This window comes from Sorex fumeus, unplaced genomic scaffold (genome assembly GCF_029834395.1).
Source record: "Sorex fumeus unplaced genomic scaffold, SorFum_2.1 ptg000098l, whole genome shotgun sequence".
In the NCBI taxonomy this organism is placed as follows: domain Eukaryota; kingdom Metazoa; phylum Chordata; class Mammalia; order Eulipotyphla; family Soricidae; genus Sorex; species Sorex fumeus.
In genome coordinates, this window is record NW_026606155.1 from 86,329,022 (window position 1) to 86,462,927 (window position 133,906).

The following is a 133,906-nucleotide window of genomic DNA, read 5'->3' on the forward strand; positions in this document are numbered from 1 at the left end:
GTGTCATCTGCCCCAAACCTCCTGGTCCAATCACATAACACTGGATGGCCTGGTGAGCCCTGACCCAGTTCAGTATTGCTGAAAGTGGCCACAGCACACTGGGGAGCACACTCTAAAATGAAGGAGACTCAGTCCTCAAACCCAAGGAACCACCAGTGCCACCAGTGTGTGTGTGTGTGTGTGTGTGTGTGTGTGTGTGTGTGTGTGTGTTGGGGGTGTAGGTTTCAGCAGTCTTTTCAAAATTTTATTAAAATTTTATTTTAATAAAGTAGTTCTTGATATTTGATTATATTTAATATTTGAATACCATCCCACCATTATATCTCCCCACCACCATATTTTCGATGTTTCCATTCCAAACCCCAACCCCTGCCCCAAAGCAGAACCAAAATAATTTTTGTATTGTTATGAATACATGGCTAAGGATGCGCCAAAAACTTTCCTTAGAGGGGAGTGTATGAAGATTGCTGTATTTCACCCAGGGGCCTTCTATAAGAGATTACTAATATGCTGTTAAAGGTCGAGCGTATCTGTAAAAATATATTTTAAGATTGGTTGCCTTTTATGAGCCGGGAGTGTGGGGGCGACTAAAACCTCATGGGAAGGGGGGCGTTTCGGTCCGCCCTTCATGCCCTACCGAGGCCACCAGTTGCCCCCACGAGTGGCTCTCCAGCACGGCCACAGCCCCAGAAGCACAACGACCTAATGCAGAACCCAGCAGCTTGGAGCAGAAAAGTGAAAGGACTATGCGTTAATCCAGGCAATCATTTCTGCCCAGAGAGGAAAGGGTGTTGCTCCCTTCCGCCCTCCTCCCTCTGGAAAGAAAGATGGCGGCCACATGGGAGCCTTGTGGACAGCAGGTATGAGCCGGGGGTGTGGGGGCGACTAAACCTCATGGGAAGGGGGGCGTTCTGGTCCGTCCTTCACGCCCTACCGAGGTCACCAGTTGCCCCCCGCGAGCGGCTCTCCAGCACGGCCACGGCCCCAGAAGCACAAGGACTTAATGCAGAACCCAGCAGCTTGGAGCAGAAAAGTGAACGGACTATGCATTGATCCAGGCCATCAAGTCTGCCGGAGGGGAAAGGGTGTTGCCCCATTCACCCTCTCCTCTCTGGAAAGAAAGATGGCGGCCACATGGGAGCCTTGTGGACAGCAGATATGAGCCGGGAGTGTGGGGGCGACTAAAACCTCATGGGAAGGGGGGCGTTTCGCTCCGCCCTTCACGCCCTACCGAGGCCACCAGTTGCCCCCCGCGAGCGGCTCTCCAGCACGGCCAGGACTCCAGAACACAGAAACCAATTTCTTAACTATCTGACTTTCAGTAGAAATACTTCCAGGGTCAATAGGTAAAATAGCAGAAATCCAAAACCAACATTTAATTCTTGAACCCAGCCGTAGAAAGCAAATCACTTCACAATGCTTTTTCAACATGTCTGATTTGGGGGGGGGTAAACTCTAAATAATAGTGGTGAATCTTTTATTGAAACAATGAATCTAATCAAAGCAGATAGAGTGTTAACTAGAATTCATCTGCCTCACAGGGGCGGGGAGGGGTGGGGGGTGGGGTTTTATTGGGGTTCTTCATGGTAAAAAATAAGTATTGGTAAAGGGAAATGTGTTTGATATTTGCATGACTGAGACATAAACCTGAAAGCTTTGTAACCTTTCCCACAGTGATTCAATAAATAAATTAAAAAAAAAAAAAAAGATTGGTTGCCTTCTACTATAAACCCCATCTAATGTAGTGTGCTTTTCTTTTTCCGCTTTTTGGGTTACATCCAGCGATGCTCAGGTGATACTCCTGGCTCTGCAGTCAGGAATCACTCCTGGCACTGCTTGGGGGACCATGTGGGATGCTGGGAATCGAACCTGGGTCAGCCGCATGCAAGGCAAATGCCCTCCGCACTGTACTATCACTCCAGACCCTGTAGTGCGCTACTCTTGGAATCTGAGTGGTGTAAGGTATGAGGTGTTCAGGAATAGGTTCACTCATGGGTGAGGCCCAGCCTGAGCGTGTGGAGAGCGGTTGAGTTCTGGAGGTTTTTGGCTGTCAGGGCTGGGGCCCTTTAGGCGGGAGGAGCCTCATTCATCCCCTCTGGGATGCCTTGAGTGAAACAGCATGGCATGGGGTCCCTGTTCAGCAGTCTTTTTTTTTTTAATGTAGGAGTTTTATTCAGCCATTGATTAGACTGATCCTGTTCAGCAGTCTTAATCCCCAAGTAAACCCACATACTTCAAACTTTCTTAGAAGCTCTGCAAGAATGATATATACAATTCCTCCTCCCCATCCCAGAAAACAGAAGGCATGACAATGAAATGAATTTAGTCTCAAAACTGTAAAAAAAGAAAAAAAGAAATGAATCTGTAATTGGTCAATTAGGATCTCTACTGCATCTTTACTAAATGCTTTCTCTGACTTTATTTTGGTTGGGGGGAGGATTGGTGCCAGGGAGTGATCAAAGGGCCTTATATGTATAACGCAATGCATGTGTTCTATCACTGAGCTTTACCCAAATAATATTTCTGACCATCTAACAGTTTTTTTTTTTGTCCCTCAGTCTTAAGGAACTGACAAATTTGCTAAACAAGTCTATCATCATAGAAGCTGAACACCTTAAAATTTTAGAATTGCTAGTTCTTGGGTCAAAGAAGCCCATTTAGTTCTAGGCACACCAAGATCAAAATAAACAATGTAAACTCTAACGAAAAACAGGCAATGTGATACTGCAAATTCCTTCTGAATCTAAGATCATATAGCAAATCACTGTAACATAAGAAATCACGAAAAAAAAAAACAAACAAAAAAACAATGATTAGGTCCCAGGCTTTAGAATTTTTTACCATATATTCCTTGAAACAATGCTGTTTTCCTAGTCCCAAGTCAACTTCTAACTAAGTCTCAAAATATATTTGGCTACACCATGGCCTGGAGGCCAGCCACACATGCTAGGGGAAAAGGCAGCTCAGACAGAGAAGGGAGCACCAAATAAAGGGTGTTGGGAGGATCCTCCCAGGATGGGAGAAGCATGCTGAAAGTAGACTATAGACCAAACATGATTGCCACTCAGTGCCTCTTTTGCAAACCACAACACCCAAAAGGAGAGAGAGAACAAAAGGGAATTCCCTGCACAAAGGCAGGGTGGGATGGGGGGGATGGGGAGGTGGGAGGGATATTGGAATTCGTGGTGGTGGGAAATGGGCACTGGTGGAGGGATGGGTATTTGATCATTGTATAATTGAAACCCAAGCACAAAAATTTGTAAGTCTACAACTGTACCTCATGGTGTTTCACTAATAAAAATTTTATATATATATATATATATATTTGGCTAATGTCCTGCTGCATTATAACTATTATCACTTGGTTAAGTTTTTATAATGAAAGAATACACACAAAGGATAGTAATACCAGTCATTTGCTAATGGATTAACCTAAGATTATAGTTCTTCAAGTGTTCTTGGGCAATTTTTCTAATCACCACAGCAAAGAGCAATAGTGAAATGTTACGTAAATGTTAACACTTTCCCCGAAAGTTAGAGTGAGGGAAGATTGTGATCCTTGGTTTTAACAAAAAGTAAGGTGGTAAATAAAAACTAAGAACAAGTCCCACAGGGCTTTGGAAGAGCGACTGTTAAAGAAAAGTCTATAAAAGTAGAAATATAACTGGTTAAGTGAGAGTCTGGTTCAAACCCCAGGATTACCCCCAATACCTTACACGAGGGTGATCCTAATGGTTTGACCACTGATAGTATGTGTGACCCTCAGTGAGCAGTGTAATCAAGTGTGGGTGCACCATAACCACGTGTTAGACCCCCGGACATCACAGCAACAACAAAAGGGAGAGGAAGAGGGAAATAAATAAGAAACAAATGAGAGAAGCATAAGTTTGTTAAAATTTTCTTTTATATTAAAAAGTGGCATGAACTTTCTATGTAGAACACAAATCTTGGGAAGGCAAAATTGGATAAAACCATTAACAGAAATAGTGCTTCAAATGAATCCCATAACCTGTGATCTCTCTCATTAACAGTTTCTAAACCAACACCAGATACAAGGTCAGTCCTAAAAAATGAGCAGCAATACTGGGTCTCCATACCACTTCATGAAGGAAAAATTGTTTCAATTAAGCTAGAAGGACCTGTTTCCTTTGTATTAGCTCCTGATTCTGAAGCATCATAGTCCCTTTCGCAGGGTGCTCAGTCACAAGCACTTAGAAGATGAAGTGTTTCTCTGTATCTAGTGCTAACACCCAGTGAATGGCATGAAGGTAAAGCATTACCTACAGGACTCCTCAATGCTGCCCCTGAAGGCTTACAAAACAGTAGTCAAAAGTTCTGGAATGGGCACCACATTGCCAGCAATGGGATATGTCACAGTAACAGATGTCAAAAGAGTTAAACTAATATTTCTCTCTAAAGTACATCTGAAATAGAAAAATCTTTAATATACACCATTTGTAAACAAAATTGCACTTGATTTTACTTTTTTTTAAAAAAATGATCTGAATCACACTGTAACAGTTTTTCCTTTTTTTAATCATTGATAGAACCATGGCTCCTTAATGCAGGACTCTTTTTTGCCCCCCCTTAAAAATACCTCTGCAATATGTAATCTTGGCTTCCCAGGAAATGGAAAGATAATTAACAATTTTCCCCATCACATATGTAACTCCCTAAATAAATAAAATTTACAGACAGCTGCTCCTGGAGATTACATATTATGGTGCTGATGTCATAGTTTTTAAAGATGTTAAAACTTTTTAGTTTGACAGATTCAACAATCAAAACATTATAGGAGGTTGAAGAACAACACACGTAAGTTGAATAAACATCCATGTCAGGGTGTGGGAGAAAAAGGGCATCAAGTTGTAAAGAAGAAACTTGTAGATTTTCCTCATACTATGGACTTGTTTCCATTAAGATGTATCTCCTTGTTCCGATACCTTTTTGCCAGCTTCAATGCCCAAAGACAAGGAACGGATCAAGACGTCACTGCCTCCTTTCGCCCCACAGAGCAGTGCAGACAACTGACACAGACGCTGATCTCTTCCTCGATACCAGCATCTCAATTGCAAATATTTCCTTTCTTTACTCCATTTTGGATCTTTCAAAATGTGTGATCATTCGTTCCTAGGAGCGGGAGAAAAAAGGTTTATTCTAAGTATCAATTTTAAATGGCCTATATTCTCAGTAGCTTCTATATAAGTAATGTGTATGTATTTTCCACAGGTTTTTATACTTATTATTTAGCACAATGGTTTCTAACAACCCACAAAGATACTAAAGCATACAAAAGTCTGCGACTAACTGAATCAAATCTCCACATTTCTGTGTAACAAACCACAAATCAGAAGGAATTATACATTTTTTTTTTTTTTTTTTTTTTTTTGCTTTTTGGGTCACACCCGGCGATGCTCAGGGGTTACTCCTGGCTCATGCACTCAGGAATTACTCCTGGCGGTGCTCGGGGGACCATATGGGATGCTGGGAATCGAACCTGGGTCGGCCATGTTGGCTGCGTGCAAGGCAAACGCCCTACCTGCTGTGCTATCGCTCCAGCCCCGGAATTATACATTTTAGAGTAAAGTAATATGACTACGTATTTACTTAGATAAAGCTTTAACAAAAAAAGTATACATATTCTGACTCAGGAATTTTTTTTTTTTTTCTATTTTACTGGGGGTGGGTGGGGGGGTATGTTTGGGTCCACAATCAACACTGCTCAGGAGCTATTACTGGCTCTGTGCTAAGTGGTCACTCCTGGCAGTACTCAGGGGCCCATGTGCATTGCTGGGAATTGAACAAAGGTCAGATGAATACAAAGCAAGTAATTTAATCCCTGCACTATCTCTCCAGCTCTGATTCAGGAATTTAGCAAGAACTAGTCATGGAATTAATCACAAGCATTTTTACTGCAATACTGAGAATTATGACAAAGTACCAGAAAAATTATCTGTCTAAAAAAAATTGTCATGATATACCAAATGAATATGTAACTCATTGAAATACTTGATGAGGGCTGGGGATTATGGTTTAAGGGGCTAGAAGCTTATGCTTTGCATTCAGGAGCCCTAACTGATCCCTACCACTGCATAGTCCCCTAAGCCCTGTTAAGAATGGCCTCTTTAGGAAAGGGCAGTTCAGATAGAGAAGGGAGCACCAAATAAAGGGTGTTTGGAGGATCCTCCCAGGAGGGGAGATGCATGTCGAAAGTAGACTATGGACTGAACATGTTTGCCACTCAATGCCTCTTTTGCAGTCCACAACACCCAAAAGGAGAGAGAGAACACAGGGGATTGCCCTGCCACAGAGGCAGGGGGTGATGGGGGGATGGGGGTGGGAGGGATATTATCCATGGTGGTGGAAAATGGGCAGTGGTGGAGGGATGGGTATCTGATCATTGTATAATTGAAACCAAGGCACAAAAAATTGTAAATCTACAACTGTAAAAAAAAATAAAATAAAATAAAGGGAAAAAAAAAAAGAATGGCCTCTTTAAATAAAGAAATTATTTAATTTGATTTAAAAAAATCCTAGAGACCAAAGCTGTGCATGGGAGAGGTCTGGGATCACATATTTCCCTCATACTGCCAAGAGCAGCCCCCAGGAACCACTGGATCTGGCCTTAAAATCCAAAGAACAAAATAACCCTTCTGGGACTAGGAGCTTACCTCAAAGGGCTGGACTGCAAGCTCTGGATGCATGAGGCTCCAGTGAGACCCTTATACTGCAGAGCAGTGTAAGAGCTATAACGCAGTCTCCAAGCACCACTGGGCCTGAACATTTGTTCAGTGCCAAGTATTGCTGAGAGTGGCTCCTGGACTCCCAAGCTTTCTATGCATAAAACAATAACATTAAATCCTCAATAAAATAAAATTAGAGGGGCTGGAGCAATAGCACAGCGGGTAGGGCGTTTGCCTTGCACGCAGCCAACATGGCCGACACAGGTTCGATTCCCAGCACCCCATATGGTCCCCTGAGCTCTGCCAGGAGCAATTCCTGAGTGCATGAGCCAGGAGTAACCCCTGAGCATCGCTGGGTGTGACCCAAAAAGCAAAATAAATAAACAAATAAATAAAATAAAATTAGAGAGAAAAATAATTAACATCGTTTGTGTGCTATTAGGAAAGCAGTAGAAAATATTCCTCACAAAATGAGAAAACAAAGAAAAAGGCTGGAGATCTAGGAAATAAAGGGTCCACCAAAGAGAGGGAAGGATAAATTTGTAAGACAACCACATAAGGTCTAGTAGCCCCTAGAACCAACAGGCTTGAGCAGCTCTGACCTGCACAATAGGCCCAAGATTTGCAGCATAGGAGTAGCCCCTAACCATCCTGAACACTGCTTGAAAGCACCCTTCCCACCCCGCAAAAAACCCAAGGACATATACAGGAAGAAATTTCTTGAACATTTCAGTTTTCACATCAGTATTTCTAGTCCCATCCATCTTTAATTAAACCAGCTTCTACAGATTATTACTGAATCAAAAAAAATCTCCTAGAATACAGAATTTATGAATCCCAATAAAGTCCTAAGAGTCACACTATATGCACATGATTTGATTACTAACCTCATCTGAATCCAAAAGGGCTGGAAGAGCTCTGCAGAGAGAAAAACATGAAACTGAACATAAACAGCTGATTCAGTAGAATACAATTTAAAGATTTTTAATAGCGAAGATTTGCATCTCATTAAGTGTTACGGGGACCAGAGAGAGCACAAATACAAAAATAAGAATCTGTTACTGGAGCTGTATAGAAAAAACATGTTCTCCATTATATAGGATTAAAATTTAAATAAAAGATGAGCCATGGAAAGAAACTAAAGAAATCCATTATCCCAATGATTTTGTGAAGAGCTATAACTAAATCCACCCCCGCCTTGTGCCAAAGATTGAACCCAGAACCTTATATATGCTAGGCTAGCTAAATCCGATTTATTCCATACTTTTAATGTGCAGTATAATGTCAATTGTGGGCAAGGAAAATATGCTCTTTTGAGAATAGGGCGTGCAGCTCAGTGACAGAGATGCCTCGGAGTCTCAGAACATACATATTACGGGGCCGGAATTCCAATCCAAAGATACCAACCCCAAATCCTATGCTTTCAACCATTAACATAATACTACCTATGTCCCTCAAAGACACCATCTTTCATAACCCTAGATTCATAAAAAAAGAAACATCTGAATGACCAGGTGTTTATTTGTAAAGTTCTGATTTGGAAAGTTGTACTACTCAGTTAATTCATCTAACAATCTAATAATATTGTCCAAAGAAAATTGGCAGAATTACTATTTAGTTATACTGATAATTCAACTATTATGTAGCACACTGCTCACATGAAGGCTTGCTAAATCTTTTTAAGCAGAAATGTCATCTGAACAAATAAGCCTAATTCTGGGACAAGTGGAGACGTTACTGGCGCCCGCTCGAGCAAATCGACGACTAACGGGAAGTTAAGTGATTAAGTGATTTGTTTCTAATCTTTATTTTTAAGAGCCTTTAAATGTCTTTAATATAAAAAGTAATTTGATCTCTTGCTTTTTGTTTTGGGAGCACCCCTGGCTTTGTGCTCAGTTGGCTGGGGCTTGGAGGAACACAGTGTAGGGAATCAATCCTAGATCAGGCATATGCAAAGGCAAGTGTCTTACCCTCCCTACAATCTCTCTGGCCCTCATCTCTTAACTCTAAAGTTAATTACAAACATTCTCCTTAGTATAGTCTCCAAGTAATACAATAATAGATATGCTTGAAATTGGATTTTTGTGGTGATGATTTAGAAACTTACACATCTGTCACAGAAGAAGGCACATTCTCTTCTACCCACTTCAAATCATCTTCCTGCTGGGAATATACAATTTAAATATCATCACAAAAATTCACAAATAAATCATCTCAAGAAAGCATCTATAGGGCTCTTAAAATCTTGCTGCACTTTAACCTTTTGTCACTGAAATAGTATTCACATAAAAAATGATACCACTAATAGCAAAGTAAAAATAATTTACTTATTTACACAGATTTTTGCATTATGTAAGCTTTGTTCCAAATTTACTTCCTAAGACAGAAAAATTCTAAAATTCTTTGAGTGGAAAGAAACTTTGATCTACGTGGCCGACCAAAGTTCGATTCCTCCGCCCCTCTCGGCGAGCCGGGCAAGCTATTGAGAGTATCACGCCCGCACAGCAAAGCCTGGCAAGCTCCCCGTGACGTATTCGATATGCCAAACAGAGTAACAACAAGTCTCACAACGGAGACGTTACTGGGCCTGCTCGAACAAATCGATGAACAACGGGAGGACAGTGCTACAGTGCTACTCGACTATTATTGGGAGTGTAACTTCATTATGGGTTCCCATACCACCTTGCATTGCTGAGTATAGCTTGGTGGTCCATAAATACTGTCTGAAGGGCCAACCCAATAATAAGGTAAATGTAATATATATTAAAAGATTCATACAGCAAGCAAAAGAAATTTTAGCAAAAAAAAATTAATCACTGAGGTCTATAGTTGCTGAGCTCTACCAACAACTGAAGTACAGTACAAAAAGGAAAGGAAAGAAGTCCTACTTACTGCTTTGTTTACTTTACTGTTTCCATTTGGTTCCTGTTTGGTACTTCTCATTTTCATTCCTTCTATAGAAGGAAAAAAAAAGTGGATTGGTTAACAACATCAAAGACTAGCATTGCCTGCAAAAGGTAATTCAAAGCAGCATATACTTCCCATCATTACGTTTATTTCAAGAAGTTCAAAGTCAAACAGCTCATTTCTAGATAAAAAACTGCACATTTGGTGTGCAATTACAGTATTTACCACGGTTTCATCTTAAGAACCAAGCCCTTAATAAATTTGCTTTCCCCAAAGTTTACCACATACTAAGTTAAGGTACAATACAGCTCTATAACTATAAACCATGTAACTACTTAAAGCAAAATACTTTGATTTTGATACTCCCAAATGTTATACATGTTTTACCCTAATTATAAAAAGAAGAAAGGGTTATTTAAAGCACACACACACAAAAAGGTGAATTTTATCACTACCAAAGCTTTCTTTTAGCATCGGTTCCTTTTGTTCATCTTCTTCTTCTTCCTCAGACAATGGTGAAAAGGCAAACCTGAGCAGACAAAAGTATACGAAAGGATTAAAATTAGAAAAACATAAAATTTGCTCCACTGCCTGGATTTTATAGGGGTGGTTATTTTTATAATTTTTGTTTTTAAATAAGAGATGGCTTTTTAATTTTCCCTCCGTCCCCCCGGCTGTTGTTACAATGACAGGAAGTTGCATACTTCACTTGGCTGCCATACTTTCACACACTTGGTTCTGGTGCAGCTAAGATTGCATAATTTTGTTGCATCCCATACTTGGCATACGGGGCAGTGCCAAGGGTAAAACTTGTCTCATGCTCATGAAGCAGGAGCACTGCCACTGAGCTCTCACTGGGGCTCAGGGCTAATTACTGAAAACAAAGTTACAGACTTCATAAAATCAGTTTAAAGAATAATAAAATAATTCTCCCTCAGAAAGTTCTCAATTGCCAGCTTAACTAGGGAGCTGCAGAAAGAGATCATACTTATGAATGTTGACTCAGTCACATATAACCTGTGATCTTGGGTTACCTATTCTCTTTGTAAATGAGGATGACAGCAGAACAATACTCACATGTTTTGTAAAAAGTCACTTTGAATAAAGTACTAAAAATAATATCTGACACATAAGCTAACATTCAATAATATCAAGTTATAAGCATGTAAGAGGTAAGTAACTTCTCACGTAACTTAAAATATCTGTCTTCAAATCAGTAATCAAGAAATGAAATCTGTATCTTGTGTATCCAGATTTGCAAGTTAGGCGCTAAAGAGCATAACAGTCTGTTCTGGTGTAGCTTAAATTCAAATACACTCAGCAACTGGCAGATGATTCCTAGAACGTTTTTAGCTTTGAACTCAATTTACTTTTTCCATTTTCTATCCTCTTCAGGATAAATAACAGGGCATACCTTAAAACTTGTAAAATTTTTTTCAGTAAAAAAAATTTCAGTCAGTATCAAAATTAGTGATGATTATTTATTTCCTTTTTGGGTCACACCCAGCAATGCTCAGGGGTTACTCCTGGCTTTGCACTCAGGAATTACTCCTGGCAGTGGTCAGGGGACCAAATGGGATGCCAAGGATCAAACCCGGGTCGACCGCGTGCAAGGCAAATGCTCTACCCGCTGTGCTATTGCTCCGGCCCCAGTGATGTTACCTTAATGTATTTTTCATTTGTTTTTTTTCTGAGCCAGACCTGTAAAGCCAGGGCTTTACTCCTGGCTCTGTGCTCAGGGATCACTCTTGGCAGGCTCAGCAGATCATATGGGATGCTAGTGAATCAAAACCCGGTAAGCTATGTGCTTACCACTAAGGTATTTCTTCAGCCCCTTGAAAAGTATTTTAAACTGAGATAATATCGCCCGCTTTGTTATTTTTACTCAAAATCTTAGAGAAGGTCTGGGTAATGTAAGAAACAGAAAGATTATTTGGAAAGGAAGCAATTACACTGTTATCATTTAGAAAATCAATTTAATGAGAAAAATCTAGAAAATTTCAGAAGATAATGTAGGAGGGCTAGTGAATGTGAGAAATAAGTCAACAGCATTCTTATATACATAGAAAATTATTTTCGCCTTTCGCCTTTTTCCCTCTGGAAAGATAGATGGCAGCCGCTTCTGAGCTTTACGGAAAGCCAGGTATGAGCCAGCTGTGATGGGGCGACCGAAACCTCATGGGAAGGGGGGTGTTCCCAGCTCGTCCTTCACGCCCTACCGAGATCAGGAGTTGCCCCCCATGAGCGGCTCTCCAGCATGGCCATGGCTCCAGAGCCACAGAAACCAATCTCATAATTATCTGACTCTCAGCAGAAATACTTCCAGGCTTAATAAGTAAAATACCAGAAATTCAAAATCATTTGGTTCTTGTAACCAGCTGTAGAAAACAAATTATTTCACAATGCCTTTTTAGCATGTCTGATTTAGGGGTGTAAACTCTAAATAATAATGGTGCATCTTTTGTAGAAACAATGAATCTAATCAAAATAGATAGAGTGTTAACTAGAATTCATCTGCCTCACAGGCCAATATTGGGAGGGTTGGGGGGGGGGGTTTATTGGGGTTCTTGGTGGTGAAAAGTAAGTATTGGTGAAGGGAAATGTGTTTGATAATTGCATGACTGAGACTTAAACCTGAAAGCTTTGTAACTTTTCCCACAGTGATTCAATAAATAAAAAAAAAAGAAAATTATTTTCTATTACTATATTTTTTGGTTTCACTTTTTTGAGAGCCACATGGGACCCCAGTGTGCTGGGGGACCACGAGGTTGGGGATTGAACTAGAGGCTCCCACATGCAAGTCGGTCACTCCAGCCTTCTGAGTCATCTCGTTGGCCCATGAATTATTTGAAAAGGATGTATACATCAGAGCCAATTTTTTAAAAATCTTTTCAAATGGAAGTTATAAAACCTAACTGAAGCACTGAAAGAAGTAGATACAACATACCCAGGAATGGAATCATTAAAAAGATATATAACTGCCTTAATCCATAAACTCAAATTCTTATCAAAATTTGATTGCTGTTCTAGAATAATTTTTGCAATTATATACTTAAAGAGCCAAAATGCAAATGCAAATAATATTTTTTGAAAAGATTAAGGGTGAGGATGGTTCATGTCCTTCAATACCAAGATACCTCAGGAAGCTAACATAATTTAGGGGAAAAAAAGAAAGATAATTAAGACAGTTGCTAGTGATGCATGATCAGAACAACAGAAGAGAGAACCTACAATCAATTCTTTTTCCTTGTGGGGGCCTTTCAGCAGTGGTTTGGGGGCCCCAGTGGCAATTCTTAGCCAACTGGATCAACGGATCATTACAAGGGCCTAGAGATGCAACGCTGCTTGGGCCTGGATTCAAGATCTGAGTCACATGCTCTACAACTTTGAATATCTTCCCAGCCATTAGAAAGATTTTGATTCTTGAGTCACACACAGCAGTGTTCAGGGCTTACTCTTGGCTTGATGCTCAGAGATCATTCCAAGATGGGTCTCAGGAGATCTGGAGAGAATTTCTTATGAAGGGCACAAAAGGCCTGGAGAGATAGCACAGAGGATAAGGCACTTGTTGTGCAAAGCAGCCTACCTCCATTCATCCCAGGCACCATAGAAGGTCCTCTGCCAGGAGTGATCCCTGAGCACAGAACCAGGAGTAAGCCCTAAGCACAGCTGAATGCTTGGCTCCAAAACAACCAAAAGGAAGAATGTAAACAAAGGCACAGATAATCACAAAATAAAGATAGCCATTTCTCAAGTGTGATTTGTCTAGTTGGATAAAACAAAGTCACATGACTTTTTAATTGCAAAATTGGTCCCATTAATTTTCTACTGACTAAGAAATTGTTCTGTGCCAGAGAGATAGTACAAGGGCGAATAAGGGCCTGCCTTGCATGCTGCCTTATCAGGTTTGGTCCCTGGCATGACAACTGGTCCCTTCAGCACCACCATAGGTAACTCCTGAACACTAAGCCAGAGCAGCCCTTTGAAAACTATAGTGAAGAGCTCAAGCTACCCCCAGCCTCACTCTCCCCAAAAAGTCAAATTAACAGAAGAGCAAAGTGAGACAGGAGCCCAATTCTCCTGATTCCAGACATAATGAAGTCTACTTAATCACATGACCCTAACAATCATCCTTCAAACCAGTCCTAAATATGATCATTCAAATATTGGGAATAGTGTTTACCTCTGGTTATTTGCAGATGGTCGCCAAAGGATCATGATGACAAAGAGTATCATGGAGAATAACAACCTCCAGATGGCATCATCCACCCACAGCTCCCTCCAATCCTACCAAAAGAGGAAAAAGTACATTTACATACATTAGCTTAACCTTTGGCAGGGAACACAAGTCACTTATTAGACATCCAAGTTATATTCAGAGTCAGCTGTATGAGAAACTCTGTGCTAAGTTCTGGTCTAAAACCAATGAGACAGTTTCTTCCCTTGTAGTGTTTATTGTTTACTATCAACTGAATAAAGCACATTTTAATGCTTCATTATAGCTCTGAAAATCTTTAGAAGAAAATAATTAGGTTATTTTTTAAAAACAATTTTCATATATTCATTTTTACCAAAGACAAGCTTAGCGGTCTCCAAAGATATGCTATTGTTGAGGTTTTATCTGCAGCTCTTAAGAAGATAGCATCTATTCAGATTTGCATCATAACTTTTAGTTAAGGTAAAATTGGGTTATGACAGACTATGACTATCACTTATATCCTTACCACTGGGCTACAAAATCATACAACAAAGCAAAATATAATATGGACTAATGAGGGAAGCATTCTAACCTTCAGAATTTAAATCTAGATCTACCTACTTACATGGAGCAAATCTTACCATTGTGGTCAATATCGCTTGTATACAGTACAACATACTTTGTAAATGCACAGGCTTATAACTCACCGACTGACAAGTTACTATCCTGAACTTCATGGTGGTCCACATGATAAACACAATAGATGCTAGCAGAAAATAAAAGAATCCGATCAGAACATAATGCTGTTTATACATCCTAGATACATATTCTGATTTGGTTTAAATGGTATCTTCTATATTTGTGGCCAATAATCTTAAATGAGATGAATTAGTTTATTTAATACAAGTTTATATAATACAAATTTTATCTAATTCAAGTTTACTTAACATGATATATGTTTATCAAGTCTCTTCACTTAAAGAATAGTTCTGTATACCATCTGGCCACTCAGCAACTCTAAGAATTAGAAAACAAAGTATTGTAAATATGACTTTACCTAGTGTTATTAATATAATGTCTTCCTTCCTTTTATTTTATATATACCCTTAATATTATGTATGTTATAAATATTCCTTATATATCCTTAATAGCATTCCTTATTTTTCTTTAGGAAGGTCAGATGACTGAAATACAAACAGAAAAGTTGGTTCCAGTTATATACCAGATTTGGTACCATGGGCCAGAGACAGTACACTTACTGTCACATGGCAGAATTAGGTTTGATTCCTACCACTCCAGATAGTCTCCTGAGCCCCATCAGGAGTGATCCCTGAGCACTGACTGCAGAGCCAGGAGTAAGCCCGGAGCACCACTGGGTGTGGCACCAGGGCCAAAAGGAAGGTTTGGCTATGGTCGATCTAATGTCTATTGTTATTTCATTCATACTTAAGTGATATGTAAAAGCAACAAGGTAACCTGATCTAATGTTCTTTAATGAAGCCAAAACCATAAGTACTAAAGTCTTCTAAGTGAAATCTACATGTTACATGCCATTCAAGCTAATCTGTCTCTAGAATAAAAATGGAGGGGCAGAGATGAGTTGAGTTGTGAGCTCTATGGGCTGATTACATGCTCTGCACATGAGAAACCAGGTTCGATTCCCAGCACATGGTCCCCTGCCTGGAGGAAACAACGCCCAAGCACAGAGCCACGAGAAGCCTACCAGCACCATACCATTAGGTATGGTCTCAAAGAACAAAAAACAAAACACAAAAGAATGGAGATATATATACTGAGCTGAAATTATATGCAGTTGATTTTCACCCATGATCTTTAAAATAGTAAAATAGGCAGTTCTCAATCTTTTTTTTTTTGAAGACCCTTTGATTATTTGACAAAGCTAAAGTCTTTCCTCCAAATGGAAAACAAAAAATCTGCACGCCAATTATAAAGCCTATCCCCTGCATCTTTTTAGTTAAGAGTTATGAATCTGTTCTTAAAGTATTTAACTGTTAAGAATCTGTTCTTAAAGAACTGTATTTAAACAGCAAGGGAAAGTCCCCAACGTACCTGCCACTGCCATAATAAGTGTGTTGGTAAAATGTCGGTACAAAGAGAGTTTTACAATGTTTCTCCGAAGTTTCAACAGCTTCATTGTTTGAGTCAAGCTAATAAATATGTGTTTGCAAGTCAAGGAAATCAACATTCAGAAAAATACAATAAGTGAGCAAATTAATAGTCAAATTTGAGAATATGGGATCATACTGATAAAGCTAAGGATCCAGGCGCCCTTACAGCTTTCTTGTTCTTGTCTTAAAACACTTCAAGCGGGGCTGGAGCGATAGTACAGCGGGTAGAGTGTTTGCCTTGCAAGCGGTCAACCCAGGTTCGATTCCCAGCATCCCATATGGTCCCCTGAGCTCCACCAAGAGTAATTCCTGAATGCAAAGCCAGGAGTAACCCCTGCGCATCACTGGATGTGACCCAAAAAGCAAAAAACAAACAAACAAACAAACAAACAAAAAAAACAACTTCACGCATCATTATTACTAATAAGGAAAACTTTTTCTGTGAGATGTGAAGAGAGGACAGAAAAATAAAAAAGAAAATACGCCAAAAGAAAGGAAATAATAAAGAAATTTAAAAGGAAGAAAATTTAGATAGAGACAAAACAAAAAAGACAAAAGGAAGACAAGGAAATGAAAAATGAGTAAAAGGCAAAGGAACAGGAACCAGCATCAATGCCCCTCTTCCTTTAAAGCGGGCACTTCTATCCTGACTCTTCATGCGATGTCTGTCTAGGGTTATAAATAGACTCATGCTGAAGCCTCCCTCTCCCCCACGTTCTACAGTCATGCCATGCTAAGGAACCTGCTTAAATTGTCTGAGCTAAGGTGAACTGAAAGGACTATACAATTACATTAGCTGACAGGAACTACAAACAATGACTTCATTTTCGGAACATTATTCCCAAGTAAAAGCTGCCAGAGAAAAAGCAATGACTACTAAAGATGGTATTTAGTCTCATGTCTAACTTTCAAAATCAGCTGATATGAATGTGAGTAAGCTGGACCTTGGTCTGCTCTTTGACGGGGGCTTTACTACCTACTCACAGGTTACCTTCATACACGATGTCCAGTCTCACTCTTTCTCCACTCTTCTCTTACTTGCAGAGGTTCACAGAGTCCACTTCACATACATTAACCCAGATATGCTCTGGTCATATGGGCCCAAAACATTTCAATTTCAAACATGTTTGATACATGACAATCCACTCAAATTAATAAAATTATAATTTTGTTTACATTCATCTTTTTATATAGTCTATCAAGACAATAATCTTGTAAAACTGCACAATGCATTAAATACACAAAAATCAAAATAAATTCAAAATAACCCCAAAATGAAGTTCACAAGCTTAAATCCTTCATCTAGTAGGCTAAGTTTCTAATAAACAAGTGTTTAATTTTAATAGAAAATTACTGAAATAGAACTTGTTATCTGCTTGTTGATTTTGCCTGTAGATAAATTAATATTATTTCAAAGAGTAGAAGTCTTCAGACAATTTCAAGTCACCTTTTGAATAAGGACACAAAACACTTAACCTATAAGGGCTAAAATCTGCTCAACTTACATAGAGCCCACAACCTTATATATGATTACACAATGAATGCCACATTTTTAAGAATCAAAAAAAATCATAATTTTCAAAGCATTTTATAATTGTTAGAGGCTAAAAGAAAAGCAGAATCAGATCACCTAGTGGTTCTAACATTAGGTAGGGCACACAGCAAAAAAAAAAATATCAAGGTGGAATCCCCATTTAAAAAAAAATAGGAATGCCAGAAAATTTTCTTCTGTCCTTAGTCCATAGTCACCAACTTTTGGGTGCAATTCTGAAAACTAGAAACAAACCAAAAATTGCTTACCTGAACCAAACTACTTATTCCCCAGGCTAAGACGTACATCAACAAAACTGATTTTAAAAAAACAAACAAACAAAAACATGTTGCAGAAAGATCAATGGAACCCATCTCCAAGAAAAAAAAAATAACCACCATCAAACAAGTCAATGAGAAGGATATCCACCAGCACAGGGCAGTGTCTAGGAAAGCCAAGGGGATAAAGGCCAAGGAAGCAAGATCAGGCTGGGCCTGCAGACAAAGAAAAAGAAGTAGTGAAAAATAGATGTCTAGATGTCTAGACAGGTACAGAGAAGAAACTACCACATGATTCTGGCACATTTTATAATCATCTGGAAAGATTTTGCATTCAAAATTAAAGAAAATAAAAAGAATACTTGACACCTACTTTATTCTTCTCTCAGATAAACCATCATAAACTATATTCGCACAAACTGTGAATCATAATCTCAACACAATGAAACTAATACTACTAATGATTAAGAGATAGTCACCAGAGTCTCTAGGAAGGTAACAGCAATGGTAAGAAGTGACCACACCCCTTCCCAAAAGAACCCCCACAACAGTGCTGTAAGTCCCATCCTTTTCTATCATTTTGATTGTTTATAAGCTGCATCTCAATTTTTAAATTAATGTATTATTAACATAGTAATGAATTCCAGAATATGATATTTTTATAAACCTGAGTTCACCTTAAAATAAAATATAAAGTGTCTGTTTCCAAAACTTGCTTTTACCAGTTATATACACATAATATTCTACATATAATCCTAATACTCCAATTATGAGGGCAATATTCAAAGGATATCCATAATATAATACAGGCATCAATTGCTGAGAGGGCGAGGCTTATTATCACAGCCAAGGAATAAGGAAAAAACTACAGAAGAAGAAAGAAAATGAAATTGACAGAGGGTTAAAGTTGCTAAAAGTCTAAGAAAAATTCTATCCAGGACAGAGTGATTGATTTGTATGTTATTTAAAGGATCGATTTATTTGAACCCAGTTTTATTAAGGGCAAAGTCAAGTTTATAGCGTTTGCCACCACGAGTATAACAGTTTATACAGTAATATTAAAATGTATTTAAAATACACTAGAATAACCTAGGGAGGTTCACTTTTTCACATTAATCCAGCTGAATATAAATCTCATTATAACATATTTCAGTGCTTTGACTTCTTTCCCTTGCAAAAATTACAAGTATGAAATCCTCAAAAAAAAAGTAGATTTAATGTAGTTACATTTTAAGAAAGTCTTTGAAATTCAAGAGCAAGCAAAAAAAAAAAAGCACTGCTACTTTGAAATAAAAACTAAGATTAGCAATAAGTTTATGATTACAATGTTTGCCCCTTTTACAATGAGAGTCCACGAGAAGAGGAGCTAAAGGATCAATTTGGGAACATGTGGGAAAGTATTCATTCCCAGTTACCCATTAGATCTATAAAGCTCTATGAGATTAAAAAGAAAAATGATGATGTATGCATTCTCAAAATCAGAATTCAAAGGTGACTTTGAAAAAAGCCCAAAAAAGCCCACAGACACTTTCAATTCACCCTTTCAAATACTCAAATCTAAAACGATACTCTTGTATTGAACACAAAAACCTTGAACTACGGTGTACTCACCCCAGTAACTCTGAGGACCCCTTCCATACCAGAGAACAGAAGATAGAGAGCTCCTGCTACCACCACCTTGTGAAGAGTGACTCCAAGGCGAGGTCTAGAAGGAAAACAGATAGCTGAGTCAAAAACTACAAATCCAAGACTGTAACAGAAACCCAATTACCAAGGCCAAAACACAGTAGTTAATAGCGATACTTTATGCAGGACCAGTGACTAAAAACTCCAGGTCTCAAGGGGTCAGGAATGGGCACCTCTTCCCATCTCCCCATCCTTCTGGGGTCCGGACAGTCATGCCCACAAACTGCCTCTGGAACATTTAAGTGCATTAACAGCCATGATCCAGAGTCTCACAAATGAATCTCCGAAGAGAGCCGCTTGCTGCAGAGATGTCTCCAACCCCAAGTATTTAAAATTGTAGAATTCTAGGAGCACATGGCCACCTGACATCTTATACTATTCATAACAAGCAATACAAAGTAAATTATTTCGCATCTGCCTATGGGGCAGGCTGGAATGGTGGTGGGAAAATTCAAAATAATGGTAGGGGGAAGGTGTAGTGGTGGTGGCACTGGTGTTGAAAGATTGAATGTAATCAATTATTGTGAACAAACTATGAAAATAAAATTTAAAAATTTTAAAAAAAGATACTTTACTTAGCTAAGAGAAAAAACTCAAAAGAACATAGGGTCTTGAAATAAGACAGTGAGGTCCGTGAGATAGTACAGGGCACGAGCACTCAACCTGGGCTCGAGACCTGGAACCACCCTGAGCACTGCTGAGTGTAGCCTCAGAGACTGCTGGCATGGCCTGGGTATCCCCAGCACAGCAGGACCTGGACACATTGTGTCCTCAGGTCCGTGTGCTGAATCAACGGCTTGATTGGCCAAGAATCACCTGTGGGGGTACCCCAAAATTCCAGAGCACCAGCTGGGAGACAACCCCTACACCCAACCAGAATATTCCCACCCTCCACCAAAAAAGAAAATAGGATAGCAGATACTTAAGAAGCAAGTCCCTGGTTACCACATTAAAAAGAAAAGAACCAACTTTATATTTATTATAGCGAATTCTGTAACATAATCAACAATGTAAGAATTCCAACACACCCAACACCATCCCATCCCAATAACCTATCACCAATCCTACCCCAGGCACAACCATTCGCTTTCCATTCTCCCATTTAATTAAAACAAACATTAGACATATTCTTTAGCTGTACGTACTTCAGTACATGATTTTCTTATATATGTATTTTTTAAAAGTGTAAAATCAGAACAAAACTAAAAACCAGTATTCTTTAATACAATCAAATGTCCTTTTTAACTCATTATTGTCTAGTTCAAGCTCAAAAATCCAACAAAAATTGAAGTCTTCAAGCAGTTTCTGTTTAAAGGAATTCTTAAATTCCCGATCTTCAAATGCAACTGAATTAGGACCTACACAGGTGATTAAATTTGAAATGCACTGCCTCAAATTATGCCTTAGCATTATTTATTCTTGTATTTTTTATTATATATCAGAAATTTTCAATATAGATAGGGATTTTTCTCCCAACTTAGTATACCTTAGAAAACTAAAATACTTCACAGCATAAAGGAAGTATTCAAATATTTTTTCTTTTTGGGTCACACCTGGCGATGCACAGGGGTTACTCCTGGCTCTGCACTCAGGAGTTACTCCTGGCGGTGCTCAGGGGAACATATAGGATGCTGGGAATCGAACCTGGGTCGGCCGCGTGCAAGGCAAACGTCCTACCCGCTGTGCTATCTCTCCAGCCCCTCAAATATTTTTAAGGAAATAAATAAACTTAAAGCCTGTCCGATTTAAAGCAATTTCCTGTCCAATTTAAAGCAAAACTTTAAATAAGTTAAAAGAACTAAAAGCCCCCATTTCTTTAATCTCGCTTAAAGCAAAACCCCTTCAAATAGCTTCTGCATCTATAGCTCTAGTTCGACTTCCTACTCTCTCCTCAACTCATCCCAAGTGGCTTTTGTTTTATTACTTCACCAAAACCATTCTTGTTAAAATCATTAATATGTCCCCTATAATTAAAAATCCAATGATGAGGGCTGAAAAGATAGGACAGGGGTATAGCTTGCCTTGCAAGGGCTGTCCCGGTTCAGTCCCTGGTACTACATATGGTCCTGAGCAACACCAAGAGTAAGCCTGAAGCAAGGAATAAACCATGAGCACCACTGTGTATGGCCCAAAACGCCAACAAAATCCAATAATGGACTCCCTATGTTCTTATCTGACACAATCATGTCTTTCTTGAAACAGTCTTCAAGTTTGATCTCCATAGCACTGGTGACTTTTCAATTTCCTCTGCTCCAATTCTACTTATCTCACTGACTTATAAATAAAAGAAATATTCAAGAGTGTAGCCCTTTGGCCCATTCTCTACATTCACTCACAAATAAAATACAAATAATTACCAGGGTCAGAAACAATATAGTGGGCAGGGTGCTTGCCTTGCATGAGGCCGACCTGGGTTCGATCCCTGGCACCACATATGGTCCCCTGAGGACCACTAGGAGCGAGCCCTGAGCATAGAGACTGGAGTAAGCCCTAAGCACCACTAAGTATGGACCAAACATTAAAAAAATTTTTTTAAAAATCCCAATAACTACCACATTTATATCCTTGCCCTCATTTCTCTCCCTTCATTTGGATATCAAAATGAATTGCTAGCTTACCCACACCCAAACTTAATTCTACTCACAATCCTTTCCTTATTCTACTCACAAACCAAAACAATTGACATCATCCTTGATTCCTTTCTGCTGTCACATTTGATCTATCTGTAAATATCATTGGCTCTATCTTGAAAATATATACAGAATCTGACCACAAGCTAGTATCTCTTCTCTTGGTGTGTACATATAATTCTCTTGAGAATCTGTGCTTAAATTTCACTAAAGGTCATCTTTCTTGACCAGCTAATATAATTGCAAGTTTCATCACCTACCCATCTTTTTTTTTTTTTGGAAGCAAGGTAATTTTTATTGAAACTTATTTAGAAAGATGTGAAAGAAAACAGAGGGATAAGTAAATATTCAAGAGAAAACACAGGTTTCTACTGAGTGGAAATAAGCAAGCAAAGCAACATGGAGACAAGCAAGCGAGACCTGTGTTCAAGAGAGAGCATGAGCTTGAAGAGCAAGTCCATCTAGCATTTTTTATACCCTTTCCCTGCTCCACTTATTTTCGTGTGTTTCTTCCTTCACAAGTTAACTATCTTTTATTTACTTGCCACCCACCAGGGCCTAGAACAAAATTTCAAATTACAGAGGCACTTAATAAAAAATTTTTAACAAGAAATAAATTATTTTCATGTCTTAAAGCAAGTAACTCTTCCCACTAAAATCTGATTTGCATGAATACTGTGGAAGAGTAAAGACTAAACAGTATAAATTTAATCCATATATCTGGAATTTCAATGTGATTCACTAATTGTGGGTTTTCCTATAGATACCAAGTTCTAAGAAGTGAATAAGAATATTTTTTTTCAACTTTTACAAATCTACAAAATTTCAAATACTTTCTCATTTCAGAAGTACTTTTTTTTTTCTTTTTGGGTCACACCTGGCGATGCTCAAGGGTTACTCCTGGCTTTGCACTCAGGAGTTACTCTTGGCAGTGCTCAGGGGACCATATGGGATGCTGTGAATCGAACCCGGGTCAGCCGCGTGCAAGGCAGATGCCCCACCCGCTGTGCTATCGCTCCAGCCCCCAGAAGTACTTCTTATATCAACTCTTTGTGAACTACATTAGGAACCTATAATACTGCTTCAATAACAATCAGCATTTTCATTTGCTCTTCCACAAAGGAAGTGAGTACTTACTTAACTATGCCATATCCCAGACTGACTATGATGACAAGGGTTCGAGCCAGTGAACGTTTAACCGCAGAGAGCAGTTCTGCAAGGATCAGTGCTCCTTGAACTATAAGGAAGAAAAGTAAAAAAGGGTACTGTAATCTAAGTTTGAAAAAGGCATTCTAGAAGTAGAATCTAGATTTCTAATACTCTTCAGAATAAGCATTAGTATAGTTTCACTAAAAAATATTACTTTCTCAATTTTACCCAAGTAGATAAGCTGCTAGGACTTATTCATTTGTGCTGCAATCTGGATACGCTCAATATCCCTTCCCTCCTTATTCCCCGTGTTCTTAAACCCTCAGCAAAATACCTCACCATACAGAGAGTGCATAGTAACGAGGGCAGTGTTTTTCAACTCAAGGTCTATGAGCTGGTATGGTCTGCAAAAATCTCATGCGAGTCCATGGGAAACTTAATGTCACTTAACTTTTAAAACCTGTCAGCGATTAAAAAACAAAAACAAACAAACAAACAAACAAAAAAACCCAAAAAACCAGGAACACCAAATGGATATCAATGCAGCCTTTAGTCTCTCTGAAACACTGCAGCCATGAAAAACTGAATACTCTAACAGCAACATATTTTACACTGACATTACTTGAATATTGCATTCTCAAAAATTCAGACATCCCATTATCAGAATTTCATTTATTGCCTGGTTCTTAGTTATTTTTTAGTTAACGAGGTGTCACCCAGGTGTGCTCAAGGGTATTAATCTCAGCTCAGAGCTCGGGGGTTGCTCATGGCAGTAATCAGGGGACCAAATGGTTCTGGGGATCAAACCTGGGACTCCTGTGTACAAAGCATGCATTGCAGTCTGTTGATTACCACTCCAGACCCAATTTCCTAGTTATTTTATTTCAATTTTTGGCCCACACCAAGAAGTACTCAGGGATCATTCTTTGCAGTGTTCAGGAGACCAAATAGGATGCCAGTGACTGAATCCAGAATTTTCATTTTATAACACCGGATAAAAGTGAATACATAAAATACCATAAAAAAATTTTCTGTTAAGTATTTTTCCAATTTCACCAGTCCAGATATATGTATCTATATATAAGATATATAAACCACTGATCTAGAGATTTTATAATCTAAAATATAGCTATATACAGAAAACAAAAAAACATACATTTTCCAATTCATTTTCATATCTATTTTTAAAGTCTTTTAAAAGACTAGACAAAGATTTAGTGTGTCTTGCAACAATGATTACTAATTAAGTCATCAGATAAAATAGAACTGAAGCTACCACAAAAAACTTCAATATAGACAGTTTCTGTCACTATGTGTTCACCTTAATGAACATAAGTATTCTCCTAATTTTTTGGTTCTAATGAGTGCTAACAATTCTTAGATGCACTCTCTGCACACACATTTGTGTATCTTTAAGATCAAGGCATATCTTACAATTAATGGTACCTTATAATCAAACTGACAGTATTCACCTCACTTCTTAGATGCATGCAATAATGGTACCTTAAAACTCAATAGTAGGGGCTGGAGCGATAGCACAGTGGGTAGGGCATTTGCCTTGCATGAGGCCGACCCAGTTTCGATTCCCAGCATCCCATGTGGTCCCGTGAGCACCGCCAGGAGTAACCCCTGTGCATCAACAGGTGTGACCCAAAAAGCAAAAAACCAAAAGACCCCCCCAAAAATAAACACCTCAATAGAAGTCCTAGATTTTATATCCTGCACCCCTGCCACACACAATATTTATCAATTAACAGCAATTGAGATTCAACAATGATTGCAATCTTTCCAGAATGTCCATAGTATTGCAACTTCTGCAAATATATTTCAGTAAAACAACTCTTTAATTACTGAATCCACTAAGAGAATGAAAACAAAAGGAGTCAAAAGGATAGCTCAATGGGCTAAGTGTACGCTTTGCTTACAGGAGGCTCAGGTCTGATCACAGTATCATAAGGTGCTCTGAGCACAGAGCCAAGAGCAGCCTCCAAGCACTGCTGAATGTGGCACCAACCCCCTTACCCCCTCCCCAACAAAAACATCATTCAGTAACTGTGAACTTAGAAAAAATGCCGTATCTCACCTGCCAATCACTAACAAATACTTTTTGGTTACATACCAGATTCTCCTTTATATCGGATATTCTGAAATTCTGCATAGAACACAGCTTTCTCAAGCATTCCCAGGAAGATCACAGCACCAATCCAAAACTGAATTCTTAGGAGATCTCTCCAGTAGCAGGCAGACCAGGCCAGCCACAGAACGCCAAACAGGACATACACAATACACATTACCATGAAAAACTGTCAGTCAAGGAGGGGGGGAAAAATAGAGACTATGAGCCATTTTAGAATCAGTACATAGTCTTAACAAAATGCCATAAATATACACACTGTATGTCAATGTTTAAAATATTTTTATTTCTTTGTGTTTCAATACAAACGCGCGCGCGCGCACACACACACACACACACACACACACACACACACACACACACCTGTCCCCTCTTGTGCAGAGGAAGACTGCCTAAGGACTTGTCATCAAGGACTGTTTCTGCTGGATTAAAAGAACTTTAAAAGAACTCACAATCTAAAATTTAAAATGAAGATAACCGAAGAGGGAAAAAGCCATGGCAGGGCTAGGTAATGACAGGGTTAGGTAACGTCTGAAGGCAACGAAACACGACAAAGTGGGAAAAAAGAATAAGAGAAATGAAGAAAAAGAAGTTAGGAACAAAGGAAATCTGAAACTATTGTAAAGATAGTTCCAGACAAAACACAAGGACAGACACACATATATACACACTGAAAAGGAGGAAATTTTATCATTGAAATACTTGAAGTGGAAATAGAAGTCACAGGGCCTGAGGATAGCTCAGTGATTTGCCTAATGGGCATGGAGCTGAAAGTTTGAGGTCTGAAAGCATAACAAAGTGTGTGCAAGCACTGTGACTAGCTAAAGTAGGCGATCGCAGACAACAAAATGTGTGATCAAAACTATGTGTGATGATCCTCTCTCCAGGTATCATACCACAAAAAAAAAGGGGAGAACAGTATAAATACTAAACAACAATAACTTATATATGTATATATAAGTGTACACGTATACATATAAACATATTACATATATGTATATAAAAAACGTATATATAAGTATAATAAAAACATATATATAAATGCCCCTCTTTGGATCCTAGAGAGGATATGAGAAGTGACTTATGTGGTTATTTTCTAACTCTAAAACTCTGAGTTATAAATTTTTTTTGTGAGTTATAAATTTTTATAAATATAAAAAATAAGGGACACAGATCTGCTGATACTCCCAAGGTCATGTTTTAGTAAGAAACAAGGAAATTATAAGCAGTGTTTTTATACTGTTCGTTGGGGACAATAACTATCAAAGAATAATGCCAAGTGACACAGGCAATCTTTCAAGCTTAACTCACCTAATGCTGAAGTTAAAGCATATGCATTTAAGGATTAGAGATTCACCTCAGTGTGAAAGTGAATACCTTAACTGTTAGAGGTCCCTTATTTGATCCCCAGCATCACACCCCACACCCTTGCTGCGCTCCCCACCTCATTTAAAATACGAGTGAACTTACAATCATTAATGGATATTCTTCAAGAGTGAGGTATTCATAGGGTCCCTTCACTTCAACGGTCACTGTGAAAACAATGCTCAGAATCATTAAGAATGCAGAAATTAAATAAAAACACTGAATGATGAAATAGATGAATTCCATTATGTCATTCAGTTTTGGGTTTCTTTTTTGCTTTTTGGGTCACACCCGGCGATGCACAGGGGTTACTCCTGGCTCTGCACTCAGGAATCACTCCTGGCGGTGCTCAGGGGACCATATAGGATGCTGGGAATCGAACCCGGGTCGGCAGCATGCAAGGCAAATGCCCTACTCGCTGTGCTATCTCTCCAGCCCTATGTCATTTAGTTTTACCCATTTTAATTGTTTGAGCATTATATACACAGAACAAGTGGAAATTCATGAAGTGTTCAAACTGTGTCCCACACAGGCCTCTATGCCTCTACTACAGCCAGTATCTGAAGTAAAAAACTCCTTTATTCCATACTCTTATCTCTTAAAGAGGAGATTGATATATTTCCTCCTCTGAGCTGCCCAACTGAAACTACTGCAACAATATTTTACTCTAAAAAGTATAGAACTCCATTCCTTCATTGCATGAACTTTATTCTTTCATTCCATTGCTCTTTGTCCCCCCCATGACTTCCTCTTATTTCCTACTTCAATTTTATAGCTATGCTATAATGCCACACTAGTGCTACCATTAACATATCATTTTTAGAAGGTACTTAATTATAATAAAGCTAAATAACACAGAACTAGGTATTAACAAGAAGTTGAAGGACATATTTTGCCTTACTAAAATCTAACCTATGACCACTGAGAAAGAAAAAAAACCTACTTGGATATGGGGCCAAAGCGATAGTACAGGGGTAAGGATTTGCCTTGCACACAGTTGACCTGGGTTCCTGCATCCCATATGGTACCAGGAGCCTGCCAGGAGTGGCCCAGTCAGTCAAGTATCACTGGGCATGGCTCTAGGGCCCAAGGCAGGGAGGGGAGAGGAAAGAAGGGGAGGAGGAGGGGAAGGGGAAGGGAGAGGGAGAGTGATAGTGAGAGGGAGAGAGGGAGTGAGGGAGAAAGGGAGAGGGAAAGGGAGAGAGGGTGGGAGGGGGGGAGAGAGGGAGAGAGAGAGAGAGAGAGAGAGAGAGAGAGAGAGAGAGAGAGAATGGAAGGGAAGTGGAGGGGAGAGGAGAACAGGTGAGGAAGGTCATGGCTCTTGGGTCTGGGATACAGAACAGCCTTTAGGACACATGCCTAGGCACCTGATTCAGGTTTTATTCCTGACACCACATGGTCTCGCAACCACTACTAGGTACAGTAAAAGTCCCCTGAGTAGTACATAGGAGAGGCACCCTCTTTCCCCAAGATAAAAAATTAATATTCTAATAAAGAAAGAAAATAAAAAAGAGAAGGATGAACAAAACAAACTACAGCAAATTGACTCAGCTAGCAGTTTACTACAACATTCCAAGTAAGGGATGATGACTCCACGAATATGACAGCAAGAATGCAAAGGAGAACACAAAGAAACAATTGAGACATTAAAAAATTATTATATCAATATTAAAATTTCCAAGTTTCGACTTGGCAGCCAAGATTTAATATGCCTAGTTCAGAGTACTGAGAGTACAAGTTTAACTTAAAAATTTAAAGCAAAATTATAGGGCTGGAGTGATAGTACAGAGGATAGGGCGCTTGCCTTGCACATGGCCAACCCAGGTTGGATTCCAGCATCCTATATAGTTCCCTGATCATCAACCAGGAATATATTCCTGAGTGTAGAGCCAGGAGTAACCCCTGACCATTGCCAGGCATGGCAGAAAAAAAAAAATGTACAACAAAATTAATTTTTTAATTTACTAAATTTAAAACATTAACTCAAAATTTTAAAGGGTTGGGCTGGAGAGATAGTAGAGTGGGTAATAAGTCGCTGACCAGATTTCAATCCCAGGTACTGGATAGGATACCTGAGCACTGCCAAATGTGATCACAGGCAGTTGTGGCACAACCAGGGAGATAATACATGGCAAACCCTAGTTGGAACATCAACACTGCATGTGGTACCCCACACACAATCAGGAGTGATTCCTGAGCAGAGTCAGGAGTAAGACCTGGTACCACCTGGTAAGATACCCAAAAAACTAAAATTATAAAAGCAGAGGAATAAAATGAAAGAAAATGAAATGTATTGTTGGATTACAGTTCGAAGTATTTAAGGTTTAACATCGGACTATACTCTGGAAGAGAGCTCAGGTTAATTGAATTAGAGGCACACCCACTCTGTATTTATCTTTAACCTCCCCTTTGTGTTCTTCTACTCCTGTTAGTCACAAATATCTCCCAATAAGATAATGCTGATAGATTTGAATAAAGGGCCACAGGTTAACAGCCTATGGGCCCATTCCTTCATCCACTGGCCAGAAGAACTGTCATGGCCCCAAATGTACTAAGGGATGCTGGTCACCCGGTCACAGACAACTATGTCAGAATTCAGACAAAGTAATATCTGTAATATGTCAGCAAGCATATAAGAAGTGTCATAAACTGCATATGGGTATATTATTGGGTACAAATAAATACCTTCCTTTAATTTTTCTGCTTTATAATATTTTAAATAAAATTTTCTAATTCTTAAAGCAATTTCTGACTGGTCATGACCACATAGGACACAACTAAATATTAAGACAAATGTTAAAGAGAAACAAAATGAACTTACTGGTGAAAAGATTATTAAGTGAATTTTCTTTTGTTGATTCCTTTGAGGATGAAATGCCAATATGTACAATAAAAATGTATGGTGCATCTTGCCAAGTTTTCAATGGTTCATGCATTACCTAGAGAGGAAAAAGAGGCATCAAATCTACAAGTTCTATGAATTGAAAGCAAAAGTTAGAAACATAACATGAAAACTTTGCACCTAAACTGTGACTAAATCCATGGTAGAGTCCTTAACTTTCATTCACTATAACAGTAAAGCACAACAAATATGTATTCAGGGCATATAATATAGTAGGTAAATTACAAATTACTAAAAGACTAGGTATTTTGCACCTTACTATAGGCAAAAGGTCATATTAAACTTAATTACATTTTAAAAGGAAAACCTCAACTAAAATCCTACATTATATGCTTACATCTTATAGTTACATTTACATACATAACATGAACTAAAATGGTCCCAAGAACAGAAACTTTAGTATATCTACACAATGGAGTACTATGCAGCTGTTAGAAAAGATGAAGTCATGAAATTTACATACAAGTGGTACTACATGGAAAGTATCATGCTAAGCGAAATAAGTCAGAAAGAGAGGGACAGACATAGAAAAACTGCATTCATCTGGGGAATATAAAGTAACAAAATAGGAGACTAACATCGAGGAATAGTCGAGATAAGTACCAGGAGGTTCACTCCATGGCTTGGAGGCCAGCCGCACATGCTAGGGGAAAAGGCAGCTCAGATAGAGAAGAAAGCACCAAGTAAAGTGTGTTTTGGGGGATCCTCCCAGGATGGGAGATACATGCTGAAAGTAGACTATAGACTACTTATATGAATCATATGAACATGATTGCCACTCAATGCCTCTATTGCAAACCACAGCACCCAAAAGGACAGAGAGAACACAAAAGAATGCCTTGCCACAAAGGTGAGATAGGATGGGGGGTGGGGGGATGGAAGGGATACTGGGATCATTGGTGGTGGAGAATGGGCACTGGTGGAGGGATGGGTATTTGATTATTGTATAATTGAAACCTAAGCACAAAAAATTGTAAGTCTACAACTGTACCTCATGGTGTTTCACTAATACAAATTAAAAAAAAAAGTGGCCCCAAAACAAAAACCAACAATTATATAAATCATTTTAAAAATTCATACTGATGTAAAAGTGAATTATAAAAATAAAGGCAAAAACTATCAAAATTAACATCTGGTCCGCCAGCGATTAGTCACAACAATCCTGTAAGCTGTTTCCTTAAAAAACAGCTAATTTCATTAAGGAAAAAACTGTTAGGGGGTTTATTCATCCTAATTGCAAGTCCCTCTTCCAAGCACCTTGAAACCCATTTTTTTTTTCTTTTTGGATCACACCCGGTGATGCACAGGGGTTACTCCTGGCTTTGCACTCAGGAATTACTCCTGGTGGTGCTCAGAGGACCATATAGGATGTTGGGAATCGAACCTGGGTTGGCTATGCTATCGCTCTAGCCCTGAAACCCAAATTCTTGAAACGATTAACAGTTGTGAAAAACATCAGTTTGGCAGCCAACGGGGAAAAGGTTCGAAGGTTTCTTGATGTTCAACTGCTGTATCTGTCTGGCAGGTGCTGAAAACGCCATTCTCAGAGCATATTCTTTCTATCACCTGACTCAGAGATCTGTCAGTAGAAAAGACCCTAGACTCAAAGGCATTGTCAAAAACATCAGCACAGTTATCAAAGATCACAGATGCTGAGGTAAGGGTATAAAGAGGCTGACTTTTAAAAACTTGAAAGGAAAAATTGGAAATATGCCCACTGAGGTTTAGAAAAACTAAAGTATATTTTGAAACCTGAAAGGCCATGAGTACATGCAGGTTGTCTCTATATGTGCAGAAGGAGCACATGTCTGAAAGACCTGAGAAGTCCTAGTCATTTACCTTTGGCCCATCACCTCTGGCAAATTAAGGCTTTGGGCATGTAAAAAGCACAGATAGCTTTAAATGTGAACGAAGCCATATGCAAGATTACAAATTGTATGAGTCCACTTACATAAAATAAAGAACAGGCAAATCTATAATAACAGAAGATTAATAGATGCCCATGGCTAGGAAAAGGAATGAGGACTATTATTGGTTACACAACTATGTTTTGAAGTGAAGATGTTCTGGAAGTAGACAATGGTTGTTGCACATCATGTGAACATACAAAAAAATCATGGTATTATATGATTTAAAAGGGTAAATTATAAGCATGTCATAAAAAGTTTAAAATTAAAAACCTTAATTAACTTTGTAACGTCACAATCCAATATGAAAAACTATATTCCAATATGGATAACTATCTTAGTTCCTTATTTTTTTTTAAAATTTACTTTTATTCACATTTTTTATTTTTTTTCTTTTTGGGTCACACCTGGCGATGCACAGGGGTTACTCCTGGCTCTGCACTCAGGAATTACTCCTGGCAGTGCTCAGGGGGCCATATGGGATGCTGGGAATTGAACCTGGGTCGGCCGTGTGCAAGGCAAATGCCCTACCCGCTGTGCTATCTCTCCATCCCCAGTTCCTCTTTATTTTTAACTGGTAAACTTTTGAGAGATTGGTTACTGTGAATGAAGAAGATTTAGGCACATTTATAAACTTCCTTTCAATTTTCTAAACTTTCTTCGTTTTATTCTACCACATGATAGTGTTAAAATTTAAAGTTCTTTCTTAAAAGCTTCTTATTTAAAGGAGTATTTATGGGCAAATAATCACAAAAATAACAACAGGGTTTTTAAAAACAGGGTGTTAAAACACTTCTATAGCAGGCTTCTTTAATTTCTGCCACTTGCAATTTTCCCTCTTCACCCAAGAAAGTTTTATCCAACCCTAGGTATCAAAGCATATACAACAGGTATGTAAATCAAACACTGATAATAATAAAAATTTATCTTAAATTTTTAGGTTCTAAAACCCTTTATGGGGTTACAACCCATAGTTTAAAAAGTAGGGAATCTAGAGACCATAGTAACATGGAAAATCTGTAAAACACAAAGCACAAAAAAAAAATCATTTACGAGGCATACATGCAAACATTTTGATGTGCAACTTTTATTCTTGTTTCTTTTTATTTTATTTCTGCTTTTTGGGTCTTGTTTCTTTTTAATGTTATCATACCAAGATAGTAATTCAATACACAAACATAAGAAAACTGCGAGTATGTGTTCAATGCCCCCAAATCCCTCAAATACTTACAATTTTATCTCCAGTAAAGGTAAGATTTGTTCCATTCTCTTTAGCCTTTAAGCAAAGAGAGAGAGAGAGAGAGAGAGAGAGAATTAATTCAGAAATTTTACTTTGCTCTCAGAAATATCTAACTAGGAAGATAATTACCTCCTGTTTTTCTCCTAAAAGTGGCAAGCGATGCACAGAATCTGCAGTAAAACTCTATGAAAAAAAGATAAAACTGAAATTAAAGAAAAGTTATCTCAAGATGTACAAAACAGAGCAAAGCATATTAAACATAATATAGCTTTAATAAAGGATAGCACAGAGGGTAGGGCATTCGCCTTACAAGCAGCCAACATGGCCGACCCGAGTTCGATTCCTCTGCCCCTCTCGGAGAGCCCGGCAAGCTACCGAGAGTATTCGATATGCCAGACACAGTAACCACAATCAAAACTCTACTAAATAAAATAGAAGAAAAAGTATTAAAACTGCACTCAATATTTCCTTAATAATTAAACTATTTAGTCAGAATCTGGAAACAACATGAGTGCTCAAGAACAGACATGGAGGGGGAAATTCCAAATAATAATGGTGCATCTTTTGTAGAAATAATGAATGTATGTAATCAAAGTAGAGAGAGAGTTAAGTGGAAATCATCTGCCTCACAGGCATCGGGAGGGATGGGATGGGGGTGTATATTGGGGTTCTTGGTGGTGGAAAATATGCACTGGTGAAGGGCTGGATGTTTGATCATTGTATGACTGAAACTTAAACCTGAAAGCTTTGTAACTTTTCTCACAGTGATTCAATAAATAATTAAAAAAAAGTAAGAAATCGCAAATAGAATGATCATAAAGTAAAAAAATAAGAACAAAATTGTGATTGATATGATTTTAAGCAATGTATTTAAGGAAAATAAAACCCATTAATACAAAAAAAAAGAACAGACATGGATAAACTATGGCACATCTATACAATGGAATACTGTGCAACTGTTAGAAAAAATGAAGTCATGAAATTTTATAAATGGTTGGGCATGGAGAGTATAATTCTGAGTGAAATGAGTCAGAGGAGAGGGACAGATACAGAATGACTACATTCATTTGTGGTATATAGCACTGTAGCACTGTCCTCCCACTGTTCATTGATTTGCTCGAGTGGGCACCAATAACGTCTCCATTGTGAGACTTGTTACTGTTTTTGGCATATCGAATACACCACGTGGGGCTTGCCAGGCTCTGCCGTGCAGACAGAATACTCTTGGTAGTTTGCTGGGCTCTCTGAGAGGGACAGAGGAATCGAACCTGGATCAGCCGCGTGCAAAGCAAACACCCTACCCCCCGTGCTATCGCTCCAGCCCATTTGTGGTATATATAAATACATATATATATATATACACACACATATACATATATTAGAAGAGTAGAAGGGAAAACAGGTTAGGAGTGATCAATGGTTGGATCTAACCACGTGTGTGTGGGGCTGAGGGTAGGTTAGAAGAGACCCGTACGATAATAATAGCTGGGAATAACAACACTGGACAAGAACCGAGTGTTAGAAAGTAGGTAAAGAGATATTATTGATAACCTTTCAGTATTAATATTGCAAACCACAATGACCAAAAGGGGAGGGAGAGGAGAGGAGGGAGCGAGGGAGGGAGGGAGGAATGGGGACAAGGTGGGGCGGGGGGGGGAGAGGAGAGAGAGAGAGAGAGAGAGAGAGAGAGAGAGAGCACACCTGCCATAGAGGCAGGCAGGGGTGGGTGGGGTCAGAAAGGCTATTTTTATTTTACATGCATTTTATCACAGTAAGAAATGACTGGGGGGGCTGAAGTGATAGACAGCGGGTAGGATGCTTGCTTTAGACGTGGCCAACCTGGGTTCGATCCCCAGCATTCTATATGGTTCCCCAAGCACCACCAAGAATAATTCCTGAGTGCAGAGCCAGGAGTAACCCCTGTGCATTGCCAGGTGTGACTCAAAAAGAAAAAAAAAGGACTGGGGTTTTGCTTTTTACACATAAAGAAAAACATCCTCTCTTTGTTAAGATGAATATGTAAGTGGTTAACTCTGCACCTGTTAGAACATGCAGTTCACTTCTGTCAGAGAAATGGTGGGGGGGGGGGGGGGGAGTCAACATCACAAAAAGACAAACATTACATTTTTCACCTCTTCTACTTCCCTCCAACTACTAAACATTACCTGTGTTTTAAATAGTTCACTGCAGTTCTGGAACAATTTTGACGATGTCTGATATTTCCCAGACAAGCCTTTTTTGTCTTTAAAGGAGTCTAAATGTGTGCCCTGGTTTCCTGTCTGGAAAAAAATAGAGAAAATACACAGTACTTAATTCACCTGTCACAAATAAGATGTTTAGAAGATAACTGATTGCCTGTAGTATAAATCTAGCTTGGAGGTTGCTATTTTAAACATTAACACCAAGTTGGGACTCGGGGAATAGCTCAGTGTCTCCAAACAAAGGTGTCCAAACTTTGGTCCAAAGACTGGTGCTGTCCACAGGAGTAAATATGGTAGAAGGATGCTATCTTAGAACACCTTCCTTGCAAATAGCAGACACCCCTGTGCCACACGTGCTGAGTTCAATACTGGCAGCTCTGCATTTTGACTCTCAGAAGCTCTATTGTCTGTGACCAAGAGCAAACCCTGGCACCCACATGAATGATGTAGCATCCTCTGGGGAGAAGTACAACCGGGGTGTGCAAGAACTAAAATTGTACAGTATTGACAAAAGAATATAAAAATAAAAGTAGGGGCAGGAGAGATACTACAGGGTAAGGCACACGTGGCTGATCTAGGTTTTAACCCTGACACTAGATATGGTCCCCCAAATACCACCAGTAATGACCCCTGAGCACACAGCAAAAAACAGCTTTTAAGTACCACTGGGTATGACCTACAATCCCAATAATAGTAAATTAATCGTGTAAGATAAAGATTCAACATAAAAGTCTCCAAGATGGCAACATATTAATTCTAAAGTAGAGGTTTCTAGTCAGCAGTTCACAGAAGTTATCTAATAATTCTAGGCAGCATTTATAAGGGTTTTACACAAGAAAATGTATTTACAAAAGTTACATGTGCAAACTAACACTGCCAAAAAAATTAAGTCAGATTAAGAAAAAACAAAAGATTGCAGCCACTCACAGTTCACTGTTTATCTATCAGTTTTGTGCTATTTTTTCTCCTATACCTTTATCACTGATCTTGCCCTCTTTTCTCTAAGGTCCAGTTTTACATCTCCACTACCTTGGAGTCATTTCTGTAACTATCCTGTGCTAATTTAAAATATTTTTCTATCCTATATGCAAATAATTAGACAAAGGAAAGAGACATGAAAAAAGGAATCCTGTTCACAATCCTGCCCCAGAAAATCAAGTACCTTGGAATCAGCCTAACTAAGGAGGTGAAGGACCTCTACAAAGAAAACAAAATGCAACTCCACAAAATAAAAGAGGACATGAGGAAATGGAAACATATCCCCTGTTCATGGATAGGAAGAATTAACACTGTCAAAATGGCAATACTCCCCCAAGACACTATACAAATTCAATGCGATCCCTTTAAGAATACCCATGAAATTCTTCAAAGAAATGGATCAAGCACTCCTAAAATTCATTTGGAACAACAAACGCCCACGAATAGCTAAAGCAACTCTTGGGAAAAAGAGGATGTGAGGCATCACCCTCCCCAACCTCAAACTCTACTACAAAGCGGTAACAATTAAAACAGCATGGTACTGGAACAAAGGCAGAGCTGCAGACCAATGGAACAGGGTGGAATATCCCTACACACAACCCCAAATGTATGAACATCTAATCTTTGATAAGGGAGCAAGAGACGTGAAGTGGAGCAAGGAAAGCCTCTTTAACAAATGGTGCTGGCATAACTGGACAAAAACATGCCAAAAAAAAAAAGGCTTAAACCCATTAACACCATGCACAAAAGTCAGATCAAAATGGATTTAAGACCTCAACATCAGACTAGGATCCATAAGGTACATTGAAGACAAGGTCGGCAAAACCCTCCATGACACTGACGCTAATGGTATCTTCAAAGATGACATGCCACTGACCAACCAAGTGGAAACAGAAATAAACAAATGGGACTATCTTAAACTAAGAAGCTTCTGAACTGCAAAAGATACAGTGACCAAAATTCAAAGACAATTTACAGAATGGGAAAGGATCTTCACCCAATACCCATCTGATAAGGGGTTGATATCAAGGATATAAAAAGCACTGGTTGAACTCCACAAGAAGAAAACATCAAACACCATCAAAAAATGGGGTAACGAAATGAACAGAAACATTGTCAAAGAAGAAATCCAAATGGCTAAAAGGCACATGAGAAAATCTCTTCATCACTAATCATCAGGGAGATGCAGATCAAAACAACACACCACAGAGACTGGCCCACATCCAAAAGAACAAGAGCAACCAGTGTTGGCACGGAGGTGGGGAGAAAGGGACTCTCCTTCACTGCTGGTGGGAATACCGACTGGTTCAGCCCTTTTGGAGAACAGTACGGATGATTCTCTCTGGAAAAAACCTGAGTGACCGAGAACAGATGACTGGTTAAAGAAACATTGGTACATCCACACAATGGAGTACTATGCAGCTGTTAAAAAAGATAAGACATGAAATTTGCATACAAGTGGTTCTACATGGAAAGTATCATGCTAAGTGAAATGAGTGAGAAAGAGAGGGACAGACATAGAAAGACTGGACTGCACTCATCTGGGGAATATAAAGTAACAGAATGGGAGACGAGCACCCAAGAATAGCTAAGATGTTCTCAGGTTTGGAAGCAGGTAGCAGATGCTGGGGGAAAAGGCAGCTTAGATAGAGAAGGGAACACCAAGTAAAGGGTGTTTGGAGGATTCGCTCAGGATGTGAGATGCGTGCTGAAAGTAGACTATAGACCGAACACGATGGCCACTCAATACCTCTACTGCAAACCACAACACCCTAAAGGAAAGAGAGAGCAAAAGGGAATACCCTGCCACAGAGGAGGGGCGGGGTGGGAGGGCTACTGGATTCATTGGTGATGGAGAATGGGCACTGGTGAAGGGATGGGTACTCGATCACTGTATAACTGAAACCCAAACACGAAAGTCTGTAAGTGTACAACTGTACCTCATTAAATTTTTTTTTCTAGGGGCTGAAGAGATAGCACAACGGGTAGGGCGTTTGCCTTGCATGCAGCCAACCTGGGTTGATTCTCAGCATCCCATATGGTCCCTTGAGCACTGCCAGGAGTAACTCCTGAGCGCAGAGCCAGGAGTAAACCCCTGTGTATCGCCAGGTGTGACCCAAAAAGCAAAAAAATAAATAAATAAATTTTTTTTCCCTAGATCCTGAATTTGTATTATCTATGGACAAAGGAGCTGCCTAGCTTTTGACTAACATATCACAAGTTTCAAACGTATGAAGATTTTAGTAATAATTTCAACTGATAAAAAATTAACAAGGGGCTGGAGTGATAGTACAGCGGATAGGGCACTTGCCTTGCACCCTGCATCCCATATGGTCCCCCAAGACTGCCAGGAGTGAATCCGGAGCAAAAAAACAGGAGTCAGCCTTAAGTACTACTGGGTGTAAACCCAAAACAAAAAATGGATAATAAAATAACAATATTTTCAAACTATATCTGGAGTTATTATCACTGCTATTTTCTTTTTTTTTTCTTTTGGGCCACACCTGACAGTGTTTAGGACTTACTTCTGACTCTGTGCTTAGGGATCTTTCTTAGAAGGAAACTATCTGAGGTGGGGAGATTGAACCTGGGTCAGCTGCAGGCAAGGCAAAAGCCCTACCTACCCATTGTTCTATCACTATGGCCCCAGGCTCTCTTAAATTCTTCAGTTTTTTTTTTTTGTCCTTCCTGTCACATTAATCCTACCCAGCATTGTGCTGTGACAACAAAGACCAACAAAATGGCTCAAATGGTAGAGTACATGTTCAGCATGTTTAGGGCCAAGCAAAATATTGAAATGAAGTACGCAACCCTAGAAAGCAATACACCATGGTGTATAAACAAATATGCACAACCCCTGACAGTTCAGCAGTGAAAATGAAATGACAAAGGGACAGTATTTAAAAACAACCTGACCAGATGATGGAAATTTTAAAAATACAGATTATCTTTGGGAAAAACAACTCAAGGACTCTAGGGGAATTACAAAATGGGAATGGAAAATGCATATAAATTCCATCTTGAAGCCAGAGATTTCTAACATTTGAAGACTATAAAGTATGGAATATTATGGGAGCTTTGTTGTTTGTTTTTTGGCCATACCTGTAGGAGCTCAATTCTGAAAGTGTGATCTGTAAATTCTTTCATGAGTCTGAGATCAAAACCAATTATAATTACTATATAGTTAGCCGCCTTGTTGTGGTGGGAAAAATTATTATTCCTTATCAGAAACAAGGTAGTCGAACCTAATGTACTAGTAGTCACTATACTATTGAGTCTCAAACTTGAAGTTTTTTTCAAAAAGGAGTTTCATGGGGTCAGAGCAACAGTACAGCAGCTAGGACACTTGCCTTATACCCGGCTATCTCGGACTCAATCCCTAGCATCCCATATAGTCCCCCATTACACCGCCAGGAGTAATTTCTGAGAGAAGAGCCAGGAGTAAACCATGAGCATCACCAGGTGTCCAATACTGCAGTCCCCTAAGCACCACCAGGTGGGGGAGGGGGGGAACAACCTTAAGTAGTAAAGATTATTAAGAGCCTGGCAAGTTACCCGTGGCATATTCGATATGCCAAAAACAGTAACAATAACAGGTGTCTCATTCCCCTGACCCTGAAAGAGCCTCCAATACAGCAGCGTTGGGAAAGACAAGTAAGAAGAGGCTGCTGAAATCTCAGGGCTGGGACGAATGGAGACATTACTGGCACCCGCTCAAGTAAATCCATGAACAATGAGATGACAGTGATACAGTGATAAAATCTTGACTTTTACATGACTTTTTAAAATATCAGATGTAGAGTGGGAAATATGCAAATATAACACAAGTATCCTTTCTCAATAAAATTAAGAGACTGGAACCCAAAGAGCTGAAGTCTAAATAAATTCTGTAATTTTATGTCCCTTACCTTGAAGTCATAGATTTCATTATAACAGTCAGCACTTTTCAGATACCAGGTTATATTCAAAGATGCATCACACGGTTCTCCATCAACTATTTAAAAAAAAAAGTGTGTGAATGAAAGATGATTTTTAAGCAAAACAATTTCCTAAACTCTTCCAAACCTCATATCCCACATCCCACTGTCTGCTAAATATTTAAAGACCATCCTTTTTCCAAATATAAGTCAATGAAGAAATATATGTAAAAATAATTGAATATTATTCATATAAAGTTTGTGTACTTTCATTGGTATTGTTGTTAACAGACAGAGGAGCAGCTGGGGCTGGGCATGTCAGGCATGCACCTAACCAAGATTCCTACCTGACTCCACATGATCACCCCATCCCAGCATCACCAGGTACGGCCCTGGAGGCCTGTGGCACTGCTGGGCTGGTCCAGGTATTCTGGGCCCTTTGGGGCAAGCAGCATTGCATCCTCAAGATGTTGTGCTAAATCGAAAGCCTGGTTGGTCAAAAATCACTGATTCTTGATTACCTCCTGATTACCAATGGTAGGTGTTATCCGACCCTATCCACCCAATTAAGAGGAGCAGTAAAATACTACTTAACTTGGAAATTATGTAACCATTTGTATGCTCTAAAATCTGATTTTTTGGTTCTCATATACTTATTCAACAGAGCACTTAAGTGTATAATAATATAATGACCCCAAAATAATATAGGCCAAAAATAGGAATAAATTATCGAACGCCTTAAAAAGGCTACATAAAGATATAAAATATCAGGAATGTTACAAGATAATTTTAAAGGTAGCATAAAGGGCTAGAGGGACAGTACAGTGGGTAAGGTGCTCACCTTACACATAATCAACTGGGGTTCAATCCCTGGTACTACATAAAAGCACAGCCAGGTGTATTTCCTGAGCACAAGTACTTTTGGGTGTGTCCCCAAAACAAATAAAAAGCAGTATAAATAATTATTTCACAGAGGAAAAAAATGTTTGGCTTTTTTTCAACATCTTGGACATCGAGAATGGATAAAAGTAACTATGAACAAATAGCAAACCTGGCTGGGGAAGTTAACAGCAAAGCAGGACCAGAGAGAATAGGGGTTAAGGTGATTGTCTTGCATGCAACTGATATTGGGTTGATCCTGGCACCACATGGCCCTTACAAGCACCACTGGGAGTAATCCTAGAGCACAAAGCGAGGAGTATGTCCCCAAGAATCTCTAAGTCTGGTCTAACAGCCCCAAACCCAAGCAAAGATAAAAGAATATTAGGTTCTTTTCAAAACCTACTCAAGAAACCTGGTGAAATCATTAACACTTCATATAAACACATTAAGCACCATAATCTAGTGTACCAAGCATTACCGTGAAGAATTGGGAAGCACAAATCTGACATGACTAATTTAACAATCTTACCTGGGAGAAGTTAGATATCTACTTTATGCAAATATAGCAAAAATAAACACGGTGACTGTAATGAGTAACTTTTTTTTTTTTTCAGGTCCAGGGATTTGCCCAGGGTCTCACAGAGAGTTTAACAAAAAAACAGAGCCTAAGAAAAAAGTTCAACAAGCTAGAAAACATCTTTTCATTGAGAAGGCCTGGTCTCAAACTCTGATACTGTATGTGGTTCCTCAAGCACTGCCAATGAGTGACCCCTGAACAAGACAGGAGTAGCTACTGAGCAGCTGCTGGGTGTGGTCCAACACTACTCTACTCTAACAAAAATTAACAAAAGTAGTGCACCTAAAGTTCTGACTTTTCCCTTTTGTTTTAAATTATTTCCTCATACTAAGGTTTATAAGACACAATTAATATACCAAAAATATGATGTGTTGAATATAATTTTGGAAAATTATAAAAAGAATTTTATAACTTTCTATAAACTATTCAAGGAACCCATTCAGATATGGGATTAATCAAAAGAAAGTACTCTAAACTTTCAATGATGACACTGGGCTACCAAAAAAACACTTTATGCTCAAAATCAAAAAATACTATTTTAAAATTCTATAAATAGAACGTCTTAAGAAATAATGAAAATGACCCTACCAATTTCATGGGATACTAACCATAACCACAAAAGTATAATATTAGAGATAAGGTTAAGTATGGGAAACATTAGAAGGCATACAGAGAAAAGTCAATGTAAATTTTAAGAGGTAATAAATCCTCCAAAAATTATGAAATACTGACACTTCAAAATATACAACTTATATGATTTATTAAAATAGCATTAATCAAAATAGAGATTAGAAAATATTGCACATAATAAATAGATAGAATCATACATCGGCCATAAGGCTATTCCAAAAGACAAAACATAATTATCCCTAAAAGCTACTCTTACCTAGAGAACAAACTCACAAGAAAGGTCAGTGTGTTGAAACAGATTTGGTTGGAATTTAAGTAACTGGCCAGAAAATCATATTGTTATGGATAGGGTATATTCCTCACAGAAATACTTATACCCCCACACCACCTCCAGCATACATTCAGTGAGGCAGGCATTCTATATTCATGCTGTCTAAAACAGTGCCTGACATGTAGTAGGTTTTTGATCACTAAATGATCAAAAGGATAAGGAACTCTGACTTAAAACTCTGCACTTCCAGTGCCAGAGAGACACTGCAGGGGTACAGCGCTTTGCTTACATGAGGCAAAGTCAGGAGCACTGTATAAGGTCCCTGGAGAACTGCCAGGAGTGATACCTGGGCACAGAGCCAGGAGCAAGCCCCGAGCACAGCTGAGCCAGGTGTGGTCCCCAACCCCACACCCCAAAAAACAATTCTGTACTTTCATAAGGAGAGGTATGCACAGAAGCACAATCTGGATTTTTATCCCTCTGAAATGAAGCTGCCCACTATAACTTATTCTCTAAAATAAAGCCATTTTCAGAAACTTTTAGAAAGCTTTCTTTCACATAAAGAAGAGTATCTGGGAATTCATACAGTGCTTTTCCTTCTGGATAGGCTGGTTTTATTCTACATAATCCTTAGTTTCTGATATGTTGAGCTTCCTCTTCCAAAGAAGCAAGTGATAAACACTCTTTTTGTAAACAAAAGATTTACTGAATACATTCATTCAGTGCCAAAGGCCAGACAAATCTAGGTTATTTGTTCAATAAATATGCAACAAGCACATAAAAGCAAAACTGGTGATATCTCTATCACTTAAATGCGCCCAACTAGCTACCATAATTTGTCTGTATTTTAAATACCATGAAATGAAAAATAAAGTTTACAAAAGTATTCAAAAGTTGACTTAACGTAAAGAACCTTAGTTATTTACCTATGTTTATATAGATAGCTTCGGATTATTAAATTTCAAAATTTATGTTAGAATCATACACGCTGGGTTCAACTTCAATGGTATGAAAGCACATTAGAAATATTAAAAAATTGCAATTTCAAAGTATAAAGATCACTACAAAACGCCAATAAGAACTTCTTAATTACAAAACTCACATTTCAGGAAAACAGTGGTATTTTTGAACAGGATTTTTCCAAAACTAAAATAATTTTTCCCCTGTAAAAATAAAGGGTAGAGAGTTAGCATCAAGTGGTTGTAATTGCCAAGACAGACTATAACTGGAGTAAAAAACCTAAATTTATAAAATGTCCACGTTTTCTTTAAAAGAAAAAAAAAGAGAGAGATCAGCATATTTTCTTTCAGTAAGATTCAGTCCCATCTAATCTGCAGGATTTTGCGGTTTGGTTGGAAGGACTGGATTCTGGCCCCGGGTGCGAATCACTAAGTTTGTATTCTAGAAGGAAGACTGCTAGAAATTCCAACTTCAATCCTCAACGCCTGACAACTTCCTTCAACAGTTCATTTCCTTACTCTTCCAAGAAACTAGTTTGCAAGTTGGTGGCCAGCTCTAACTAGAAACCGATTTCGGGGGTAAGTGAATGCCCACAACAACCTAAGAGTTTTACTAAGTGAACAGAGCGGGCCAGAGGAAAGCTCAAGTCACATTTGGACACGGAGAGCACTGAGCAGAGCAGAGCAAGAACGGGCGGCTAACGCTAGAGCAGGGCTTGGGGCGTCTCAACACTGGCTGCCTCCCACGAACTTGCCGGTGCACTGCAAAGCAGGTCCAGATCGCTGCGCAAAAGACACGCTGGCTTTCACCTGGCAACGCCGTGGCATCCTCTTTCTTCCCGTTACGGCCACTCTCACGCTAAGATCGTACAGGTTCTAAGTGCCGACGCTCCTCTGTCGCAGGGCAAGCTTGGAATATCCCTTCCACGTTCAAAACCAAAAAAGAAACCAAACCACTGGGGCAGCGTAAATGCCTCCTAAGGAAGAAGTGAGGCAGCATTTGCAAGTTCGGAAAGAACGCTCCTTCCCGCTGTACTCTGGAAGCCTGAGCGGAAAGAGAAGCCGCTCCGCACCTGCACCTAAGGTTGATAAGCCTCTTGGGCAGGCACAGGAAGTCTTCAGTGCTCTGCGAACAACCCGCTGCACCAGCCCGCTCCGCTCCAGGAGCGGCCCCCGCCTTTCCCGGCTAAATCTGCCCCCTACAAAGCAGCAGCGGGGGTTCCCTCTTCCCGCAGGAGGACCCGGGTTCCGCGGCAACTCGGACGCGGGTGGCAATCCCGCCCCCGCCCCGGGAAGCGGGCCGGAGCAGAACCTTCGTGGACCCCTAGGGCTGCCGTAGCCCCACCCCCTCAGCCCTCAGGGCGGCTGCTCCCGAAGGGAACACTCACCGACGACAGCGGAATGTGCCACTTAGACCGGTAAGCGGCTGCGACGGGCGTCGGCCCGATACTGAAAAACGTCAGTGGAGACGGCTGTGGCCCCAGAAGAAGAAGAATGACAGGTAGCACCTGAAGCCACGCAGCCGCCGCCATCTTCACAGCCCTCCTGAAAAGCCTACCGAAAGCATTTCGCCTCCTTCCGGTTCGTCCCGCCCTCTTCCGGCTCTGCTCGGGGGGCGGGCCGACGGGGCCTCGAAACCTCGCGGGGCTGTTTGTTTTGCGACGCAGCGGCCCCGCCTTCAGTCGTCACCGCCGGCGAGGCGTCGGTCTTACTGCGCAGGCGTCGTCCTGTCAGACCCGTGTCACCGTGCCGCGCTTGGGTGGTCACCAAGACCCTTCTTTGCCCCCGGTCATTTACTTATTCTCTCGTCCAGTCTTTAAAGGGCCTGGCAACCAGACAAGCACCAGGCTTTTTCATTTGGCTTCTCCCGTTTGCCCCAGTGCTTCATCCTTCGCAAATCCCAGTCAGAAGCCGGGGTTTCTGTCCTAGGATAAGCTGTAGCTCGCAACTATCCGCTCCAGCGTCCCGTAGTGAGTTCTTGGATTCTGGAGGTATTTAAACAAAAACGGGCGTTTGGTAGTGATGGCCAGCGAATCCTAAACTGAACCCTGTTACAGATAACATCCCTTTAGCCCTAAAAACTTACGAGATGACTGAAGTCTGACAGAGACCAACTTCCACAAAAACCCGACTGGCACTTCCTACCGAAAACTGAAAGTGCAAAGGAGTGGCTCCGTTTTCAAAATAGGTGCCTGGCCTGTCTTTGAGATAAACCTTCAGAAGCTTCACCCCACCTAGTCTGGCTGGCCGTCTGCGAACTTCCTTGTTCCCTTGCAAGGGCCCTTTGCCCTCCTGCATCCTGCTGCAAAGACAACTCTTCCTAAAGAAAGCAAGCGTCTGCTCAGCCACTAATTCACAAAGCAAATTCCTGTAGGAATTCTGCTGTGGTTGGGGCCTGGAAATCCCAGGATCAAGAGTCAGTTTGTCACTACTTGGGGCCTGTAGGGGATTCTATTTCCCAGAAACTTGACTCCATGCTGTGTGCTGTGTTAGTTAGAAGTTAACAAAGACGGCCGAACACCTTTCGAAAGAGTGTGTCGGGACCTTGGCTGGGAGTACGACCAGTGAAGTGACTGGGAAGCCATGGCAGCAGATAAGAAAGAGGAAATAAGGTAAAAGTTTCTTGGCTGGCAGGAAGGGCAGGAAGTGAGATCTGGGAGTAACTGGAAGCAACGCTCCGCTTTGAAGATTTAGTGTTTGATTGAACATTTTTTTTTTTGCATGTTGGTGTTTACACACTACACTATTGGGTTTTATCTTGATTTCCAGTGCTTTAGTTGATATTAATAGCAAATCCCTCATGCAATAATTTTATGATGCTTTTTAAATTTTTTTCACTACCCACCTCACCCCAGTGACCTTTTTCTTTTTCACTTCATGATGATTTTTTAAAAAGTCATGGAATAGCTATGATTCTAAGTCTACCATTTGTGAGTTCCAAATTCAGCCATCTCCATCTTTTCCTGTATCACTCTAGAAACTCATCTCGCAAAGCATGAAAGAATAGAACACAGATTTTTCTGACCTTTGCACACTTGTTTAGAAGAAACTGTGACAAAGATTGAGTCCAGAAGAATTTTTATTATTTTCATGATAAACCTCTGTTTTTTTCAGAATGGGTAAATCTATTTGGGCTTGTTTTCATAACATTTTGAAATTGCTATTCAGCTATAACAGCTTACATAAACATTGGACTGACAACTGCTATATTCAGCAACACCTCTGCATGAAAAAGAGTGCTTTTTTTTATAGTCGCTGGCTATTGCAATTGTATTTATGCCACTTGAATTATTTGACCACATAATGCAAGTGGCAGTTATCTACATCTTGTGAATATTATGTTCTAGAAACATCTTCTAGAAACATTTTTAAAACACTGGGCCTTTGTCAGAATTGTCTTTAAAAAGCAAAAGCTTTTTTACTTCTTTATGTTTCTATTCCTATTTTGACACCTTCCGCATGCATCTTTTAAAGCAATTATGAGGTTGATTGTGATTCAAAATTATAGAAAGCTCAGATACAATTATTCCTTAGAGCCAAGCACTAAGTAAAATTATTGTAAAAATGTTTATTAAATAGTGTGAGTTGTTTTTGTTTAATTGAAAACAGTTTTTTTTTTTTGCTCCTTCACATTTTATTGCTGTCACCATAGCCTTCCATCATTATTTTCTTAGAACCTTTCCTCATAAGTGGCAGTGTCCTTTGTGAGTTGCCATCAGATTAGCCCAGAATATTCTGTTGTTTTCCTTGGGTGATTTATATAGCATGTAACTCTGCAGCACATGTGTTGTCAGCTTCTATCATGGCAGTGATATAATTTTGCATTGCAGAGGTACAATGTCTATATATTGGCAAGAAGGTACAAAATTGGATTCACAAACCCTATGTAAGTTTTGCAAAATGTCTTTTTATTTAGTGTTGAAGATGAAGCTGTTGATAAAAGCATTTTCAAAAGCTGCAGCAACATTGCTTTTTACAGGTAAGTAGAGGAAATAATTTCTGAGTGATTAAAAACATTTCTAATAATATTTCAAAATAGATGTTTATTTTTTGAGAGCAGATAGACTTTATAAAAAAGAAATCATTTAGAATCTAGGGATTTAGCTCGGTGGTAGAGTGCATATCTAAGAATTTAGCTCTGTGGTATAGTGCATGTATTGGACTGGGTTTGTCCAGCGCAACAAAAAGAAAAATAAAATAACTCTTTTTTTAAAAATTATCAGAAAATTTATTGATGGATCGAGAGAGAGTTGGATCTTAAGGCAAATGTCTTGCTTTTGGCAGACCCTGATTGAATCCCTGTAACCATATGGTCCTCCAAGTACCACCAGATGTAGCGTGGAGGCCCCCAACCAACACTAGGAGTGATCCTGGAGGCTCTGTGTACCATGAAGGTGGCCTGGGTAATCTCTGTCATTGCAGGGTCTGAATGTCACAACCAGAAGCTGTCTGGTCTATGTGTATCCTCAAGAAGAAATTTGTGGGGCCCATGAAGGCAAGCAGACATAGTATTTATTAAAACACCCACAGAGCAGAAAGGTGAGGGTCTAAGCAAATTATTCACCATTGTCTCCCTTTTTATATTCTCTTTCACTACTGACTTTAGTAATCCCATCAAAAAGGGCAGTGACTTGCTCTTATGTTAATTTTTCTGGGGAAAAGCTGACATTTTCTTAGAATGGAGCAAGTTGTTAGACAAGGTCTGTCCAAGACTGCTAAGATGTTAACTTTGATTTTTTTTTTTTTGCTTTTTGGGTCACACCCGGCAATGCACAGGGGTTATTCCTGGCTCTGCACTCAGGAGTCACTCCTGGCGGTGCTCAGGGGACCATATGGGATGCTGGGAATCGAACCCGGGTCGTTCACGTGCAAGGCAAACGCCCTACCCGCTGTGCTATCTCTCCCGCCCCTAAGATGTTAACTTTGAAATCACAGGCAGAACTAGCTCTTACCTTTGGTTGACATGTGTTTCAGCATCTGTTCTTGTATATCTTGGATATCTCCATTCTTGGTGAAGCATTATTTTTCTGGCAGCCCTAAGTGTGAAAGTTCTCAGTACTCTTCCCTGTCAGCCTTTGTTGTTTGTTGTAAGTCCCCCTCACTCCCTGCACTTGCTAGACAATGAAATCTGTCAGCTCCAACCCTGGGGTCCAACAAATCCTTTTTCTCTCCCTCCCCTGTAGCCCCTTTTGTTGTCTATTTTCCCTGCTTTTCGGGAGCTACACCACATCTTTGGGCCCTTGCAGTAAACTGCTGACCTGACTGACTGAGAATCATTGTGAGAGAGTAGAGAATTTATCAGACAGGAGATAATCACCCTTAATTTTGTATACTAACCTCTATAATTTTGCTTTATTAACAGGTATTTTATTTTTAAAGTTAAAGTATTTTTAAACTAATGTTGAAAGGATTTTAGTGTGTGATATTAGGGATTTAAACCCAGAGCCTCATTCTTATGAGGTTTATGCCCTACCTCTGAGCCACATCTCCAGCCCCCTTAATGTTAAATGTCTTTGAATAGATTGCAATTTTATGATATTAAAAAATTAAATAATCATTAAAAGTATTTCTCTCATACCTTCTTTTCCAACCCATTTTACATCTTGTCACTATAAGTAACCATATTTAATAAGTGAATTATTTACCCGTGCAATATTTCCTTTTATAACTGCATATATTATGTAACCATTTTCTTATACTAGGTAACTTTCTATATAAGCTACAGTGAACCTCTTTTCTGGTTTGTAATTTATTATACATATGAATGCATTGAAATTGTCCTCTCTTTTTTTATCACTGTCACTGTCCTGTCCTCCCATTGTTCTTCGATTTGCTAGAGCGGGCCCAGTAACATTGTACTGTGTTTGGCAAATTGAATACATCATGGGTAGCTTGCCAGGCTTTGCTGTGTGGGCGAGAGCTTGCCGGGCTCTCCGAGATAGGTGGAAGAATCGAACTCGAGTCTGCCGGGTCGGCCATGTGCAAGGCAAACTCCCTACCAGCTGTACTGTCTATACATTATTCCATTCTGTGGGTATATTATAATTTACCATATCTCTTTCCTATTGCTAAACCCTTTTTTTTTTCTTTTTGGGTCACACCCAGCGATGCTCAGGGGTTACTCCTGGCTCTGTATTCAGGAATTCTGGCAATGATCAGGGAACCATATGGGATGCCAGAGATTGGTTAGCTGCATGTAAGGCAAATGCCCTACCTACTGTACTAGCTCTCTAGGCCCACCCTTTGTTTTTATTCTAGTCCTTTGCTTTATAATAACACCACCACAAAAGCTATGCATGTATATGTATATAAAATTTTCTGTACACTAATATGTATTTATAGGCTAAATTTTCAGAAATGGGATTATTGAACTAAAGAGCAAATGCTTATGAAATTCCAATTTTACTAGATAGTCCTCAACTATATAATTGTGTGATCTCACTGTATTCCACTGTCCACTGTCCACTGTACTCCTGTTGTTCATCAATTTGCTTGAGCGGGCCCAGTAACATCTCCATTGTGAGACTTGTTACTGTTTTTGGCACATCGAATACATCACAGGTAGCTTGCCAGGCTTTGCCATGTGGGCGAGATATTCTCGGTAGCTTGCCGGGCTCTCCAAGAGAGACGGAGGAATCGAACCCAGGTCAGCCATGTGCAAGGCAAACGCCCTACCCACTGTGTTATCGCTCCAGCCCCTCACTATATTACTATGTGATATTGACTACTTCCTGAGAATACACACACAAAGAGTCTTAGAGGGAATTCTTTAAATAAATTTCCATCACCTTGTTAAACCACTAGATTATCTTGACTCCACAAGAACTTAGTTTATTTCTATTATACATTTCATGCAAAGGATGAGGGAAATTCATTAGCTCATATATGTCATCCATAAAAACTATTCCACATTTTCAATAAAGAGAACAAAATATCATCCTTGAGCAGTGTTACATTGAACAATTTTATTAGTTTCTTTTTATTATTACTAATTTTATTAGCACTCTGAAAATACTACTCCTGTTAGTATTTTATTAGAGTGCTAATGATATATATGCTCTATTCACTTATTAGCATAAGGAATTTTATTGACATCCACATTATAATAGAGTCTTTTGGATCTGGGCACCTAATTCTTAAACCATCTGTCTTCTTTGTATCTGTAGACGTCAGAAATACTGGCTGTCCAGGAAGTCCACTTACCGGGCATCACTGGAATCAGTCACAACAGGCAAAGACAGCACCAGGTTCCAAATTATCAGTGAAAGAATGAAGGTAAGATCAAAGAATTTTTCAGTGAATTTATTTCCTTATTAATTTTGGTTCAATGAAGTAAATTTAAAAGGGCTAATTACAGCTACATATAAAATATAGTAAAAATAGGTAAAATACATGTAAAAATAAACTGGGGGTGGGTGGGCCATACCTGGCAGTGCTCAGGGCTTACTCCTGGCTCTGTGCTCAGGAATCTCTCCTGGCAGGCTCAGGGGACCATATAGGGTTACAAAGATTGAATCTTGTTCTGCTCTGTGCAAAGCAAGCACCCTACCCACTGTGCTGTAGCTCTAGTCCCCAAAATAAACTTTGTTAGAGAAGTAATATCATATTTTTCTTACCTATTCTAATGTCATTTTAAATGCAATGGAAATATTGGGCAGGAGTGTGGTTTAGCAGTAGATAACTTGTATGATTGAAGCCCTAGGTTTAATCTCCTGCTGCACATACCCACACACACAAACACACAAATATCAAGTTACAGACTGCAGTTGCTGTATGACAAATTTAATTTTCTTTTCACTTGTTTTTATAACTAAGAGGCACATTAATTATCCCAAGTTTCCAATAAGGATAATGAAGTCTAAAAAGTCACTTGATCAAAGTCAAGTGCTCGGAACCATAACTTTCACTTACATCTGTTGCCTGTCAAGCGCCTGTGCTCTTTCTGTCACTGTTACATATATGCTACAGTGTTTGGAATCTGAAAAGATGCAGATTCACTGCATATTCAAACCATAGCCTGCAGGTGAGCAGGGAGAAAATCAGAAAGACTATGTAGTTAAAAACTTTAAGTCACAAATATTCCATCTTCTGAGCTACTTCAGAAGCAAATAATCATCTCTCTATTCTATTTATTTTTCACTGTTCTTAAGTCATTGTGGTTTCAATACCAAAACTTTTCTTAATATATGTCATAGTTTGTCATAAGCACAGTGATCATACATTCCCAAATTTTTGGTTTATGCCTCTCAACCAGTAGAATTATGAACATTTGAACATTAACAGGGCCATGTAACATATGAAAAGGTACTTCTACCACAGATCAAGCCAAGCAAGTACATACATAGGCCAAGGAGCTTTTTTCCCTTTATGATTGTCATTATTCTCCAGTTTTATTGCCTATAATAATTTCAAAATAGTTTTCTAATCATTTTAATTTTACTGTGTAAATAAATGAACATTATTCCTTCCAAAAAAGCCCTCTAAATGTTAAACTCTAAACTGGGGAAAAATGTTTAAGTTAATTCTATGTGTCTGTTTCTAGAGTCCTCTCCTGGCTGAACTTTATGGTATAGAGGGCAATATTTTCAGGCTTAAAATCAATGAAGAGACGCCCCTGAAACCTAGGTATGAAGTTCCTGATGTCCTCACAAACAAGCTAAGTACTATAAGGTAAGCCAAAAGGACAAGGTGTGTCATGCACACACTGTGCTAGGAATCAAATTGCCTCACCCATGCAAGGCAAGTGGTCTACTACTGAGACACGTTCCCAGTCCCTCAATATATTTATCATATCTTGAGTCATGGATTTTGTATATTCCTCACATTTTATTTATCCAAAGCTACAATCACTTACAGAATTGGCAGTAAGAACCTGGTTATCATTAGAGAATGAGATTAGTATTATGCTGAATTATACCCCTACCCCCTGCCACCTTGTTCCATATGTTGAAGCTCAAACCCCTTGAACTAAACTATGTGACTATTTAGTGTTTTGAGTACTCAGTCGTGCTCAGGACTTACTTCTGGTTCTGTGCTCAGGGGTTACTTCTGGTGGGGCTTAGGGGTCAATATGGAATGCTGGGGATCAAACCTGGATCATATAAATACATCCATTTTGTATTTATTTGTTCTTTTTTCTTATATCTACCATTTGACTTATCAGCACTTATTAATTAATGGAGAAAGGCAGTGTTTTTGATCCTTGCTCTCCTCCTCACAAAGAAAATGATTTATTAACCAGACTTGAGAAGCAAATAGAAAGAAAGTGATTTACTTACTCCCTCTGATTTCAGCAGGGTTCCAGAGATCTAATACACTAATCTAACTCCCACGCTTACTATAATATATACAGGTAGACTGCTGCAGTTTTTCATTAAGGGTAGTCTCAGAAGTCCAACATATAATTTGACAGAGTCAGTTTTAAATTAATAATCAGTGTCTAGGTGAAAAAAGTCTTTGGGGATTAAAGCATTGTTAATATCCCTGTAAAATCTTTTAGATCCTCACCACACTTTTCAGCTTGGTTCTCCCTTATATCGCATTAAGGGAATATAGGGTCGTACCAGATGAACATATATGCATAAAGATGTGATGTATTTTTCACTCTCTTGGAGGATTAGCTGGAGTAGAGCCTCTAGAACCTCTAACATTTTCACTTCTATTTCCATAGGTAAAATAGTCTGTGCTTTTTTTTCTTTCCTGAATGTCCTTGCCATGTTTTTAAATCAAGGCAATATTAGCTTAATGTAGTAAATATTTGTTATGCATATTTGTTAGGCTCTATTCTAACCTCTCTTTTAGAATATCTTTGGCTACTATAGTATCTGGAGAGCTTCAAAACTATATTTGTTTATTTTTCACACCACTAGCTAGTTCCTGGATTAATTCCAGTTCCAACATTCCAGGTGTACTTATAGGAATCTATTTCATATGTGAGCTTCCCATGTTGCTACCATTGATTTGACACCTGCATAGCATGGTTCTAGGATTAAGGGACTGTTTTTCTGATCTTCAGATTGCAACTAAAGCTGTGTGGTCTGGAGATCAGCACCTACCACCTTTACTTCCTAGTATCCAACTTCCTAATTTTAACTAACTAGAAGTTCCATTGGCTGTATAGTCATGCTGTATTCTAGGGGTCATTCCCAGATGAGCAGTTAGGAATATCTGATATCTCAAACCTTCCCATGATGCCATAAACTCTGGATTCTCAATATTAAGTCATTTAATTTATGATTAAAACAGCCAGAATGGTTTCTGTGTTTCTGTTATCTGTTGAGCCCTGAATAATTGGTCTCTATAGTGAGTATTAGCAACAGCCTTTCTAGAATAGAAATATGAGATTGGTAATCAGACCTTGTTAGATTTGAAGGCAGTGAGGACCTGGTTATCATTAGAGAACAAGATTAGTATTATGCTGAATTATGCCCCCACCCCTGCCATCCTGTTCCATATGTTGAAGCACAAACCCCTTGAACTATACCATGTGACTGTTTAATGTTTTGAGTGCTCAGTCGTGCTCAGGACTTACTTCTAGCTCTGTGCCCATGGGTCACTTCTGGTATGGCTCAGGGGATGATATGGGATGCTGGGGATCGAACCTGAGTTATATACCTACAAGGCAAGTGCCCTACCTGCTGTACCTGCCCTATCTGCCCCTGTCCCAGAATGTGACTGAAAACAAGGCCTTTGAAGAAATAAATATGTTAAAAATGGAGTGGACCATAGATTAGTACAACTGGCTAGCCTATAAAAAGATTAGTCTCCATGAATGAGACCTTCAGTCTAATCCTCAAAATAACAGTAACAAAAATATTTTTAAAGAGATATTAGAACACAGATAAAAAGAGAGGACACTAAGCAAACTAACAACTGGTACTAAACCTTGGTTTAGTATCTAGAAACTATCTATTCTATGATAGAATGGCTTAAGTTAGTACTGTAGTTAGTTGCACTAAAGTGCCTATTGAAATCACAGCTTTGGGAGATTAAATGGTGACTTATCAGACAAAACGCAAAACTCTGTGACAGCCTGACTGCCACTAACTTCACTGGTATCCTAAAAGACTCTCATATCGTTTGTAACTGAGTGTTCTTGTAGCCAAAAATCATGTGGAGTTTGATACATTGATTTTCTAAATTAGATCATTAGTTAAATTCACAGCCTTATCTGGTCTATCTACTTTGGACACTAAATAGGAAAGGTTAAAAATAGCAACATTTGGGTAGATCTGAATAACTCCAAAAATCCCACATTTTGAAATTTCAGGAGATCTATATTCCAGAGAAGTAAGTTCCTTCTTATCTATTTAACAAAACTGATTCTACCCTGCAAGCTGTATTATGAAAGGTACTCTAATGCCCCTTATTCCTTATACCTACCCTCCATCTCCAGACCCAAGATCACATTCAGAGTTCAACATACCTTAAAAGCCACTATACCTAAACAAATATAAGATTTTATGTTGATAAAAAAAAACTGTGAAATTAGCATGAAAATTCTTTCTAAGAGAATTTTTGACCATAAAATGAACATTATTTTAGAATATGTTAAATTTATTGACATGAGTCTATGTATCAAATAATCTAGATTTGATAATCAAGCTTGGAAAACTAGAAGTGGTTCGAATTGTTTGCTTTGTTATTAACTATAATCTGTAGTCAGCTATGAATTCTGCTGAATGAAGCTTAGATACCAGAAATTCCTTTGTACAGCATAAATTATTCATAGATTGAGAGAGATAAACATGTTAAGTAGATTACCATTTGCAACTAATTCCCAGTTCTTTTATCAAAGAAGATCAGAAAGATACTCTTTTCATTACAGATTAAACATGTGAGGGAATAACTGGGTAGCACTGTCGTGAGCATTTTGTATAGGCTGGATATAATAGTGGGAAAGGATTCCATTAATTAGGTTTCAGGATGCTTTTGGAAATGATAAGTCTCCAGAAAGCCATATCAAAGTGGTAACATTGAGTTGTCAAAAACATGGTAGGTATTTCTATAGTATGTGACAGGAGGCATGTGGTCCTCATAATGGTATTACCACCCGAGCAATGATCTTCTCTGAAATGGAAGGACATAAGTCCTACTTAATGAAATAATCAAGAGAACCCTATATAGGTTTAGGACCACAATGTGATTCAGTGGTAGAGCTGATGCCTTACATATGTGAGACTCTGATTTGACCCCTGACACTATTTCCATATCACTGTGTATGATCCAGGCACCACAACACAAGTATATGATGCCTGGAGTATCAACACACATCCCAACACTACACCACAAAAAATAAAAAGGAAGAAATATTTTTTATAAAATATTTCTACATAGATTTGAAAAACAGTGAATTACATGACCTCTTCAATAACTCCAGACTTAATTTTCACTATTTGACTGTGTTTTATTTATTTATTTATTTATTTTTGCTTTTCGGGTCACACCTGGCGATGCACAGGGGTTACTCCTGGCTCTGCGCTCAGGAGTTACTCCTGGTGGTGCTCAGGGGACCATATGGGATGCTGGGAATCGAATCCAGGTCGGCTGCGTGCCAGGCAAACGCCCTACCCGCTGTGCTATCTCTCCAGCCCTTGACTGTGTTTTAAAGAGGAGGTATAGAACTCATGGGGAAGGATTGTGTAAGGATATAATGAAGACACAAGCTAGTGGGCTGAAGATGTGGCTCAATAAAGTACTTGGCCTTGCATATATAAAAACCCAAGTTCTATCCCCAATACCAACCATATTACCAAGTAAAATCCTCAACACCATGAGCGTGACTTCCAGCACACTACTATCACCACCACCACAACAAAGAATGTAAGCCATACTTTCTAGTCTTCCCTAAAGAGGGCTCTGATCATTTGCCAGACTGACAGCAGAGGGAAAAATAAGAACTTGACCCTCCAATATAAATGCTGCCTCTGACCTTATGTAATTCCTGAAGATCCAAAGCATATTATCAGTCTGTCAAATTGAGATCTGGTGGAAATCAGGTGATAAATAGATAAAAGAGTGACCTAATTCTGTCTTCCTTTGAACTCAGTGGGTTAGTTATCCAACCTATATTATTTCCTCAGTTTCTAAATATAGCGTTGGAATGAGAAAGAAAAGCAAGTGTTTAGATTCTATATATTAATGTGTTGCTACACTGTCCAGACCCAGGTAATAATGGTGATGATGGCTAACATTTGTTAAGTGCTTATTATGTGCTAACTGTATTAAATGCATGATCTTGTTTATTCCAATTTTGTTTATGCTTTTTAAAATTTCAGTTTAAAAATTAGGGAACCAAGGAATATAAAGATTAATTTGCCCATATTTATGCACATAGTGCATGTAAAAGTTCTGTTTAAGTCAACCTCTCTGACACCAAAACCTATGCTTTCAGTGAGGACTCTCTAGTGCCTATATACTGATTAACTAATTACTTTGCATTTGAGAATTGCATAGAGCTATGTAAATGCATGGCAATTAATTTTTCTCTTCCTGCTTTGTTTTCTAGGCTGACTTCATGTTCAGGGGATACAGGCGATCTGGTATTGACAGATGGTAAAGGAGATCTGAAGTGCTGTGTCTTTGAAAACCCATTCAAGATAGACTTTGTGTCTGAAAAAGAGGTTGTGATCAGCATAAACTCCCTGGGCCAATTATACTTTGAACACCTGCAGAATCCTCTGAAGCAAAGGTATTTCTGTATGGTACTAAATTGATAAAAAGTCTTAAGAAAACATGATTGTGAGTGCTTGTTTCAGAGCACATATACTAAAATTGGAACGATACAGAGAAGATTAGCATGGCCCCAGCGCAAGGATGACGTGCAAATTCATGAAGCATTCCATATTTTTTAAGTCTACAACTGTACCTCATGGTGTTTCACTAATAAAAATTTTAAAAAAAAACATGATTGTGAGCAGTAGGTTGTAAATAGCTAATACAGGAATTTTATCTATTTAATAGATGTTAAACACATAGAGAAAGATTATATCATTCACCATAGAAAACTGATTTGCGATGTATGGCCCTGGTATTTCCTAGCACCATAGGGCCCAAACAGCAATGCATCCTTGGGCTTTAGCATTGACAGCAGTCCAGTTGACCAAGAGTCACCAGGAGTGACCCTCTGAGCACAGCTTGGGAGGCCCCTCGTAAAGTAGAAAGGAGAAGCAAGTTATCAAGCATTGAAAAGACAAGAACGTATCTTGAATGTATTAACTAAGTCAAAGATGTCAACCTGCTCGAGCGGGCCCAGTAACGTCTCCATTGGAGACTTTGTTGTTACTGTGGTCTGGCATATTGAATACATCACGGGGAGCTTGCCAGGCTCTGCCGAGCGGGCGAGATACTCTCGGTAGCTTGCTGGGCTCTCCGAGAGGGGCGGAGGAATCGAACTTGAATCGGCCATGCTGGCTGCGTGCAAGGCAAACGCCCTACCGCTGTGCTATCGCTTCAGCCCTGTCAACCTGATAAAGACTATATATTTTATCTTTTAAACTATAATATAATATGGAAAACCTGGCTCCAAAATTAGTGGATGCCAGGAGCCAGAGGGTTGGAAGAACGCTTATGTAGAGAACAGAAGTTTTTTTTTAAATCTGTACTATAGTGGTGGATACATGGCATTATACATTTGTCAAAACCAATAGAATATATAGCACCAAGTGTGAACCCTCCTGTAAACTATGGAGTCTGGTTGTAATGTATCAATCTATTGTGGAATGTTAATAATCAACATTAGGGACATTTAGGAGCAGGGAGTATATGGTAACTGTATTATCTTTTCAATTTGACTCTGAACCTAAACCTCTCTAAAAAGAAATTTTAATAAAAAGGCAATATACCACTGAATTTCAATTTTTTTTAGATCACACCTTGCAGTGCTGAGGGGTTACTCTGGACTTGGTACGTGGGGGTCACTCCTGGCAGTGCTTGGGATACCATGCAGTGTTGAGGATCAAACCCAGGTCTCCTGCATGTAAAGCATGTGCCCAGCCCATTGAGCTCTCTTTGGCCCTACTGTGTATAAGCATAAGTAAACTTTAACCATATATTTAACCATAAAAATAATATACATGGTATATAAAGAGCTTGAACAAATAATTTTTTTAAAGAACTAGCAAAAAATGGGTGGTACACCCTGAAAAAATGCATATTGAAATAATAATTAATATGGATAGCAATTTTAATATTCAAATTCTAAATATCACAAATAATGTGTGTATAAAATATTCAAAGAGAAAATGATATATATTTGGGGATTATTAAACAAGTGAGAATACTGTTTAAAAAAACTGCAAGAAAACCACAACACCCAAAAGGAGAGAGAGAGAGAGAGAGAGAGAGAGAGAGAGAGAGAGAGAGAGAGAACAAAAGGGAATGCCCTGCCACAGAGGCAGGGTGGGATGGGGGGATGGGAGGTGGGAGGGATACTGGGACCCGTGGTGGTGGAAAATGGGCACTGGTGGAGGGATGGGTACTTGATCATTGTATAACTGAAACCCAAGCACAAAAATTTGTAAGTCTACAACTGTACTTCATGGTGTTTCACTAATAAAAATTTAAAAAAAAAAAAGAAAAGAAAGAAAATATTTCATAAGAAAAAAAAACTGCAAAAAAATATCTCACACAAAATTTAGTTGCTATCTCTGAAGGTTGAAGGGTGAAGGGAAATGCATCTAAAGAGAAATGCACACAGAAATTTCAAAGGAACAGTCCATTCTGTTGTTTTTGTTCATGGATAAGTTCATAGTTGTTCACTTTCATATTTATTAATTTTTTAAATTTATACATAAACTCTTCTGTACTTTATGCTGCTTTACAATTTTAAAAAGGCTACCGAATGTAACCTGCCCACACGGCAGAGTCTGGCAAACTCCCCGTGGCGTACCCAATATGCCAAATACCAGTAACAATGATGGGTCTCTTTCTCCTAAAGAGCCTTGAATATAGCACTTTATTAAAAATCTCAGGGCTAGGATGAAGGAGACGTTACTGGGGCCTGCTCGAGGCAATCGACAATTTTAAAAAACAGTGTATAATTGATATTAATATGCAATTCACTGAAGAAATTATTTTTATAAAAGGTAATATACATGATGAATTATCATAAATACAATTTAAGTGTACTATATTTTCTAAATTTTTAGATTCAAAAATTGATAAAGTTCAATATGTTACAAATGGGGAGAAATAAGTATTCAAATACAAATGGGAATGATAGAATAAGTTGTCAGTCATTCTGGAAGACAGTACATTAAGTTGCCTGGGCTGGGGTAACATTGGGTGAAAAGAAATATGTTCTACTTTGCTTATTTTGGGTTTAAATATTATAAGTATGTATTATGTTCATAATGTTAAAAGATGACATATGTGTTTTTACAAAAGTTTAAAAGAAAAAATGTAAGAAGTTTGAAATCCTTTGTAGAAAATCAAGCTGTTGAATTACTTTTCAGTTTCATAAGCCTAATTTTATTTTATAATGAGATTACTTTTAATAAACTAAAGTATATAGTTAGTTTAAGGGGGTCTGAAATAGAAATGAAAATATTTTTATTAAACAAAATTCTGTTTTTACATGAGTAAAATAATTTTATTTATATTAAAACAGAGTTACCAAAGAAAATGAAGAGGATGCATCAACTAACACCTCTCAGGTAATCTAGATTGAGCAATTTATCGTTTTTTAGTATTTTGCACCATTATCATCCTTATATGATATATCATGGCCTATGTTCCTCCCTTCTTTCACAGATGAGTACATGTTAAATGCTCTGTCCTTATATATCAGACCATTTACCTCTTGTCTGCCTTATTTCATTGATTCACATATTCATTCATTTATAAGTCAGGTCATTGCTGAGTAATGACTTTATCCAGGCACAGAAAATTATGCTAGGCAAGGAACATTGGTAATAAAAAATAAATACTGGCCTTTTTCATAAAATTTGAACTCTGTTGGGAAAATAGATACTAATTAGAAGCATGAGGAGTGTTAACAAAAGGAAGCTATAGACAAATAGAAGGAATTTACCAAGATGAGTATTGGGAAAGACACCCTACAGGTTATAATGTTAAAGTTGAAGCATGATGACACATAAATCAGGAAATTTTCTTAAAATTATTACATATTCCAGATATAGTAAGTTTCCATTTTAAAGATCTTGAGGTAAAAGGAGCATATATGAAGAAATTATATGTATGTTTTAATAGGTAAACAGCAAGAGTGCTATGTATCAGGAATGTGATAGGTAGAGAAAATTCTGTGAAGTCTTATAATAATTCTTTTGTTCAACAGATAACTATTGAGCACTTTCGATGTAACAGACACTGTTCAAGGAATTGATCATCAAACCCCTCAGAATCATTCTTCTAAACAATGTTAACCTTTCTGAACTACGTCCTAAGAGCAAAGGAGAACTGTAGAAAAACAGTATTAAAACAGTTACAGTGTTAGAAAGCAGAGCTATGTGGTTTAATTTCCATTGATTATTTTGTGTGTGTGAGACAGCGAGAAAGAGAGAGACAGAGAGAGAGAGAGAGAGAGAGAGAGAGAGAAAGAGAGAGAGAGAAAGAGAGTGAGAAGAGAGAGAAGTAAGATAGTTTATATTGATACTTATTCAGAAAGTTTTGGGGTCATATAGCAGTGCTGGGGATCAAGTTTTGCTTGAGGGAAAATACGGAAAGGGAGTAGTGTGTGTCCACAGTGGAAATAGGCAAGCAAAAAGACAGAGACAAGCAAGCGAGATACATATTCAAGGGAGAACATGAGCTTGAAAGCTTGAAGAGCATGCCTGATTTCTGTTTTAAAAAGCTTAACTGGGGGTATGGTGCTGCCAGCAGGCCAACCTGTACCTGAGGGGCAAGTGCATCAGCAGCCTGATGATGACTTTAGACTTCCTGATACCCCAAATTGCCACTGTGCCTTTGCCAGACCCCAACAACTTGGGGCCAAGTTTACCAAGAAATTACATGGCCAAAATTTAGGCATGTGGGAGCCACACCCACAAACCACTTCCGGCTTAGCTATACAACCTCCGGCTCAACTATACAAGCTCAGTTATTGGTCTTATTTCAGAGACCCATAAATCTCAAAAGAGATCAAAAGCCATAGTTAGGGCCGTCGAGGTATGCTGAAGGCAAGCAGATGCGCCCTGCAGGGCATATGCCAATAGTTTGTTTCTCTGAAAAAGATGGAAACAAGGGCCATGACCCAGAGACACACAAAAGAATCTCCAAATCGAGCAGCTAGCTGCAGAGGTACCCCTAGACTTTAAGCCAGGCCAACTTCACCCGGGTGCCTCAGAACCCAATGAGAAGTGCAGGTACACGGGTTCAGTGATGGCACACTCCAGGCCTCAAGAGATAGGGGGATATCCCACTCATCCACCCCACCCCCTGCATCCCCATGGGATCCTGGAAATCATGCCCACAAACTGCCTCTAGCTGTTGCTTAATCTCCTCATGATCCAGAGACACACAAAAGAATCTCCGAATTCGAGCAACTCGCTGGTAGATTTCTCCAGACCCTAATTATCTAAAATTTTAGAATTCAGGAAGCACGTGGCTGCTATTGAAGCCACTCAACATCTTGTGCTATTCATAACAAGAAATTTAAGAGAGAATATGGGGTAGATTGTCTGCCATACAGGCAGGAAGAAAGGTGTGTATGGGGGGATACTGGGGACCTTGGTGGTAGAAGATGTGCATTCGTAGAAAGTTGGGAGATCAATCATCATATGACAGAAATTCAAACAGGAAAGCTTTATAACTGTATCTCATGGTGTTTAAAAATAATAATAATAATCTTAATATTAATAAAATAATAAAATAAAGTACAGTAGTACAGTCCTGCTGGTTTTCTATTGGGACGGAACCTTGCATTCAGATAGGTAGCGTGTGAAGAGCCGAGCCAGCATATTGATGAGTACTGATGGCAGGTTCTTCAGGTGTTCAAGTCTGACCTTGTCTGGGTTGGGTGCTGTTCATTTCTTTACTGACGAAATGGTGTGTCAGATTTCGGAAAGGAGAACATTGGGAACAACATATCCATCCTGTGGAATTTGGTATGTTGGACATGGTGGACATGGCTATCAAAGAGATCTGAGTAGAAGTCATGGATAATCATCTCCATTGCCCTTCTGGAAGATGTGATAGATCCATCAGGACATCGGAGGGCAGTCATCTTGGTCTTGTAGTTGGCGAAGGACAGGCGGGCGTTACGAATACTTTTCCCAGCTTCTGCCACATCTACCAGCACTTCTGCTCTTCTCTCTTTGAGGTCTTCCTTGATCGCATCTCTGCACTGCTTTGCGAGCTCGGACGTTCGCTTGAGGTTGCCTGAGGCATGCGCCAAACCACGTTGGCGAATAAGCTCAAGAGTTTTCGAAGATAGGCATTTTTTTGTGGCTATCTCTCTCGTGGCGTTCCTCACGCAATCATGGAGGTGCTGAACCAGTCGATCGTATTCCTCATCAATGTTGTCAACAATGGCATCTTCCCATGTTGCCACAACAGTGCCAAAGAGCTCCCAGTTGGTGGTCATTCTGGGAGTTCTCTTTTTAAACTTTACAGCCCTTTCTCCCCGCTCTGTGAAGTAGAATTTTGCACATAGGAGATGGTGGTCCAATCCCGTTTGGAATTTTAGGACAACAGTGACATCGGTCAGGCAAAACCGTCGATTGAATATGATGTGGTCTATTTCGTTGTGGAATCGTTCACCGGGAGACTCCCATGTCCAACGTTTAGATTCGGCCTTCTGGAATCTTGAGTTACCATGGATGGTCTTGGTCGACATGATGAACTCAGACAGTCTCTTACCCTGTTTGTTCCATTCTAGGCCATGGTTCCCGATGTGAAGTTCTTTGGCTGATCTTCTCGGTCCTATCTTGGCATTAAAATCACCCACAAAGATCTTGTAGAAGGTGTGGTCATCTTTATAGAACTTCTCTAGCTCCATGTAGAACTTCTCAATTTCTCCTTCATCAAAATTGGATGTTGGTGCGTAGACAACGAAGATAGAAACTGCCGGCAGTGAGCTACATCTATTCAAATGTAAACGTTCGATTCAGGTTATTAGGCATTCGAATGGATCAATGCTCATGGCCAAGTTTGTGTTGACAAGGACACCGACGCCTCCAACACCTCTTTTATCGCATGTTCCGAGGAACAATTCTTCTCCAGTGTCGAAAACGGTATGATAAGTTTGGTGCCTTTTTGTCTCGGTCAGACCAATGATGTCGTACTTGATCTTTCACACTTGTACCATCAGGTCCTCGATGGATGCATCTGATGCTAGCATATGTGCATTGAAACTACAGATGATCATTTCATTGTACTACTGTACAAGAAGGGAGACATCCATGACATTGGCAAGTATCGCCCAATCTACCTATTGTCTGTCATCTACAAGTTGTTCACTCAAGTCATCCTGAATGGGATTGGCAGAACACTAGATGAAGGACAACCATGCGAGCAAGCCGGGTTCCACAAAGGATTCAGCACCATCGACCATATCCACATGATAACCAAGCTCATTGAGGTTTCTTGGGAGTTCAAGATGTCGCTCTGTCTAATGTTCATTGATTTAAAGAAGGCCTTTGATTCTGTTGAGATGGAAGTGGTCATTGAAGCCCTAGCCAATCAGGGCATTCAAACTCAATACATCAAGATCCTCCGTGAGCAGTATTACGGATTCACTACCAGGATCTCACCATTCTACAAAGAAGTAATAATTGATGTCAAGAGAGGGATTCGGCAGGGTGATACCATTTCACCAAAACTCTTCAGTGCCACCCTCGAGAACATCATGCGGCAACTGGAATGGGAAGGAATGGGAATGAAGATAGATGGTCGGCAACAACACCACCTCCGCTTTGCTGATGACATTGTTTTAATAACACCAAACATTAGCCAAGTGGCACAAATGCTGGCCGACTTTGACCGTGAATGTGGAAAGGTCGGACTACAGCTGAATCTTACGAAGACAATGTTTATGAGAAACAGCCTCGTTCCTGATGCTCCATTCGCTCTCAACGGAACCACCATCTCCGAATGCAACAGCTATGTGTACCTAGGTCGAGAAGTCAACATGACAAATGACCTGGCACCCGAGCTGCACAGGAGGAAGAGAGCGGCTTGAAACGCCTTCAAGAGCATCAAAGAAATAACTAAGAGGACGAAGAACTTCCGGCTCCAGGCACATCTCTTTGATTCCACTGTTCTTCCCGCATTAACATACGCCTCAGAGACCTGGGCCCTACGCAAACAGGATGAGAACGCTATTCGGGTCTCCCAAAGAGGAATTGAAAGAGCTATGCTTGGCATGGTACTGGAACAAAGGCAGAACTGCAGACCAATGGAACAGGGTTGAATACACTGACATCTCTCCTCAATCATATGCTCATCTAATCTTTGATAAAGGTGCAAGTAATGTGAAGTGGAGTAAGGAAAGCCTCTTTAATAAATTGTGTTGGCATCACTGGACGGCTACATGCAAAAAAATAGGCTCAGAACTCTGCCTAACACCATGTACAAAAGTAAGATCAAAATGGATTAAAGACCTCAACATCAGACCAGAAACCATGAGGTACATTGAAGATAAAGTTGGCAAAACCCTCCATGACATTGAAGCTAATGGTATCTTCAAAGATGCCACGCCACTGGCCGAGCAAGTGAAAACAGAGATAGATAAATGGGACTATCTTAAACTAAGAAGCTTCTGCACCTCCAAAGAAACAGTGACCAAAATACAAAGACAGTCTACAGAATGGGAAAGGATATTCACCGAATACACATCTGACAAGGGGTTGATATCCAGGATATACAAAATACTGGTTAAACTCCACAAGAAGAAAACATCCAACCCCATCCAAAAATGGGGCAATGAAATGAACAGAAACTTTCTCAAAGAAGAAATCCGAATGGCAAAAAAGCACATGAGAAAATGCTCTACATCATTAATCATCAGGGAGATGCAGATCAAAACCACAATGAGATACCATCTCACACCTCAGAGACTGGCCCACATTCAAAAGAACAAAAGCAACCGATGCTGGCGTGGATGTGGCGAGAAAGGGACACTCCTTCACTGTTGGTGGGAATGTCCACTGGTTCAGCCCTTCTGGAAAACAGTATGGACGATTCTCAAAAAATTAGAAATTGAGCTCCCATTTGACCCAGCAATACCACTCCTGGGAATATATCCCAGAGAGGCAAAAATGTATAGTCGAAGTGACATCTGCACTTGTTTGTTCATTGCAGCACTCTTTACAATAGCCAGAAACTGGAAGAAACCTGAATGCCCAAGAACAGATGACTGGTTAAAGAAACTTTGGTACATCTACACAATGGAGTACTATGTAGCTCTTAGAAAAGATGAAGTCATGAAATTTACATACAAGTGGTACAATATGGAAAGTATCATGCTAAGCGAAATGAGTCAGAAAGAGAGGGATAGACATAGAAAGATTGCATTCATCTGGGGGATATAAAGTAACAAAGTATGAGATTAATACCCAAGAATAGCTGAGATCAGCACCAGGAGGATTACTCCATAACTTAGAGGCCAGCCGGGTATCCTAGAGGAAAGGGCTGTTCAGATAGAGAAGGGAGCACCAAATAAAGGATGTTTGGAGGATCCTCCCAGGAGGGGAGATGCGTGTAGAAAGTGGACTATGGACTGAACATGTTTGCCACTCAATGCCTCTTTTGCAGACCACAACACCCAAAAGGAGAGAGAGAACACAGGGGATTGCCCTGCCACAGAGACGGGGGGATGGGGGGATGGGGGTGGGAGGGATATTATCCATGGTGGTGGAAAGTGGGCACTGGTGGAGGGATGGGTGTCTGATCATTGTATGGTTGAAGCCAAAGCACAAAAAATTGTAAATCTACAACTTTAAAAAAAATAAAATAAAATAAAGGGGAAAAAAAAAAAAAGAAAGAGCTATGCTTGGAATATCACGTTTCACTCAAATCAGAGAAAGACTCCGGAGTTCCGACCTCTGTTGACCATTAAGAATCAGGGACGCTGTCGTTTGCCAAGGTGTCAAAAATCAGATGGGCTGCTCACGTAATGAGATTTAGAGACAACCGCTGGACAGAGCTGTTACCGACTGGATTCCACGGGATGTCAAAAGACCGCGTGGCCGCCCACCTACCAGATGGTCACACTTCTTTATCAAGATCATGAACGATCGGTTTCAGACTCTTCGTGTTCCTAGAGCGAATAGACGCCATTTGGACACTAGCACGCGACAGGGACAAATGGAGACGTTACTGGCTCCCGCTGGAACAAATCGATGATTAACGGGAAGTCAAGTGATCAAGTGATCAATAAAATAAAATTAACATTCTGAATTTTTAAAAAGCTGAATTTGGGGGAGCTGGAGAAATAGAATATCTAGTAAGGGGCTTGCATTGGACATGGCCATCATGGCTATGGTCCTTGGCACTTCATATGATCCCCCAGGCCCCACTAGGAGTAATCCCTGAGCCCATAGCAGGAGTAAGCCCTGAGCACCATCTGGTGTGGCCCAATAAATACATAAATAAATAAATAAATAAATATCATGATCACGATCATGACCATCCTGTTGTTCGTCGATTGCCTCGAGCAGGCCCCAGTAATGTCTCCTTCGTCCTAGCCCTGAGATTTTTTTAAAAAGTGCCATATTAAAGGCTCTTCCAGGGTTAGGAGAATGAGACCCATCACTGTTGCTGGTATTTGGCATATATAAACAAAAGCTGAATTTGGAGTAGAGAGATAGCTCAACAGGCTGAGTGCATGCATTGCTTATGAGGGGCCAGTTTTGATCCCCAATATCACATGGGCCCCTCAGTACTGCTGGAAGCAATTCCAGGCACAGAACTGAGAGTAGTCCCCAGCACTGCTCTATGACCCCAAAACCAAAATAATTATAATTAGTTATTTGACTAGATTATAAGTAATGGGGCCTCTATAAAATTTCTCTTTAAAGCCAAGAGCATCTATCAAGAAGCTCGTAACAGTAACTGTCACCATTAAGAATGTTGGGGAAAATTCCCATGTAATATGGACAAGAGAAAGAGAAATAAGACAATTTTTTTTGAGTGCTGCCCTGCAGAAATGACTATGAGAAATAATACCCCCATCTACTTAGGGGTGGTGACAGAGATAGAACCCAGAGCTTCACATGAATAGCATGCATTGCACCACTGAGTCACAGCCCTGGCATCACGATTTTCAAATAGAAAATTTTAGGATAACTAAGGCCTTGCCATATACAGTTTTGAGACAACGTGTCAAATCTGCTTTAGGAAGCATTTTATTTGCTAACTTTAAATAGTGCTTTTGAGTCACAAGCCCTCTGATAAAAGCTATAGTACTGTAAATAAAAACCATTTCACACTGTTTGAAGGCGTTTACAAACCAATTTACATAATCATGTATACCTCAAGATAAAATCTCTACATTAAGAATTCAGATATGATTTTGTAAAAAAAGATAGCAACGCTTAACAGAGCTCTCATTAGGCAGAAACAACTTAAAAATGAGTGAAAGACTTATTTCAAAACCTATACATTTCACTTACACAGCTTTTTAAAACCTTTTTTTAGGTACTAGAGAAAAACAGATTTTTGTAAAACAGGAGATTTACAACTCTTTTTTTTTCATAATTTAATTTATTTATTTTTCTTATATTTATTTATTGAATCACTGTGGGAAAAGTTACTAAGCTTTCAGGTTTAAGTCTCTGTCATACAATGATCAAACACCTCTCCCTTCACCAGTACTCATTTTTCACCACCAAAACCCCCAATATACCCCCCTCCCACCCCTCCCAATGCCTGTGAGGCAGATGATTTCCACTTAACTCTTCTCTACATTGATTACATTCATTATTTCGACAAAAGATGCACCATTATTGTTTAGAATTCCCCCCCACCCCGGGTGGAGCCGGGCCTGTCCTCCCCACCCCAACGAGACCCCAAGTCATCGCCCACGAACGGCCTCTCTGGCTCCTCATCAAGCTGCTCAACAGCCTTGATCCCAGAGACTCAGCAACAAATCTCGAAACCCAGCGGCTTTTGTCAGAAATGTGTCCGGACCCCGCAGTAGGTTACTGTCGCCGGGCCACCCCAGGGGGGAATGGGTGCTGTCCCTCCACCTGCTCCCTCTTGGCGACTTGGTGGCTGTCATCCTCCAGAGGCCATTGGACAGTCAGGCTTGGGCCTGCAGTGACGAAACTTGTTGGGCCTCACGGGATGGGGGGGAGGGGGAGCCGGGCCTGTCCTCCCCCCGCCCCCAACGAGACCCCAAGTCATCGCCCACAAACGGCATCTCTGGCTCCTCATCAAGCTGCTCAACAGCCATGATCCCAGAGACTCAGGAGCAGATCTCTAAACCCAGTGGCTTTTGGCAGAAATCCCTCCAGATTTAAGTGTTAAAATTTCAGAATTTCAAAACCACATGGCCCTACTGCAGCCACACGACATCATATGTTATTCATAATCAGCAGTAGAATACAAATTGTCTATTGTTGCCTTTTCAGCAGATCTGAGTGTTGGGGTAAAATCTCAAATAATGGTGGGTCTGGTGTCGAAATAGCGAATGTGATCAAAGTAGAGAGAGAGAGTAATGTAGAAATCATCTGCCCCACAGGCAGGGGAGGGTGTGGGATGGGGGTATACTGGGGTTGTTGGGGGTGGAGAATGGGCACTGGTGAAGGTACGGGTGTTTCATTGTATGGCTGAGACTTAGACCCAAAAGCTTTGTAACTGCTCTCATGGTGATTCAATAAATAAAATTATAAAAAATGGAAAAAAAAAAGTAAGGTGGAGTTCATGCACAATTCAATCAGCTAATCAGTGGCTGAATAAATAACAGTACTCCTACAAAAAAAAATAGAATTCTCCCCCCCAAAACAATAAAATTGCTGAAAAGGCATTGTGAAATACTTTGTTTTCTATAGCTTGTTATGAGAATCATATAATCTCGCGTGGCCGCAATAGCAGCCTCGCGATTTTTCCAAGAAGCTCTGAGGCAGTGGCCACCTTGTATGCAGTCCAGATACATTTCTGACAAAAGCCTCTGGGTTTTGAGATTTTTTTTTTCTGAGTCTCTGGGATCATGGCCGTTAATTAGCTTGATCAGGAGCCAGAGAGGCCGTTTGTAGGCGGCAACTCGGGGTCTCGGTGGGATGGGGAGGAAAGGGCTGGTTCCACCTCCATCTGGTGAGGCCCCGCATGTCTCTTCATTGCAGGTCCAAACCTGACTGTCCAGTGGCCTCTGGAGGATGGTGGTCACCAGGCCGCCAAGGGGAACAGGCCAAGGCACGAAACCTATTCCCACCCGAAGTGGCCCAGCGCCAGTAACCTACTGCAGGAACAGGATGCATTTCTGCCAAGAAGCCTTTGGGTTCCGAGATTCGTTTCTGAGTCTCTGGGATCATGGCCATTAAGCAATTCGATCAGGAACCAGAAGAGGCCATGCCTCCAATTATATAGCTGAGCCAGAGGTGGTTTGTGGGTGTGTCTCCCACATACCTATCTTTTGGCCATGTACTTTCTTGGTAAACTGTTCCCCAAGTTTTTGAGTTCTGGCCAAAGGCACAGCAGCAGTTTGGGGGTATCTGAAAGCCTGACGGTGCCATCAGCCTGCTGATGCACTCGCCTCACAGGTACAGATTGACCTGCTGGCGGAATCATACCCCCGAGATTTACAACTCTTAACAATTAGTTTTGTGTTTCAGGGTTGAACCCAGGATTTAAAACATACATGTGCTCTACCACTGAGCTGCAATTCGTGGTCATCCTAGTATATGGCTTTAGATCATAAGTTTATGGTCCTGAGCAGTCTCCATCTCATCCCTCAGCTTCTCAAAGCAACATAAGACCATAACCAGTAGCTTGGCTAACTGAAGGGGAGAAAGTATTTATCTCACCCAAAATAAATCCTTGCTTAGGGTCTCTCAAAACAGATCTAAATCATGTGATACTATGTTTCGCTGCACATGTTTACAAAAAAGAAAATTTTCTAAATCATTTATATATAAATGTTTTTCTGGGGTTGGATAATTATAGTATCAGAGTCAAATCCAGGATCTCAGATATGCAAAACATAATCTCTACCACTGAACTGTATACACTCCTGCCCAAATGATTAAATTTTTCAAAATGCTTTTGTACCATTTTGTAAAGATACAAAAGATGTAAAGATTTTGATGTCAAATGGCACGGGAGGCATTTATAAGCCCTGCTAGTGCACAGGGTATGCTCCTCGCTCTGCACTCAAGGACCACTTCTGGTGGGGCTCAGGAGACTATATGGGATGCAGGAGATCAAACCCAGGTTGACCACATGCTAGGCAAGTGCCCTACTCACTACTATCACTCCGGCCTGAGAAGTTGTTATTTATGCATTTAGAATCCAGTTTCAGCTGTAGTTTATAAGGAAGTTTATTAGAATTAATTTAGAACACAATCACGATCACGACCATCCTGTTATTCGTCGATTGCCTCGAGCAGGCCCCAGTAATGTCTCCTTCATCCTAGTACTGAGATTTTTAAGAAAGTGCCATATTCAAGGCTCTTTAGGAGAATGATACCCATCATTGTTACTGGTATTTGGCATATTGGGTACGCCACGGGGAGTTTGCCAGACTCTGCCGTGTGGGCAGGTTACATTCGGTAGCCTGCCAGTTTGTCCTGCCAGTTAGAACACAATTATTTGCTAAAAATGCTATAATTTTAAAAATTCAATTGTCTTTTAAAATATGAATTAATTTTCAATAACCCACACAAAATATGTTATTGTCACAAGCTTTTTTGCAGTTTGTAAAATCTATTTTCTTTCTTTTTTTCTGTACCAACAGGAAAATCAAGAAGATCTAGGCCTATGGGAAGAGAAATTTGGGGAATTTGTGGATAACAAAGTTAATGGTAAAATAAAAACTGGTTTAGTGTTAAAACAGCTCTTTCCAAAATGGCTAAATGTTAACAACATGAAACTCCTTTGAGCCTTATCACCTAGACGAGTACTTCTGTAAGATTAACAAGAAATCTCTTATTTGAATTCCCCTTTCTTCAATGCATTACCAAAGAGCAGTGGTGATTATAGGCCTTTTGTGGAATATAGGAGTCATAATGGCCTCAGGAGCTTACGATCTCAGGAGGGTCCTATGTCCACACACTTTGTACTGTCAGTAGGTCGTAGGTCAGAGAGCCTCAAATTCCACATTATGGTTTTTATTTGTTTCAAGTGATGCCTACCAAGTTCTAATCAGCGCTAACATGCCAAACCAGTAGTTTTCAACATTTTCTAAACCTCCCCCTTAATTCACCTGGTTAGTGTATGCCCATGTGGGACTTTTTTACACTGGGTTTAGTGGTGAGGTGAGCCAGGGGAATAGCAAGGCAGTTTGTTTTTGTAAGAGATGACTTTCAGGTATTTGGGGCTCATTTAGATGATGCGGGGAAGAATATTTTTCTCCTTTTTTCTTATCCTATGTAATTAAAAACTCTCCATAACTCCTGAAGAGCTCCTGTCCTGGCATTTACACCTACAGCCTCACTTAAAATCGGAATTGACATGTCCCAAATTTACAAGTGGGGGTTTTCAGATTCTCCTTTTTGTAACAGTATATTTTTCATCTTCTCTATAGATCCCCTTTCTACAAACTCCTTCAAATACACAATTATTTAATGTCAGATTCTTTTACCTAAGAGTGAATTTAAGTATTTAATGTAATCATTAAATGGAGGACTTTGTTTTTGATTAGAGTCTTTGAAATGTGATCTTTAATCATAGGCAAGGGATATTTTGAGGAGACGATGGCCTGGTCCCCTTGACATTACAGTCCTGTACACAGTAAGATTTAATGATCAGGCAGAAGACACAGCTAGAAAAATTAAAAGTATCCAAAGTATACAAAATCTTTTGTTTTTGAGAGCAAAGAAGGATGCAGTATATTTTATAAAATTTTATTTTATGAAATAATCTAAAAAGATAGCATATTTTACAGATATAAAAGAGATTTTACTATAAAGGAAAATGCAAAGATTCAGCACACAACAAAGAAAACATACTAATAACTGACTAGAATTTTTCCTTGTGTATTTTTTGTATCCTTATAACACCGGAATACAACTTTTTAGAAAAAGTCCCTGACATTTTTAGGGAAAATGAAATTCTTACTCCTAGTCCATTTTTCTAGTTATCTTGCTATGAGCATAGTTAACTGAATCTCCTTAGTTGATTTTCTCACTGAAAAGCAAATTTCAGTCTGTTTCCTGGTTACAACAGGTCCTACATCCATTGGATTGGATTTCTCTTTGCATGGATTTGAACATCTCTATGGGATCCCACAACATGCAGAATCACACCAACTTAAAAATACTGGGTAAAGTGAAAATAAATGTTTGTGTGGGTGGCTCTGGTTTCTGGGTGGAATTTTTTTTAAAAGAAAGTATGTCAGATGTCTGAGTCAGTACTATTAAGTGGCTGACTTATTCATCTTTGATACTCCAAGTGAAACTTTAATATTTGTCTTTGAATTATCACTCAGAGCTGTGGACTTGGGGGAAAAAGCTAAGAATAAAAGCATAGTGTTGAATCTAAAAGTATAGGAAAACAGGTAATTTTTTAAATTGGGCTGCTCTGATTGGAATAGGAAGATCTTTATCACATCACATTTGTGAGTTTTGTTTTCATTTCTCAGGGTTTTCTGTGGAACTCTGGATAAAATACTGTGAAAATACACTGACCTATAAAATTTTACCAGATATTGCCCCAGAAAATGAAAAGGCTTGGCATCTCAAACTTTCTTTTGAGATCACTTCAAATTAACATTATTGATAAATGCCAGATACATCAGACTAAGCAGAAGGAAAATCCAAGAAAAGAGAATCAAGTTTACTAAATTCAGAAGCTTAATGAGTGGGCATTGCAGCAGGTAAACCAGTGACCTACCTTCTGCTGCTCTCACACCAGCCTTACTTAGCTCTGTGTTTACCCCCCCAGTTCAGTTCCTGATCCTTTTCCTCCTCACCTTTTGTCTTAGTGGCAGGGAAGTACTCACAGTATTTTTCAGTGCTACTTATTGTATACTTGCTATTGTAGTAGACTCATAGGAAACAGTACTCCCTTTCAAGAGATAGTTAGAAATATATATATATATATATATATACACATACATATATATGAGATCATTCAAGCCAACTGTCCATTAAGATGATACCAAATAATTCAAAGGAGGAGAATTATAGTTTCCCAGGTTTGATTAGAAAAACTTTAGGGAAGTGGGGAAGTTTAGCCTTAGGAGATTTCTGCATAGAACTCAAGTGTTTGAAGAAGAGAATAAACCATTAATAATATATTTGTGACATAATTAAGGATAATCCTTATTTTGTGTTTCAGTAATGAAGATGCTTACCGTCTTTATAATCTGGATGTATATGGGTATAAAATACATGACAAAATGGGTATTTATGGTTCAGTGCCTTATCTTCTAGCCCACAAACTGGGCAGGACATTGGGTATTTTCTGGCTGAATGCCTCAGAAACACTAGTGGAAATCAATATGGAGCCTGCAGCAGAGGTGAGCTGTGCGTGGGGCTGCATGTCACACCTATAAACGAAACAAAATCAGTGCAGTTTTGTCAAAGCTCTTAGCTTTATTGTGGCAGCTCACTGCCTCCAAAGTCTGTAATAAAATCAGTGACTGTCAATAATCTGTGACTGTTAATAACTAAAGAAACAGATAATTCAATATGAGTGGGTGGTGTAGGTTAGAGGGAAACTTTTCAGACCTTCATTCCATTCCTTTTCTAATATACACATCCCCAGGTAGACCCAGTTGCTGCTAAGCAAAAGGTCAGATCTCGAACTAATGTACACTGGATGTCAGAGAGTGGAATCATTGATGTTTTTCTGCTAACAGGACCCACACCTTCTGATGTCTTCAAGCAGTACTCCTACCTTACAGGTACTTTTATGTAAAAGTGCCAGTTTATAGTTAACATGTTTATTCTTCATATGTATTATGAGTTAGTATTTATTATAGACTGTACCATGTGCAATTATGAACAACTCACCACGTCTTTTTAAGAAGGAAGCTTTCTGTCTCCATCTTTATTCCATTCAACACAGTTAGACATTATACTGTCTAGAACTTACCACTCTCTATTCCTTAATACTTGCCATTTGTCCTCCCTGGAAAACTAAATTTTAGCATTTTCTCTATCTTTATCTCAGTTGACCTATATTCCATTGTGAACTTTTCTATTTTTCCTCATTAAAATATACCACTGTAACGCTGAAACACTTTAGAAGATATAAAAGGTATCAATTGATACACAAAAGCATCTGACAGAATCCAATACTTTTTCATGTTTAAACAGTCAAAAGACCAGGAATAGAAGAAAACTTCCTCAACATGATAAAAAGCATTTATGAAAAATCCACGACTGACGTCATACTCAGTGGTGAAATATTATATGCTTTTCCCTAATAGTGGAAAGAGGACAAGGCTGCCTGCTTTAGCCATAGCTGATCATCATTGTATTGTTTGTTCTAGCCAGAGAAATTAGGTAGAAAAACTTTAATATAGACATCAAAGTTGGAAAGGAGGAAAAAATGATCTGTTTGCAAATGAAGTGATCCTGCATCCTATAAAATCACTGAAAAATCTACTAGAACTAGTAAACAAATTAGTAAAGTTATGGGGCACATGATCTGTAATCAAAAACCAATTGAATGTACACCAGCCAAGAGCAATTCATAAAGATCTTAGGGAAACAATCTATGACAGTTCTTGTATGCAGGAAGCTGGATTTAATCCCTGGCTTTGCATGGTCCTCTCCCGTTCATTACCAGGAGTTAACTGGAGCATCACACTGGCAGTATGCCCTTAACATTGCTAGGTCTGGCAAAATACTAAGAAAGGGAAGAAGGGAAGGAAGGAGGGAGGAAGAGAAGGAAGGAAGGAAGGAAGGAAGGAAGGAAGGAAGGAAGGGCTGTTAATTTTATTGTTATGTCTTGTTAATATACCTTATCTTATATAAGACAATATCTTGTCTTGCTCAAAAAACAAAAACCTAGGAATAAATTTAACCAGGAAATAAAAGACTTGTATACTGAAAACTACAAAACATTTTTGAAAATCACAAAATCACAAATCATCCTGTTATTCGTCTATTGCCTCGAGCAGGCCCCAGTAAAGTCTCTTTAATCCTAGCCCTGAGATTATATTCAAGGCTCTTTAGGAGAATGAGACCCATCATTGTTACCGGTATTTGGCATATTGGGTACACCACGGGGAGTTTGCCAGACTCTGCCGTGTGGGCAGGCTACATTCGGTAGCCTGCCAGTTTGTCTAAAGTAGGAATGAGATAATAAGATGACATAATAAGATGTTGCGCGGCCGCGAATGTGGCCGCGCAGTTCCGGGAGCTGGATTTTTGAAAAAAATTTAAAAATTTCTAAATTTGAGCAAAAGTTGAAAGATACCCATGTTCATGGATTAGAAGATGAATTTTATTAATTTTATGAAGATGATGAAACTACCATAAGCAGTTACCATAAGAAACTACAGATTGATTGCAATCCTTATCAAAATTGCTGTTGTCATATTTGTTAAAAGAAAAAATTGATCCCCAGATTCTGATTATTTCAGAGGTAGTTGGCCCCATTGCTATTTTCCTTTTCCAGGAACACAAGCCATGCCTCCCCTCTTCTCTCTGGGATACCACCAGTGCCGCTGGAATTATGAAGACGAGCAGGATGTAAATGCAGTAGATGCAGGATTTGATGAAAATGACATTCCTTATGATGTCATGTGGCTGGACATAGAGCACACCAATGGCAAAAGATACTTCACCTGGGATCAGAAAAGATTCCCAGACCCCAAGAGGATGCAAGAACTACTCAGGAGCAAAAATCGAAAGGTAAGATAAGCTAACACTTTTGAACTTTTCAATCACAGAGATTTTCTTCTTTCAACTTTTAAAACTTTCCTGAGCATGTTAATAGAGAACTATCTGATTTAAAATGCCATGAAGACTACCTTCTAATGTAATTTTAACTGTGAAAACATAAAAGCAATGGGGAAATCATGGGGACCTCATCCTTCCTAGACTTAGTTGTATAGGTCCCCACAAGGATTAAGGAACTCAGCATTCAGCCCCACCCAGGGTGATCACCCTGTAATGATATGCTGTGTCCCCATCACCATACACACATACAATTTGGTTTCTATATAAGATGGATAATGAAACACCAGTACCAAGAGGGTATGAGATAATTAGTCAGATAACGAAACTCTCTGGGCTTACTCCCGAGCTGGTTTGAGAATAATTTGAGTGAGCTGGAAAAGGGACTAGCTCTGATTTTTATGGTAGATAGAGGGTGTTATGAGGATTATGTGTTTTGGACTTCTTGCTGGCATCAACAGAGGGAGAAACTAGGCTTTTCTTGTCAGCAGCATGCCTGTGAGTTTCCAGAGAAAAGGGTGGAGGGCGGGGAGGGCGGTATGTTGCAACGTTTAGTGGCTGAGAACTGTTCCCCTGGCCAGCCCATAGTGACAGGACAAAGGACAGGGAGAACAGAGAAACAGGGCTCCAGGCTCTAAGCAGTCAGTTTATTTCTCTCTCTTCCCCAGTATTGTCTGATCTCTTCCCTTACAGCACAATCATAGTTGTAGTTTTGGTTGTAATCTCAGTCATCATAGTTCGCTCATCCACGTCTTCATAGCCCTCCTCTTCTAGGCATTGTCTAGTCCTCATAGTCCTCATTTAATTCTGGTTCTTGTCTAGTCCTTCCCTTTCTCATAATCTAGTCCTCATAGTCTAGTTTCCTCTTTCCCCTTACAGCATCGTTATATAGAAATTATTAAGGGGGGTGTACACATAGGTGGGGTTGAACATTATGATAACAACAAACAGAGGTAAAGCCACTCCTTCGGGGGAAGTTCTAGGAGATTAACTCAAGAACAAAATCTCTAAGCACTCCAGATTACTAGAAGATCCACCCAAGGGCAGGATTCCATCCAGGTATTTAGTTTATCCTTTCCTCAGTTAGTAATCCATTTAACCAATCATAGTAAACTTCTTATAATATTTCTAGTCATTTTGTAAGAGATTTATTTTTTTTTCCCTTTATTTTATTTTATTTTTTTTAAAGTTGTAGATTTACAATTTTTTGTGCTTTGGTTTCAATTATACAGTGATCAGATACCCATCCCTCCACCAGTGCCCATTTTCCACCACCATGGATAATATCCCTCCCACCCCCATCCCCCCATCCCCCCTGTCTCTGTGGCAGGACAATCCCCTGTGGTAAGAGATTTATTAAGCTTAAAGTTCGTCTCTTCCTGGGGACATCTTGCTATATATCCTAAACTACAGTCCTCAGGCCAGGTTAATCTTTTCTAAGCCCAGCAGTTACTTCTTTTTGGGTCATGTCAGTTTGTTCCATGACCATGCTCTTAATTTATTGTACTTATGATGCTTAGTTTGTCTCCATTCAATGCCAGGGTAGCTTACAGCTTGCCCTGGGCCCATCCAGTCCTTTTGTTGGAACCTGTCTTTTGGATTACTAGGGACTAAGGGCAACTGAGGTTTAAATCAAGTGAACATGGATGCCTAGGATTAATGTAGGCAGGTAGATAGGGAAAGGCCCTCAGCAATGAAATTTAGGTCAACAGAAATTCTGGGAGGAAAATCCTAAAACTGATCCACCCTGTGGATACAGAAAATAGACCTGATAAGACCTTCAGCAGACCCTCCCTATTAAGTTCCTCAAACCCTGAACCTCTCCCTTAATCTTATTAAAATGTGATCCAGCCCCAGGAGAAACCCTATAAAGGCCACCTTGAACAAAGGAAGGGCGGGCATATGCTGCCCCGAGCCCAGGTGCTGCTTGTGCCCACGCCCACGTGGCCAAGCACATGTGTTGCCTGAGCACATGTGTCACCCACATCTCCCCTTTTGAGATGTATACTTTCATACTTTCGTGTCAAATACTAGGATGTGTGTAGGGGCTCTCTCCGACCTTGGAGAAGCCCATGCTCTCTCTTGAGTGCATCACTCTCTCTCACTCTCTCCACCTCCACACCTTAAAAATTCTCCAAATAAAATCTACTTATTTCACTGCTTGTCTACTCCTGAAATTACTTTCTGCGAGGCGAGACAAGAACCCAGTGACCCTGGGTCCCAGATGGCAGAGGCTGATGGGGAGAAGGTGACTATCTTTCTCCTCCCCGCTTTAGATAGGTCTCCCATGGGGCCCACAGACATCAGGAGTAAATATTATTTTGGAGTCAGTTAACTACCATGTTACAAAAGCATAACATCAACTATCTGTGTCTATACAAAAAGGACATTGCTAAATAAACCATGCAAATGACATAAAGGAAAGAGAAAAGCAATATAGGATTATTAGTGCTTGATGGAATTAGGGGGCACTGTTGTGGGAGTGGCTCAATAAACCTAAGCTCCCTGCGGGAGGAGCAAGGACACCCCAAAGCTCTCCAACACATGCCCAGGTGGCTAAGGGCAGAAGAGTAGGAAGGAATGGTGGGACTTGAAATTCAATAGTTAAAATAGGGAAACAGATTCTGATAATTTATTCTACATTCTTCTGATGTTGGTGGACCCCAGAGTGGCACAGTGAGTCGGGGAGGAGAAAAAGATGGTCACCCTCTCCCAATCCACCTCTGCCACCCGGGACCCACTGGGAAGATTAGGACTGATAAAATCTGCAATGAACCCCTGCTCTGCATGGGCCTGAGCCCTGCCAGCCCCACCAGGTGACCATAAGACACTTGAAGTCTGCTTGGTCTTCCGGGTACAGAAGTTGATTCCCCAGCATCCGATTTCTCATGGAGCCATGAACTCAGGTTGAAGTGAAAATTTGCTTTTTGCAGTATTGGAGAAACCAATCCCAGGCCTTACCCAGGGTTTGGGGGGTTCTTGTCTCACCTTGCAGAAAAAAATTTCAGAAGTAGACAGGGAAGTAAAACATTTTATTTGGAGGGTTTTTGAAGGTGTGGAGGAGGAGGAGGAGGAGGGTGTGTGAGAGAGAGACAGAGAGACAGAGAGACAGAGAGACAGAGAGACAGAAAGAGAGACATGTTTACTGGCCTCTCCAAGGGCAGAGAGAGCCCTTGCACAGATCCCAGCATTAGACATGAAAGCATGAAAGTACACGTCTCAAGAGGGGAGATGTGGGAGGCACATGTGCTCAGGTACTACATGTGCTCGGCCACACGGGCACAAGCAGCACATGGGCTCAGGCAGCATATGTGCGCTCTCCCTTTGGTCAAGGTGGCTTTTATAGAGTTTTTATAGGGTTTTTCAACCTGCCCCCATGCTGGGTTTCTGCCTAGATAGGAGTCTGTTGCTAAGTGGATAGAATTTAGTGCAGCCTTTGAAACTCCTTTCCTTGACCTTCGGTCCTGTTGGATCTTCTCTGGGCTAAATCACTAAAGTTAATTGGATTAAGGTAGAGGCCCAAGGGTATTCATGAGGGATTTCCTTCCTAGGAAGGGATCCAGTATCCTCAGGGTCAGCAGCTGCTGGAGGTCTTATCTCCAGTCTTGCTTTCTGTATCCACAAGGTCAGTCAGTCTTAGGACTTTCCTTCCCAGAAATTTTTTTAACCTAGGAAATTTTTATTCCCTGTCTACCTACCTACATCACTTCCATGATGGGTTCAGTTCGACATGTTAATATGGTCAAGGAAAGCACTAAAATGGAAAATGGGGAGGAAGGGAACCCCTAGACAGTGTGTAATGCGAAAGTGATAATGGTAGTAGTAGTAATAATGAAAAGAGGTAGAACATGAAGGTAATGGAGACAAGGGGAGAGGAAAGGGTCATGGAGCATATGTATCATGTAAATGGGTTCCATTGCAGAGTTGTCTTTCAATCCATTCCTTTGATCCCCAGGCTTTTCACAGGTGACCTGATAGCTTTACCATTTGTAGGAACCACTTATTATGGGTTAGGCCCTAGGATAAAACACGTTATCCAGTCTTTACAAAATCATGAGATACAGTTTTTTATCCTGGTTCTCAAAGAAACTGAGGTTGAGAGTTAAGATTTTGTATTTTGAACAAGGGCATACAGTAAATTAGTAGCAGGGCATAAATCTAAACTCTGACTTGCCTGACACCAGAAGTGGTCTGTATTTGCATCTATTGACTGAGTTCTTATGTTTTAAGTTGCTTTGCTAATGTTAAAGGGAATGTGGAGATCAGTCCCCTGGGGTCTTATAGTGAGTATGGGGGAAAGATCATTTACAACGACCTTAAAACAGTGCTGTAACACAATGGCTAAAAGTAGGTCAGGGTAGGGTAGCAAGAGAAAGAAGGGGTTATTTGGTTGGGTGAAATAGGGCATATTGTACCTACCAGATGCACAACCCTGAGGATGTGTCCCTAACTAGTATTTAAGCAGGGGTGTGGGGATGGAGCACAAGTGAGCAGAGGCTGGAACATCTGGAGGTGTTTGGAAAGCAGCAGAATCAATTTGATAGGTAAAAAAGGCATGCCCAAGATTTGGGTGCTCTCAGTCTGATTTTGTTGGTGGTTGATCATGGGCTGGAGCGATAGCACAGTGGGTAGGGTATTTGCCTTGCACGCAGCTGACCCAGCCGACCGGGTTTGATTCCTCTGCCCCTCTTGGAGAGCCCGACAAGCTACCAAGAGTATCTCGCCCACACGGCAAAGCCTGGCAAGCTACCCGTAACGTATTCGATATGCCAAAAATAGTAACAAGAAGTCTCACAACGGAGACGTTACTGGTGCCCTCTGGAGCTCAAATCAATGAACAATGGGAGGACAGTGATTATAATCACGATCATGACCATCCTGTTGTTCGTCGATTGCCTCGAGCAGGCCCCAGTAATGTCTCCTTCGTCCTAGCCTTGAGATTTTTAAAAAGTGCCATATTCAAGGCTCTTTCAGGCTTAGGAGAATGAAACCCATCATTGTTACTGATATTTGGCATATTGGGTATGCCACGGGGAGTTTGCCAGACTCTGCTGTGTGGGCAGGTTACATTCGGTAGCCTGCCAGTTTGTCCAAAAATTTTTTTAAACAAGTATTGGTGAAGACATAGAGAAATTAGGACACTTTAGCACTGTGAAATGAGATAGTCACTATGGAAAGCAAAAACTTAAAACATATCATGTGTAGGGGCTGGAGCAATAGCACAGTGGGTAGGGCGTTTGCCTTGCACGTGGCAGACCCAGGTTCGATTCTCAGCATCCCATATGGTCACCAAGCACTGCCAGGAGAGATTTCTGAGTGCATGAACCAGTAGTAACTCCTGTGCATCACTGGGTGTGACACAAAAAAGCAAAAAGAAAAAAAAAAAATCATGTGATCCAACAATCCTACTTCTAGGTATATACCCAAAGAAGGTGAAAGCAGGGACTCAAGTAGACATTTTTACACCCAAATTTACTTCAGAATTAATCATAACACCTTTAAAATGTAGAAACATGGGAGCTGGAGCGATAGCACAGCAGGGAGGGTGCTGGCCTTGCATGCGGCCGATCCAGGTTCGATTCCCAGCATTCCCATATGGTCCCCTGAGCACTGCCAGGAGTAATTCCTGAGTGCAGAGCCAGGAGTAACCCCTGTGCATTGCTGGGTGTGACCCAAAAAGCAAAAAAAAAAATGTAGAAACAACCCAGTGCCCACTGATGGATGAAGGATAAATCGTGGTGTCTACATTTCAAAATTAAAGAAGAGAACTCCCAGAACGACCACCAACTGGGAGTTCTTTGGTGCTCTTGCTGCAACATTGGAAGATGCCGTTGTTGACAACATTGACGAGGAATACGATCGGCTGGTTCAGCACCTCCATGATAGTGCGAAGAACGTCAAGAGAGAGATAGCCACAAAAAAATGCCCGTCTTCGAAAACTCTTGAGCTTATTCGCCAACAAGGTTTGGCGCATGCCTCAGGCAACCACAAGCGAATGTCCGAGCTCACAAAGCAGTGCAGAAATGCAATAAAGGAAGACCTCAAAGAGAGAATAGCAGAAATGCTGGTAGATGTGGCAGAAGCCGGGAAAAGTATTCGTAATGCCTGCCTGTCCTTCACAACTACAAGACCAAGATCACTGCCCTCCGACATCCTGATGGATCTCTCACATCTTCCAGAAGGGCAATGGAAAAGATTATCCATGACTTCTACTCAGATCTCATTGATAGCCATGTCCACCTGCCAACATACGAAATTTTGCAGGATGGATATATCATTCCCAATGTTGTCCCTTCTGAAATCTGACATGCCATTTCGTTGGTAAAGAAATGAACAGCACCCGGCCCAGACAAGGTCAGACCTGAACACCTGAAGAACCTGCCGTCAGTACTCACCAATATGCTGACTCAGCTCTTCACATGCTACCGTCTGAATGCAAGGTTCCGTCCCAATGGAAAACCAGCAGGACTGTACTACTGTTCAAGAAGGGAGACATCCATGACATTGGCAACTATCGCCCGATCTGCCTACTGTCTGTCATCTACAAGTTGTTCACTCAAGTCATCCTAAATAGGATTGGCAGAACACTAGATGAAGGACAACCATGCGAGCAAGCCGGGTTCCGCAAAGGATTCAGCACCATCGACCATATTCACATGATAACCATGCTCACTGAGGTTTCTCGGGAGTTCAAGATGCTGCTCTGTCTTACGTTTGATTTAAAGAAGGCCTTTGATTCTGTTGAGACAGAAGCAGTCATTGAAGCCCTAGCCAGTTAGGGCATTCAAACTCAATGCATCAGGATCCTCCATGAGCTGTATTATGAATTCACTACCAGGATCTCACCATTCTACAAAGAAGTGATCGTTGATGTCAAGAGAGGGGTTCGACAGAGTGATCCCATTTCACCAAAACTCTTCAGTGCCACCTTCGAGAACACCATGCGACGACTGGAATGGGAAGGAATGGGAGTGAAGGTAGACGATCGGCAACTACACCACCTCCGCTTTGCTCATGATATCCTTCTAATAACACCAAACATTAGCCAAGCGGCACAAATGCTGACTGACTTCGACCGAGAGTGTAGAAAGGTCGGATTACAGCTGAATCTCACAAAGACAATGTTTATGAGAAACAGCCTCGTTCCTGACACTCCTTTCACTCTCAATGGAACAACCATCTCCGAATGCAACAGTTATGTGTATCTAGGTTGAGAAGTCAACATGATGAATGACCTGGCACCTGAGTTGCGCAGGAGGAAGAGAGCGGCTTGGAACACCTTCAAGAGCATTGAAGAAAGAGCTAAGAGGATGAAGAACCTCCGGCTCCGGGAACATCTCTTCGATTCCACTGTTTTCCTGCATTAACATATGCCTCAGAGACTTGGGCCCTACGAAAACAGGATGAGAACGCTGTTTTGGGTCTCCCACAGAGGAATAGAAAGAGCTATGCTTGGAGTATCACGTTTCACTCAAATGAGAGAAAGAATCTGGAGTTCCGACCTCCATCAACCATCAAGAATCAGGGACGCTGTCTTGTTTGCCAAGGCATCAAAAATCAGATGGGCTGGACACGTAATGAGATTTGGAGACGACCACTGGACTAGAACCGTTACCAACTGGATTCCACAGGAACATCAAAAGACCGCGTGGCTGCCCACCTACCAGATGGTCAGAGTTCTTCATCAAGATCCTGAACAATCGGTTTGAGGCTCTTCATGTTCCTAGAACGAACAGATGCCATTGGGCTACACTAGCACACGACAGAGACAAATGGAGACGTTACTGGCACCCACTCGAGCAAATCGATGAGTAACGGGAAGTCAAGTGATCAAGTAATCTACATTTCACTATGAAAATAGTCTGCATAAGATCATTGTGTCTGGGGAGAGGGTGGCAGGAGGGATACGGGGGATATTGGTGGCAGGAAATGTACACTGGCTGAGGGATGGGTGTTGGAACACTGTATGACTGAAACCCTATCACAAAAGGTTTGCACCTGTATCTCATGGTGATTCAATAAAAAATAAAATAAAATAATAAAATCTTAAAAAAAGATCATTATGTAGAATAAAGGCCCTCCCGTTGATCATCGATTTGCTCGAGCGGGCCCAGTAACGTCTCCATTGGAGACTTTGTTGTTACTGTGTCTGGCATATCGAATACTCTCGGTAGCTTGCCGGGCTCTCCGAGAGGGGCGGAGGAATCGAACTCGGGTCGGCCATGTTGGCTGCGTGCAAGGCAGACGCCCTTCCTGCTGTGCTATTATGTAGAATAATAATATTATTTTGCATAGCCTTAAAAGGAAAGTAGGGCTGAAGATAAGGTATAGAGATTAAGGTCACCTTGCACATCGGTGACTTTGGTTTAATCAGCAGCATCACAGATGTCCCCCAAGCACTGCCAGAACTGATCCCCGATCATTGTTGAGTGTGGTTCCAAAACAAAACAAATGAAAATTGATATGTTACCACCTGATGAATTTTGAGGGCATTATACTAAGTGAAATACGCCAATAATAAGGACCAGTAGTGTATATTTTGGGTGGAGTGATAGCCTAGCAGGTAGGGCGTTTGCCTTGCATGAGGCCAATTGCCCGACCTGAGTTTGATTCCCCCACCCCTCTCAGAGAGGCCGCATGCTACCGAGACTATCTCCCCCGCAAAGCAAAAGCCTGGCAAGCTACCTGTGACGTATTTGATATGCCAAACACAGTAACAATCTTCACAATGTTACTGGGCCCGCTGGAGCAAATGGATGAACAACAGGAGGACAGTGCTACAGTGCTACAGGGTATATTTTTACTTAAAACTGAAGGTTATCAAAGTCATAGGAATATAATGTAGAATGGTGATGGTCAGTGGCCAACATCTAAACAAAGTCAGAAACAAGGGGATATTCTTTAATGAGTTCAGAGATTTAGTTTGCAAGATGAGAAGATTTCTGAAGGTAAATTGTAAATTAATGAGAATTATATAACACTAATTCACTGTACACTTAAATATGGTTCGGATGGGGTCAGAGAGATGGTATGGTGGATAAGGTGTTTGCTTTGCATGCAGCCAACCTTGCTTTATCCCAGAGCTCTTCCAGGAGAGATCCTGAGCACAGAGCCAGGTATGGCTCAAAATAAAAAAGTTAAGATGGTAAATTTATGAATCACTGTATCACTGTCCTCCCATTGTTCATCGATTTTCTCGAACGGGCTCAGGAACGTCTCCATCGTGAGACTTTGTTGTTACTGTGCTTGGCATATTGAATACGTCACGGGTAGCTTGCCAGGCTTTGCCGTGCAGGCAAGATACTCTCGGTAGCTTGCCGGGCTCTCCAAGAGGGCAGAGAAATCTAACTCGGGTTGGCCATGTTGGTTGCGTGCAAGCCCTACCCTCTGTGCTATTGCTCCAGCCCAAATTTATGAATATTTTTCACAATTAAATTTTTAATAAATTTGATCAACAAAACTAAACTTTAGTATGTGGAATTGGTATGAATAGAGATGAGGAAGAAAAATTAGAAGATTGTCCCAGCCAAATAAAATAGTCTTGAGACCTTGGGCTAAGTGAACGTGACAGTATTAGAACAGGAGAGAAATGCTAACACAGCCTAATCACAGAGCTATCATGACAGCTCTTCTCATATTACTTCCTAAATATGCTGCTACTCTTGGGTTAGGTTGCTTTTTAACATGCTATTTTCTTATTTACTGTTGCTTTTGTCAGTATTGTCTTAGACTATTGGTATCCAGGGAGTTAGAATCACTAACTTAAAATCTCTTATGTGTAGCATTCAGCAGTACAGACAGAAGCTTAGTAAATACTGTCTTAAGAATATGTATTGGCTGGGAAGTAATAATTATGAAAAAAATCGGTGTAATTTTGACATATTTCCACAAGCACATTGGAGACTACAGGGTTTCACCTGTGTCTAAAACAATAGTTTACAGGGGCTGGAGCGATAGTACAGCAAATAGGGCGTTTGCCTTGCACACGGCCAACCCAGGTTCGATTCCCAGCATCCCATATGTTCCCCTGAGCACCACCAGGAGTAATTCCTGAGTGAAGAGCCAGGAGTAACCCCTGTGCATTGCCGGGTGTGACCCAAAAAGAAAAAATAAATAAATAAAACAATAAAAATAAAATAAATAAAATAGTTTTCAGCCATTTTACCAATGAATACAAATGAAATTAGAAATGTTCTGTAGAACTCTGGGGCAGGAAAAATGCCATTATTTACCATAACATTTTAAAATATTGTCACTGTCCTCTCGTTCATCGATTTGCTCATTGATTTGCTCGAGTGGGCCCAGTAACATTGTGAGACTTGTTACTGTGTTTGGCATATCGAATATGTCACGGGTAGCTTGCCAGGCTTTGCTGTGTGGGCAAGATACTCTCGGTAGCTCGCCAGACTCTCCGAGAGGGGCGGAGGAATCGAACTTGACTGTGTCGGCCACATGCAAGGCAAACGCCCTACCGGCTGCGCTATAGCTCCAGCCCTTTTAAAATACAATAAAATTTATTTTCAATACATTTAAAATACAACAAAATGACAATTTTATAGTTATTTTAAAGTAACTAGAAACTGAGCAGAAGAAATTCAATGAATAGAAAGTTTTTAACTTTTGAGATACAATGTTTCAATTCAAATAATACAAGTGCTAAATCAGCTGCTGCTTCTTTTCTAGGCTATCTAGACCAAACTGGGTGGCATCTGCATTCAAGGCAAGCAACTTAACTCCCTACATTGTCTCTATGGTCCCCTCTGGTAAACAATATCTTCTTCACAGATTTGCAGGAAATTTCTGTGAATTAGCAATAGTCTGTGGACTGGAGGTTGGAAAGCACTGATCTTGAATATTTCCATACTTGAGTAAAATTGAACCCCTGAACTATGCTGAAATATAAATGAGCATTTGACTTACATGAAACTAATGGGTTCTTCAAACCTTTCTGTCCTTACAGCTTGTGGTCATTAGTGACCCCCACATCAAGGTTGACCCTAACTACTTAGTATATGCTAAGGCCAAAGAACAGGGCTTCTTTGTGAGGAATCACGATGGAGGAGACTTTGAAGGAATATGCTGGCCTGGTAAGATAACCACATTATACACTCTCTGTTTCCACTTGTTTGGTCCCCATTAATGAAGGGTTCATGGCCATCATTAGCATTTCTTCTAAGTGTCTTTTAATGCATTTTGAAATCTTTTTAAGAGCTGATATTGCTTTCTTAGTATGTTTTATAATCCCTGGTGAAATATGCCTTGTATACACTTATCAATGAATGAATGAAAAATAAACTAGCAAAGCTCAGTGAGAGCCTGAGGAAATAAATATTTTAAAACAGGAAATGAGAAAAAGGAGATGAAGAGAAAAAGAAAAATAATCTAGCACTATTCACTTGTAATTTTAATTTCCCAGCCTTTCATAAGTGACCTCAGTTCCCTTGGCAACTTTGGATTCTTCATTCCAGAAATTATTGGACTCTTGGTAGAAACTCAAAGATAAAAGGAAAGGTAAAGGTAAAGGCCCTCCCGTTGATCGTCGATTTGCTCGAGCGGGCCCAGTAACGTCTCCATTGGAGACTTTGTTGTTACTGTGTCTGGCATATCGAATACTCTCGGTAGCTTGCCGGGCTCTCCGAGAGAGGCGGAGGAATCGAACTCGGGTCGGCCATGTTGGCCGCTTGTAAGGCGAACGCCCTACCGCTGTGCTATCGCTCCAGCCCCACTCTATTATATCAAAGCCTCCTATAACAAATTCATGCACTCTAGAGCAGTGGTTTTCAACTTTTTTATACTGTGGAACAGTGAAAACAGGGGAAAAGGGAGCATATACACACCACCATTAATATTCATTGCAGCAAGCAGTGCTCTGCTCCACTCTACCGCTGCATTACACAACATGATTCAGATATCTCAGGGGCTAAACATCAATAACTGTTTTGCACAAAGACAGAAAATTTTTGCATAACAGTGTTAGAACATGGACCAGCGGTTAGAAACCACTGTTATAGAGAAACCCCACGCATTTCCCCCCCTGATTATACCACTCAGAAACACTTCTCTGCTCTTTTTAAGAAGAGAGGGCTCACTCAAGAATATCTGTCATCCATATTCAGATCATCTTAGACCTATAGTGAGGGACAGTTTGAATTTCTTTTTTTTTACTGTTTAAAATTTTATTTATTTATTTTTATTGAAACACTGTGAGAGCAGTTACAAAGTTTTCAGTTTAAGTCTCGGTCATACAATGATGAAACTCCCGACCCTTCCTTCACCAGTGCACATTTTCCACCACCAAAAACCCCAGTATCCCCCAATCCACACCCTCCCCCTACCTGTGTGGCAGACAATTTCCACATTACTCTCTCTCTACTTTGATTACATTCAATATTTCGACACCAAACCCACCATTATTATTTAGGATTTTACCCCAACACTCAGATCTGCCAAAAAGGCAACATTAAACAATCCATTTTCTACTGCTGATTATGAATTGCATTTGATGACTGCAGCTGCAATAGAATTTTGGAATTCTGAGGTTTTAATAATTAAATCTGGAGGGATTTCTGCCAAAAACTGCTGTGTTCCTAGCTTTGTTTCTGATTCTCTGGGATCATGGCCGATAAGCAGCTCGATCAGCAGCCAGAAGGCTCGTTCATGGGCAGCCTGAATTTTTTTTTTTAATCACTTCTGGACATTCCTTCTGAACCTCTGGGTTGAATCATTGCCTTCATCTGCTTCTCACCACCTTGGTATTGACTCTTCCATATATACATTTTTTTTCTGATATATATAAGGTACCCATTAATAATTTGGTTTTCAAATAGGATGTTTTTGCAGTAACATATCCAATCAGGACCACTGTTACTCACAAATTTGTCTGTTCTGCTTCTACAGGTCTCTCTTCTTACCTGGATTTCACTGATCCCAAAGTCCGAGAGTGGTATTCAAGTCTCTTTGCTTTATCTTTTTATCAGGTTTGTTGCCCTTTGTTTTGTTTTGGGGTCATACCTGGCTAAGTTCAGGGCTTAATCCTGGCTGTGTGCTCATATAGCATTCCAGGGATCAAAGGCCAACACCTTACCCATTGTATGATGTCTCCAACTCCTGTTGCCTTTCTTTTTCTCTTTATCAGTTACTTGAAAGGTTGAAAGGGGGCAGAGTTTATTAAGTAGAGTTTCTATGCTTTATCCAGTAGCTATTGATAAATAACACTTATATACTTGGATGGGCCAGAGCGATAGCATAGTGGGCAGAGCGTTTGCCTTGCACATGATAGACCAGGGTTCAATTCCTCTGCCCCTCTCAGAGAGTCTGGCAAGCTACTGAGAGTATTCTTCCCGCATGGCAAAGCCTGGCAAGCTACCTGTGACGTATTTAATATGCCAAAAACAGTAACAACAAGTCTCACAATGCAGATGTTACTGGTACCTGCTCGAGCAAATCGATGAACGAGAGGACAGTGCTACAGTGCTACATACTTGGATGTTGCCATAACAATAGCCATATGTATTACCAAATGCAGAAAAACTTTGATTTTCACTTCTCGTGATGAACTATGATATTTCAAGTTATATTTCTAAATTGTTGTATAAATACTAGACAATCATATTCTCTATTAAATATAATTCAAATACATGTGAAATATTTTTACAAACTATGTATCATTTAAAAAAGGTATAGGAGTTACACACTCATAAGCCACCTCCTGCGGTGCCTGATAATCTCCTCATTGGCTAACCTCCAGAACTCATGGCTGCTTCTCCCGAAAGGGAGCATAAAATGAGGCCCCCACAACCATGCCATCAGACTCTGCACCAGGCTGTTTTCACATGGGGAGCCCCAGAGGGAGGCGCGTGAGAGCCCTCCCCGCCCCAAAGGATCCAGCCCCGGCAGCCAACCTCCACTACCCAACTACCACCATGCTCCAGGCTGCTTTCCACGTGCTTGGGCCGAGCCTCACATATAAGTGAATATATTTCTGGACCGCGAAACATCATAAGACACTCCCTACCCATTTTCCATAATTACCACACCATATCTGATGGGGCTCAGACAGTAGGCAACAAATCATAGAGGGAAGTATGTGTGTGTGTGTGTGTGTGTGTGTGTGTGTGTGTGTGTATGGAGAGCCCAGCAAACTACCGAGAATATCCTGCCCACACAGTAGAGCCTGGCAAGCTCCATGTGGTGTATTAGATATGCCAAAAGCAGTAACAATAATGGGTCTCATTTCCATGACCCTGAAAGAGCCTCCAATATGGCAGCATTGGGAAGGACAAGTAAGAGAGGCTGCTAAAATCTCAGGGCTGGGACAAATGGAGACATTACTGGCTCCCACTCGAGTAACTTGATGAATAATGGGATGACAGTGATGCAGTGATAGAAGTTGCAGAGATAATAAAGGGATTAAGGCACTTGCCTTACATGCTGCCAATCCTGGTTCAATTCCCAGCACCATATACTGTCTACTGAGCACCACCAGGCACGATTTCTGATCATAAGAACCAGGAGTAAACATTGAGCACTGCAGGGTGTGTCCCCGAAACAAAAAAAAAGTATAAAATCTTCCAAACCCTATTTTGCTTATTTGTATCATTTATTATTTATTATATTAGGTAACATGATTACAAAAGTATTAATATTTTTGGCATTTTGGTATTTATGTACAAAATTATTTGTACAAAAATAGCTGGAGCTGGAGCGATAGCACAGCGGTAGGGCGTTTGCCTTGCACACAGCCAACGTGGCCGACCCGAGTTCAATTCCTCCGCCCCTCTCGGAGAGCCCGGCAAGCTACCGAGAGTATTCGATATGCCAGACACAGTAACAACAAAGTCTCCAATGGAGACGTTACTGGGACCGCTCGAGCAAATCGATGAACAACGGGAGGGCCTTTACTTACTTTACTTATGTACAAAATTATTTGTACAAAAAGTGCCCAGGTCAGTCCAAGGCTATTCAATAAATTAGTATTTTAAATCTTAGAAAAGCTAGAGATTCAAATGTCAAATCATTAATACAAATAAAATAATGTATGTCAATTATACTTCTATTTAAAAGAAAAAAAATCCTGGTTTCATCCCTGCCATTGCATATGGTTTCCCTGAGCACCACCAGGAGTGACCCCTGAACACAGACACAGAAATAGCTCCTGAGCATGCCTGGGCATGACCCATGACCCCCAACTTTTAAACATTTTCATTTTTTATAAAGAGCTATCAGTGGGCTAGACTATAAGTGGTAAGTGATGCAGTGATACAGTGATACAAAGAGCCATAGGGACTAGGGATGTAGTTTAATGGCAGAACACTTCCTTGTATGTTTGATCCCCAGCACTGCAATTGAAAGGAAAAAAAACACTGGTGCAGTCACAGTCACATCTAAATAACTGTATCAACTAGTTATGATGATGCTGAATATAATGTGTAGTATAAATTATTTGCTATGTGCCAAGCATGTGATGTGCATTATTTTATCTTCATAATAACCATCTGATGTTCATTAAGTAACAAGTAATCTGGAAGATGAGAAAATTGAAACCAGGAACAACTTTTTTCCTTTCTTTTTTTCATTGAATCACCATGAACTACACTTACAAAGCTTTCATGTTTGAATTTCAGTCATACAATGATCAAACACCCATCCAGTGTACATTTTCCATCACCAGTGTCCCCAATATCCCTACCACATCCCATCCCAACCCTCCCCTTCCTCTATGGCAGACAGTTTCCCTCTTACTCTCTCTACTTATGGGCATTACGGTTTGCAATACAGATAATGAAAGGCCATCATGTTTGATACTTTATCTACACTCAGCACACATCTACCATCCCGAGTGATCCCTCCCCCTCCAACCATCATTGACTTTGTGATCCCTTCTCTATCCCAGCTGCCTTCTCCCCTAGCTCATAAGGCAGGCTGCCAACCATCTTCCTGGCCCTGTCTGTACTGTCCATGGGTTTTAGTCTCATATTATGATATTCCACAAATCATATTCCACAAATGAGTGCAGTCATATTATGTCTGTCTCTCTCTTTCTGACTCATTTCACTTAGCATGATACTCTCCATGACCATCTACTTATGATCAAATTTCATGACTTTATCTTTCCTAACAGCTGCATAGTATTCAATTGTGTAGATGTACCAAAGTTTCTTTAACCAGTTGTCTGTTCTCGGGCACTCAGGCTATTTCTAGATTCTGGCTATTATGAACAGTGCTACAATGAACATACATGTGCAGATGTCATTTCTACTGTGCCTTTTTGCACCCTTGAGATATATTCCCAGAAGTGGTATTGCTGGGTCATATGGAAGCTCAATTTCTAGTTTTTTAAGGAATGCACATATTGTTTTCCAAAAAGGCTGGACCAGTTGGCATTCCCACCAACAATGAAAGAGAGTCCCTTCCCCCTCCCACATCTTCACCAGCACTGGTTGTTCTTGCTCTTTTTGATGTGTGCCAGTCTCTGTGGTGTGAGATGGTATCTCATTGTTGTTTTGATTTGCATCTCCCTGATGATTAGTGATATAGAGCATTTTTTCATGTGCCTTTTGGATATTTGTATTTATTTGAGGAAGCTACTGTTCATTTCTTCTCCCCAGTTTTTGATGGGGTTGGGTTTTTTTTCTTGTACAATTCTACCAGTATCTTGTATATCCTGGATATTAGCCCCTTATCAAATAGGTATTGGGTAAATATTTTTTCCCATTCCGTGGCCTGTATCTGTTATTTGGTCACTGTTTCTTTTGAGGTACAGAAGCTTCTTAATTTAACGTAGTCCCATTTGTTTTTGTTTGTTTCCACTTGCTTGGTCAGTGGTGTTTCATCCTTAAAGATGCTTTTAGCTTCAGTGTCATAGAGGATTCTACCTACATTTTCCTCCATGTATCTTATGGATTCAGGTTTGATATTGAGGTCTTTAATCCACTTTGATCTGATTTTTGTGCTTTGCATTAGACAAAGGTCAGAGTTCATTTTTTTATAGGTAGCTGTCCAGTTTTCTCAGCACCACTTGTTGAGAGATCAGGAACAATTTTTAAAAGTTGGTTAAGTTTATTTCCAACTTGCTAATTGGAATGCAGTAAATGGTGCATCCAAGATTAGAAGTCAGGTCTTTTTTATCTCCTGGACTGAACTCTTAATCCATAAACTCCCAGAGAACCACATATTAATACATAGATAACCATTTAGAGCAGGAAATAAACAATGTTGAACCAGATCTCACCAGGACTTCCTTATTAAACTGCTTTCAGACTCATATAGCAGAATTGTTAATGGAAAAAAAAAAACAAACCTTCTGCGTTACAAAGCTGAAAATACTGGGCAAGTATTTTGACATGACTTGCTTTTTAGGGATCTACTGATGTTCTGTACGTATGGAATGACATGAATGAGCCCTCTGTCTTTAGAGGACCAGAGCTAACCATGCAGAAGAATGCCATTCATCATGGTAATTGGGAGCACAGAGAACTTCACAACATCTATGGTTTTTATCAGGTAAGGCATCCAGGGAGAAGCCAATCAGATCCATTTGCTCTGCCTTTTGGACTGCTTTGCAATAACACTATACTGTTTGTTTTTCCTTAAATGTCATTTTTGACACAAGGATGATTGCCAAATTGTACCAGTATGAGGCTTTTTTTCTCTTTTGCATCTTTTTCTTCTATAATGAACTTGGTCTGTAATTTATAAATTTGTGAGATTAATAACAGAAACATTGTCTTTGGCAGAAGCACTAATAAGTAGCATTGGGTACTATTCCAAAAAACCTTTTCTTGAAGTAGGCAGTGTGTACACATACATAAATAAAGGCAATGAAAACATATTCTTTGCATATGTGTTGTGTTCCAGAAGCTCAGGTTTGATCCCTGACACTGCATGATCCCCCCAAGCAGCAATGGGGAGTGGCCTACTACCTCCCACCCCGTGCAGCAAATCTGGAAGAATAGAATAGTCCATGAGCACTGCCAGGTGTGAGCCCCTCAAAAAAAGGAATTTGAGATTTCACAAATGTCTAAATATAGTAGAAAGTCATATTAATACAAAAGGAATTAGATACAGTAAATATTACTATTTTTGTAAACATAACATATTCTATGTTATATATTATACTTGGTAAATATATTTTACTATAAGATATAGTAAACATTACAATATACAATTTTAGTAAATATACATTTTAAATGTAGAAAGTCTTCCTTAAGTACTTAGCTTTCTCAAAAGATGATGATATAATTGCCTTTCAGTTGCCACTCACATCAAGAAGACTTGGAAGTCATTTATTTTTATTTATACCTATGTTCTTGGTTATTTATAAACTATACCTACATTCCTAAGATCTTTCCACCAGTTGTTATTTTCCAGTGGGAGCTCCTGACTAGATGCAGCATAGTTTTTATAGTATATGTTTCCTTCCCTAATAGTATTCTACTTTAACTACAACTTGTTTTAGAGAGTTTATTATATTATTATTATGCCTAAATAAGTTAGGCAAGTCACTTAGTGTCACTAAATTTGTTTTTGGGAGGTTTTATTAGTGAAATCTGTTTCTCAAAAGAAGGATTTAGGAGATCAGTGATTTTTCACTACCAGGCTATATTACTGGTACCAATTTGTAGATTAAATAGTTTGAAAATCACTGGCATATCTTATATGAGAAAAATTATAAATACCAATATTAAGAACAGCATGGCTGCTACCTTATTTTACATTATTTTATCGCTATATTAATGAATTTTTTCTGTTCTCACAGAGAAGTTTCAACTTCTTTCATTACATCTTGAAAATATTTTACATTCCCACCAACCACTTCTTTTTAGCATGCTAAATAAGCTTATAGGAGATGTTCCTCCAAACAATGCTCTAACCCCATAATCTCCTTGAAATGTTTATTCTTTGATTTTTATAGCAAATGGCGACTGCAGAAGGACTGATACAACGATCTAAAGGAAAGGAGAGACCTTTTGTTCTTACACGTTCTTTCTTTGCCGGGTCACAGAAATATGGTAAGGGATGGCTCCTGTGATTAGACTAAAAACATAAGTTAGCAACCTATTTTATTAGACTATTTAATGTATGCAATGCTGCTCTCTTGATGCCTTATTTTTCAGTAACCATCGTAGGCCTTAGATACAGAGAATGCTGTGCCCTGAAATAAGTATGTTGTCACTCAGAAAAACAAACCAGTTTACTTAGATAGAATAAGCCAACTTTAATAAAATTTAATTACTTGCTTTCCACTGAAGAAATTCCCACTTAGATGTTGGAAGAATAATTTGGAGTATCTGCTTTCTGAGATGGACATCTGTGATCCTGTCTCTGATTTATCAAAACCAGGAGGAATATGCTTTAACACATTCCTTTAACCACCTGTTCCACTTAGCAATATGGCTTAAAATAGACTTGGCTGTTGCTGTGGTCAGGGTCATCTATAACTGTATCAGGTTTACTAGCTAATGCAGATCCAATTCAACTTAACCATCTGTGGCAAGAAGGCTATTTTAAGTACCCTGGCCTTGGGCAAAGCTTAGGTCCTTGTTTGAAAAGTCCGGCCTTTACAGAACCTTTGAATGATTAGGTTTACTGCTCCATCCTATAGTACTCTAGAAAAAAACAAACTATTGTCATCTCAGACAAAGATTCATATTCAGAGACACTTTGATTCCTAAAACAAAAAAGGAAAATCCAAGTATATAACAACTAGGGAATAATTATGAAAGTATAGTATATTCATATGATACTCTGTTATGAGGCTACTTAAAATTACTATTTTTAATTATTATAGTAGAAAATTTTGTGATATCATGATAAGGAGAAGCACAGGATGCTTAGATGTGTATATTTCCAGTCAATTAAAATGTGTAATATATTTGTACTAATCAAAATCATTAACTGTCTTATTTTGATCTTGAGTGATTTTCTATTTTCATTCTGTCTGTTTTTCAGATCACTTACACATATAATTTTTAACAACTAAAAGAAATAACATATATTAAAAGAAAAACTATAAATAGCTGTTAAAATATAAAAGATGTACATACTGAGTAATCGTTCATCTTTTAAATGTTTGCCCACAGCCTAGCCACCAGTGTTCTGTGTACAGCTATCAGCTTTGTCCCAAAGTATATTGAATGAACCATTGTAGAGAACACCATGATATTCTTTTATGCCAAAGATCAACAGCCAGAGAGCTTCTAACTAAACATTCAAAAGAAGTTAAAAAATATCTGTTCTTTGTGAAAATGTTATCATTTGGAGAAAAAAAATAAATTAAATTAAAAAAAAGAAAATGTTATCATTTGGCATTCAAAATAATTATGTAGATATCTCATTGGAAGTCAAGGAGAAATTGTTATAGTAATGCTTAAAAAGAATAGTCCCTTGAAAATAACTTTCTTTGCTGGCCACAGTACAGCCTAAAATTCCTAGGAAAGATAAAAACAAAAATATTTACCAAAAGTATTTTGGTAGATGATAAGACAAAAATATTACTGGAATAATCTAGAGTTAGTAAAGTAGGATTTTTTTCCCTTTCATGGCCTCCTATAGAGCTATATAATTTATCTTTATAAATTCATATCAACTAGACCAGAACAATTCAATGAAGCCTCCTTAATGGGGCCACAGGTGAAAATTACTGAAATGGCGGGGGGAGGTACAGCATGAATTAGAGGCCAAGAAGAAGAATGGTGTGATGGTGCAGGAAGGAAACAAGATCAAAAGGTCTGAAGGGGCCCTCGTCAGAGAAAGGTTGAGAATTAAGCAGTGAATTAAATCATAGACTACAGTTTGACTGTCTGGGCTCAAATCCCATCTCTACCACTCAGTAATAGTATGACTCTGGGTAAAATATAATACCCGCTGTTTGTCACATTTGCCTCCTCTATAGAATAGAATTAAGCACATTTACCTGATAATATTGTTTTGATTATTAAGTTATAAAATAGTGTAACTGTCTCAGTAAAGGCTAAATAAATAATAAGGTGTTATACTTACCGTTTTATCTTCCCTATATGATCTGTACCAACTCCCTCAATTTATAGACTATTAGAGATGGAGGGTAGGCATATGAATAAGTGGTATAGGCTAGAAAATAGGTCAACACATTTATCACCAATTAATTTGCATGCAAGTCACCAAGAGAGCTCAAGAGAGAGGGTTTTTCTTTCAATAATGGTGTTGGAATAACTGAATATTCATGTGGAGACGGGTGGTACCTCAACCTTTCATATCGTATTAAAAAGTAACTAAAGGGGCTGGAGCAATAGCACAGCGGGTAGGGCGTTTGCCTTGCACGCGGCCAACCCAGGTTCGATTCCCAGCATCCCATATGGTCCTCTGAGCACCGCCCAGGGGTAATTCCTGAGTGCATGAGCCAGGAGTAACCCCTGAGCATCGCCGGGTATGACACAAAAAAGCCAAAAAAAAAATTTAACTAAAGATTGGATGCAGTTCTACATTACATAAGTAAAAACAAAAGTAAATTCTAAGATAAAGCACACCTTTGTGACTTTGGATAAGTAAAGATTACTTACAACATGAAAAACATAAGCCATAAAAGAAAAAAATAATAAGTCGAGCTTCATCAATCAGAATTTGTATATATTAAATAAAATAAATGTGGGGGCTGGAGCCATAGCAGAGCGGGTAGAGCCTTGCACAACTCAGGTTCGATTCCCAGAATCCCATATGATTCCCTGAGCACTGCCAGGAGTAATTCCTAAGTGCAGAGCCAGGAGGAACCCCCGTGTATCGCCAGGTGTGACTCAAAAAGCAAAAAAAAGATAAAATAAATGTCTTCCATAATGTTAGCTTATTACAAATGAATGAGGTGTATACATATGAAATTTAATGCATAAACTTACTTATAGTTCTTTTTTAAATACATTATAACTGGTGATCTAGGTGCAGTATGGACAGGCGACAACAAAGCAGAATGGAGTTACCTGAAAATTTCCATCCCAATGTTACTCACTCTCAGCATTACTGGAATCTCTTTTTGTGGAGGTAAGATGATGTCCTCAGGCTTGAAGTGAAGGAAATATGTATCTTGCTTAAGGGCAGAACATTAAATTTCACCTAAGTCCAAATTCTAATTCTAATTATCTGTCTCTCTTAGTTCTCATATATTTTTAAAGATATATTTTTACAAGAAGAGATTCTGATAGAAAATATTTTAAATAAAGAAATTTTTATGGGGGACTGGAGCGATAGCACAGCAGGTAGAGCGTTTGCCTTGCACGTGGCCGACCCGGGTTCGATTCCCAGCATCCCATATGGTCCCCTGAGCACAGCCAAGAGTAATTCCTGAGTGCATGAGCCAGGAATAACCCTTGTGCATCGCCGGGTGTGACCCAAAAAGAAAAAAAAAAAAAGAAAAAAGAAATTTTTATGCTCCAGAGGCAGTTTTTCCTCTCGGAGAGTCCAGCAAGCTACCGAGAGTATCCCGCCCATACGACAGAGCCTGGCAAGCTACCCATGACGTACTTGATATGCCAAAAACAGTAACAATAACGGGCATCATTCCCCTGACCCTGAAAGAGCCCCCAATATGCCATTGGGCTACGCTTGTACGCGACGGACAAATGGAGATGTTACTGGCGCCCGCTCGAGCAAATCAATGAACAATGTGATGACAGTGATACATTGATATGCTCTATTACTTTCCTTCTGCTCTTTGAAAGGAAAAAAAATTCCTTATCCCCTAGCCCCCAAACAGATTTAGTCAGGCATTTTACAATTGGGGGATCATCTGAGTTCTGGAACATACAGGAATATTGATCTCACAGGAAAACTTCTGACCTTTTGACAGGAAAAGAATAACAGAGCCTATTTTCAGATCCACAGCCTGGGTTTTTAAAAGATGCAACACAATTTGAGGCCACAGTTTTACCTTATCATTTGAGTCTTATGTAGTTTTAATAATTATTTGGATTAGCCTGGTTTCCTCACTCAGCTTTCCTTTGACTCATCAGCCGATGTTGGTGGCTTCATTGGGAATCCAGAGGTTGAGCTGCTAGTGCGTTGGTACCAGGCTGGAGCCTACCAGCCCTTCTTCCGTGGACATGCCACCAACAACACTAAGAGGCGGGAACCGTGGCTCTTTGGGCAGGAACCTACTCGGCTCATCCGAGAAGCCATCAGAGCTCGCTATACCCTTCTGCCCTACCTGTATTCTCTGTTCTACCATGCACATGTGTCTTCTCAACCTGTCATGAGGTAAAAAGCTTCGCCAATTAGGGCCCCAGCAACAAATCTGTGCCAGATTCTCTTCAGCTTCTAGGGATGAAGTTAATAATTAAGCAATGATTACAAGAGAGGAAGCAATGTATTTAATCAAGTACAATCACCACACTGAGTTTTAAACATTATCAGGGTGATGGCAGTTGAAGTCACAGAAGATAAGGTCAGATACCTTGCCATTTTGTGATTCATGTTAATATTTGATAGAAAAACAACAAATAAGTTTTTCAAAGAAAAGTGAATGACTGTTACCTAAATGAACTCAGTGTTTATCCTAGGAATAAACCCTCGGGTTTAAAGACCAGTCCAGAATTAATGTCACTGTCACTGTCACTGTCCTCCCATTGTTCATTGATTTGCTCCAGCGGGCCCAGTAACATTGTGAGACTTGTTACTGTGTTTGGCATATGGAGCACATCAGGGGAATGTAAACATTTTTTTTCTGGTATATAAGTTACATTCTGATTCTGTTTTGAGGACAGGATATTAAACACACACACACTTTCTAAGTTACAGAATAATATAAATAGAGAAACCAAGATTTTTACTTCCTGTTTTTTGCTCAGATCAGAATCACCTGAAACTTATTTTTTCACCTGGATTGAAAGAAACGCATAGAGATTCTAAGAGTCAGAGAAGTAGATCAATGGACTAAGCACATGCTTTGCAATGTATGTATATTCAATCCCTGGCACTATGTGGTATTCCAAGCACTGTCAGGAGTCACACCTGAGCGGTGAACTAGGAGTAATCCCTGAACTTGATCACATGTGGCTCCAAATGAAGCTATACAGATTCTAAGGTCATACCTCCAAATCTATTTTGACTCTCCTGAGGTAGTTTACATGCGTTTATATTTGTTGGACATTTCCCTAGTGTTTCTGACACTAGCCAAGTTCACTGGAGCCATTAATTCATTACTATTTGTTTAGTAACAAATTAGTAGGAGTAGGAGTAAAGGTAAAAGGTAAAGGCCCTCCCGTTGATCGTCGATTTGCTCGAGCGGGCCCAGTAACGTCTCCATTGGAGACTTTGTTGTTACTGTGTCTGGCATATCGAATACTCTCGGTAGCTTGCCGGGCTCTCCGAGAGGGGCGGAGGAATCGAACTCGGGTCGGCCATGTTGGCCGCTTGTAAGGCAAACGCCCTACCCGCTGTGCTATCGCTCCAGCCCTAGGAGTAGGAGTAGAAGTAGAATATGTTATTCCAAAGGCTAGTGAATTCAGGGAAGATAAGTTTCTTTTATGGGCTAAAAAACCTCCCATGAAATTGACAAACTTACTAGAACTATACATTGATATGCAAATACATAGATATGGAAATGAGGGTATTATTTTATTTTTAGATTATACTCAGTGATGACCAAAGGCTATTCCTGGCTCAGTGCTGGGGGAGCAGGGGCATTTCAGGGGCCTTGCAGTGATAAGGATCAAACCTGGGCCTTCTGCCTGCAAAGCATGTGCTCAGCCTGTTGAGAATTTTCTCCCACCTCAGTTTTGTTATTTTCATAAGCTCCAAATGCCACCTAGATCATTGTAAGCAATAACAATTTTTAAAAAGCATTCACAAGTTTCTCAACTTTCAAAAGATTTTTCCAGCTTGAAAACAACAACAAAAAAGTCAGTTCTTTTCATGTAAGTTGGTAATGATTTAAGAATACATGAAAGACAATGACAGCATGGAAAAGAGCACAGATCTACATCACTATTAAAATGTTTTTGCAAACATTTGATTTGTTTTATGTGAAAAGTGTGAGGCATTTGTACTTGGATGAAGGACTGGTTCTGCCCATCTGAGTGGTATTTAGTGCACAGTAATCAGAAAAGAAATTGCAAGTACCATAATTTGCAAATATTGCAACTTGAAAGTTGCAAATATCAGTTTCTCATTGGAACATGTAGCTCTCACATTAGAAAAATATACAGGATCAGCAATTGCTCATAAAATCTTGACTCATGGGGCTGGAGCGATAGCACAGTGGGTAGGGCATTTGCCTTGCATACAGCCAACATGGCCAACACAGGTTCGATTCCCAGCATCCCATATGGTCCCCTGAGCACCGCCAGGAGTGATTCCTGAGTGCATGAGCCAGGAGTGACCCCTGAGCATCGCCGGGTATGACCCGAAAAGCAAAAAAATAAATAAATAAAAAAATCTTGACTCATATGAAAAAATAATCTTGGATCTTTAGTTTGTTCTAATTTCTTTGAATGTTATCTAAAACTGGGTATATGAGAATGAATTAAAATAAAGCATCTAGTGACATGAAAGGGTTTTTTTCTTCATCTAGGCCTCTGTGGATAGAGTTCCCTGATGAATTAGAAACTTTTGGCATGGAAGACGAATATATGCTGGGTGAGCATTTCTTGATTAATTATGGTTATAATAAATGCTGAATTCTTTTGTTATATTTTCTAGTAAAGAATCCAATAAATACTGAATTCTTTCATTACATTTTCTAGTAAATAATTCTAAAAGTAATCCCTAATCACAAGAAAGCAGAAATAGTAAAAATTCTGTCACTAATATTTTTAGGTTATATATTGTATTTTTATGTAATTTTATTATTTATTATTTATATTTTATTTATAATTTTAGTATAGCGCTAGTCTGTTTTCATGCAGCACTTTTCACAATGTTGTCTGTCAACTTCAAATAAGTTATTCAATAAGTTAGTTTAAAAAATACCTAATTAAGCATTATCTATTACACTGGACCACTTCTCAGCTTTGTGATATTATTCCAAGAGGAGGATGCAGGGGGAAAAAATTCATGTCAGGTGGTTGAGTAACGACTGAAAGACTTTATTTCCTTTGAAAAGAAGAAGTATGGAGTGTTCGCCTCTTTTGTAATATGGATTAACCACCAAATTCATACATTAAAATTTATCATTTGGAGAAAGGACTCAGGAAGCTAGATTCAACAAAAAAATTGCTCAAAAAATGAATACTGTTTTTAAGTCATGGAAACCCCAAAATCAAGCTAGCTCTGTAGGTCTCCACTCATATTTAGGCCTTAATATAAACAGTTACATCTTTGGAGAAATCTTTTCTAACCAAAATTGCTTCTTTGTACCTAATTCCACATAACTCACTCAGACATTTCTGTGATGTAACTTTCATTCTATTTTCCACTTTTGCTTTCTTGGTATTTATCTATTTATCTTTAATCAGTTTGTCTTCTCTCTTTGATATGCCTTCACTGATTGTAAAATCATGAGGACAAGGACCATATATTCTGTAGGATAACATTGGTTCATCCTTTCTCCTCCGTCCTTTCTCCGTTGCCAGAAGGGAGTTTAGGTTTATTGAGTTACACACATCACAGTGCTCCTGGGGCACTCCCATTCCTCTGTGTTTATCTTTAACTTCTCTGTGCTCTGCTTCCCCTATCTGTTAATCACTTATGTCCCCAAATCAGACCCTGTGACTCATAAGGTCCGATTCTTCTAAGGACTTTGGATTTTGTATTTGTAAGTGAAATATTGCTTTCCTCTTTCCCTTATGTCCTTTGCATAGTTTACTTTAAAGCAATTCCTTTTTTTATAGAAACAGGAAGACAGTTAATGCTATACTTTTGTAACTTGGGAGTTAATTGACTCCAAAAAATATTTACTCCTGGGCATTTGTTCGTACTTACTCAACTTAATCTGCATATTTACTTAGTTACCTTTTATTCCTGGCACCCCAAAAGGAGGGTTCCGATGAAGGGACTTGGATGGACCCAGGGCAAGCTGTGAGCTACTCTGGTATCAAAATGGGGCAGGCTAAGTACCATAAAACTTACAAGTTAAGAGCACAGTTGTGGACAAATTCTGTAATGACCCAAAGAGAAGTAATTGGACAAGGACGCTGCTGGGGTTACAGTACTCTGGCCTGAGGACTGTAATCTGGGATCTATAGCGAGATGTCCCCAGGAGAGTGGCTGAGTAATATAGACTATAAAAGTAATGTATAGAGTATATAAGAGTAATATATCTCTTACTGTGTCTATACAAAATGACTAGAAAAATTATTAAAAAGTCAGTTTAAGATGACCATTTATATGAATATGGACTAAGGAAAGAAGAAATATGCCCTTAGATGAAAGTTTGCCCTTAAACACTTGTTTGCTTTATAATAGTGTAGCACTGTACCAATGTCCTCCCATTGTTCTTCGATTTGAGCGGACCCAGTAACATTGTGAGACTTGTTACTGTGTTTGACCCATCAAATACGTCATGGGTAGCTTGCCAGGCTTTGCCATGCGGGCGAGATACTCTCAGTAGCTTGCCGGGCTTTCCGAGAGGGGCGGAGGAATCGAACCTGGATCAGCTGGGTTGGCCACATGCAAGGCAAACGCCCTACCGCTGTGCTATTGCTTCAGCAATATATATATATATCTCCGGGCTGGAGCGATCGCACAGCGGTGATGATGATGAACAACGGGAAGACAGTGACAGTGATATATATCTCCAGAGATATAATAGTATATCTCTGGAAAATCTTTGGTTTAAGTCATCATTCTTAAAGACCTTTATGAAATTCACAGTTTTGGGTCAGAGAGATAGTACAGGGGTTGGGGTACTTGCCTTACATGCAGTCATCCCTGGTTTATTCCCTGGTACTGCATATGGTTCTCCAGGTACTACCAGCAGTGACTCCTGAGCACAGAGGGTGGGGTGGAGAAGAGGAGGAGGAGGAGGAGGAGGAGGAGGAGGAGGAGGAGGAGGAGGAGGCAGAGGAAGAGGAAAAAAAGAGAGAGAGAAGGTTTCCCAAGCATCATTAGGATTACTCCTGAGACTGCGCTGGGAATTGCCTTACCTATTAATGGGTGGTCCAAAGTCAAAACAAAACCAAACGAAAAAAAACAGTTCTCAGTCTTTAAAACCACAAAACACAAGTAACAATTAAGCTTAGCACACAGTCAGAACACTTAGAAAAGGAAGGTGACCTTACTGTGGGGTGAGCAGAATTGTGTGTTCTTTAGACTATAGAAGTTCAAGCAAATAATATTACTACATTTATAAAGATGAATTTCTGTATGTTAGTGCATTTTAAATTATATTCTGCTTAATTATGTGTTTTGAGAAAAGAATCTTGAATTTTTTTTATGAAAGGCTATTTTACTTAAGGGACTATCCAGTTGGTGGGCTTTCTGAAATACCAACATGTAACTATCTATCTATATCTATATATATATATATATACATATTTTAAGTCCTATAATGACTATTTTGCTAGCCTCCTGTATACTAGGCTTTAGAGTTCTCATGCTGTTGAAATATAAAAACAAGAGAGATGTCTCAGTTGAGAAAATGCTTCAAAAATTAATAAAACCACAAAGCATACAACTGAACAGAAAGGTTGTTCTTATTTATTTTATTTTTATTAACTTGTTTATGATAATTTATTATGTTTAATATTTGAATGCCAGTACACCTTCTTTCTACCTTTCTTTCCAATTTTCCAACCTCCCCAAGCCTGCCCCAATCAATAGCAGACCCTAAATATTTTGTTTTGCTTGTTATGAATAAGTAACTTCAAAAGATCAAAAAATATTTTGTTAGAAGAAACTGTGTGAAGATTGTTGTATCTCACCCTGGAGCAATTAAGCCCTTGTATAAGTGATTACTAATATGTTGTTACAGGTTAAACCTTATACGTTACTATTTTCTTAAGCAAGATTGGTTGCCTTCTACTTTACATCCCATCCAATGTGGTATGCTACTCCTGTATATCAGTGGGGTAGAGTATGAGATGTCACTCCAGGCATTATAAAATTGTAAATGGGGTGATAAAGCTGGAGTTAAATTTTTAACTAGATGGTGACTTTGGGGTCAGGAATCAAGAAAGGATGTTCTTATACCACTAGTAATGGTTTTCAACTTTATTTCTTCTCCATTGTTCAGGAAGTGCTCTATTGGTTCACCCAGTCACAGAACCAAAAGCCACCATGGTTGATGTGCTTTTGCCAGGATCAAATGAGGTAAGTAAAGGTAAAGGCCCTCCCGTTGATCGTCGATTTGCTCGAGCGGGCCCAGTAACGTCTCCATTGGAGACTTTGTTGTTACTGTGTCTGGCATATCGAATACTCTCGGTAGCTTGCCGGGCTCTCCGAGAGGGGCGGAGGAATCGAACTCGGGTCGGCCATGTTGGCCGCTTGTAAGGCAAACGCCCTACCCGCTGTGCTATCGCTCCAAAGGACAAATATCTTCTAGGTCTCATCCCTTCATTATAATGAATATAAACATATTTCTTCATTATGTGAACACAGTTCAAATGACTATAGCAACTAAAGAGTCCTAAAAGTCACAACCACTGTTCTCAGAGGTCAAGAAACTTCATGGTTGATCAGAGAGGGAGGCTAGTGAATAGGTGATAACACCAAAAAGAATCAAAATGGTTCTTTTATCTTCACACTGCGACCTGTGACTGAGTCTTTGTTAGCACATTGAGTCTTGAGGTCGGAAGAAATTTTCAGTCTACCATGAGCTGTCAAGCACAGGGACAGGCGGGGGTGTGTGGAGGGAAATATGAAGAGACTTTGCTATTTATTTCTGAATTTATCTGAGTTCTGAGGTTTTTGTACCAAAAAGTTTTTGTACTCACTGGAGAGGATTAAAAATAATAACAAAGTGTTTTCTCTCAGTGCTCCTCCAAGTCTTCCTCTCTGCTTAAATTAATTATTACCATTGATTGTTGTCACAGTATCCTAGACCTACTGAAACCCAGGGACTGAACTCAGGTAGGGATGGGGAGACATGGGAATTTCCCATGTTTGATTTCAGTATCACATAAAAAAATTATCTTCTCACAGTTTTGAATGCTTGAAATCCAAAACCAAGATGTCAGCAGGTTCCTTCTGGAAGCTGTGAAGATTAGCCATGCTTCCCCCACAGCTGCTGGTGACTACCCCCAACCCTGGGTGTCCATCAGTTTAGGGACTCCTGTCTGATCTCTGCCTCTCACTTTACAGTCTTTACCCTGTTTGTCTTTGTCTCCTTTTTTGTCTCTTTTTAAAAGTCATTTGTGAGGAAATTCGGGGCTCACCTGGATAATCCAGATATTTTCCTTATAACATGGTTTTTAATTTAGTTATATATGTTACCATATTCAGAAGAGAATATTTACTCCTTCTAGGCATTAGGAAGTGAATAAATATATATATTCATTATATATACATATATGTGTATATACAGGTGTATATACACATATTCATATATTCATATATATAATATATAATATCTATGAATATACATTATTTTGAGAGATCTTATTAATCCAACTCACTTCTCATTACTAATATAAAAAAATACAAGAAACTGCTTCAGAATATTCATGTTATATTCCTTCCTCTTGATTTCTTCAAAAATTAGTAGTTCTGAACATAAAGGTTCCTCTGCCAAGTAAAATTCTGAGGAAAAGTTTGAATTTAATGTCAGCTAAATAAAGTGACCTGCCAGGCATTTCTACTGGGAAACTTAAGTTGGTTCTAATAAAGCAGTAAATTGCCATTAAGAGGAACTGGGCTCTCTTTTGAACTTAGCCACACATTTGCTGATGACCTAGCATTGCAGGCACATTGCTGTGACTACAGTACACTCCTTCAACAGTTTCCTGTTGTATGCTGTGCTGGACTCTCCGGCTACATCTTCATAGACCCTGAGTCAAAAGACCACTCTGTTTCTTGCTGACCCTTTGCCCTGCTGATTAGCTAATGCCCACATCTCACTGTGTGAGGGGTTCATCTGAGTCCCTGTCAGTCTTTCCCATGTTTCTATATGTCCATTCCCACTCTCTCTCTTACAATCTTTATCATATATCTCCTTCTCAGCGTGGCCTGTTACTACCCCTTTGACCTCACTGATCCTGGTCCTCTCTAGTCCTCTTCATCCCCCTCTTATTCCCTCTATAAAATTTGCCACCTTCTTTTTTTTTTTTTTGGCTCTCTTCTGAGATTTGTTTATTTTATTTTTATTTTTTTAATTAATTTTTTTTATTTTACTTATTTTTAAATTTTTATTAGTGAAACACCATGAGGTACAGTTGTAGATTTACAAATTTTTGTGCTTGGGTTTCAGTTATACAATTACCGAATACCCATCCCTCCACCAGTGCCCATTCTCCACCACCACTGATCCCAGTATCCCTCCCACCCACCCCCTTCGTCCCCCCATCCCATCCTGCCTCTGTGGCAGGGCATTCCCCTTTGTTCTTTCTCTCCTTTTGGGTGCTGTGGTTTGCAAAAGAGGCATTGAGTGGCAATCATGTTCTATAGTCTACTTTTGCATGCATCTCCCATCCTGGCAGGATCCTCCCAACACCCTTTATTTGGTGCTCCCTTCTCTATCTGAGCTGCCTTTTCCCCTAGCATGTGCGGCTGGCCTCCAAGCCATGGAGTAAACCTCCTGGTACTTATCTCTGCTACCTTCTAACATTCCTTTTTCACTTATACCTTTTGTCTGCTATTTATTACTCCCATCAGAACTTCTTTAGGGAAATGATTTTTTATCTATTATGCTCACTACTATATCTCTAGTACCTCGTTGGGTGGCTTATAATCGACCTCTAAGTAAGTACTATCTGATTGAAGAACTTGGTGGCTTACTTTAGGTCTGTTTTACATAGTATTAAAAGTTATATCCTTTTCTCCAGATACATACCCTATACCTCTCATTCTAATTTATTTTGGAAATAGTGGATAGGTAGTAGATAACTAGATACAATTATCTAAAGCCACTACCATTTTCCAAAGAAAGGTATTTCAGAAAAGAAATCTAAGACAGTGTCTTTCATAAACAGACAGAAATCCCTGACAAAACATTAGCCATCTGAACCCATCCAAGGCTAGTAGTACATTATGTCAGTTCCTTTGAATGAAGAATTCACTGTAGCTAATGATAGTCAAGTTCTATTTGTCTCATATCACAGGACAGTGAAACATAGCCATCCAGCTATATAAAGCCTGTGGTAATCCCAGGAGGTAGACTTGTGAAATTAACTCTTTTATGCCAGAAACTTTACTGAGCTAGAAGAGAGAAAAAAGGTAAAAGGTTTTGTTTTAATGCTACTCATGATGGTATCTTAAGGATTTATAACAAGTTACATTTTAGGATCTTTTTAGTACTTGAGCAGTTAACTCTTCCCTTGAAAAAGACCCTTGTAAGATTTTGAACATCATTCCTGAATTCCGCTCATTATTTATTTATTACTTGGTGGCTACACTCAGTGGTACTCAAGGCTTATTCTGTCTCTGCATTCAGGAATCACTCCTCGCGGAACTTGGAAGACCATGTGCCAGGGCTATGTACAAGGCAGGAGCCCTTCCCTCTATACTATCTGCCCAGTTCCTGTTTGTACTCTGTTTTTAAAAAATAATGAAAGTTTCCATTGTTTTTCTCGAAGATCAGTTTTCTTCTCTGAAGCTTTTTCTTTCTTCCATCTCAGTGAAATTAGTTTGCAAAGTGCTTTTCTTCCTTAGTTTTGTGTTTCTCTCATCTTCTGTTTTACTTGATGAAATAAGTTTGTATAAGCTGACTGTACTATAGACTATTGAGAATAGGAACTATGTCTACCATTGTGGGCTCTTCCATAAATAACTTTTGGATGATAAGACAGATGGCCAAATTGATGTGTCACTGTACAGGTTTCTAATTTTGGGATCTTCTTAAAAACATGTTCTTCTTAATGTATATTAAGGATTTTAAAAATTGCACTTATTTTATCTTCTGGTTATTTTAAATCCAGGTGAATCAATTTTTTACCAAGTAATGAAATTGTGAGCCAACTTACTTGTGTACTTCTTTTCAGTCAGTTCTGTTCCTTTCCAGGTCTGGTATGACTCTAAGACATCTTCACTTTGGCAAGGCGCATGCACTGTGAAGATCCCAGTAGCTTTGGACACTGTAAGTTATTTTCATACTATTATTTTTATCTACTGTGCTGTATTAGTCAGCTTGGGTTGCCATAACAAGATAGCAGTATCTGGGTAGTTTAAACAACAGAAACTTATTTTCTCATAGTTCTGTGGGCTGGAAGTTCCAAAACAAAGTAGCAATCATTTTTGTTTTCCTGGTGAGTGTTTCCTGGAGAACTGCCTTCTTGTGTGTTCTTATGTTCTTAGGGGGAGAGGAGGAAGGGGTAGGAGTGAGAAAGAAAGATACGTATCAGAGAGAGAGAGAGAGATGCGAAATGCGTGCTGAAAGTAGACTACAGACCAAACACGATGGCCACTCAATACCTCTATTGCAAACCACAACACCCTAAAGAAAAGAGAGAGCAAAAGGAAATGCCCTGCCACAGAGGTGGGGCGGGGTGAGGGGGGGGGACGAATGGGGGGATGGGAGTGCTACTGGGTTCATTGGTGGTGGAGAATGAGCACTGGTGAAGGGATGGGTACCCGATCATTGTATAACTGAAATCCAAGCACGAAAGTTTGTAAGTCTGCAACTGTACCTCATGGTGTTTCACTAATAAGAAAAATAAAAAATAAATAGACCGAACATGATTGACACTCAATGCCTCTTTTGCAAACCACAGCACCCAAAAGGAGAGAGAAAATAAAAGGGAATGCCCTGCCACAGAGGCAGGGTGGGATGGGGAGGATGGGAGGGATACTGGGATCAGTGGTGGTGGAGAATAGGCACTGGTGGAGGGATGGGTACTCGATCATTGTATAACTGAAACCCAAGCACAAAAATTTGTAAGTCTACAAATGTACCTTATGGTGTTTCACTAATAAAAATAAGAAAAATAAAATAATAAATAAATAAATGTGCACTTTAATGGATGAATTGTACAACATGTTAATTATATCATCACACTGTTAAATGTAAGAAAAAGCATAAAATAGTGTATACATTGGTACCCTGATATAAAACTAAGCACAAACAACTCTTCCCTCTAAATTTACATTTGTGTGTCTAAGAAAAACAATAGCACTGGAAGCAGAGAGTGAGCATAGTCAGCACCACACATATCCTGCAGAAAATCCTTCTACAGGAGCATATCAAAGAACAGGACATTCTGGTTGTATCCCTGAACCTCTTAAGTCCAAAAGACACTGTCAGTTATGATGTTAGAATCAAAATAACTCACCCACCTGGAATTTATGAAGAAATTTGCTTTTGTAGATGAAACAAACTATTTTCACAGGTTCTAAGTAAAAGGAAGATTACTAGATACAGATGTTATTTGGGGAGAGGGGGGAGTTGCTCCCAAATAGTTTTCAAGAATCCTGTGGGCCATACCCAGAAATACTCCACCCACTAGACTGGATGGTTAATGTTAGAGCCCAGAAATACAGTGGTGCTCAGGCCAACAGTGCTGGGATGTCACTAGAGATATAACCACTAGTGCTCAGGGGATCATCAGTGCCAGGGATGGAACTTAGGATCCCATGGAGGCCAAGCATACACTCCAGCCCTTAGCTGACTTCCAAGCTAATACTGATTTAATATTTTATAATTGTCAGCAGCAATATAAACTCAATTATATAGAAAATTATTGGGGCCAGAAAGAGTATAGGGGATAAGGCGCTTGACTTGCATGTGACTGACCCTGTTTGATTCCCAGCACTACATATGATCCCTTGAGCACCACCTAAGCACAGTGGTGCTTAGGAGTAAGCCCTGACACCTCCAAGTATGGCCCAACCCCAACCTCCAATAAAATTATTTCACGTATCTGGGCCTACTTACACAGAAAAATTCACTTTTTTAGGGTGCAAGAAATAAACATGTTTGTTATATTAATAGGAAAAAATTTAAAAATATAATATAAAAGGCTACTTATAGGATGATCAAATGATCATAAGTTGGTGAAGATTAAAATGTTTCCCTTCAGCATAAAAAAGCATACCATTACTTGTATTTTAACTCTTTTCCTTTTAATGCCGCACCCCCATATTGTCTTTGAGTCTACACTTGTAAAGAATATGTCTTGCACAATGAAATATTTTTATATTCCACACTGAAATTGTCTTATATGAATGTTTCTTCCCTGAGAGAGTTACTCTGTTATAGATACCAGTGTTTCAACGAGGAGGAAGTATAGTGCCAATAAAGACAACTATAGGGAAATCCACGGGCTGCATGGCTGATTCCCCATATGGACTCCGGGTGGCTCTAAATACTAAGGTATTTTTCTAAAAAAATGTTCTCTCTGACATCTCATTTGTTAATTTCTTTGTAATGGTACACATGGAGTATATGACACTGTATAAAAGTAGTGAATATCTTCTATGGGATAGGTGCTTCTTATGTTTATCCAGAAGTCAAAGCTTTGATCTATTTCTGAATCATTGTCCAGCTTGACTTACGTTCCTGGAATTGTTTCTAAAGGACCTCAGAACTAGGAAAGAGAGATGCTCTTCTAGAGCACTGTAATTCTTGGTGTTATGAGGATTGGCATTAATTCCTACTTAAGAGAGTGAAATTATGTATCAAGAAAGCTATTGTCTTTTTGGGGGGAGGGGTCCCCTGGCTATGCACAGGGGTTACTCCTGGCTCTGCACTCAGGAATCACTCCTGATGGTGCTTGGGGGACCACACGGGACATTGGGAATCAAACCTGGGTCAGCCGCATGCAAGGCTAACGCCCTACCCGCTGTGCTATTGCTCCAGCTCCAAGAAAGCTATTATCTAAGTACATTCTCGACCTGTGCTTCATGCTCCAGGGTTCTGCCATGGGTGAATTGTATCTTGATGATGGCCACTCATTCCAGTACTTATACCAGAATCAGTTCTTGCACAGGAAGTTTTTATTCCATTCAGGACGTTTGATCAACAGGTAATGAAAGTTTAAAAACCTGTGTGCTTCTTACGTTATTATTTCTATAAATTATAAATTGTGCTGTCTTTTTGCTATACTGAAATGTACAGATGATGTCTTAAAGTACTATTCAAAGAAATTAATAAATGCTGCTGGTCCAGGATTTTTCTTTTTTTTAAGCTCAACTGAGATATAATTGACCAAATTGTATTATGTATATGTAACATGGGGCTCTTGGGCACCAGGATCTTGATGCCCGACTTGGCCAGATCCATGTTCTTCCGGCCCGACAGGGATGGGGCCACGCTCTTGCGGAACTTCTGGCCGGCAGGCAGCAGCTGGGGGGCCCTGGGCTCGGCGTCCCTGCTGACCGCGAGCCTCTTGGGGGACACCCTGGCCAGGCTGCTGTGTGTGGAGCGGCAGATCTGCTTCCGCGCGTTGCTGGGCGAGGTGCGGCTGGCACGGGCCAGTGCACCCTCCCGGGGCTTCTCGGCGTGGCGCCGGTTGAAGTCGTGGATGAACTCCTCGCAGTTGACCAGGTGCTGCTCGGGCTCCCACGTGTCGTCCTCACTGCAGTAGCCCTTCCAGCGCACCAGGTACTCCGTGCGGCCCTTCTTGTTCTTCCGCTTGTCCACGATCTTCTCCACCTCGTACAGCTCCTCGGAGGCCATGCCGGCACTTTGTTCCCTGCCCGCGCGGCGCGCGCTGCGGGGCCGGGTCGCTCAGGGCCCCGCGGGCCGGCGGGCGCTCGCGCTCATGGCCCCGCGCGGCGGGCCGGGGGCGGCGGGCCGGGGGCCTGGGCGGCGGGCGCGGGCGGCTTCCTGCTCGCGGCCCGGCGGCCGACTGAGCATGCCCAGTAGGCGGGGGTAACACCCACCACCTGGCCCCCTGGCGCCGTGTAATCCCATCAGCGGCCAAGACTCAGAGACTTTAAAATCCAGAACCCGGACGAGAACAGTGCAGTCTCTGCCCCCGCGCCTGGGTGTTCCTTCCCGGAGTCCCTTGGAGGGGAGCGGGTTGAGCTTTCCTCCCCGCCCTGGCCAGGGCTACGGCAGCCGGAGACCTCCAGGACCAGCCACCACCATGCTGAGACCACTCTCCGCACACCTGAAGGTACTGGCAGAGGGACAAAGCCACGCGGGTTCCGGGGCCGAGACCTCCAAGCCTACTCGAATTGGAGTTGAGCATCTTCCACCCAGATCCTCCAAATTCCAGTAGGCGGGGGTAACACCCACCACCTGGCCCCCTGGCGCCGTGTAATCCCATCAGCGGCCAAGACTCAGAGACTTTAAAATCCAGAACCCGGAACCGCGCGGCCGCATTCGCGGCCGCCCGATATCTTAACAGAACTTTTTTTTTTTATGACATCTTATTGTCTTATTCCTACTTTGGACAAACTTGCAGGCTATTGAATGTAGCCTGCCCACAGGGCAGAGTCTGGCAAACTCCCCGTGGCGTACCAAATATGCCAAATACCAGTAACAATGATGGGTCTCATTCTCCTAAATAGCCTTGAATATAATCTCAGGGCAAGGATGAAAGAGACGTTACTGGGGCCTGCTCGAGGCATTCGACGAATAACAGGATGATGAAATGAATGAATGAAATATGTAACATATGTATATATATAATATATATGTATATACATAGGGAGAAGGTTTGAGGGAGGGAGTGAGAAAGCATACAATGGGGTGATTTAATATGTGCTTATATTATGAAATTATTTCTACTGGTGAGTTAATTAATTTAACCTCATATATTTACCTTTTTTGTGTGTGAGAACACTCAAGTTCTAAAGTTCTACTCTATTGACAATTTTGTTTTTACTTTTGGGATAGTCCTGCCAGTTCTCAGGGATTACTCCTGTCTCTGTGCTCAGGGATCACTCCTAGAGGAACTCATGAGACCATATGGGGTACTAGGGATTGAACCCAGGTCATTTATATGCAAGACAATTGCCTACCTGCCATACTATCTCTCCGCACTCTCTTAACAATTTTTAATTATACAAACAGTATTATTTTTTATTTTTTGTTAATTATTAACCTTTCATATTTATTTTTACTATACTTAGGGCTTATGAACATTAACTTTTTCAATGATGTGATATTTGTTGATAAGACTTTTCCTTTCTAAGTATTTTTTCAATTTAAGGCACTGTGATTTACATTGTTCATAATAGAGCTTGAGACATACAATGTGATAATACAGAAGGTAGGATGCTTGCTTTGCATGCTGCTAACCAGGATTTGTCTCCCAAGTCCCACTAGGAGTGATCCCTGAACATACAGACAGGAATAAGCCCTGAGCACACCTGGGTATGTCTCCAAAACAATAACAAAAGTTAGAACACTATAAGTGTGATCCAAATTCTTCGCTCCCCATAAAACAACTTGGAGTTGAAGGTTCCATCCTAATTGTATGACACTGTGTCTTGAAGGAGGGTTATGAAGAGTGTGTCTCAGCCTTTTCTTACCCATTTTGATGTGGATATTTTCTCAGCCACCTGATGTGTAGGAAAACCTGTTCTAATTTCTGAATTTCTCTCCTAGGAATTACTCTGTAAGTGTATAGTTTTACATTTGGCAGACTCTTGGGAGAGGAAATATTCAGGAACTTCTTACATTAACTCAACTCAGAGTCCACCTGGAGTATTTTTAAATCGTGTTTTCATATTGTCTTCCTTTCCTTCATCTATTAAAAAAATTTTAAAAAGAGGGGTGAGCGTGACAGTTTAGTAGGCAGGGCTCTTGCCTTGCATGCAGCCAACTCAGGTTCGATCCTCAACATCCCATATGGTCCCCCAAACACCACAAGGAGTAATTCCTTTGTAGAGAGCCAGGAGTGACCCCTGAACATCACTGGGTGTGGCTCCCATCATTAAAAATTGAGTGGGGTTGGAGAGAAAGATAGTACAGCAGGTAGGTTGCTTGCCTAACACACAGATAACCCAGGTTTCATTCTTGGTACCATATATGATCCTTTGAACCCTGCCAAGAGTGAGCTCTAAGCCCACAATAGGGAGTAATCCCTGAGCACCACCGGGTGTGGTCCCCAAACCAAATAAATAAGTGATTTTTAAAAGAATTCAAGTTTTCACTAATTCCTGTTACTATCCATTCAGCAAGTCATGACTTCTAATAATCGAAGTGCCTGCCATAGACACAGATTGGGGTGAGGGTAGAGGGGTGGCAGGAGGATATGGGAATATTGGTGGTGGGAAATGTACACTGTTGGAGTGATGGGTGTTGGAGCATTTTATGACTGAAACCCGATCATGAACACCTTTGTAACCATATCTCACAGTGATTCAATTTTAAAAAATTAAATTTTTAAAAATTTTTCAAAAAGAATCTGAGTTTTACAAATTGATTACAGTTTCCAAATCACAGTTTTTACTTTGGTGACATTAGATCACCTCTCTTCAAGTGATTTATTACTGGGAACTTGGTTTGGTTACTGGTTAACTATTCCACAGAGTCAACTTTTTGAAAAATTTTTTTTTAATTTTTTACTGCATCACAGTGAGGTATGCCACACAGAATTATCTTTTTCCATCTCTTCATCTTTGTAAATATGACAGCTATGTGGTTTATAACATCATAGGGTGATATGGGAGGGAAACTAGAGACTGACCTAGCAATCCAAACCCTTCTGCTATGCCTTTTCCTAATAACATCTGTTCTGTATTTTAATTTTTCTTAGTTGTGCTGACAAAAGGGGTCTTTATCCAAGCAAATGTGTGGTGGAACTGATCTTGATCCTAGGTCTCAAAAAGCAGCCATCTTCTGTGACCACCCACTCATCTGGTAAGGAAAGCCACTTGTTTTTGTTGACATATGAGTATCTGCAGCAAAGAGATAAGTCCCCAAACTGATTTTATTTGCTTAGCACATATGAATATACTAGAATCAGAGCTAGAGTAACATGCCAGAGGGCTCAATGCCTGCTTTCATACAGGAGGACTGGGTTCAATCTCTGACATATTGTGGCCCCCCAAGCACTTCCAGAAGTGACTTCCAAGCACTGAGTGAGGAGTAGTCCTGGGAACACTACTGAGTGTGGTTCCCAAAACAATGTGTATACATATAGTATATATTTGCATATATACCCATTTATATAAATTATACTAGAATGAAGACGCATACTGCTTCTTTCTGTTCCTGGTAAGCTATTAATATTCATCTGGGGTAAATTATTTTGAAGCTTGAAATAATGTTGTAACTTTATTTATATATTTGGTTTTGGGGCCACAGCAGTGGTGCTCAGGGCTTATGCCTGTCTCTGTACTCAGGTATCATTCCTGCGGTACTCAAGGGATCATATGTACTAAGGATTGAGCCTGGCTTGAGGAAGTACAAGGCAAACACCTTAGCTGCTATAATATCACTCTGGCCCCTTTGGGTATATTTTAAACTATGATAGAAAATCTGGAGAATACTACTCATGTTTAAGGAATCAAAGGGCATGGAATAGGATGTTTTCTTTCTTACCTATTGCAAATCTTGGACCAATCACTTAGTTCCTAATAGTTTCTTTTAAACCGATCTTACGTAAAAAATAACTGAGAACATTTTCATGTTTAAAACATTCTGAAGTCTGAGCCAGATGTTTGCAGAATGGCTGTACCGCCAGGCTGAGGAGCACTGAATTGTCAGGCACCAAGCACCTAACCTTCAGGATGGGCACTAACAGACTGAGTATCCCTGAGAGAGGCCCCCCTGCCTCTGAGCACTGCTAGGAAGGCCAAAAGAAAATTACAGAAGTCTGTGGCTAAAAAAACGCTATTAATTTGGATTATCCTAAATGGTATAATGTTTAATGATAGGGTTTACACTATTTGTTAAATATATCCTGATGTTTATTTCCTTGATATGCAGAGAGTAAAGATCAGCCTGTGGATTTCACATACTGTGCCAAAACATCCGCACTGCATCTGGAGAACCTTTCACTGAGTATTGGTGCTGACTGGGAGATTCGCATCCAGTAATGAAGCAGCCCGCACCCTCCCCTTCCCCTGGGTCTGTGACGTGACCAGTAGTAGTCACTGGTTTACTAATGTGTGAGAGATTTCACAGTTTTCAGATTTTACATCTTCAGTGAGTTATGAATATTCTTTATGTCAAACAGTTACTGCCTCACTTCCTAGATGCAAAGAACCCTGAGACAATTATAGAGATCATGAACCTTCCACTGCTTCTTGGGCCATAGTCCTGTGCAATCACTGTGCCCCAGTGAGCAGATTCTCTTTAAACAGGTCTGGATGGGGATGGGTTTTGTTCACGTTTTTGGGGGGGATTGTTGTTTGGTTTGGGTTTGGGATTTTGGTCCACACCCCATGGTGCTGGGGGTTCCCTCCTGTAACTGTTCACTCCTAGTGCACGGGGACCTGGTGGTCCCAGTGATTGAACCCAAGGCTCTGGCATGAAAGGCATATGCTTGGATAGACTTGTTTTATGGCAGTTGTGACCAAGCCCACTTTTGGGGGTTCATGTGTTGGAACTTCGCTCAAAGTGGCAGTCTCCTTGGCTACAAAGACAGTTGCTCCAGGCCTGTCTCTAAGTGGACAGCAACCTCTAGTCCTGTAACTCCCCACCGCACATGCGGAGTTAGTTTTACCCACCAAGTGCTTTTTGGCCCAACCAAATGGGCCAGAAGGTCCTTTCTACTTTACCCGCGTTTGCTGCAGATATTTGTTCTTCCCTAGAGTTAGACTCAGCAGCACAAAGGGAAAAATGTTTTCCCTGCTCCACCCTTTTTTTTCAGGATTCAAAGTTCCAGAGTAATCTTAAAATTCTAATGTATTTTTCTTCATTGCTTATGTTAAATGACATCTAATGATCAAAGACTATTTATAAGATGATTAACAAAGACAGTAGCCATGTCCCCACCACTGAACTTCATAGATAGAACACAGGAGAGCTAGGCAGTGGGACATGGGCCTTAACAGGTGCCAAAAAATCACTGTAGCACTATAGCACTGTCCTCCTGTTGTTCATCGATTTGCTCGAGCGGGCCCAGTAACATTGTGAGATTTGTTGTTACTGTGTTTGGCATATCGAATATGTCACGGGTAGATTGCCAGGATTTGCTGTGCAGGCGAGATACTCTCTAGCCAGGCTCTCTGAGAGGGGCGGAGGAATCGAACTCAGGTTGGCCGTGTCAGCCGCATGCAAAGCAAACGCTCTACCTGCTGTGCTATCGCTCCAGCCCCGAAAAATAATAATATTTTAATGTAATATTTTTAAAACTCAGAAGAAATGAAAAAAATCTAAAATGAACAAAATAATTAGAATTCCAAGTAGAGACAGGATCAACAGTACTACCAAATTACAGCGTTTTGTCTCAGGCTCCATTATGCTTAACATGTGTTTTTTTTTTTTTTTCTTTTTGGGTCACCCTTGGTGATGCACAGGGATTACTCCTGACTCTGCACTCAGGAATTACTCCTGGTGTTGCTTGGGGGACCATATGGGATGCTGGGGATCAAACCCAGGCTGACCGAGTGCAAGGCAAATGCCCTACCCACTGTGCCATCACTCTAGCCCCAGTTTTTTTTTTTGTAGGAGTACTGCTATTTATTCTGCCACTGATTAGCTGATTGAATTGGGCATGAACTCCACCTTAATTAATTTTTTTCTTTTTATATTTATTTATTGAATCACTGTGGGAAAAGTTACTAAGCTTTCAGGTTTAAGTCTTGGTCATACAATGATCAAACACCTTTCCTTTCACCAGTACTCATTTTTCACCACCAAGAACCCCAGTATACCCCCCCTCCCACCCCTCCAAATGCCTGTGAGGCAGATGATTTCTACTTAACTCTTCTCTACATTGATTACATTCATTATTTCGACAAAAGATGCACTATTATTGTTTAGAATTTCCCCCCATACAATCAGAATTGCTGAAAAGGCATTGTGAAATATTTTGTTTTCTATAGCTGGTTATGAGAATCATATAATGTTACACGGCCACGATTTTGGATTTCTGCAAAGAGCCAGATAATTATGAGATTGGTTTCTGTGTGTCTGGTGTTATGGCCGTGCCAGAGAGCCGCTCATGGGGGGTAACTCATGACCTCGGTAGGGCGTGAAGGATGTGCCAGTACTGCCCCCCTTCCCATGAGACTGCAGTTGCCCCGTCACTGCCAGCTCGTACCTGGCTTTCCTATAAGCTCTGAGGTGGCAGCAACCTTGCTGCCAGGGGGGAAAAAGGCAGAAGGGAGCAACACCCTTTCCCTCCCGGGGAGGCATGGTGCCGTAGTTTAACGCATGGTCCATTCACTTTTCTTCTGCAAGCTGCTGGGCTCTGAACTAAGTCCTTTTGCCTCTGGAGCCATGGCCTTGCCAGAGAGCCGCTTGTGGGGGGCAACTTGTGACATCGGTAGAGCGTGAAGGACGAGCTGGTACTGTCCCCCTTCCCATGAGACTGCAATTGCCCCATCACCGCCGGCTCGTACCTCTAGCCCCAGTTTTAAACATTACAGCATGGCAGCTCCTTGGGAAGCTCCCTACTGACCATCACAATATTAGTTGGGGGCAGTTTTGGGTTCAGTTCTCTTTAACATGCACTTTTTTAAAAGTCAGACTCTCTCCACTTACCAACTAGACAGCTGCCACCTTTGTGCCTTCTGTTCTGGGGGCTACAGTCTCCACCCACCTTCCTTCATGTAAACATAACCATCCTTCCAGGTCCAGCTCAATTTTCACTTTTCCATACAGTCTTTCTAACCACATTAATATCTCCACTCATTTTGACCCTTCTGCAGTGGTTTTGATTTTCTTTGAAATACTGCACACTTAACATGCTTACTTTGCTTAATATTCTCAGGGAAATTCCCTTGATGTTTAAATTTGTCTTTCCTCTTCCTCTACTAGGTTGTATTCTCTTCAAACATACTGTTAGATTCATCTAATACCCCCCAGGGCATCATTATATGAGCTTTCAGAAACTATTAGCTATAACTGGTTGACTAATGGACTTGATTGAATAAAAAAGTGATAAATAAATGTATTTTAGATTTTGTTTTCTGATATTGTATATTTCCCTCCAAATGCATAATAATGTGCATTTCTTTATAGACACATTTTATTATCAGTTGGAGATTTGAGCTTTAAACCATATACACATTCAAAGAGATGTGTAGATTCTTTGCTCCTGTTTCTTGAAATCAAAGAAAAAGGAAAATCCTTTTTAAGATAAATCAATGTTCTCAGCTTCAAAGTTCTCCTGCTAACCTAGAATAAGATTTAACCTGAAAACTGGGTCATTTAACCTAATGTAAACTATATAAAGCCACAAAATTAACATTAAAAAGCTGAATAATTAAAACCCTCTTTTAGCTTAAAATATTTAAAATATTTTTGAGGGGCTGGAGAAAGAGCACAGTGAATAAGGTGTTTGCCTTGCATGGGCTGACCCAGGTTCGATCCTTGGCATTCCACATGGTCACCTGAGCACCGCCAAGAGTGATTCATGAGTGCAGAGCCCGGAGTAATCCCTGAGCAGTACTGGTATGGCCCAAAACCAGAAGACAAAAGAAACTAATAAATATGTTTGAAAGAAGGAATAAAAGAAAACTAATAGAATGTCTTAATGAGGAACTTTTCCATCTTAACCCAAATCTGTGATGAAACATTTGATTAGAGACACTTAATGGAGAGATACAAGGTCTAGGTATTTTTTGATGCTCTGTTGTTATTGCCTCCCATAATTTACCCACCTCCTATTTCTGAATCTTTGTACCAGAGAAGGACATGTCAATTTGGTATATAGTTATTTGGTTTGTTGTATGGCTTGTTTTCTTAATGTTTCCTCAGGAAACTGGATTTTAAGTAATAGATTAGAATCATTTCAGCATAGCTTCAAAACTCTAAAATGAATTCATACTATGTCATTCTTTCAAGACTTAAATGACAGGGAATGAATTGGAAAAACAGTTTAAAGCAAACTGACCGGCTATAAAATCAATACCCAAAAGTCCATGGCTTTCCTATATGCAAATAGTGAAAGAGAAGAAAGTGACATGAAGAAAACAGTCCCATTCACAATTGTGCCCCAGAAAATCAAGTACCTAGGAATCACCTTAACTAAGGAAGTTTTCTTTCTGTACAAAGAAAACTACAAAATGCTACTTCAGGAAATAAAAGAGGAAATGGAGGAAATGGAAAAATATCCCCTGTACATGGATCGGGAGAATTAACATTGTCAAAATGGCAATACTTCCCAAAGCACTGTATAAATTCAACGCAGTCCCTATTAGGATACCCATGACATTCTTCAAAGAAATGGAGCAAACACTCCTGAAATTTATATGGAACAATAAGCCCCCACGAATAGCTAAAGCAATTCTTGGGAAAAAGAAAATGGGAGGAATCAACCTCCCTAACTTCAAACTCTACTACAAGGCAGTAATAATTAAAACAGCATGGTACTGGAACAACGGCAGAGCTGTAGACCAATGGAACAGGGTTGAATATACTGACATCTCCCCCCAAGCATACAAGCATCTAATCTTCGATAAGGGGGCAAGAAAAGTGAAGTGGAGCAGGGAAAGCCTCTTTAACAAATTATGCTGGCAAAACTGGATGGCTACATGCAAAAAAAATGGGCTCAGATCTCTGCCTAACTCCATGTACAAAAGTAAGATCTAAGTGGATAAAAGACCTCAACATCAGACCGGAATCTATAAGGTACATTGAGGAAAAAGTTGGCAAAACCCTTCATGACATAGAAGCTAGTGGTGTCTTCAAAGATGTCACACCACTGGTCAAGCAAGTGAAAACAGAGATAGACAAATGGGACTATCTTAAACTAAGAAGCTTCTGCACCTCAAAAGAAACAGTGACCAAAGTACAAAGACAGTCTACAGAACGGGAAAGGATATTCGCCAACTATACATCTGATAAGGGGTTAATTTCAAGGATATACAAAGTACTGGTTCAACTCCACAAAAGAAAACATTCAACCCCATCGAAAAATGGGGAGATGGAATGAATAGAAACTTTCACAAAGAAGAAATCCGAATGGCTAAAAGGCACATGAGAAAATGTTCCACATCATTAATCATCAGGGAGATGCAGATCAAAACCACAATGAGGTATCACTTCACACCACAGAGACTGGCCCATATCCACAAGAACAAAAGCAACCAGTGCTGGCAAGGATGTGGTGAGAAAGGGACACTCCTTCACTGTTGGAGGGAATGCCAACTGGTTCAGCCCTTTTGGAAAACAGTATGGATGATTCTCAAAAAATTAGAAATTGAGCTCCCATTTGATCCAGCAATACCACTCCTGGGAATAAATCCCAGAGAGGCAAAAAAGTATAGTCGAAGTGACATCTGCAATTGCCTGTTTATTGCAGCACTCTTTACAATAGCCAGAATCTGGAAAAAACCTGAGTGCCCGAGAACAGATGACTGGTTAAAGAAACTTTGGTACATTTACACAATGGAGTACTATGTAGCTGTTAGAAAAGACGAAGTCATGAAATTCACATACAAGTGGTACTACATGGAAAGTATCATGTTAAGCGAAATGACTCAGAAAGAAAGGGATAGACATAGAAAGATTGCATTCATCTGGGGAACATAAAGTAACAAAATAGGAAACTAACACCCAAGAATGGCTGAGATTAGTACCAGGAAGTCTACTCCATGACTTGGAGGCCAACCACACATACTAGGGAAAAGGGAGCTCAGATAAAGAGGGGAACACCAAATAAAGGTGTTGGGAGGACCCTCCCAGGATGGGAGAAGCATGCTGAAAGTAGACTATAGACCAAACATGATTGCCACTCAGTGTTTCTTTTGCAAACCACAACACCCAAGAGGAGAGAGAGAACAGAGGGGAATGCCCTGCCACAGAGTCAGGGTGGGATGGGGGGGATGGGGAGTGGGAGGGATACTGGGATGCGTGGTGGTGGGAAGTGGGCCCTGGTGGAGAGATGGTATTTGATCATTATATAATTGAAACCCAAGCACAAAAATGTGTAAGTCTGCAACTGTACCTCATGTCTCACTATTAAAAAAATTTTAATAAAAAAATAATAAAGCAAACTGACCCCCCACCCATATATGAATATACCTTAATCACAAAAGACACTGAAATATATATAGTTAAATAGCACTGAAATATATATAAACAGATATAAAGACTGAAGCAGATGCAACTGAAACATAAAATAAGCACAAAAGATGGTCAGCCTCATTAGTAATCAAATAATTGGATTTTTTGCTTAATTGAACATCAAAAATCATATTATCAAGTGCTAATATTGATGAAAGGAATATTATGCAGCCTTACTGGGATTATAAATGGATGTAATGTTTTAGAATGACAATCCAGCAACAGAAACAACTTATTTGTTTTACATACCCTGACCCAGCATTTATAATTAAGATAAATGTGCAGCAATAATTGCAGTGTGGTTTATACTATGGAAAACTAGAAAGAGGCAATATATGCTTTTTAAAAGGATTAAATTATATCATTTTCATAAGTGAAATATGTGATCATTAAAATAATTATATAAATGTATTAATATAAGTCTATTTCTGATAACATATTCATTGTGTAACTTTATTTAAGTAAAAGTATAATAGGGAGCCAGAGAGATAGTACACCAGGTAAGGTGCTTGCCTTACTCATGGCCAACTAGAATTTGATCCTGAGCCTTGTAACCTGGGTAACTCTGACCCATCAAACCCTAAAGCTATAGGGAAGAGTACAATTATAGAATCGTTTGTGAAGAATCCCTTCACTTTCTCACTCCTTTCAGAATCCTAATGACACACAGCAGAGACACAGACAGAACACACAAATACCTGGAACGCAAAGGTTTGTTGCTCCTAATTGACCATCCTATTTCAAAACCTTCAGAGTATTAGTATATCATCAGACATGATCAAGCATTCCATTCTACTTTTAAGATTCCCACCTGCCCAACCCTCTGCATGTCGTGCATAACTCCAGAGGGGGCGCTCAAGACAGAAATAACTTAGCCTGTGATGTGTGGGAAGAAAGACTGATCACTAACTCCACTTGATACAGACTGCTGTATTAACCACAGACAATGAAGGACATATAACTAGAGTTGTAGGTGAAATAAGGGAGACATTGGCATGGGAAATCAGATCTGCCTTTCTTATGATCAGCCTTGTTAAAGATCACAGTGCCACCACAGGGTCAGCCAGTATCAGACAGCTGCTTCTGAGAGTAATTTCCAAGAGGGATGGTGGTATTAGATTCCTCCCCAATCAGACATAGCAGAAAGGAACTGACTATTTATGTGCAAGGATCCAAAGAACGACTTCCCATAATGGTGTCCTGGTCGTAATTTTACTGCTTCAGTGGAAATCCTGAGACTTGGGGTCTAGTTGGGTCCTGGGGCAAACTGACTAAAGTGATCTTGGCCATAACATTAACCTCTCTGATACTTGGTCTCCTGGTTTGGTAATGAAAAAAAATAATCTCTAAAATTCTGTGTTTTCCATGACATGATTGTGAAAAAAGGGGAGGGGGCAAGTAACAATGCCAATGCCTCTGTTTTGCTGTGGTGAAATGGGAGTGAGGAACTGTGCTGGGTCATAGAGTTTAAAAATTCTATGCTGCATGCAAAAGGAAAAATAGTTAACTTTACTTGGGCAAAATCTGGTAGAAATTTTCTTAGTAAAATGGCCCAGATTGCTATCAGCAGGAATAAAACACATCAATATCAAGAACCTCCAGATAAAATAATAGTGAAAAGAGCAAATCATCTCTTCAATATTCTTTCTCAAAATCTATAACCTAAGATAAGTTATATAAAAATAAATAAAACTTAAGTTTAAGGACATCTTCCAACTTATTTGACAAGAATGCTTCAGAAGTATCAAGACATGAGAGACAAAGACTGTGGAACCATCAGAGATCAGAGGACACTAAGGGGACAAGGCAATGCAATTGAATGTTACGCAGGAAATTATTTTTTTAAAACCAGGATATTATTTAAAAACAAGATATTTTAAAACACTAGTGGAAACTTTAAAGAAATAAAAATATATTTAATTAATAGTATTTTATCAGCATTCCTTAGCTTTGATAATTGATTATATGAACATTAAGGGAAGCTGAGTGAGGGCCATATAAAGCAAGCAGGCAGTTAGGGACACTGGCAATGGGTTCAGAAATAATAAAACCAAGATGTTATTGAAGAAGTTACTACCACCAGTCCTAAAGTATCCCAAAAGCTAGTTACCCTTTGAGATGCAGAAATTGAGGCTGAAAAACTCTTAAGTGTGGCCAGCACCAGAGAAGGCTGGAACCCTGAGGAAAGGAGAAACTTCAACTGGGGAGGGAAAAAATGTTGTGATAAGAATATGAAAGAAGACCTCCAACATTTGTAGCTCTTCTATTTGATAATGTCCTGGCAAAAAAATCTTTACCTGCATAGGAATCTCCGAGAAGGGCCAATTGGGATGGCTGATGAACTATAAAGCCATTTGCCAAAGCAAGCAGTAAGCATCCCTTTCAGGGAGTCACCCAAATGTCAATTTAGGGTTATTCTTTCCTTTTACTTTATGGGGTAGCTTCAGTCATCTTCCCTCTGGAGAAACCTGCATTCTTTCCTGAACATGAATGTTTCTCTCTCTCTCTCTCTCTCTCTCTCTCTCTCTCTCTCATTCCTTGCCTCCCTCTCTCTCCTCCCTCCCTCCTCATACCTTCTGAATAAAACCATTTTACTTCACTATTCATCTCCTAGATGCTTTATTGTGAGGATAGAGTATGAACTTGGAAAACTTGGGCAGAAGTTGGGACTTACTTTCCTTTTCCTATTAAAACCAATTCCTCGAAACCCAAGCACAAAAATTTTTAAGTCTGCAACTGTACCTCATGATGTCTCACTAATAAAAAAAAAAAAAAACAATTCCTAACTTCTGCCTGAGGTCACGATTCTCAAGGACATGGGTGTGGAGTCATATCCTGTCTCATACAGATCAAGTGGATCATGGGTGCAGCTTAACAGCACCTCAGTGGGGGCTGGTAGAATGTTAGCATCCATGCCTGCTCGTGGCCGACTCTACCACTCTAAGTGCTTCCAGGCACTTCTCTGGGGAGATCAAGGTAGGTCCAGCAAGATCATGGTAGTGGGTTATCTTTCCCTCTCTTTTCCTCTCTATATTCTTTTCTCTCTTTCCCTCCCAACCCCCTCTCTCTCAGGTACTACCTCTCTCTCTCACCACTTCTCCCACCTACTTCATTTGGGGAATTATTCAGTACACATACATCAATACGGCAACCCTGTACTGTCTTCACAAATCTTTGTATTTAAGGAAAAGAACCATTTTTTTTATTAATGAAGCACCATGAGGTACAGTTGTAGACTTACAAACTTTCGTGCTTGGGTTTCAGTTATATAATGATCGAGTTCCCATCCCTCCACCAGTGCCCATTCTCCACCACCAATGATCCCAGTAGCCCTTCCACCCCCCACCCCCACCCCATCCCGCCTCTGTAGCAGGGCATTCCCTTTTGCTCTCTCTTTCCTTTAGGGTGTTGTAGTTTGCAATAGAGGTATTGAGTAGCCATTGTGTTCAGTCTATAGTCTATTTTCAGCACGCAGTCCTCCAAACATCCTTTAACTTGGTGTTCCCTTCTCTATCTGAGCGGCTTTTTCCCCCAGCATGTGCTGCCGGCTTCCAAGCCATGGAGCAGACCTCCTGGTACTTATCTCAACTACTCTTGGGTGTTCTTTACTTTATATTCTGTTACTTTATATTCCCCAGATGAGTGCAGACTTTCTATGTCTGTCCATTACTTTCTGGCTCATTTTACTTAGCATGATACTTTCCATGTAGAACTACTTGTATGTAAATTTCATGACTTCATCTTTTCTAACAGCTGCATAGTATTCCATTGTGTAGATGTACCAAAGTTTCTTTAACCAGTCATCTGTTCTCAGGCACTCAGGTTTTTTCCAAATTTTGGCTATTGTGAACAGTGCAGCAATGAACATACAAGTGCAGATGTCATTTCGACTGTACTTTGTTGCCTCTCTGGGATATATTCCCAGGAGTGGTATTGCTGGGTCAAATGGGAGCGCAATTTCTTATTTTTTGAGACTCATCCATACTGTTTTCCAAAAGGACTGAACCAGTCGGCATTCCCCCAAGCAGTGAAGGAGGGTCCCTTTCTCGCCACATCTGTGCCAACACCAGTTGCTTTTGTTCTTTTGGATGTTGGCCAGTCTCTGTGGTGTGAGATGATATCTCGTTGTTTTGATCTGCATCTTCCTGATGATTAATGATGTAGAGCATTTTCTCATGTGCCTTTTTGCCATTCGGATTTCTTCTTTGAGAAAGTTTCTGTTCATTTCGTCGCCCCATTTCTTGATGGGGTTGGATGTTTTCTTCTTGTGGAGTTCAACCAGTGCTTTGTATATCCTTGATATCAACCCCTTATCGGATAGGTATTGAGCAAATATCCTTTCCCATTCTGTAGACTGTATTTTGGTCACTGTTTCTTTTGAAGTGCAGAAGCTAAAAGAACCATTTTTAATAGCATCAAAGCATAGCATGTAAATAGAAGAAAAACTAATGCATACGTGTATCAAACTTGTACAGTCCAAATCATACTCTTTATTGAAACATTGGCAGCATCTCTGACATGGCATTGATTGGTAGTAATTCTGCCTATATGATCAATCATCTTTGTCCTGTATCCATAGTAAAAGTTAACTTCATGAAAATTACAATTTTCCCATATGCAGGCAGCCATGCAAAGCAAATGCAACCCAGGCTTTGCTGAGCCTTTTTAAGTTTCCATTGAACTCAATGTTCACAGCTCTTTAAAATATCTTAAAAAAAAATTTATGGGGCCAGAGATGGCATATGGATCAGCATGTGGATCCATGGCATATGTATCTCACACTTGTCTTGCATGTGTGAGATCCTGGGTCAGTTCTCATGCTCCCTTCAAAAAATAATTGTAGGGGCTGGAGTGATAGCATAGCAGATAGGGTGTTTGCCTTTCACGCGGCCGACCCGGGTTCGATTCCCAGCATCCCATATGGTCCCCTGTGTACTGCCAGGAGTAATTCCTAAGTGCAGAGCCAGGAGTAAAAGTGCTTTTTTGGGTCACACCTGACCACTGCTGGGTGTGACCCAAAAAAGCAAAAAAAAATTGTATATTATTCCTAAAAATAAAACATTTTAAAAAAATTAAGAGTCATGCCCACAACATAAAGTAAAATAGGTAAAATAGGAGACTAACACCCAAAATAGCCGAGATAAGTACCAGGAGGTTTACTCCATGGCTTGCAGGCCAGCTACACATGCTAGAGGGAAAGGCAGCTCAGAGAAGGGAGCACCAAATAAAGGGTATTGGGAGGATCCTCCCAGGATGGGAGAAGCATGCTGAAAGTGGACTATAGACCGAACATGATTGCCACTCAATGCCTCTTTTGCAAACCACAGCACACAAAAGGAGAGAGAGAACAAAAGGGAATGCCCTGCCACAGAGGCAGGGTGGGAAGGGGGGGGGGATGAGGGGTGGGAGGGATACTGGGATCCGTGGTGGTGGAAAATGAGCACTTAATCATTGAGGGATGGGTACTTAATCATTGTATAATTGAAACCCAAGCACAAAAATTTGTAAGTCTACAACTGTACCTCTTGGTTTGTCACTAAAAAAAAAACAAAAAAAAAACAGTCATGCCCACAAACCACCTCCGGCGCTATGGATGCTCATCTACCAGCCATGCCCTTGAGACTCATAAATACACCTCAAAAGAAATCAACAAGTGCAAAACTTTTCTTCCCCCATCCCCTGGACACCCACAGAAATGTCTGTGGCATCCCTGATTGGGGTGGGCTCTGAGCAGGCTCACCCAAACAGAGCCCTGACGGGCACTTGCTCCCACACTCCAAAATTACTGCCATGTCCCCAGCCAGACTCCACTGTGTGGGGACCAAGTCTCACCCAGAAATTAATATGACAAATCCAAGTATACAGGTTTTGTGACTGAAATCTCCTGTCTTTTGTGGAGTAGGGATGGGCTACCTCCCTCACATCTCCCCATACTTCCTGAAGCCCCAGCAGTCATGCACACATCCCAAAGCTGCCACCTAGTTAAAAATTTAACTCCAGCTGTACCTGTTAAAAATTCCAAACTTGGGCTTGAGCAGTAGCACATCAGGTAGGACGTTTGCTTTGCACGCAGATGACCCAGGTTCGATTCTCAGCATCCCACATTGTCCCCCGATCACCAGGTGATTCCTGAGTGTAAAGCCAGGAGTAACCCCTGTGCATCTCTGGGTGTAACCCAAAGAGCAAAACAAAACAAAAAATATACAAACTTCTTGGAGCGCATGACCAAATCCGTGGCTGCACCAAAGCTAAAACATTACTGCACTGATAAACCAGTAGTAGCATACTAAACTGAATGGGATATAATGAAGAAAGCAATCAGTTTTGGTTAACAAAACATTTAAACACAGAAGGCTTAATCTGTAACAGCATTTTAGTAATTGCTTGTACAAGGACTTAATCTCTCCATGGTGAGATACAACAATTTACACTAATTTTCTTCTAAGAAAACATTTTTGGATCATTCTGTTAGCAATTTATTGATAACTGTAGCACTGTAGCACTGTCCTCCCGTTGTTCATAGACTAGCAGGCACCAGTAACATCTCCATTGTGAGACTTGTTGTTACTGTTTTTTTGGCATATCAAATACACCACGGGGAGTTTGCCAGGCTCTGCCATGTGGGCGGGATACTCTCGGTAGCTTGCTGGGCTCTCCGAGAAGAATTAAGGAATCAAACCCGGGTCAGCCGCATGCAAGGCAAACACCCTACCCTTTGTGCTATATTGATAACAAGCACTGTGGCACTGTCCTCCCATTGTTCATCGATTTGTTCAAGCAGGCCCAGTAACGTCTCCATTGTGAGACCTGTTGTTACTGTTCTTGGCAGATTGAATACATCATGGGGAACTTGCCAGGCTTTGCCACGCAGGCAAGATACTCTTGATAGCTTGCCAGACTCTGAGAGGGGCAGAGGAATCGAACTCAGGTTGGCCGAGTCGGCTGCTTGCAAGGTAAACGCCCTACCTGCTGTGCTATCGCTCCAACCCTGCTATCGTTCCAAACCAAGCAATATCAATAAATTATTGAGGGCCTGCTATGGAGGTAGGCTTAAGGGGTGGTTGGGAAAATTGGGGACAATGGTGGAGGGAAGGTGTAATGGTGGTGGAATTAGTGTTGGAATATTAAATGCCTGTAACAAATCATCACGAACAACTTTGTAAACCATAGTGTTTATATAAAGTGCAAGGGAATTTTTTTAAAAAATCTTGACATGGAATGTTCACAATAGACACTTATTTGAATGAATGTTAAGTCTTACAAGCAAATATCTTCAACAGTCAGAATCATAAAATAAAATGTTTATTGGCAGCAAAGCCAGTGATACAGTGCTGTTAATTGGCCTTGTTGGAGCAACAGAAACCATTCCAGCCATAGATACTGCAATAGCCAGAGCCAAAATTGCTATTTTAAAAGTGAGTTCTTTATCCTTGAAGAAGCTTCTGAAAATTGAAATGCACATCTGTTTATATATTCATGATCTTCCTTTGCTCCTTGGCACAGATTGTATTTCTCCCTGATCTCATAAGTTTCTATAACTGTGCCACTGCGTAGCTAAATAAACCTTGAGTTTGGCCCTGCTAATCTAAGTGGGGGTTTATCTACAACAACTGGTAGATCAAAATTAATGGCCTTGTGAGCTCTTGTATGCTTCATAGCTCCATCCCACAATGACAAGAGGCTGATCCCTCTCACACATTTGTCTTGTTTACTAACAGATGAACTGATTTATCCCAGAAAAGAAGGTCAGCCTGGGTCTGAACCAGAGAGAGCTCCTCTCTGAAAGGCAAATAGGCCACAGAACTTTGATTACTTTAATGAAACAAAAAGAAGTTCAAGATCTTTCTCCTCACATAGGGAAATTTCACTCAGTAGCACACATTTATTGAGAACCTCAAAATGCTTAACCCTGTGTGGGAATGGGGACCCAGTGTCCATCTTTGCAGAACTTAGTCTCAGGGCCAGATCAAAAGTTAAACATCAGAAACAAAATGTGGGTCAGTGTTATGAATTTCAAGATGGTATAGAGCAGGGCTTCTTAAACTGTTTTCACTTGAGAACCTTTTTTTTTTTGGCCTAAGATTTCGTTTTGATTTGTTTGGGGTCACACCTGGCAGTAAACTCAGGGCTTACTCTTGGCTCTCCACTCAGGGATCACTCATGGTGGGAATTCAGGTACCATATGTAGTGCTGGGGGTCAAACCTGTATGAAAAGTGCCTTACCTGCTATACTATCTCCCCAAGTCCCCCTCCCCAGTTCCCACTGAAAAAATTTTATGCAACCCTGAGTATAAAAAATAGTTACACAAATCAAATATTTATTGCTATCATAAATTTACTTTAAGACAAAATTTTAAGATTTTTTAGGACTCTCACATTTAGTTACACAATCCCCTAATGGATCACTTTGGGCAGTTTAAGAAACCAGGCTACAAGAATATGGAAAAAACCCAAGTGCCCGAGAACAGATGACTGGTCAAAGAAACTCTGGTACATCTACACAGTGGAATACCATGCAGCTGTTAGAAATGATGAAGTCATGAAATTTGCATATAAGTGGATCGACATGGAGAGTATCATTTTAAGTGAAATGAGCCAGAAAGAGAGGGACAGACATAGAATGACTGCACTCATTTGTGGAATATAAAGTAACATAATAGAAGACTAACACCCAAGGATAGTAGGATAAGGACCAGGAAGATTCCTCCATGACTTGGAAACCGGCCTCACATGCTAGGGAAAAAGACTCCTGAGACAGAGAGGGGACCACCAAGCAAAGGAGGCCTCACTCGGGATAGGAGATGCGTGCTGAAAGTAGACTATAGACCGAACATGAAGACCACTTATTACCTGAATTGCAAACCATAATACCCAAAAGGAGAGAGAGCGAGAGAGAGAGAGAGAGAGAGTAAGTAAAAGGGAATGTGCCTGCCACAGAGGCAGTGAGGGGGAGGGATACTGGTAACATTGGTGGTGGAAAATGGGCACTGGTGGAGGGATGGGTACTCGACCATTGTATGACTGAAATGTAATCACAAAAGTGTGTAAATCTGTAATTCTATCTCATGGTGTTTCATTTAAAAAATTTAAAATAACAATATAAATAAATAAAAAGGTAAAATTTCCTAAGACTTAAAAAAAAAAAGAAAGAAACCAAGCTACAGAACACTGGGCTGAGACTCAAATGTGACTCAAATGTAATAATGGAGAATGAGTTCCCCCATCCTCCCATCCCACACTAGTGAGCTTCAGGGTAGAAGATGGTTTGTCAGAGGCTCTTTTATAGGTGCAGGCAGGCAGCACCTCGGATTGAAGACAGGAATGCATATAGCACCCCTCCTGGTTCTGCACACAGAAGCTGCTAACAGATGCTCACAGTGTGAATACAGATTTGCACTACAGAGCAAATGTATCACCCAACCCAAGTTCACCCAAAAATTATAATCTCTTAATCCGTGGCTACATTTTAACAGCCCTGGCACAATATGAATGTCTTATACACATTGATTTGTTTAATATTTTATAAAAATTCAGTCACATAATATCTATGATGATACCCGTCACATGGGTGAGAAAACAGATACTGGAAGAAAGGATGACAACTCACTTTAAGTTACACAGGCACAGCCAGTGAGCTGCCACCCCAGGTTTTAAATCTTGGTGATCTGTCTTAAAAGGTTTTCCCTCCTCTGTTTCACCTCTCCAAGAAGCAGTAAAAGATCCTTGGATATTTCCTGAGAGGAGCAAAACTACAACTCCAGACACAGGACTCCTCAAAGCTGCAGCCCCAAGGACTGTGACCTGGGAGTACTCCCTATTTTATCTCTTCCTACTTTCTCTCATGCACATCCTTAGAACAATAAGTCTGGCCATATCGAATGGGTAGTGTTAAACCTAGGACAAACTCTGCTCCACAACATCTGGAAAATGGCCCTCTCATTTATAGAGCCTGCGTAGCAGCTACTGTGGGTAGAAGACAGAGTAGAGGCCAGCAGGCAGCTACCTTCTTGTGAGTCACTTGTGCTCACATCTAAGATCCTTGAAATAAACTGGATGTCCAAGCATGATTCAGAATCCAATCCAGCCTCTGACTCAGATACCTGATGTAGCATACTGATATATTCAGGGGCACTTTTCCTAGAAAATTCTCCCCTGTATTTATATTGAAGGTGGGGAGACAAGAGGTGACAACTCAGCTGAATACTAAAGGATAAGGATTTGCTCCACTGAGGATCCGGTGAATGGCATTTTCCATCCTGTCAGTTCCATGGAATACTGACCACAGAACATTCTAGAAGAAACCCTCAAATCCGATTCAATGAGGTTTTGATACCTAGAGTTTCAAAAAGCAAAAATCATGTTTTCTCAAAAAGTGTTCAGAGTCTCCTAGATTTTTACCCTTGCTAGCTTTTTTCAATATTATTAACTCTATTATTCAATATTGTCTTCCACTACTTTGATAAACAAAGGTGCCATCATCCATTTACCTTTTCAATAACACTTCATAGTCCTTCACTTATTTCTACATTCAGCCCAAAAAGTTACTCCCCTTTCAGTTCCTGACAATATGGCCCCTGGATGGTAACACAGAAGTGTCCCACACTGGGTTAGAACTTCTTCAACCATGCAGTCTAGCTGCGTGCTGGTCTCAC

General features: G+C 40.0%; 2 protein-coding genes and 1 non-coding gene across 4 annotated transcripts; 2 read left to right on the forward strand and 1 right to left on the reverse strand.

The window, feature by feature from the left end:
* Positions 1-3,882: 3,882 nt before the first annotated feature.
* Positions 3,883-44,755, reverse strand: TMEM87A (transmembrane protein 87A). 2 transcript variants are annotated; one of them, XM_056134278.1, is made up of 20 exons: positions 44,543-44,755; positions 43,298-43,358; positions 39,827-39,912; positions 34,905-35,018; positions 32,869-32,922; positions 32,731-32,775; positions 29,512-29,629; positions 26,796-26,857; positions 25,311-25,494; positions 23,180-23,279; positions 19,338-19,431; positions 18,516-18,591; positions 15,859-15,963; positions 14,496-14,554; positions 13,774-13,877; positions 10,046-10,119; positions 9,576-9,637; positions 8,791-8,846; positions 7,571-7,601; positions 3,883-5,130 (listed from the first exon to the last, which is right to left on the reverse strand). In XM_056134278.1, the coding sequence occupies exons 1-20, from the start codon at positions 44,684-44,686 to the stop codon at positions 5,089-5,091; spliced, it is 1,671 nt and encodes a 556-aa protein (XP_055990253.1). In that variant the 5' UTR covers positions 44,687-44,755; the 3' UTR covers positions 3,883-5,088. The 2 variants fall into 2 exon arrangements, with proteins under 2 accessions (XP_055990253.1, XP_055990254.1); XM_056134279.1 differs by lacking the exon at positions 18,516-18,591 and adding an exon at positions 17,870-17,942 and having other exon boundaries at positions 44,543-44,754.
* A 247-nt stretch (positions 44,756-45,002) lies between these two features.
* On the forward strand, positions 45,003-117,571 carry GANC (glucosidase alpha, neutral C). Its single transcript, XM_056134272.1, has 25 exons — positions 45,003-45,124; positions 45,648-45,766; positions 47,071-47,133; positions 50,321-50,429; positions 51,697-51,824; positions 56,662-56,844; positions 59,764-59,809; positions 71,008-71,074; positions 72,438-72,534; positions 73,551-73,731; positions 73,980-74,118; positions 75,843-76,078; positions 87,084-87,210; positions 89,021-89,100; positions 93,482-93,625; positions 95,037-95,133; positions 98,033-98,134; positions 99,103-99,346; positions 101,661-101,725; positions 105,261-105,337; positions 109,182-109,256; positions 111,375-111,488; positions 112,028-112,140; positions 115,828-115,931; positions 117,003-117,571. Exons 2-25 carry the CDS (start codon positions 45,738-45,740, stop codon positions 117,110-117,112), a joined length of 2,730 nt encoding a protein of 909 aa, XP_055990247.1. The 5' UTR covers positions 45,003-45,124; positions 45,648-45,737; the 3' UTR covers positions 117,113-117,571.
* LOC130042140 (U6 spliceosomal RNA) lies at positions 56,899-57,004 on the forward strand. Its single transcript, XR_008795115.1, has one exon. It is a non-coding gene; the product is annotated as a U6 spliceosomal RNA (small nuclear RNA).
* Positions 117,572-133,906: the final 16,335 nt, after the last annotated feature.

Bases quoted from the DNA above. Each gene is read 5' to 3' on its own strand.
- TMEM87A (XM_056134278.1), bottom strand. From the start codon at position 44,686: ATGGCGGCGGCTGCGTGGCTTCAGGTGCTACCTGTCATTCTTCTTCTT. The intron at 43,359-44,542 runs GTGAGTGTTCCC...TTATTTTTACAG, and splicing joins GGCACATTCCGCTGTCGTCG to GGGAAAAATTATTTTAGTTT. The intron at 25,495-26,795 runs GTAAGTTCACTC...CTTGACTGACAG, and splicing joins AAGAATATCCATTAATGATT to TTTTTCATGGTAATGTGTAT.
- GANC (XM_056134272.1), top strand. From the start codon at position 45,738: ATGGCAGCAGATAAGAAAGAGGAAATAAG. The intron at 99,347-101,660 runs GTAAAAAGCTTC...TTCTTCATCTAG, and splicing joins TCTTCTCAACCTGTCATGAG to GCCTCTGTGGATAGAGTTCC. The intron at 115,932-117,002 runs GTAAGGAAAGCC...CTTGATATGCAG, and splicing joins TGTGACCACCCACTCATCTG to AGAGTAAAGATCAGCCTGTG.